The sequence below is a fragment of the Leucoraja erinacea genome, chromosome 2, assembly GCF_028641065.1.
Source record: "Leucoraja erinacea ecotype New England chromosome 2, Leri_hhj_1, whole genome shotgun sequence".
NCBI lineage: Eukaryota > Metazoa > Chordata > Chondrichthyes > Rajiformes > Rajidae > Leucoraja > Leucoraja erinaceus.
The window spans coordinates 105313971-105458149 of NC_073378.1; the positions used below are offsets into that span (position 1 = coordinate 105313971).

The 144179-nt window shown below is 41.8% G+C and overlaps 2 protein-coding genes and 1 long non-coding RNA gene across 4 annotated transcripts in view; all 3 read right to left on the reverse strand.

Moving 5' to 3' along the window:
* casd1 (CAS1 domain containing 1) overlaps positions 1 to 9169 on the reverse strand; it is an 81867-nt gene extending 72698 nt beyond the window's left edge. Inside the window, exon 1 of the mRNA XM_055662590.1 lies at positions 9023 to 9169. Within this exon, the coding sequence (XP_055518565.1) occupies positions 9023 to 9077 (55 nt within the window). The 5' untranslated portion in view covers positions 9078 to 9169. The remainder of the gene's footprint in view (positions 1 to 9022) is intronic.
* Positions 9170 to 42809: 33640 nt separating this feature from the next.
* On the reverse strand, positions 42810 to 92027 carry col1a2 (collagen, type I, alpha 2). Of its 2 annotated transcripts, none has more exons than XM_055662651.1 (52): positions 91888 to 92027; positions 88182 to 88195; positions 88069 to 88089; positions 85710 to 85754; positions 85383 to 85460; positions 84203 to 84250; positions 81521 to 81565; positions 81310 to 81363; positions 81155 to 81208; positions 78537 to 78590; positions 78350 to 78403; positions 78207 to 78260; positions 76611 to 76655; positions 75916 to 75969; positions 75449 to 75493; positions 74368 to 74421; positions 72477 to 72575; positions 72328 to 72372; positions 72142 to 72240; positions 71984 to 72037; positions 71759 to 71866; positions 71195 to 71248; positions 70937 to 71035; positions 69712 to 69765; positions 68090 to 68188; positions 67510 to 67563; positions 65854 to 65907; positions 65303 to 65356; positions 63566 to 63619; positions 62339 to 62383; positions 62147 to 62245; positions 60354 to 60461; positions 59612 to 59665; positions 59451 to 59504; positions 57887 to 57940; positions 56871 to 56924; positions 56662 to 56769; positions 54625 to 54678; positions 54228 to 54281; positions 53028 to 53189; positions 52833 to 52940; positions 50941 to 51048; positions 50765 to 50818; positions 50515 to 50622; positions 50365 to 50418; positions 48090 to 48197; positions 47930 to 47983; positions 47730 to 47837; positions 45914 to 46160; positions 44400 to 44587; positions 44052 to 44294; positions 42810 to 43227 (listed from the first exon to the last, which is right to left on the reverse strand). In XM_055662651.1, the coding sequence occupies exons 1-52, from the start codon at positions 91967 to 91969 to the stop codon at positions 43081 to 43083; spliced, it is 4101 nt and encodes a 1366-aa protein (XP_055518626.1). In that variant the 5' UTR covers positions 91970 to 92027; the 3' UTR covers positions 42810 to 43080. The 2 variants fall into 2 exon arrangements, with proteins under 2 accessions (XP_055518626.1, XP_055518636.1); XM_055662661.1 differs by lacking the exon at positions 69712 to 69765 and adding an exon at positions 69806 to 69859.
* Positions 92028 to 104456: 12429 nt separating this feature from the next.
* Positions 104457 to 125000, reverse strand: LOC129713555 (uncharacterized). Its single transcript, XR_008726252.1, has 3 exons — positions 124883 to 125000; positions 111625 to 111775; positions 104457 to 105444 (listed from the first exon to the last, which is right to left on the reverse strand). It is a non-coding gene; the product is annotated as an uncharacterized LOC129713555 (long non-coding RNA).
* Between the last annotated feature and the right edge of the window lie 19179 nt (positions 125001 to 144179).

The window sequence follows — 144179 nt, forward strand, 5'->3', positions numbered from 1 at the left end:
GAAATATAGAAAATAGGTGCAGGAGTAGGCCGTCCGTCCCTTCGAGCCAGCACCGCAATCCAATATGAATCATCCAAAATCAGTATCCCGTTCCTGATTTTTCCCCACATCCCTTGATTGCGTTAGCCTTAACAGCTAAATCTCTCTTGAAAACATCCAATGAATTGGCTTCCACTGCCTTCTGTGCCAGAGAATTCCACAGATTCACAACTCTCAGGGGGAAAAGTTTTTCCTCATCTCAGTCCTAAATGGCCTACCCCTTATTCTTAAACAGTGACTCCTGGTTCTGGAATCCCCAACATCGGGAACATTTTTGCTGCATCTGGCCTGTCCAATACTAAGAATTTTATATATTTCTACAAGATCACCTCTCATCCTTCTAAGTTCCTGTGAATGCAAGCCCAGTCGACCCATTCTTTCATCATATGTCAGTCCCGCCATCCCGGGAATTAACTTGGTGAACCGACTCTGCACTCGCTCAATAGCAATAAAGTCCTTACTCAAATTAGGAGACCAAACCTGCACACAATACTCCTGCTGTGGTCTCACCGGGGCCCTGTACAACTGCAGTAGAACCTCCTTGCTCCTATACTGAAACCCTTTCATGGCCAACATGCCATTTGCTTTCTTCACTGCTGTACCTGCATGTTTACTTTCAGTGACTGACGTACAAGGACACCCAGATCTCGTTGCACCTCCCATTTTCCTAATTCAACACCATTCAGATAATAATCTGTCTTCTTGTTCATGCCACCAAAGTGGATAACCTCACATTTATCCATATTATACTGCATCTGCCCACTCATCCAACCTATCCAAGTCACCCTACAGACTCATAGCATCCTCCTTGCAGCCCACACTGCCACCCAGCTTTGTGTAATCCGCAAACTCGGAGGTTAATTCCATCGTCTAAATCATTAATATATATATTGTAAATAATTGGGGTCCCAGCACTGAGCCTTGCGGTACCCCACTAGTCACTGCCTGCCATTCTGAAAAGGACCCATTAATTCCTACACTTTGCTTCCTGTCTGCCAACCAGTTCTCTATCCGTCAATACCCTACCCCCCAATACCATGTGCTATAATTTAGCGCACTAATCTCTTGTGCGGGACCTTGTCAAAGGCTTTTTGAAAGTCCAGATACACCACATCCACTGGCTCCCACTTATCCATTCTACTTGTTACATCCTAAAAAAAACCCAGAAGATTTGTCAAGCATGATTTCCCCTTCGTAAATCCATGCTGACTTTGACTGATCCTGTCACTGCTTTCTAAATGCGCTGCAATTACATCTTTAATAATCAACTCGAGCATCTTCAAAGAACTTGTTTAACTGGCATGCCATATCCTTGTTTCCCCATTATAAATTCACCTGTTTCTGACTAAGGGATCTACATTTGGCTACATTCATCTTTCCTCTTCACATATCTATAGAAGCTTTTACAGTCACTTTTTAATATTCCCCGCAACTTTCTTTCATGGTCTATTTTCCTCCTCTTAATTAACCCCTTTGTCCTCTTCTTTTGAATTCCAAATTTCTCTCAGTCCTCCGGTTTGCTGCTTCCTCTGGCCAATTTATATGCCTCTTCCTTGTATTTGACACTATTTCCAATTTCCCTCGTCAGCCATGGATGAGCTGCCTGCCCCATTTTATTTTTGCGCCAGACAGGGATGAACAATTGCTGTAATTCATCCATGTGATCTTTAAATCTTTGCCATTACATCTCCACCATCAACCCTTTAAGTATAATTTGCCAGTCTATCCTAAGCAATTCCCATCTCATACCATCAAAATCTCCTTTCTTTAAGTTTAGCACCATGGTCCCTGAATTTACCGTGTCACCATCCATCTTAATGCAGAATTCCACCATATTATATCCAAGGGATATGGGGAGAAGGCAGGAACAGGATGATTCAGCCATGATCACATTGAATAGTCGTGCTGGCTCGAAGGGCCAAATGGCCTATTCCTGCACCTATTGTCTATTATGGTCACTCTTGCCCAAGGGGCTTTGTACAACACGGTTACCATATAACGATATAACAATTACAGCACGAAAACAGGCCATCTCGGCCCTACAAGTCCATGCCGAACACTTATTTCCCCCTAGTCCCATCTACCTGCACTCAGACCATAACCCTCTATTCCTTTCCCATCCATATACCTATCCAATTTATTTTTAAATGATAGAATCGAACCTGCCTCCACCACTTCCACTGGAAGCTCATTCCACACAGCTACCATTCTCTGAGTAAAGAAGTTTCCCCTCATGTTACCCCTAAACTTCTGTCCCTTAATTCTGAAGTCATGTCCTCTTGTTTGAATCTTCCCTACTGTCAATGGGAAAAGCGTATCCACGTCAACTCTGTCTATCCCTCTCATCATTTTAAAGACCTCTATCAAGTCCCCCCTTAACCTTCTGCGCTCCAAAGAATAAAGAACTAACTTATTCAACCTTTCTCTGTAACTTAGTTGCTGAAACCCAGGCAACATTCTAGTACATCTCCTCTGTACTCTCTCTATTTTGTTGACATACTTCCTATAATTGGGCGACCAAAATTGTACACCATACTCCAGAATTGGTCTCACCAATGCCTTGTACAATTTTAACATTACATCCCAGCTTCTATACTCAATGCTCTGATTTATAAAGGCTAGCACACCAAAAACTTTCTTTACCACCCTATCTACATGAGATTCCACCTTCAAGGAACTATGCACAGTTATTACTAGATCCCTCTGTTCAACTGCATTCCTCAATTCACTACCATTTACCATGTATGTCCTATTTTGATTTGTCCTGCCAAGATGTAGCACCTCACACTTATCAGCATTAAACTCTATCTGCCATCTTTCAGCCCATTCTTCCAAATAGCCTAAATCTCTCTGTAGACTTTGGAAATCTACTTCATTATCCACAACACCACCTATCTTAGTATCATCTGCATACTTACTAATCCATTTTACCACACCATCATCCAGATCATTGATGTACATGACAAACAACAGTGGACCCAACACAGATCCCCGAGGCACCCCACAAACAACCATCCACCATTACTCTCTGGCATCTCCCATTCAGCCACTGTTGAATCCATTTTGCTACTCCTGCATTAATACCCAACAATTGAACCTTCTTAACCAACCTTCCATGAGGAACCTTGTCAAAGGCCTTACTAAAGTCCATATAGACAACATCCACTGCTTTACCCTCATCAATTTCCCTAGTAACCTCTTCAAGAAATTCAAGAAGATTAGTCAAACATGACCTTCCAGGCACAAATCCATGTTGACTGTTCCTAATCAGTCCCTGTTTATCCAGATGCTTATATATATTATCTCTAAATATCCTTTCCATTAATTTTCCCACCACTGACGACAAACTAACAGGTCTATAACTGCTAGGTTTACTCTTAGAACCCTTTTTAAACAATGGAACAACATGCGCAGTACGCCAATCCTCCGGCACTATTCCCGTTTCTAATGACATTTGAAATATTTCTGTCATAGCTCCTGCTATTTCTACACTAACTTCCCTCAATGTCATAGGGAATATCCTGTCAGGACCTGGAGACTTATCCACTTTTATATTTTTCAAAAGTGTCAGTACTTCTTTTCCTTTGAATCTCATAGTTTCCATAGCTACTCTACTTGTTTCCCTTACTTCACATAAGTCAATATCCTTCTCCTTGGTGAATACTGAAGAAAATAAATTGTTCAATATCTCCCCCATCTCTTTTGGCTCTGCGGATAGCTGTCCACTCTGTCTCTCTAATGGACCAATTTTATCCCTCGTTATCCTTTTGCTATTAATATAGCTGTAGAAACCCTTTGGATTTACTTTCACCTTACTTGCCAAAGCAACCTCATCTTCTTTTAGCTTTTCTAATTTATTTCTTAAGATTTCTTTTTACATTCTTTATACTCCTCAAGCACCTCATTTACTCCATGCTGCCTATAATTATTGTAGATCTCTCTCTTTTTCCGAACCATGTCCAATTTCCCTTGAAAACCATGGCTCTTTCCAATTTTTACTATTTCCTTTCAACCGAACAGGGGCATAAAGATTCTGTACTCTTAAAATGTCCCCTTTAAATGTCCTCCATTTCTCTTCTACATCCTTCCCATAAAACAAAATGTCCCAATTCACTCCTTTTAAATCATCTCGCATCTCATCAAAGTTAGCCTTTCTCCAATCAAAAATCTCAACCCTAGGTCCAGTTCTGACCATCTCCATAATTATATTGAAACTAATGGTATTGTGATCACTGGACCCGAAGTGCTTCCCAACGCTTACCTCCGCCACCTGACCTGTCTCATTTCCTAACAGGAGGTCCAGCACTGCCCCTTCTCTAGTAGGTACATTTATGTATTGCTGCAAAAAACTATCCTGCACACATTTTACAAACTCCGAACCATCCAGCCCATTTACAGAATGTGTTTTCCAGTCTATGTGTGGAAAATTGAAATCTCCCACAATCACTACCTTATGCTTACTACTAATATAGAAACATAGAAACATAGAAATTAGGTGCAGGAGTAGGCCATTCGGCCCTTCGAGCCTGCACCGCCATTCAATATGATCATGGCTGATCATCCAACTCAGTATCCCGTACCTGCCTAATCTCCATACCCTCTGATCCCCTTGGCCACAAGGGCCACATCTAACTCCCTCTTAAATATAGCCAATGAACTGGCCTCAACTACCCTCTGTGGCAGAGAGTTCCAGAGATTCACCACTCTCTGTGTGAAAAAAGTTCTCCTCATCTCGGTTCTAAAGGATTTCCCCCTTATCCTTAAGCTGTGACCCCTTGTCCTGGACTTCTCCAACATCGGGAACAATCTTCCTGCATCTAGCCTGTCCAACCCCTTAAGAATTTTGTAGGTTTCTATAAGATCCCCTCTCAATCTCCTAAATTCTAGAGAGTATAAACCAAGTCTATCCAGTCTTTCTTCATAAGACACTCCTGACATCCCAGGAATCAGTCTGGTGAACCTTCTCTTCACTCCCTCTATGGCAATAATGTCCTTCCTCAGATTTGGAGACCAAAACTGCACGCAATACTCCAGGTGTGGTCTCACCAAGACCCTGTACAACTGCAGTAGAACCTCCCTGCTCCTATACTCAAATCCTCTTGCTATGAAAGCCAACATACCATTTGCTTTCTTTACTGCCTGCTGCACCTGCATGCCTACCTTCAATGACTGGTGTACCATGACACCCAGGTCTCGCTGTATCTCCCCCTTTCCCAATCGGCCACCATTTAGATAATAATCTGCTTTCCCATTTTTGCCACCAAAATGGATAACCTCACATTTATCCACATTATACTGCATCTGCCAAACATTTGCCCACTCACCCAGCCTATCCAAGTCACCTTGCAGTCTCCTAGCATCCTCCTCACACCTAACACTGCCCCCCAGCTTAGTGTCATCCGCAAACTTGGAGATATTGCCTTCAATTCCCTCATCCAGATCATTAATATATATTGTAAATAGCTGGGGTCCCAGTACTGAGCCTTGCGGTACCCCACTAGTCACTGCCTGCCATTGTGAAAAGGACCCATTTACTCCTACTCTTTGCTTCCTGTTTGCCAGCCAGTTCTCTATCCACATTAATACTGAACCCCCAATGCCATGTGCTTTAAGTTTGTATACTAATCTCTTATGTGGGACCTTGTCGAAAGCCTTCTGGAAGTCCAGATACACCACATCCACTGGTTCTCCCCTATCCACGCTACTAGTTACATCCTCGAAAAATTCTATAAGATTCTTCAGACATGATTTACCTTTCGTAAATCCATGCTGACTTTGTCCAATGATTTCACCACTTTCCAAATGTGCTGCTATCCCATCTTTAATAACTGACTCTAGCAGTTTCCCCACTACCGATGTTAGACTAACTGGTCTGTAATTCCCCGTTTTCTCTCTCCCTCCCTTCTTAAAAAGTGGGGTTACGTTTGCTACCCGCCAATCCTCTGGAACTACTCCAGAATCTAAAGAGTTTTGAAAGATTATTACTAATGCATCCACTATTTCAGGAGCTACTTCCTTAAGTACTCTGGGATGCAGCCTATCTGGCCCTGGGGATTTATCGGCCTTTAATCCATTCAATTTACCCAACACCACTTCCCGACTAACCTGGATTTCACTCAATTCCTCCACCTCCTTTGACCCGCGGGCCCCTGCTATTTCCGGCAGATCATTTATGTCTTCCTTAGTGAAGACGGAACCAAAGTAGTTATTCAATTGGTCCGCCATATCCTGGTTCCCCATGATCAACTCACCTGTTTCTGACTGCAAGGGACCTACATTTGTTTTAACTAATCTCTTTCTTTTCACATATCTATAAAAACTTTTGCAGTCAGTTTTTATGTTCCCTGCTAGTTTTCTTTCATAATCCATTTTTCCTTTCCTAATTAAGCCCTTCGTCCTCCTCTGCTGGTCTCTGAATTTCTCCCAGTTCTCCGGTATGCTGCTTTTTCTGGCTAGTTTGTACGCATCATCCTTTGCTTTGATACTATCCCTGATTTCCCTTGTTATCCATGGATGTACTACCTTCCCTGATTTATTATTTTGCCAAACTGGGATGAACAATTTTTGTAGTTCATCCATGCAGTCTTTAAATGACTTCCATTGCATATCCACCGTCAACCCTTTTAGAATTAATTGCCAGTCAATCTTGGCCAATTCACGTCTCATACCCTCAAAGTTACCTTTCTTTAAGTTCAAAACCATTGTTTCTGAATTAACAATGTCACTCTCCATCCTAATGAAGAACTCAACCATATTATGGTCACTCTTGCCCAAGGGGCCACGCACAACAAGACTACTAACTAACCCTTCCTCATTACTCAATACCCAGTCCAAAATAGCCAGCTCTCTCGTTGGTTCCTCTACATGTTGATTTAGATAACTATCCCGCATACATTCCAAGAAATCCTCTTCCTCAGCACCCCTGCCAATTTGATTCACCCAATCTATATGTAGATTGAAGTCACCCATTATAACTGCTTTGCCTTTGTCACAAGCATTTCTAATTTCCTGTTTGATACCATCTCCTACTTCACTACTACTGTTAGGTGGCCTGTACACAACACCCACCAGCGTTTTCTGCCCCTTATTGTTTCGCAGCTCTACCCATACCAATTCCACATCCTCCAAACTAATGTCCTTCCTTTCCATTGCGTTAATCTCCTCTCTAACCAGCAACACTACCCCACCTCCTTTTCCTTTCTCTCTATCCCTCCTGAATATTGAATATCCCTGGATGTTCAGCTCCCAGCCTTGGTCACCCTGGAGCCATGTCTCCGTGATCCCAACTATATCATAATCATTAATGGCTATCTGCACGTTCAACTCATTCACCTTATTACGAATACTCCTTGCATTGAGACACAAAGCCTTCAGGCTTGTTTTTACAACGCTCTTACCCCTTATACAATTATGTTGAAAAGTGGCCCTTTTTGATTTTTGCCCTGGTTTTGGCTGCCTGCCACTTTTACTTTTCACCTGGCTACCTCTTTTTCTTCTACCCTCATTTTACACCCCCCTGCCCCTCTGCTCTTGTACCCATCCCCCTGCCACATTAGTTTAAATCCTCCCCGACAGCACTAGCAAACACTCCCCCAAGGACATTGGTTCCCTTCCAGCCCAGGTGCAGACCGTCCTGTTTGTACTGGTCCCACCTCCCCCAGAACTGGTTCCAATGCCCTAAAAATTTGAATCCCTCCCCCTTGCACCATTTTTCAAGCCACGTATTCATCTGCAATATCCTCCTATTTCTGCTCTGACTGGCCCGTGGTACTGGTAGTAATCCAGAGATTATTACCTTTGAGGTCCTACTTTTAAGCTTATCTCCTAGCTCCCTAAATTCATCCTGTAGGACCTCATCCCTTTTTTTACCTATATCGTTGGTGCCAATATACACCACGACAACTGGCTGTTCACCCTCCCCCTCCAGAATGTTCTGCAGCCGTTCAGTGATATCCCTGACCCTTGCACCAGGGAGGCAACATACCATCCTGGAGTCTCTTTTGCGGCCGCAGAAATGCCTATCTATTCCCCTGACAATTGAATCCCCTATTACTATTGCCCTTCCACTCTTTTTCCCCCCCTCATGTGCCGCAGAGCCACCCATGGTGCCATGAACTTGGCTGCTGCTGCCTTCCCCTGATGAGCAATCTCCCTCAACAGTTTCCAAAATGGTATACCTGTTTAGGAGATGACCGCAGGGGACTCCTGCACTATCTGCAATCTCCTTACATATTTGCTCTTCCAATTCTCGCTCCCCATTTGGCAGTCTATAATACACCCCTATAAGTGTTGCTACACCTTTCCTACTTCTCAGTTCCACCCAAATAGCCTCCCTAGACAAGCCCTCTAATCTATCCTGCCAAAGCACTGCTGTAATGTCTTCCCTGACAAGCAATGCAACACCTCCACCTCTTGCCCCTCCAATTCTATCACACCTGAAGCAATGAAATCCTGGAATAATTTAGGTTCCAATCACAGCCCTCCTGCAACCATGTTTCACGGATCGCCACAACATCATACTTTCTGGTGTCAGTCCAGGCTCTAAGCTCATCCACCTTTCTTACAATTATACACATTTAAGAAACCCACCGCCTCTTATTCTCTGTTTATTTTATTTTTCTTCTTTCTCCCCTAGATTTTGGGTCCGAATGCTTCCCTTCTCTGCCTCCTGCCTCACACTCTGTGATTGTTCAGATTGGAATGCAAGATCCACAGATAACACTCCTTTAAACTTCACAGTCACAAACTGACAGAATCGAGAATCCTGATCACCCCCAGTCAGAAAGAATGCAGAGTCAATGAATTAACTTTTCTTTTAAAATTCACACTACAAGGCATAAATTATGTGGCGCCGACAAGCTAAACTATTTAGAAACAATCTACACTTCTAATTCCAATACATCCGAAAATGCTTGATGGTTAATTTAAAAAAACACTATTCGCCTCCCCATGATGGAAATGTATTAAAAAAAAGTTCATTCACCTCCCCATGTGGGGGATTTCTGTTCCGTTGCTGGATTGGTAGCGTTCCCGTCCATTTATCAATGATTCTGAGGAAGCGACAAGATGTTCAACTGTAGCAGGTGCATGCAATGGAAATAAACCTGTTTGTGTACTTCCTTGATAGCTGACGTCTACGTGTAGACGGATAGGACACTCCCTTACACTGCCTTAAAGGAACAGTGGCACAATGTCACATGGGGGGTGGGGGGTGGCGTGGTGGGGGGTTCAGCGGCGGTCAGAATGGGACGGCAGCGGGTTATAACGTGCCATCGATTCTCCCTCCCTTCACTCTCTCTTTTTCTCTCTCCCCCCCTCTCTCTCTCTCTCTCCCCCCTCTCTCTCTCCTCCCCCCTCTCTCTCCCCCTCTCCCCCCCCCTCTCTCCCCCCCCCCTCTCTCTCTCCCTGTGTGTCTCTCTCCCCCCCCTCTCTCTCTCCCCCCTCCTCTCTGTCTCTCCCTCCCTCTCTCCCCCCCCCCCTCTCTCTTTCTCTCTCCCCCTCTCTCTCCTCTCTCTTTTCAATTCAAATTTCAGTTTAAAAACTTTATTGGCATGATAAAAATACATCGTTATATTGCCAAAGTATAAAACATGACATACATATTTAAATTGCATCAGTATAAATACAAGTATACAGTGCATGGATAGATATGGCCCTGTACATAAACTTGCAATAGACCTTTAGCCCTTTATTGATTGCTACACGTTCTTGCAGCTGTAAGCAGTACAACAGAATAGCAAGTTTAGCAATTCAATATTAATTTCTTAGTGTCAGGTAATGCCAATTAGTGTGTGCATGCATATGTGCATATTGGTCATTCACCGTCTCTCGGGTTATGGCATGCTGTTACGAATTGAAATTTCAGACCTTTTTGCTGTTCAAATTCTGCCCAGATAGAAAAAACAAAACTAAAAGCAAAAGTCCCTCCCCCCCCCCCCCCCCCCCCCCCCCCCCACCCATGCAAAGTCCGAAACTGACCAGTAGACAGTCAATACGCTGCCTAATCCCTCCCCTACCTCCATCACTCCTAATGACAGCTCCCAACGTAAAAATAAGGTACATTTACCACTCAATAGCCAAAACAAATTAATATTATGGTTAAAAAGTACATGCTAACTGTGAAAAACAAGAACTGCTTCACTTTGTTTGTCTAAAGACAGGGGGAAAGATCCTTTGGTGGACATTTTAACAGTAGAAGAGCTAACAAAGAAGATCTTAAAAGTTATGCTAGTACGGATGTGTGGCGGCGTGACTCGCGTTGCAGCGCCCCCTACAGCCTGTCTGGCTTTATCTTATTTTTTGTCTAGTTAAATGTAGTTGTTCTTTTGGTTTTTTTAAATACTGGTTTTAACTGTGTATATGTGGGGGGCGGAAACTTAAAAAAATCTCTTCACTGCACGGGAGACCCGACCTTTTCCCTGTCAGGTCTCCATTGTCGTTGGGGCCTAGCACCGTGGAGCGGCCTCCAGCCGGAACGACCTGGGTGCTCCAGTCGCGGAGCCTGCGGAGCTGAGGACTTGCAATCGTGGGGCTGGCTGGCCTCGGAATGTGGGGAGCGATGGTGGCTCGCTGCTGCGGCCCAACCCCGGAGCTCAGAGGCTCTAGCTGCAGACCGGTGGACAGGAACATCGGGAGCTCGCGGGTCCGGGTGAGAGACCGCTTTTCGGAGCTCCCGCAACGCAACTTCTCCAGCCCGAGCCGTGGGGTTGGAACGACCCGGAGCGGGGCTGTACATCACCCAGCGCGGCTTTAATGGCCTCGGGACATTCCAACACCCACCGGGGGCTCCAACTTTGTGACTTTTGGGCCTGGGGCGGTGCCGTACATCGCCCAGCGCGGCCTTAAATGGCCTTGGGACTTACCATCGTCTGGCTCGGGCTTCAACATCGGGAGAGAAATGGTGCAGGGGAGAGAAAATAATTTGCCTTCCATCACAGTGAGGAGGAGATCCACTGTGATGGATCTTTGTGTAAATTGAATTGTTTGTATGTATTGTAGGAATTGGTTTGTTTGTATGGCTGTGGAAATGGAGTTTTGTTTGAGCCTCACTGAGGTTCAAATGACATGGAATAAATATTGTATTGTAGTGAGGGTAGGAACAGGGAGATAGGGGATCTGAATGTGTGGCTGAGAAGTTGGTGCAGGATTTCTAGATCACAGGAATCTCTTCTGGGGCATGGGTGACCTGTACAAAAGGGACGGGTTGCACCTTAATTGGAAGGGTACTGACATTCTGGCAGGCAGCTTTGGGGGGGGGGGGGGGGGGGGGGGGGGGGGGGGGGGGGGGATGGCTGGAGTCAACAATGTGGACACGTATCCCTGTAGCTAACGGGAGTGTGTAGGAAAGGTCATATTTAAACTAACAGGGCAGGGGAATGGGAACCAATGCAAGGAGACAGATGGCCATAAAAGGAGGACAGAAACAAAAGGTAGAAGGGAGATAAGAAAAACTAACCTGAAAGCTTTGGGCCTTAATGCGAGGAGCATTCAATATAAGGTGGATGAATTGAATGCGCAGCTAGTAGTTAAGGGATATGATATAGTTGGAATTACAGACACATGGCTCCAGGGTGACCAAGGCTGTGAGCTAAACATGCATATGATATTCATGCATGTTTGATATTCAGGAAGGATGGACAGAAAGGAAGAGAAGGTTGGGTGGCATTGCTGGTTAAAGAGGAGATTAATGCAATAGCAAGGAGAGACATTAGCTTGGATGCTGTAGAATCGATATGGGTAGAACTGCGAAATAGCCAAGGGCAGAAAACGCTTGTTGGAGTGGAATACGGACCACCAAACAGCAGTAGGGTGATAGGGGCTAGCATCAAGCAGGAAATTAGGGAAGCATGTAGCAAAGGTACAGCGGTTATCATTGGTGACTTTAATCTACATATAGATTGGTCCAACCAAATTGGTAACAGTGCTGAGGAGGAGGATTTCCTGGAATGTATATGGGATGTGTTTTTAGGGGGCAGCTCATCCTAGACGGAGTATTGGGTAATGAGGATGGATTAGTTAGCTATCTTGTTGTGCAAGGCCCCTTGGGCAACAGTGACCATAATAAAGTGGAATTCTGCAATAGGATGGAGACTAACATGGTTAATTCAGAGAGTAGAGTCTTGAACTTGAATAAAGGAGACTTTGAAGGTATGGGTCAGGGATTGGCTAGGATAGACTGGCAAATTATACTTAAGCGGTTGACAATGGAGATGCAATGGCGAAGATTTAAAGACCACATGGATGAACTCCAGAAATCTTTCATTCCTGTTTGGCAAAAAAGTAAAACTGGGAAGGCGGCTCAACTGTGGCTGACGAGGGAAGTCAAAGATAGTGTTAAAGCTGAGGAAGAGGTAAATAAATTGATCAGAAGAAGCGGCAAAACAGGACTGGGATAAATGTAGAATTCAACAGGGGGGCAAAGGGGTTAATTAAGACGGGGGGAAAGAGCACGACAGAAAGCTTGCGGGGAATATAAAAACTGACTGTAAAAGTTTCTACGGGTATGTAAAAAAGGAAAAGATTAGTGAAGACGAATGTAGGTCCCTTACAGTCAGAGACAGGTGAATTTATATTGGGAAACAAGGAAATGGCAGAACACTTAAACGAGTACTTTGTCTTCCTTAGTGAAGATAGAACAAAATCTCTCGGAAATACTAGGGGATCGAGGATCTAGTGAGAGGGAGGAACTGAAGGGAATCCACATTAGTCAGAAAATGCTGTTAGGTAACTGAAGACAGATAAACCTCCAGGGTCAGATGGTCTGCATCCCAGAGTACTCAAGAAGGTGGCCCTAGAAATCGTGGATGCATTGATGATGATTTTCCAATGTTCTCTCGACTCTGGAGCAGTTCCTGTGGACCGGAAGGTAGCCAATGTAACTCCACTTTTTAAGAAAGGAGGGAGTGAGAAAATGTGAATTATAGACCAGTTAGCCTTACATCAGTATCAGCGAAGATGCTGGAGTCAATTATTAAAGATGTTATAGCAGCGCATTTGGAAAGCAGTGATGGGATCGGTCAAAGTCAGGGGAAATCATGCTTGACTAATCTTTTGACATTTTTTGAGGATGTAACAAGTAGAATGGATAAGGGAGAGCCAGTGGATGTAGTGTATCTAGACTGTCAAAAAGCCTTTGACAAGGTCCCACACAAGATTAGTGTGCAAAATTAGAGCACATGGTATTGGGGGTAGGGTATTGACAAGGATAGCAAACTGGTTGGCAGACAGGAAGCAAAGAGTCTGAATTAACGGGCCCTTTTCAGAATGTCATGCAAAGACAAATGGGGTGCTGCAAGGCTCAGTGCTGGGACCCCAATTACAATTTATATTAACGATCTGGATGAGGGAATTAAATGTGTAAATATGAGATCTACACAACACGTAATTTAAGATCATCTTTAATCCACATACAGACTTAACAGCATGTTAGTAGTCACTGACTCCTGTCTGCTACCGGACTGCGTAGCATAGGAAGTAGGTGTTAATATAAATGATACAGTAAGGCGGGGTTAGTGATGCTAACCTATATATGATTGGTTGCATGCATAAACCAATCTACATCCTTCCCCGTTAAAGAGTGAGTATAGTGAGCACCCATGCCATTAAAGTTAAACAAATTTGCCATATCTACCAGGCGGTCTACTGATGCGGCCCGAACGCGTATGGACCAAGTCCTCCCCTCCTTCACCGGAAAGATTAGAGGGAGGCGGTGAACCCGGAGGCAAGAAAGCCGCGGAAGAGGCTTGTGGTGACTGAAAGGGGAAGTGTGCAGGAGGGTTAGCCACAGCCGTGCCTCGTGGAGGAGTATGGAACATGCGAGGGGTGTGGGGCATGAGGGGATCGGTGGATATCTTGTAGGTCACAGGCAGCTTGCCTAGTTTGTCATCAAACAGATCAGGGTATTCTTTTATCGGGTCCATTGATATCAGCAGCTTGTGGACCATTTTGTCAAACAAAATCAGTCCTAAATCTTGGCATGCATGGTTGCCCAGCAGTCACAGAGTTAGAGTTCAAGATGTAGAAGGTCAAATCCCTTGTGGTTTTTTTCAGCACACATTTAAAAGTGGCTCTTACCAGTGGTACCAGCACTTCACCCCCATAAGCATGCAAAGTGGAGCTGCCCGCAATCAGGAGCTCATTATTTCTTATCTTGTTGTAGAGGTTTATTGACATTACGTTGACCTGTGCACCATTATCTGATTTAGCATGAAAGTTGAAGTTGTTGACAGTTATCAAAACAGTTGGGTCGGGGAAACTTGCCAGCTGCATGTAGGAGTGAATACACATTTGACTCCCCTTGCGAATTAATTGACCTGGTGTCGGGGGCAGCGTCGAGCTTGAATTGGGAGACGTAGTTGTTATCGTCTTGCAGCAGCATGTTTAGGTTAGGTCTGGGACTGAAGGGCTTCTTCCCATGAGAACGACAGGCAGCAGAGAAATGGTTCATTTTCTTACAATAGTTACAGGCCTTTCCATAGGCAGGACATGGTGATTGCCTGTTATGCAGATAATTGCAATTGGGGCATCTTTTGGGAGGCTCACTATTAGATGCAGGGTTGGCCCGGGTCATAAATCTTGCACTTTCTGTCTGAGCTCGCGGTCTATTAAATCCAGTCAGATTAATGGTTTTGGTGTCTGCCCCGCGCTGACTGTTTAGTGGGTCAATGATTTCTGCCATTCTACAAGCATGCGCAGCTTCGTCTAAAGTTAAATCATGTTTGCGCAGAAGCTCAGACCTCAGCTTTTGATCATTCATCCCTGTCACCAGAATCTCTAGTTAACTGGTCAGTCATGTTTTCGAATTGGCACCTCTGGGCCATATATCGTAAATCTGAGATGAAGCTTTCAACAGGTTCGTCCAGCAACCGTCTCCGAGTAAAAAATCTTGACCTTCCCAAAATGTGGTTAGAGGGCAGGTCACAAATCTCACTAACTTTGCGTAACAAGACATTAGGGTCGTCAGCTGATTCCTCGAGTGTAAGTATCCGATTGTTGGCTCCCAGGACCGCTGGGGCATATTGGAAAGTCCTTGATCTTTTCATGGCATCTTGGCCAGCGAGGTTAAGTAGAAGGGAAGCCTTGACAGTGTCTGGTTAATTTCAATGCGCGATGTCATGTAGTGCCGGTAATCCATTTCAAAAGTAGCCCAGCGCTCACCGATATCCGAATCAAAGATAAGCTGTGCAGGCTTTCGGCAGGAAAAAGCCATCGCAAAAAATGAAAATAAAAACTTGATAAAAGGAAATAAAAACCGATAATCAGGATAAGCGGGTTAACCCAAACTTGACACCATGTAAATATTAGCAATGTTACAAAATTTTGAGATTTTAAAAATCAAGTCTGCAATTTATCCCATCAGATAAAGCATAACAATAAGTTTAATTTGACACAAAATTCACTTTCATATCTCAAGTATTAAAAAAGTTATGGCCATTTTCATACTCGGAAATTAGCATCTTGTTCCCTATTGATTTTCAATGGACATTACATAAAAACCTGTGATCTTGGATAGTCAAAAGCCCATTTCTTAAGGAAAGATTAACATTTTTAAATAGCCTAAGTGTCCAAAGATTATTCACAAATAATTCACAATATAACATGATTTTTATATCTAATTTACATTAATTTATAGGCCAAATGGAAGGAATTTAGTGTTCAATTGCTGTAAATAAATGCCCATTTAAATCGGCTTTCTAGTGGGTTTCTGTGAGCGCGCTGGTTTAGAATGTTCGCATCGCGCTGGATTAGTGCCCTCAAATGCCGAGAAAAATACTGCGGGATATAAAAAGCCCAAAATGAACTACTCGCTATAGATAACTTGATATACAGGGTTATATATAAGCCCCATTTAATGTAAAAATAAGGTACATACCTTTAATTGTTTGCTTTATAAAACCCTGGGGCTGCGAGAGGTTGCGGAGTGAGACAGTAATTTTAAAACTATTATAACTATATTATCGAGGCCTATAAAACTAATAATACCTTTTGCGACCGGGTCTTGCAGCGATTTTTCGTTAATGATTTACTAGGCTGAACATCTGCGATTAGAACAGCCTAGTAAAAATCGCGTTTTAAACCCGCCCCCTCCAAACAGCGCCAAAATCGCCGACATGGCTGAGGGCAGATTCCCAATGACGATTCAGGTAGGTTTTGTAACATACCTATAAATATGACATCTACACAACACGTAACTTAAGATCATCTTTAATCCACATACGGACTTAACAGCATGTTAGTAGTCACTGACTCCTGTCTGCTACCGAACTGCGTAGCATAGGAAGTAGGTGTTAATATAAATGATACAGGAATGCCCCTGTCCCATTTAGGAAACCTGAACGGAAACCTCTGGAGACTTTGCGCCCCACCCAAGGTTTCCGTGCGGTTCCTGGAGGTTTTTGTCAGTCTCCCTACCTGCTTCCACTACCTGCAACCTCTGGCAACCACCTGCAACCTCCAAGGAACGGCACGGAAACCTTGGGTGGGGCGCAAAGTCTCCAGAGGTTTCCGTTCAGGTTTCCTAAGTGGGACAGGGGCTGAAGGCAGGGTTAGTGATGCTAACCTATATATGATTGGTTGCATCCATAAACCAATCTAGAAAATGTAACATCTCTAAGTTTGCGGGTGACATAAAGCTGGGTGGCAGTGTGAGCTGCGAGGACAATGCGATAAGGCTGCAGGGTGACTTGGATAGGTTGGGTGAGTGGGCAGAAGCATGGCAGATGCAGTATAATATGGATAAATGTGTGGATGAATGTGAGGTTATCCACTTTGGTGGCAAGAACAGGAAGGTAGATTATTATCTGAATGGTGTCAGATTAGGAGAAGGGGAGCTGCAATGAGTCCTGGGTGTGCTTGTACATCAGTCACTGAAAGTAAGCGTGCAGGTATAGCAGGCAGTGAAGAAAGCCAATGGCATGTTGGCCTTCATTGCGAGAGGATTTGAGTTTAGGAGCAAGGCGGTCCTATGGCAGTTGTACATAGGCTCTGGTGAGAACGCACCTGGAGTATTGTGTGCATTTCTGGTCTCCAAATTTGAGGGAGGACATGGGCTATCTGGGCTTGTATTTGCTGGAATTTAGAAGGATGAGAGGATATCGTATAGAAAATTAAAATTCTTAGAGGATTGGCCAGGGTAGATGCAGGAAAAATGTTCCCGATGTTGGGGGAGTCCAGAACCAGGGGTCACAGTTTAAGAATAAGGGGTAGGCCATTTAGGACTGAGGTGAGGAAAACATTTTTCATCCAGAGAGTTGTGAATCTTGTGAGATTCTCTGCCACAGAAGTCAGTGGTGGCCAATTCACTGGATGTTTTCAAGAGTTTGAATCCAGGGAGATGGGGGGAAAAATCTGGAATGGTGCACTGATTTTCAATGATCAGCCATGATCACATTGAATGGCAGTGCTGGCTTGAAGGGCCGAATGGCCTACTCCTGCAGCTATTTTCTATGTTTCTAACTCAAAACAAGTTAAAGGTCATTGCGAAGAGAACAAAGTAGCTGATCTAGTTTAGGAATTTTAAAAAAAAACCATCTACAAGTGATGGCCGTGAAATGAAATGCTTACTGTGATGGAGGATTGCCTGCAACACTAACTAATGACAAGCAGGTACTGTAATGACAAGCACGGATTGCTTGAGTGCAGAAGGTTGCGTGAGTGCATCAATTTGTGTGTGCAGCTAACAGTACTTCTATTGTGTGGGAACGAATCGCAGATGCTGTTTGCACTGAAGATACACACAGAATGCTGGTGTAAGTCAGCAGGTCAGGCAGCATCTCTAGAGAAAAGGAAGTGGTGACGTTTCGGCTCCTCTTCGGACTGAGTGTCAGGGGGGAGGAAAACTAGAGGTACGAAAAAGTACAGAACAAACAGCCAGCACTGATGACTCGGGAAAGGTGGAGCCCACAATGGTTCATTGTTGGCTGTTGAATAACACAGCCTTCCACAGCCAACAATGGACCATTGTGGGAACTTGCCATTGGTCTTGGGGTCATCAAGTTATACAGTATGGAAAGAGACCCTTTAACCCAATAATCCTTGCCAACCAAGCTGCCTTCCTTAGCTAATCCCCTTCATCTACATTTGGCCCATCTCCAATTACATTGATCTGTACCTCGTCCTCTGACAGTTCATTCCATACACTCAACACCCTCTGTGAAAACCTGCCTCTCGGGTCACCTTTAAATCATTCTTCTCTCAAACATATTCCCTCTTAGACTCTCCTACTCTGGGGGGGGGGGGGGGGGGGGAAGACTGTGACCATCCACCTTTTCTATGTCTGCCATGATTTTATAACCCTCTGTAAGGTCAGCACTCTGCCTTCTACTCCTCCTACAATGCCATCCCAGCCTATCTAGGACACACATGAGATGAAGATGCTGGAATCTTAAGTAAAAAACAAACTGCAGTATGAACTCAGGACGTCAGGCAGTATCTGTGGAAGGAAATAGACAGGCAACCCTTTGGGTCGGGTCCTGTTTAGTTTAGAGAAACGGGCCCTTCATAGAAACATAGAAATTAGGTGCAGGAGTAGGCCATTCGGCCCTTCGAGCCTGCACCGCCATTCAATATGATCATGGCTGATCATCCAACTCAGTATCCCGTACCTGCCTTCTCTCCATACCCCCTGATCCCCTTAGCCACAAGGGCCACATCTAACTCCCTCTTAAATATAGCCAATGAACTGGCCTCAACTACCCTCTGTGGCAGAGAGTTCCAGAGATTCACCACTCTCTGTGTGAAAAAACACCGAGCCCACCGAGTCCACACCTGCCCGTGATCCCCGCACACTAACATGATCCTACTCAGTAGGAGCAATTAAAACATTTACCAAGCCAATTAGCCTACAAACCTGTATGTCTTTGGAGTGAGAGGAAACTGGGGCACCCGGAAAAAACCCAGACAGCTTACAGGGAGAACGTACAAACTCCATACAGACAGCACCCTTAATCAGGATTGAACCCTGCTCTCTGATGTTGTAAGGCAGCAACTCTACCGCTGCATCACTATGCCATCTCTGTTAATGGAAATGCATTTTCAAATGTAATTAGCTTTTCCATAACTAAAGCTTTGCATTCTTGTTAGATTTATTCCACACCCTCTCCAGTGCCTTGCTGTCTGACTATATTTAACTCAATAAAAGGTTTGGGGATGATTAAATGTTCAATATTTACTGTCCTGGCAAAACCCTTATGAATTTTTACTGTATCTTCTCTGGCTTGATCACATCCTTCCTCTAGTATGGCATCCACAACTGTACATAATATTCCAGGTACGGTCCCAACACCATCCCATCCATCATTTTCCTGTCCAGCATGTCAAGCAGTGAATGTAGAGAGTGAGAGAGAGGAACTGAGCTAATATGAAGATAGACACAAAATGCTGGAGTAACTCAGCGGGACAGGCAGCATCTCTGGAGAGAAGGAATTGGTGACGTTTTGGGTCGAGACCCTTCTTCAGACTGAGTTAATATCACAGACAGATATCATTTTAGCAGAACTGACCAGTTCTGATATAAACAGAAAGATAAAGTTATCAGAAATTGTTGAAATTGATATTGAGAGCCAAAAGCCTCAACTTTCCCCAACAGAAGATGAGTTCCTGTTCCTCAAGCTTACATTGTGTACAGTTGGAACAGTGTGGGAGGCCATAGACTGATAAGTCAGAGTATGAGTTAGCAACTGTAACCTCAGGGTGGCCCTGCTGGACTGAATGGAGAAGCTTTGCAAATTGGTCGACCACTCTGTGTTTAGTTTCTCCAGTGCGCAATACATGAAGTTGGAGAAAGTGCAAGTGAATTGCTCCATCAATTGGAAGGATTGTTTGGGTTTCTGATTCCAACGAGTTTCCACAATGAGACACAATTTCCCCACCCTTCTCCCAACATTCTGAATAAACCTTTCCTTTCACAGATCCCGTGTCCAGTTTCCCACCTTATCACTTTCTGCAGGAGGTGCAATACCCAGTCCTTTATCTTACTTCTTTTCCCCATCTTGCAACAATGCAAGGGCAGTGACATTTTTCTCAGCAAGCAACATGAAAGTTCCAGAGTGAGCCATTACTTCAAAAATCTCTGGTTGGAACTGGCTGAATTCATAGGCCAATGGATTGATTCCTGTCTATATTCTATCTATATGAATGGAATTCCCCTTTTAACTTACTCAAATACGAATTTTAGCTGTCACTTCAGACGTATTTTTCCAATTTTGTATTTTCTCTTGATACTTTCATGGAACTCCCTCCATTGCTCATTGTTACATAATGAGGATTTGTTTCAATTTTCCACCTATGATATTCCCCCCCTGATTCCACCTCTTCTTTTCATTACCCTCTTCTCTTCTGCTCTCAGTGGTTCGAATCTCCTTTAATGAACCCATTGATACCTTTCTTTACATTCTCTACATTCTTTACACGGGTGGGCGGCGCGACTCTCGTCAGCAGCGGCCTCTGCAGTCTGTCCGCGTTTTATTATTTTCTGTCTATGTTTTTATGTAGTTTTTGTTATTTTTTGTTTGGGTGTGTGTGTGGGGGTGGGGTGGGAGGGGGGGGAAACTTTTTAAATCTCTCCCTGCACGGGAGACCCGACCTTTTCTCGTCGGGTTTCCGTTATCGTTGGGGCTGCAATGAGGAGCGGCCTCCAACAGGAAGAGACCGGGGACTCTGGTGCCGACGACTCACCGTCGCCGTCGCGGGGCTGGCCGAGTCCGGAGTGGGTGGAGCGGTGGAGGAGCGCTGCTGCTGCTGCTGCTGCGGCCCGACCGGAGAGTCGGAGGCTTCAACGGCAGGGTCTGTGGACGGCGGCACCGGGAGCCCGCGGGTCCCTGGAGGGAGACCGCTTTTCAGGGCTCTCGCAACGGCGACTTCCCCCGCCCGAGTTGCGGGGTTGAAGAGCTCCTGGAGCGGGGCCTACATCACTGCCCCGCGCGGCTTGGAATGGCCGCGGGACTCTGCGAGCGCACGCCGGGGGCTCTAACATCAAGAACCCGGTGTGCGACCTCGCACCACCCGGCGTGGCTTTAATGGCCGCAGGACAATCGCCATCGCCAGCCGGGGGCTTTGACTTTGACTCTGACATCGGGGGGGAGAGTGCAGTGGAGAGATAAATTTATTTGGCCTTCCATCACAGCAATGTGATGGATGTTTATGTAAATTATGTTGTGTCTTGGGTCTATTTGTTTGTAATGTATGGCTGCAGAAACGGCATTTCGTTTGGACCTCAAGGGGTCCAAATGACAATTAAATGTATCTTGTATCTTGTACAAGGCTCACAAAGGCACTCATTGCTGGCTGTTCATGTACCTCAGAATGGAGGAAGGAGAATTTAAAGATGTCCATGAATGCTCTCGCTAGTTGGTCCATCTAGTTCCTAAAGACACAGCCAGTGACTCCGTCCAGGCCAGTTGCTTTCCGTAAGTTTACCATTAGGAAGGCTGATCTAACTCCTGCAACAGTAACCCTGGGAAGAGGCACACATCAGTCTGATGGGACGATGTCATGGCCCTGTTGGCCTTCTGCTCAAGGTGAAGTTATTGTTCATTAGGTAAGGTTGCACTATCACCTTTGATGTCGTCTGACCGCTTTGCAGCCAGTTAGAGTATTCAAACCGTGTAACATTTTGCCAGTGTCCAAATGATTTTACTGGGACTCAAGTTTGCCCCAGTATTGTCTCTTGGCATCCTTGATGGCTTTGCGAAGATCATTTTTTTTTTTTTATTCGAAGATCATAGCGAGCTTTATTGTACCGCTCGGGATTGTTTGATATTTATGCAGCAGACCTTGCCTTTTCCTGGGAATGTAACTCACGGTTCATACATGATTTCTGGTCAGAAAACACTTGAATTGTCTTGGTCGGCACGCACTTCTCTATGCACTTGTTGCTGAAGTCGGTCACGGTAGTGATGGTTTACATTTTTACATTTCTGCCTTTAGGTTAACGAGGTTAAGGATTCTGGGAGTTAAGGATTCTGGGAGTTAAGGGTACAGTATTTATTAGTAAAGTTTAAAGGATAAAGTTTTGTGTTTTTTAATATTTAATATAGTTAAATTGGGAGTAAGATATGTCAGTGGAGATTGGCCCCGTGGTTTGCTCAGCCTGCAACATGTGGGAGATCAGGGATATGGTCGGTGTCCCTGGTGACTATGTTTGCAGGAAGTGTGTACAGCTGCAGCTCCTGGCAGACCGCATTGAACGATTGGAACTGCGGCTGGATTCATACTGGAGCATCCACGATGCTGAGAAAGTCGTGGATAACACGTACAGCGAGTTGGTCACCGCAGGTAAAAGGTAAGCGGACAGAAAGGGAACGAGTGACCAATAGCCAGCAAAGCAGTAGGCAGGTAGTGCAGGAGTCCCCTGCGGTCATCTCCCTACTAAACAGGTATACCATTTTGGATACTGTTGAGGGAGATGGCTCATCGGGAATGCAGCAGCAGCCAAGTTCATGGCACCATGTGTGGCTCTGCGGCACATGAGGGGGGGAAAAAGAGTGGAAGGGCAATAGTAATAGGGGATTCAATTGTCAGGGGAATAGATAGGCGTTTCTGTGGCCGCAAACGAGACTCCAGAATGGTATGTTGCCTCCCTGGTGCAAGGGTCAGGGATGTCGCTGAACGGCTGCAGAACATTCTGGAGGGGGAGGGTGAACAGCCAGTTGTCGTGGTGCATATTGGCACCAACGATATAGGTAAAAAAAGGGATGAGGTCCTACAGGATGAATTTAGGGAGCTAGGAGATAAACTTAAAAGTAGGACAACCAAAGGTAATAATCTCTGGATTACTACCAGTACCACGGGCCAGTCAGAGCAGAAATAGGAGGATATTGCAGATGAATACGTGGCTTGAAAAATGGTGCAAGGGGGAGGGATTCAAATTTTTAGGGCATTGGAACCAGTTCTGGGGGAGGTGGGACCAGTACAAACAGGACGGTCTGCACCTGGGCTGGAATGGAACCAATGTCCTAGGGGGAGTGTTTGCTAGTGCTGTCGGGGAGGATTTAAACTAATGTGGCAGGGGGATGGGTACAAGAGCAGAGGGGCAGGGGGTGTAAAATGAGGATAGAAGCAATAGGTAGCAAGGTGAAAAGTAAAAGTGGCAGGCAGACAAAACCAGGGCAAAAATCAAAAAGGGCCACTTTTCAACATAATTGTATAAGGGGTAAGAGTGTTGTAAAGACAAGCCTGAAGGCTTTGTGTCTCAATGCAAGGAGTATTCGTAATTAGGTGGATGAGTTGAACGTGCAGATAGCCATTAATGATTATGATATAGTTGGGATCACGGAGACATGGCTCCAGGGTGACCAACGCTGGGAGTTGAACATCCAGGGATATTCAATATTCAGGAGGGATAGAGAGAAAGGAAAAGGAGGTGGGGTAGCGTTACTGATTAGAGAGGAGATTAACGCAATGGAAAGGAAGGACATTAGTTTGGAGGATGTGGAATCGGTATGGGTAGAGCTGCGAAACACTAAGGGGCAGAAAACGCTGGTGGGTGTTGTGTACAGGCCACCAAACAGTAGTAGTGAAGTTGGAGATGGTATCAAACAGGAAATTAGAAATGCGTGCGACAAAGGCAAAGCAGTTATAATGGGTGACTTCAATCTACATATAGATTGGGTGAATCAAATTGGCTGGGGTGCTGAGGAAGAGGATTTCTTGGAATGTATGCGGGATAGTTATCTAAATCAACATGTAGAGGAACCAACGAGAGAGTAGGCTATTTTAGACTGGGTATTGAGTAATGAGGAAGGGCTAGTTAGCAGCCTTGTTGTGTGTGGCCCCTTGGGCAAGAGTGACCATAATATGGTTGAGTTCTTCATTAGGATGGAGAGTGACATTGTTAATTCAGAAACAATGGTTTTGAACTTAAAGAAAGGTAACTTTGAGGGTATGAGACGTGAATTGGCCAATATTGACTGGCAATTAATTCTAAAAGGGTTGACGGTGCATATGCAATGGAAGTCTTTTAAAGACTGCATGGATGAACTACAAAAATTGTTCATCCCAGTTTGGCAAAAGAATAAATCAGGGAAGGTAGTGCATCCGTGGATAACAAGGGAAATCAGGGATAGTATCAAAGCGAAGGATGATGCGTACAAATTAGCCAGAAAAAGCAGCATACCGGAGGACTGGGAGAAATTCAGAGACCAGCAGAGGAGGACAAAGGGCTTAATTAGGAAAGGAAAAATGGATTATGAAAGAAAACTGGCAGGGAACATAAAAACTGACTGCAAACGTTTTTATAGATATGTGAAAAGAAAGAGATTAGTTAAAACAAATGTAGGTCCCTTGCAGTCAGAAACAGGTGAGTTGATCATGGGGAACAAGGATATGGCGGACCAATTGAATAACTACTTTGGTTCCGTCTTCACAAAGGAAAACATAAATAATCTGCCGGAAATAGCAGGGGACCGCGGGTCAAAGGAGTTGGAGGAATTGAGTGAAATCCAGGTTAGTCGGGAAGTGGTGTTGGGTAAATTGAATGGATTAAAGGCCGATAAATCCCCAGGGCCAGATAGGCTGCATCCCAGAGTACTTAAGGAAGTAGCTCCAGAAATAGTGGATGCATTAGTAATAATCTTTCAAAACTCTTTAGATTCTGGAGTAGTTCCAGAGGATTGGCGGGTAGCAAACGTAACCCCACTTTTTAACAAGGGAGGGAGGGAGAGAGAAAACGGGGAATTACAGACCAGTTAGTCTAACATCGGTAGTGGGGAAACAGCTAGAGTCAGTTATTAAAGATGGGATAGCAGCACATTTGGAAAGTGGTGAAATCATTGGACAAAGTCAGCATGGATTTACGAAAGGTAAATCATGTCTGCCGAATCTTATAGTGGATGTGGTGTATCTGGACTTCCAGAAGGCTTTCGACAAGGTCCCACATAAGAGATTAGTATACAAACTTAAAGCACACGGCATTGGGGGTTCAGTTGTGATGTGGATAAAGAACTGGCTGGCAAACAGGAAGCAAAGAGTAGGAGTAAACGGGTCCTTTTCACAATGGCAGGCAGTGACTAGTGGGGTACCGCAAGGCTCAGTGCTGGGACCCCAGCTATTTACAATATATATATTAATGATCTGGATGAGGGAATTGAAGGCAATATCTCCAAGTTTGCGGATGACACTAAGCTGGGGGGCAGTGTTAGCTGTGAGGAGGATGCTAGGAGACTGCAAGGTGACTTGGATAGGCTGGGTGAGTGGGCAAATGTTTGGCAGATGCAGTATAATGTGGATAAATGTGAGGTTATCCATTTTGGTGGCAAAAACGGGAAAGCAGACTATTATCTAAATGGTGGCCGATTGGGAAAGGGGGAGATGCAGCGAGACCTGGGTGTCATGGTACACCAGTCATTGAAGGTAGGCATGTAGGTGCAGCAGGCAGTAAAGAAAGCGAATGGTATGTTGGCTTTCATAGCAAAAGGATTTGAGTATAGGAGCAGGGAGGTTCTACTGCAGTTGTACAGGGTCTTGGTGAGACCACACCTGGAGTATTGCGTACAGTTTTGGTCTCCAAATCTGAGGAAGGACATCTCTCACTTTCGCACTTCTCGCACTTCTCTCACTTTCTCACTGGGTGGCAGCACTTCTGCATTGTGTGTCAGTCCTTTGGCCTGTATCAGCGTTGCATGGCCCTGGAATTGAATGTCTGCAATTTCTTTTGAGTCATACTTACCACATGCCCCTGGCACATTCCTCTCTAACACCACTGTTTGTGATAATCTTGCACAATATAATTTATCGTCAAGGAAACATCTCATTTCCTTCATCAGACATTGCATTGAGTGGCTTCTTATCCTTTGTAATTTGAAAATTAATTTGTTCCTTTATCCCTATTTTATTTTGAATCCAACAATCCCTTTCCTTGGATAACCCCTTCTAAAAAAACAGCGCTACCTACATTGACAGCCATCTCCCACCTCCTGACATTAACATGTCACCTTTCTTTCTGTTTTCAGTCTTCAATAAAACCATTTCCACTTCCATACCCTTGATTTCCATGTGCTTAGTTTTGGTATAGGTTTATAATTGCCACATGCACTGAGGTACAGTAAAAAGCTTTGATTTGCATGCTGTCCAGTCAAATCAGATGATAATGTATATAAATACAATCATAGAAACATAGAAAATAGGTGCAGGAGGAGGCCATTCGGCCCTTCGAGCCAGCACCACCATTCATTGTGATCATGGCTGATCGTCCCCTATCAATGACCCGTGCCTGCCTTCTCCCCATATCCTTTGACTCCACTAGCCCCTGGAGCTCTATCTAACTCTCTCTTAAATCCATCCAGTGATTTGGCCTCCACTGCCCTCTGTGGCAGGGTATTCCATAAATTCACAACTCTCTGGGTGAAAACCTTTTTTTCTCACCTCAGTCTTAAATGACCTCCCGTTTATTCTAAGACTGTGGCCCCTGGTTCTGGACTCGCCCAACATTGGGAACATTTTTCCTGCATCTAGCTTGTCCAGTCCTTTTATAATTTTATATGTTTCTATAAGATCCCCCTCATCCTTCTAAACTCCAGTGAATACAAGCCTAGTCTTTTCAATCTTTCCTCATATGATAGTCCCGCCATCCCAGGGATCAATCTCGTGAACCTACGCTGCACTGCCTCAATCACAAGGATGTCCTTCCTCAAATTAGGAGACCAAAACTGTACACAATACTCCAGATGTGGTCTCACCAGAGCCCTATACAACTGCAGAAGAATCTCTTTACTCCTATACTGAAATCCTCTTGTTATGAAGGCCAACATTCCATTAGCTTTCTTCACTGCCTGCTGTACCTGCACGCCAGCTTTCAGTGACCGGTGTACAAGGATGCCCAGGTCTCGCTGCACCTCCCCCTTACCTAACCTAACCCCATTGAGATAATAATCTGCCCCCTTGTTTTTGCCGCCAAAGTGGATAACCTCACATTTATCTATAATCAAGACAAACTCAAGTATAATAGGTAGACCGAAGGGAAAGATACAGAATATAGTTCTCAGCATTTTAGCACAACAGTTCCAGAGACAAATTCTAATGCCTGCAATTCAGTACTGGAGAATTAGACTGTACCGTAAGTAGCTTGTGGAAGGAACTTACTGAAGCCTGATAATAGAAGCAAAGATGCTGTTCTTGATTCTGGTGGTGCGCGCTTTCAAGCTTCCATATCCTCTGCCCGAGAGGAGCCGGGTGAGGAAGGAATGACTGGACTATAAGTCTCTTGCTACAAGTGTCTTCTATTCAAATTTGTAACTGCAAGTTTTTTGGCTTCCAATTCACAGGTCCCTATAAGTCATAGGAACAGAATTAGGCCATTCGGACCAACGAGTTGACTTCGCAATTCAATCCTAGCTGATCTATTTTTATAACCTTTGACACCCTTCCTAATCAAGAAGCTGCCAATCTCTGCTTTAAAAATACCCCAAAACCCGTTCTTAAAAGTTTAAAGTCTTAGCTTGGCTTTAAAGGCCCATTTCCTGGTGCACTATCACTGGGTCAGTGTTGCAGACGTCAACATGGCCTGGTGATGCTGTCAATGTCCTCTACCACTGCAGGCCATGTCTAATACATCTCTGTGGGACATCCAGCAGTGCCCGATCGACATGATACCCCAGGTGCTTCAGGGCCTCCTGCGGCCGACTCCATGGACATGCCATTCCTTCGCCTCCCACAGCCACCACTCAGCCTCTATGCACCGGGACACCTCCGGAGCTACTCCAAGCGGGTGGAAGGTGAGGCCATAGCCTGTTCACTGACATCAATCCTCCCCTCCATCCGCTGCCACCTCTCCTGCCACCATCTTGATGCATGTATCACTTGAACTTGAACTTGTATCAGTCTGGCAGAAATGTTTTAATCTTCCCTAGCAATGGGTGAGGTACTGGAAGCTGGATACTATAGTGCCTTTATTTAAGCAGGGCTGCAAGGACACTACAGGGAACTACACGACAGCAAGTGGTACAGTGGTAGAGCTGCTGCCTCACAGCGCCAGAAACCAGGGTTCAATCATGACCTTGGGTTGTGTCTGTGTTGAGTTTGCACATTCTCCCTGTGACCACGTGGATTTCCTCCGTGTTCTTTGAATTTCCACACAGTTGGCAGTGGGTATATGGAATAAACAGGCAGAGGAAATGGTGAAAACAGATACAAGTAGAATGTTTAAAAGGATAGAAAATGTTTAGAGGGATATGGGCCAAATGCAACTAACTCAGGATGACCTTGAATTTTTATTTAAGTTCAACATACCAGTACCATGAAAACAGAAATAATTTTCCATCCCCATATTTCAGGAAACATATTTAATAGATATCACATTCATTCAAATTAACTGACTACAATATTACTGCGATATTGCCAGAGGCCTTGTATTTAGGCCTCCAGGTGGCAGCAAAGTCAGATCTCCATTGATGATTATTACAAGTTTAGTTTTTAGATATGCAGTGTGGAAACAGGCCCTTTGGCTCACCGAGTCCAAGCCTATCTTTAATCACCTGTTCATACTAGTTCTCTTTAACTCCTTTTCTCATCCACTCTTTACACACCTGGGGCAATTTTACGGGGACCAATTAATCTACAAACTTCCACGTCTTTGGGATGTGGGAGGAAACTAGAGCACCCGGAGGAAACCCACGTGAGGGGAATAGATAGGATTAATACACAGTCTTTCTCCAAGGGGAGGAGAATCAAGAACTAGAGGACATAGATTAGAGATGAGAGGAGAATGATTTACTAGAAACCTGAGAGGCAACTTTTTCACATGGAAGATGTGGATATGTTGAACGGGATGCCCACAGAAGTATTTGAGGCAGGTACAATAACAGCATTTGGAAGACATTTGGACGGTTCCATGGATTGGAAAGGTTTAGAGGGAATTTCAGTAATACCTATTATGAAATAAAACAAGCTGAATGGGAATGTTATTAAATAAAATTTAACTGAAGAGAAAATCACTCTGAAGAAGAGTCCTAACCCAAAATGTCATCTGTCCATTCCCCCCACAAGTGCTGCCTGACACGTTGAGTTCCTCAAGCATCTTGTTTTTTGCTGAAGGAAGAAGAAATCTTCGCCAAATAGCTAGGTTTTAAATGAGGGGAGATAGTTGGAAAGGTGGAGGGATTGAAGAAAGGGACTATAGAGCATCAGGTTTATGCAGTTAAAGGCATTGCCTCCAATACATAGAACATAAACCAGTACAGCACAGGAACAGGCCCTTTGGCCCACAATGTCCGTGCAGTACATGATGCCAGGATAACCTAATCTCTTCTGCCTGCACATGTACCATATCCCTCCATTCCCTGCATATCTATGTGCCTATCTAATAGCATCTTAAATGCCAGTAATGGATCAATGACGTTTAAGGATATGCAAAAGCCCTGAACTGGAGCTGTGTGGAAGTATTGGAGGGACAAAGATCTAATAGATATTACCGTTATTGGAGGGGGCAAGATTTAGGAATATATTTATGACTAAAGATGGGAATTTGCTTTGAGATCTAGCTTTACGAGGAACTATATTATGCCTGAAAATGTGAGGAGCTGAGGGTCGTGCGGGGTGGTGGAGTTTGATCGAAATGCTAACACATGAATAGAAAATTGAAGATGTGAGGATAAGGTCAGATCTTGGTCAGAACAAATAATTATGCGGAAAGGAGAGATATCCTTGGAAACAGAAACAATTCATTCCATCAGGTTGTTAATGTAAAGGTTGGAATGGGAAACAAAAAATTACGTAATATATTTAAATATTCCTTGTTAACAACACTGAGATTAAATTCATGATTGGCTTCAATATTCAGGAGGGATAGACAGAAAGGAAAAGGAGGTGGGGTAGCGTTGCTGGTTAAAGAGGAGATTAACGCAATAGAAAGGAAGGACATTAGCTTGGAGGATGTGGAATCGATATGGGTAGAGCTGCAAAACACTAAGGGGCAGAAAACGCTAGTGGGAGTTGTGTACAGGCCACCTAACAGTAGTAATGGAGTTGGGGATGACATCAAACAGGAAATTAGAAATGCGTGCAATAAAGGGAAAACAGTTATAATGGGTGACTTCAATCTACTTATAGATTGGGTGAATCAAATTGGTAAGGGTGCTGAGGAAGAGGATTTCTTGGAATGTCTGAGGGATAGTTTTCTAAACCAACATGTAGAGGAACCAACGATAGAGCAGGCTATTCTAGACTGGGTATTGAGTAATGAGGAAGGGTTTGTTAGCAGTCTTGTTGTGCGTGGCCCCTTGGGCAAGTGTGACCATAATATGGTTGAGTTCTTCATTAGGATGGAGAGTGACATTGTTAATTCAGAAACAAAGGTCCTGAACTTAAAGAAAGGTAACTTTGAAGGTATGAGACGTGAATTGGCCAAGATAGACTGGCAATTGATTCTTAAATGGTTGACGGTGGATATGCAATGGAAGGCATTTAAAGACTGCATGGATGAGCTACAACAATTGTTCATCCCAGTTTGGCAAAATAATAAATCAGGGAAGGTAGTGCATCCGTGAATAACAAGGGAAATCTGGGATAGTATCAAAACAAAAGATGAAATACAAATTAGCCAGAATTAGCCAACCAGAGGACTGGGAGAAATTCAGAGTCCAGCAGAGGAGGACAAAAGGCTTAATTAGGAAAGGGAAAATAGATTATGAAAGAAAACTGGCAGGGAACATAAAAACTGACTGCAAAAGTTTTTATAGATATGTGAAGAGAAAAAGATTAGTTAAAACAAATGTAGGTCCCTTGCAGTCAGAAACAGGGAATTGATCATGGGGAACAAGGACATGGCAGACCAATTGAATAACTACTTTGGTTCTGTCTTCACTAAGGAAGACATTAATAATCTGCCGGAAATAGCAGGGGACCGGGGATCAAATGAGATGAAGGAACTGAGTGAAATCCAGGTTAGCTGGGAAGTGGTGTTGGGTAAATTGAATGGATTAAAGGCCGATAAATCCCCAGGGCCACATAGGCTGCATCCCAGAGTACTTAACGAAGTAGCCCCTGAAATAGTCGATGCATTAGTGATAATTTTTCAAAACTCTTTAGATTCTGGAGTAGTTCCAGAGGATTGGCGGGTAGCTAATGTAACCCCACTTTTTAAAAAGGGAGGGAGAGAGAAAACGGGGAATTACAGACCAGTTAGTCTAACATCGGTAGTGGGGAAACTGCTAGAATCAGTTATTAAAGATGGGATAGCAGCACATTTGGAAAGTGGTGAAATCTTTGGACAAAGTCAGCATGGATTTATGTAAGGTAAATCATGTCTGACGAATCTTATAGAATTTTTCGAGGATGTAACTAGTAGAGTGGATAAGGGAGAACCAGTGGATGTGTTATATCTGGACTTTCAGAAGGCTTTCGACAAGGTCCCACATAAGAGATTAGTATACAAACTTAAGCACACGGTATTGGGGGTTCAGTATTGATGTGGATAGAGAACTGGCTGGCAGACAGGAAGCAAAGAGTAGGAGTAAACGGGTCCTTTTCACAATGGCAGGCAGTGACTAGTGGGGTACCGCAAGGCTCAGTGCTGGGACCCCAGCTATTTACAATATATATTAATGATTTGGACGAGGGGAATTGAATGCAACATCTCCAAGTTTGCAGATGACACGAAGCTGGGGGGCAGTGTTAGCTGTGAGGAGGATGCTAGGAGGCTGCAAGGTGACTTGGATAGGCTGGGTGAGTGGGAAAATGCATGGCAGATGCAGTATTATGTGGATAAATGTGAGGTTATCCACTTTGGCGGCAAATACAGGAAAGTAGACTATTATCTGAATGGTGGCCGATTAGGAAAAGGGGAGATGCAACGAGACCTGGTTGTCATGGTACACCACTCATTAAAAGTAGGCATGCAGGTGCAGCAGGCAGTGAAGAAAGTGAATGGTATGTTAGCATTCATAGCAAAAGGGTTTGAGTATAGGAGCAGGGATCTTCTACTGCTGTTGTACAGGGTCTTGGTGATACCACACCTGGAGTATTGCGTACAGTTTTGGTCTCCTAATCTGAGGAAAGACATTCTTGCCATAGGGGGAGTACAGAGAAGGTTCACCAGACTGATTCCTGGGATATCAGAACTTTCATATGAAGGAAGACTGGATAGACTTGGCTTGTACTCGCTAGAATTTAGAAGATTGAGGGGGGATTAAAATCCAGGTTTGTACTGCTTTTCGGATGCGGATTTCCTCGGGCTGCTAACTGATGAAGAAAAATCGATCGAACTCCGTTCCCGGTTTATTTATTTTTTAATTCGCTGAACAATTTAATAATTGGATTTAAATAAAAAGCAACTTCTAACGCCCTCAACGCCTACAACGTGACGGATCGCAAGAACTGGACAAAACAAACGGTAAGTCGTATATTTTACATATAATCTTGCTTCTTGGGATGGCTTTAATCTAATTTTACGTTGCGAAAATGTTATTTGGGCCCCATACGAATCGGCAGTGTCTTTCCTGCCGATATGGGGTTCAAATTCACCGCAAATGCAACGTTCCAATCGATCGCGTTCCAGAAACACCCACTCGCAAAATGATTAAAATGCTCTTTTTTTTTGGACTATCATGTCATAAGAGCATCTAAATCGTCTATATTTTGTGTTATTGTCTATCCATAGTCAATATTTGTATACTAAATATACACAACAATTTTAGCCACATGTATTGTGCAAAAAATAATAATTTTGATTATATTGAGTGGGTGTTTCTAGATTAATTTATGGGAATTAAACATTAAATTCCTTCCATCTGGCATATAAATTCATGACAGTGAGATTTAAAAATCATGTTATATTGTGAATTCTTATGTGAATGGGATTAGTTTGTTATTTGGATACTTGGCTATTTAAAAAAATATATCCTTTTCTTAAGAAATGGAATCTACAGGACATTCTTAATGGGCAAGTAGCGGGCAGAAAGGTATGTCAAGCGTGGTTTGAAGAGCAAAAACTTGTAGTTTCACTTCGGAGTCACGTGAATGACTACGTGAAGAAGGCCGTCAACCCGCATGCGCGTCAATACGTCCACGCATGGCGCCACGACTGGCTGACAGGCTCGTTGCTCCTGCCACCGGTAAGTTAAAAGACCCGCAGGTAAGTTCTAAAGCTTATTCTGAGGTTGTTTATTGTCGTTCAAACTTGTTTGCATGATCGCTACAAGTTCCTGAATGAAAAATATGGACAAAATGAAGACAAGGAGAACCGGAGCGAGATCCGCTACAGACGACCGTGGGGCCGCGGGTAGCGGGGGGCCGCCAACTTCACCATCCCAGTCGCTAAGGATAATACCAGCAACTGCAGACTTGGTGACTCTGCAGAACACCGTGGCTACCCCAAGGGTGGGGAAAGCCAAGCAGAAGTCTGCAAGGCCTATAGACTCAGATGAGTCAGGCCTGGAGGGTGCAATTCCCACTATGGGTAGCGTCACCGGATGCCTAGCCCGGATGGAGCACCTCATGGAGAGGATGCTCCACCATGAAACATTCCTTAGATCAGAGTTATATCAGTGCGGGTCTCCGAGTGAGCCCGCGGCAGCACCTGGTACAGGGTTGCTAGATGTCTCCCTCTCTGAGGAGGGGAGCATCCATAGTCAGTTGTGGGCTGGCTCAGAATTCGCCCGTATGTCCGGTGAATATACTATGATGCACGGGCAAGATACGGATGTACCAGGCATAGCATCAAAATTTGCGATGACGCCGCAAATTGGGGAGCAGCTCGAAGAAAAGCTTGTGGCCAATATCAATTACTTAGCTTCACACCAGTTGCAAGACGATGTAATGATGGACACAGCCAAGAGACACTATACACTCATCAATTGTCTGTCTTTAAATGTACCGGCTGTCAACAGCTCTATGTGGAACCATCTGGGTGGAATCATCAGAAACCAGGAGGTAAATCTCCAAAAAATCCTGGGCCTGCTGGCCTCGGGTATCACAGCCTTTTCAAGGACTGTGGATAAAGTTCAGTTATCAGAAAACCAACAAGATGCGCTGGCTTTACTATGCCACGCGCACTTCGAGATTAATTGCTATCGGAAAAATGCCATCAGGCCCACCCTCAATCCAAAATTTGCAGGATTGTGTAAATCAAGCAACGTACAGCCGCCTAACTACCTATTTGGGGAAAACCAACCTAAAACAGGTTAAAGACCTCGATGACGAGACGAAAGCCTTGGGACTAATCCGGGCTTTACCAATCAGCAGAGCCACGGTTTCCCGGCGGCAACATCCCAACGACCTCTATGAGCCAAAATCTTTTTTAGAGCAAGGCCAAGGTCAGCCCTCCTCCAAGATGCGCACGTGGAACACCCCAGTAGTTCCACCCCCCCAGAGCTCAGGGACGGAAATTCATGCCACTAAGCCACCGTTAACCATAAAGGTAGGTGGATATGGGGTTTAGAACATAAGGGTGTGCATCACTCACAGGTTAAGGGAAACTTATACTGCAGACGCCAAACCGGGTTGTTATGCATCATAAGTATTTGGTATTTAAGCCAAAATTCAGTAATATAATAACTGAATCTTTCTTGGCACCACTCAAATCTGTTGTGCAGTATAGAATTTCAATATACAGGTGCACAACCTTTTATCCGAAGATCCAAATAACGAAAACCTCCGAATAGCAGACATTTTTTCGGTCCTTGAAGAAAGGTCCTTGAAAACGTTCACCGAGGGCGGCCCGCAGAGGTGACAGCGGAACCTCCGGTCGGTCCTCGAAGAAAGGGGAACTAAATCCCCATTCATAAAAGAGAAGGTGAGGGTATATTGCGCGGGAGGGTTAATAATTGACAATATTGCTGCTACCTGCCCGCTGAGTTAAAAAGTTCCCACGGTAGACTCACGATACACAGTGTATCGTGAGTCTTGCGTGGGAACTTTTTAACTCAGCGTGCAGGCAGCAGTAGATTGTCGCTCCCTTCAGTTTCACCCCACCTACACCCTTCTGCTTCCCGGCCATGTGTGTGACCCCTTCCCTCCCCTCTCCAGCTCCCCGCTCATTGCACCGGCGCAGGGGCTTTGTACTGTCTTCACGTCGCGATGCTAGCAGCACAGTGCCAGTCACCGGAGACGTCGGGACCAACGGAACACCGACCCCCAGGCCCACTGCAAGCACGGAGATCCCAGATCAGCAACTCCAGCCCAGCCCCGTTCCAACTCCAGAGGAACACGCTCCCCGTATGGGCAGAAGCTGATGATGTGCAAGGGGTACGTCTTGTTCTTGGGGTCGCGCAGCTCGGGCTGTGGGCGAACTGCCACTTGTCGCTATAGCGGCCCATCGGGGAGCGGATTCCTCTGTAGTTGGAGGGGGAGGGGGGTATTGTGCTGTTTGATCGCCCCCCCACTATTCCAGGGACAGGGAGACAGGACGTTCACCGAGGGCGGCCCGCAGAGGTGACAGCGGAACCTCCGGTCGGTCCTCGAAGAAAGGGGAACTAAATCCCCATCCATAATAGAGAAGGTGAGGGTATATTGCGCGGGAGGGTTAATAATTGACAATATGCTGCTACCTGCCCGCTGAGTTAAAAAGTTCCCACGGTAGACACGATACACAGTGTATGGTGAGTCTTGCGTGGCAACTTTTTAACTCAGCATGCAGGCAGCAGTAGATTGTCGCTCCCTTCAGTTTCACCCCACCTACACCCCTCTGCTCCCCGGCCATGTGTGTGACCCCTTCCCTCCCCTCTCCAGCTCCCCGCTCATTAGTAACTTGTCAGTTTCTTTGTTGAACTAAATTAAGGCGCATGTTGCCATCAAAAGCGCTTGAACAATTGGTTGGGAAGAAAGCCAAACTGTAAGAAAGACGACTGCGCCTCCTTTTCAAGAGCAGCCAGCTCGTGCACGGTCGGTGCCAAAGCATCAACATGACCCTTTGTACTGTCTTCACGTCGGCGATGGCAGCAGGCCAGTGCAGTCACCGGAGACGTCAGGACCAATTGGACGTCGACCACCAGGCCCACCGCAAGCACGGAGATCCCAGAGACCCACAGCCAACAGCAGCCCAGCCCCGCTCCAACTACAGAGGAACCTGGGTTGCGGATGACGGGGCGCAGCTCGGGGCGTCGTAGGGGCCCATCGGGGAGCGGGTTCCTGTTGGTCCTGACGTCTCCGGCCACCTGCTATCCTCCGGGAACTGTACCGCCCTTGCAGGAGAGTGGGGTTGTTTGCAGTTGCAGAGGGAGGGGGCAAGGGCGGTACAGTTCCCAGTCTCAGCTCCAGTCCAGGGGGGTGGCCGGAGACGTCAGGACCAACGGGACAGTGACCCCCAGGCCCACTGCAAGCACGGAGATCCCAGAGACCCACAGCCAGCAGCAACTCCAGCCCAGCCCCGCTCCAACTCCAGAGGAACACGTAGGGGCAGAAGCGGATGGTGTTCAAGGTGTTCTTGGGGTGGCGCAGCTCGGGCTGTGGGCAAACTGCCACTTGTTGCCGTAGCGGCCCATCGGGGAGCGGATTCCTCTGGAGTTGGAGGGGGAGGGGGGTATTGTGCTGTTTGATCGCCCCCTGCTATCCCAGGGACAGGGAGACACAGCGGCTTTTTAGACTGGTGGGCAATCACTTCCAAAGTTCTGCCCACACAGTCAGTACACCTCTCCTACACTGCATTTCATACAAACATTTATTCTGCAAGAAAAAACGACATTGAAGACTCAAACTCGCGACCGAGTAACTGCCGGGATCAAGGCGCAAACTCGCGACCTTGCGGATATGAGCCGAGCACTCTACCACTGAGCCAGCCATTAAAATCTACGCTAAAAAATTTCCATTCCGAAGACCGACAAATTCTGAATTACGAAAAGTGTCTGGTCCCAAGGCTTTCGGATAAAAGGTTGTGCACCTGTAGTCAATTCTGAAAAATTACATCTGTTGTGGTGACTAAAATAAGATGCATCACCAGTTCTTTTTGGTACACGCAGCATTGATGGGTGCACACTATGAGTTTAACACTTATTGCGGGAATATGCATGTTCAGCTTAATTTAGGATTACCACATCGGTGGTATAAGTTATCACTTAGGAAAATCTAGCCCATATTTTATATTGTTGGCTATCCAAAAATTTCACTGGTATGACAGACACGATATGGTGTTGGACGCCGGGATTTGGTAATTCAATAATGCACAAAATAAATGTAAAATACATGTTCTATGAACATCATCGACCGGTATGAACACCGGATATTGCCTTGTCTGCGTGCAGACAAAATCACCAATTATCTAAGTACGTCACGTGTACAAGGCCCACAGGCAGTGGCGGTGGATGTATTCCCGCTACATTGGGCAAGGATGTGCTTTATGCTTTCCCTCATACCGCCTCAACTATCTATGCTCGCTAGTTCAAGCGAGACCCTGTCGCTAGCCTCCTGGTGGTACCAGATTGGCCGACACAACCATGGGCTATACTGGGAATGATCAGCCTTTATGGCCATGCCTAAAGGCAGTAGTTTGCTTTCCACCTTGTAAAACATCCTCTCCATGAACAAATTAATTATTGATTTACAGAGTCTGAGAAGACTTTTTCTGGAGCTCGGATTGACTGAACGCACGTTGGATGTACTCACTGCAGCCTGGAGAGACAGTACGAAGATACAATATATTTCTCATTAGGAAATGGGAAGAGTACTGCTCACTATCCAATATATCTTATGACTCAGCACACATAACCGATGTGTTGGAGTTTCTCTCTGAATTGTTCTATAAAGAAAAGTTGAGTTATAGTGCTATAAACTGTGCCAGAAGTGCACTATCGACATATTTGGGACCACGATCAGGACACCAATCTGTGGGGTCACACCCGCTAGTGTCTAGGTTCATGAAGGGCTTCTTCAACATGAAACCCCCTAGGCCCAGATATACGGAAATTTGGGATGTAGGCATAGTATTAACTCTGCTTCGCCGGTGGGCACTGGCAACATCCATATCCCTGACCCAGCTCACGTACAAAATAGTAATGCTCATGGCTCTGGTGTCAGCTCAGCGGGCCCAGTCTTTACACAAACTTCGACTAGATAGAATGGTCATGTGTGCCCACAGTATCATGTTTTACATGTATGACCTAGTTAAGCAAAGCAGACCAGGTATTTCCGGCCTCAAGCTTCTTTTTACAGCTTACCCCTTGGACATCCGGCTCTGTGTGGTAACACACCTACGGCGACATATTAAGGTCACTAAGAGCCTCAGGGGTTCGGAACAAGCATTGCTTATTAGTTTTAAGAAACCTCATAACAAGGTTTCAGTTCAGACCATTTCCAGGTGGCTGAAACAGGTGCTGACATATGCAGGAGTTGATACTGACTATTTTAAATCTCACTCCACCAGGGCAGCATCTACAACAGCAGTGAGGACAATGGATGGCCCGCTAGACCAGATCATTGCAACCGCAGGATGGTCAGGAGAACGTACTTTTCAGGCGTTCTATCATAAACCAGTCATCAGACCAAGGGCCTTTGCCGAGACCGTTTTAAGTTCTGTTTAGTAGTTTCCCTGGATAAGAGGATCTGCTAATTCTGCTTATTATGATTTGTCCATTAAAACCATCAAAAATTGTCGTGTCTGAATGCATTTACCTCTTATCCTTGGTCAACATATACAGTGCGTGGCTTGGGCTTGAGTCCACGGCATGAAAGCACAGAGCTTCAAAGTCTTCACGTAGTCACTCACGTGACTCCGAAGTGAAATAGTAAGATTAAACGAGAACTTGCCAGTCTGAAGTTTGACCTTAATTTTATGAGGAGTTACGATGAGGGATTACATGCCCTCCGTTCCCAAACCCTCATAAAATCAGCTGGTATTTCTAGTCTCTCGTATCTTACTATTTTTCAGTTCAACAACTGTAATCTGTGCTTTCACATCGCTGCTTTAAAGGTTGACGCACATGCGGGTTGACGGCCTTCTTCACGTAATCCCTCATCGTAACTCCTCATAAAATAAAGATCAAACTTCAAACTGGCAAGTTCTCGTTTAATCTTACTATTTACAATGCCAAAATTGAAAAGTTGATGAAAAACAAGGTGTACAGAGTTGGTTATTGGTTATAATCTGAGGAGTATGATGATGCTACTGATTATGATATGCCAATTTACTAGCTAGCAACTGATCTTCTCCATAAAGACTTGGTCTATTGCTAGAAATTGTAATTTATTTACCTATCTGTTATGGACTTACAGCATATAATACAATAATATTAAAGTTCTGATCTTGAGAATATCACATTTTTTAATTTTCAAGGCAGTCTGGGTGTTTATTACTATTTCCGTCACAACGGTCAATTTTGTAATTAGCTACAATTAGGTAATTAGCTAATTATATGCTTTAATTTCAGGTCATACAAGTAAGATGTTTTATATTTGTTTCAGAATGCTTCAATCTATAATAACTGAAAATTTCATTCAGTTTTCTTAATTTTTAAGAAAGTTATGGGCTTTTGACTGTCCTCGATCACAGCTTTTGTGTTAAGTCAATGGTAAAGCAAAAGGGAACATGATGCTAATTTCCGAGTATGAAAATGGCCATAACTTTTTTAATACTAAAGATATGAAAGTGAATTAGGTGTCAAATTAAACTTCTTTTTTTTTGCTTGATTTGTTGGGATAAATTGCAGACATGATTTTTTAAATCTCAAAATGTTGTAACATTGCTACAGAAAGTACAGGAGAGAGGACGAATGATGGGCCTACTTTAAATGCTGTTGTCCACTTTATAGATTTAAAATATTGTTTATGAGCAACCTGGCTCTAAATGTTTTATGCAGCATATATATCAAGCAGTCAATACCATTCTCCCGTACACACTCGGGAGCACTAGCTTGTGGGCACTACCTAGCTCAAGGGTTCCAAAACTGGGGTAAATTTCACCTATCCGGGGGTAAATTTGTTGATTCTGGATTTATACATATTTTTTCTCATTGACTGACTGTGTTTGGTTCTGGGATACTGGTATCTGTTCACCATTAGTTGTTCATAAATAAGTGAAATAACATTGTTATGTACTATTAAAGTTGCCAGGGTTAAACAGGTCGAAAAAGGTTGGGAACCCCTGACCTGGGTAACCCGAAGTTTAATTCGGGTTACCCAGGAAAACCTACAGATACTGACGATCAAGATGTACCATTTTGTGTGTATGCTTTATAAGTGAATGTTTTCATGGACTATGTCCTTGATTCTTTTGTTTGCAGTGGTAACAGATATAAAGTGGACCCAGCAAGGTCTAGAATACGTTGCCTTTATGTACTTTGATATGAATAACTATTTTCAATGTCCAACCTGACACACTCCTCCTCTCCATTTTCCTCCAGATATCTGTCTCCTGTATTGTTTCTATTGTTTTACAGTAGAAATCACATAACTGGTTGTGCAGACCATTCGAGTTGTGTTGATGTGTTAATGTCATCACAATATGACCTTGAATCCTAGGTTGGCTCCTTCCTGCTTTTTGTGTGATGCTTAACCAATGCCTGCATTACCATCATAATTATTAACATCTGAGAATGAGTTTGAAATTGAATCACATTGTTTATGCTTTCCCTGCCTTGCCCAACTCTTTCCTGTGTTTTAGTTGGGATGAAGATGGGCAATTGGGTGTAAGTGTTTTAAAATCATTGGAAATCCAAGATGATCCCTAACTAAATCAAGCTCTATATATTGAATCGCACATTAGAATCTATGGAAATGCTTTTAGTAATGAACAAGCATCAATCCATTGCTGTTATTCATTTTTGCTATTGTGGTGTGGTATTCCTGGAGGTGAGAAGTGACTTGGGTTAGTGATCCACATTATTCCTGTGAAAAAGTGCATGCAAAGGTGTTTTCGACACTGATCCAGGTCGAGGTGTGATTTTCTCTGTAGCAGGGATGAAAGTAAATCATACTGGTCGCTGACATTAACAATTTAACCTATTTTAGTTTAATTTAGAGATACAGCGTGGAAACAGACCCTTCGGCCCACCGGGTCCGCGCCGTGCAGCAATCCCGCACAGTAACACTATCCTACACCCAAGTTTAGCTTAGAGGTACAGCGTTTCTGTTCAGTGTTTATTGCCTACCTCCGTACTACTATAGAGTGCTGGCTCACACTAGCTTACTTCACTTCTGCCCTGTGTGCCGCTATAGCGTTGATGCTTAAGGTGAGTCTCCCACTTGAATCGTGGCCATTCAGCACAGTATTAGCCCTACTGAATAATATTAGAATTCTCCTTTTTGGTCAAAGCCTAAGATTCAGGCTTTGACCAAAAGAAGAGATTGAGTTTAATTATAAAAAGAGGCAGTTTGTTCATTTTTGTTGCTGATGCTTCTCTGATCTGTATAACTTCTCCACTGCACACAGAAACTCCAACCAATGGGAAATATATTTAAATATTTTGAGTAAAGGCCTGTAAAAGGCAGTTTCACCCTCACTGGAAATATGTGGGGGGGGGGGGGGGGAACAAGTCTTGTCTAAGATATTTGATTTAGAAGCATGCCTTGCTTTGTTAGATCACCCTCCAGTGAAGAACGGTAGCATATTTTCTCACTGGAATGGTGGAGAAAACAAAAGCAGTGAGTGTACATGGTGAATATAGAAACTGGTAAAGTAAAGCAGTAGGAACATTCAAATGGATGGAAGATAAAAGCCACAGTCAAAGAGGAAATTTTAGAAGGTATTTAAGTAATTAGGAAGGTGAGGTGGTAGCGAGAAAAAAGTCCAGGAAGAGGTGGTGATGTGAAACATTAATAGCTTATTGCTATGAAATTAAAAAATGTACATGGGGTCACAGAGATGAAAACATAACATTTCAAATTATGCATATTTTCTTACTTCCAACAAAGAATATTGTTGTGTTTGAAATGAACACAAAATGAAGTCTGTGCTAGAAATACTTTCTATTTGTCCAGAGTTGTGAACCATTCAAGTTATCCATTTGTCTTGACATTGTAAACTACTACCTTAAAAAACATTTTACTGCACAGATGACCATACTTTTCCCACCCGTTCAGGTTATTTACATTGAATACTACAGTGAGATTCTGATTCTGATTTAACTCAAGTAAAACTTGTGAGATCAGATTAGTACAGGATAACTGGAGATTGTTACCGGATGTTTAACAATAGTCAAATTTATATTTCCATGCGGGAAAGGTGGTGACATCTGAATCGGTTATTCCTCTGTATATTTGGAAGATTGACACTTTAAGGATTGGGGGGAGGGGGGGGGGGGATATTTCAATTTTTAGAATTTGTAACATGAACTAGAGTCATGAAACAAGTTACTTCAGAACATTTTCATGCTTTATTTCACAATTATTAAAACATCTCACTTGTCACATATACAAAATAGGAACATTTTTAGTTGTCATTGTTTTTGATTTTAGAATTGTTGCTGCCATTTTCCATTCAGTTGGAGTGAAAGTGCATGGCTAAAAGCATGAACACCTGAAGTAATGAGATGGAAATGGTAAGGAAGGTATCCACATGTTTAATTTGGGAATAGACAAGAGGATTCCATGGTAATATTCAAAGGAATTTACTGAGAAATAAAATCCACTGTACAGCTTAATACAGCACTGGAAATGTGATCTCACAAAGTGACAGATTCATTGATGGCATGGGACGTTCAGTTAGCACCACAGTTAGTACTTCAAGTACGGTATCTGCACAATTCAATACCACTTAGCACCTTTACAAAATGACGTGAACTCCAAGTACCACAGTTAATTTTGAGAAAGAAATTATGTGTTTAATACTTTAAAATAAGTATATGAGGTAGTTTAAACCTTGGGAAGCTGTGGTTTTAAACTTCCTCTTTGAAAATATTCAAAGACTACAAGTGACACACTTTTTCACTTTCTTTTATTTACTTTCCATTGTTTTGATTTCAACCTTTAGGGCAAGGTTCCACCTGCAATAATCTCTTCAAATGTCCAAGTTGTTGGGAACTGCATTAAAATTGCACGGAGAAAACAATTTTCCTTTTTTTTGGATTTCCTACTTCTCGTTAAGCCCAGAACTTAAGCAAGTGGATGAGCAGAAGACATGGAATGAGTCAGCAATGTAAAAAATAAAAGAAAAAATGCAGAGAGTATTCTAATTTAGCTCAAGTTCATTTATTTGAAACAGACTGGGCCAATGTCCAAACCAAATTCTTGTTCTGGGCCACCAATATCCATAGGTGCAATGTCCATAAATGGCAAGCGAGATGTTTTCTGTGTTCTGTATTCAATGACTGTCTTACTCCATTCACCGGTATGTCTCTGTTAAAAGCAAGATAGAATAATGTTATTTTGAGGTAATGCATACATTTGGTAAAATCCTAAACATGCAATCTAAAAATGATTGGAATGCATTTCCAGAAATGACTGAAGATTATGTACATGTTGCAGATCTGGGAAATATTTGAACATATCTGTAGAACTTTTTTAATGCTATGATTGTTGGAGATAGCAGATACTTGTAAGTTTTACTAATCTATATTACATCTAAACTTTGGTATAAGGATATTTTGCCTTCTGGGACACAATCAACAGAATATAATACGACCCTTCTTATTTAACTTTACTGTAGGATTCACTGCTGAAGCATTGAGAATAATTACCATGCTGATAAGTTAAAAAGGTTAGAAGCAATGTGGCGATGGGAAGAAAGTAAGGTTTTATCAAAAGTAAATAATTGAATGCAAAATTAATACTAATTGCTTGATGGATGTAACATAATTGTGAAATATGGTTGAGATCAATAAAGAAATGATTGTGGCATTTGGAGCTAAAGTTCCTTTATATAATTAAAGTGTTGAAAAGGGAAAAAAAACCCATAATAGATATACTATGGCAGAGTACAAAAGGCACCTTATTTTGAGAATCCTTTATAGGTATTAAGGCAGGGATACTGAAGAAAAAGACAGCAGTAAACAGATCAGTATTTAAAATGTGCTCCTGTGGCTTCTCAAGTTTTACTCGCACTTTTACCCATGCCTTAATGTGCTAGGAGATAATCCAATTGATAACTGCAATGTTTTTACATAATGCACAGCTAACACATTTAAGTATGGTTAGCTTTAAAATAAACTACCATAACTTACCGTGCATCCGTCTTCCAGAACGCTGTATGTGAATCTGCTGTTACCTTCAGCTCGGAGTTCAACATCATTGGAACCAAGAAGAATAACTGACTTTTTCAGGCTTCCGGTCTCCTCATCCATGTATGCTACGCTGTTCTTACAATGGTAGGTGATATTCTGGGAGGCTTCATTGGAGAGAAGGTGCAGGAAGGTCAGCTGGGTTCCCATGACAACTGGAGTGATGTGCTCATCATTGTAAGCGAACTGGAATAAAGATATTCAAGTTAAGAAATCTATCTTCAACATTTTAAATGCATTTTATTCTGCACTGACTTTATGGAAAGCTGCAAAATTATCAGTTTCAGTTACCTGTACACCATCTTTAATAGTTTCACCAAACCAAATGTGTTTTTGTTCTTGTTGCTTGTTATTCCACCAGTTCCTACGTTCAATTGTGTCAGGGTTGGCATGTACACAGGTCTCTCCAGATACAAAGTCGCAGTAAACTCTAATGGCATCCATGATGCATCCTTGGTTGGGATCGATCCAGTAGTAACCTAAGGCAATACATTTATAGCATTAAATCAAACAGTGATGCAGCCACTCAAATCACACAAAGACAAAGGAACATAAAAGCAGATGCATAAATCAAAATTACCTCAAACATTAAATTTGATTTGTAATACAATCTTATTCTATTATATTTTTTGTAATATACATAATTTCCCCTTGTTATTGCAATGTGTAAAAATTATCTTTGCATTAATCAAGAATAAATACACAAATTGAGAGGAATGGTTTAGAGGTTTATTATGGAAGAAATAAGTGGGATTAGTCAAGTGGGATTACATTGGGCATCTTCATTGGCATGGACGAGTTGAGCTGAAGGGCTTGTTGACTTAGAATACGTTTCATGTAGCATCCATTTCTTGAGTGCCACATGCCCAAATTTCAACCTTGCCCAAATTGGATCATTCTTAGGTGAAATCATACCAAACACAAAACTGAAACAGGTATTTCCACCTGAATGTTGGGAGCAATACAAAAGTCCCACAAATGGTAAATATAGTGTTTTAACCTTTATTTCTGGGTGTTAAAACAGCCTAACACCAATACACACTGGAGTTTGACTAACTTTTCCTTTTTTTAGGGCTCTAAATTAAATATACACATGTATTGTTGCATCTAAAGTAGGTATGGTACAATTTCTGGACATTTTGTTCCAGTTCCCTGCAAAACTAGCTGTGGTCTATAAATAAATATTTTGTTTTCCAGTCTAACTTACTTATTTCAATTTATAAGTGTTGGTAGTCTCTTGACACCTTGCTTCATTAACTAGTTTTCATATGACTGCATTCAAAGAGGAGAACAACAAAGCCATCACAAGTTTAACTATTCACCAGCGATCACCAGAGTCAGGAACTCAATTTCAACCAACTTTGCCCTTTTCTTCACCCTAGGTATTCACTCAGACAGACTAGCAATTGTGTGTTATGATCTTTGTGTTCAGCTACATGGCATCAGCAGTGTTTTTTTAATTCGAAAGCTGCTAATTTTTTTATTTAACTTAGTTTAGAGTTATAGTGTGGAAATAGGCATTCAGCCCACTGAGTTCCCAATGAACATCGAGTGTGTTAATCAAGTTTCTCATCCTACACACTAGGGGCAATTTACAGAAGCCAATTAACCTACAAACCTGTACGTCTTTGGGATACGGATGGAAACCGGAGCAGCGGAGTAAACCCCGCAGGTCACAGGGAGAACGTACAAACTCCAAACAGACAGCACCCGTAATCAGGATCAAACACGGGTCTCTGTGAGGCAGCAATTCTACTGCTGCACCACTGTGCTGCCCAATGATATGATTTTCTGCATGAACATACCTGACATCCATTCGGGATGGCTGAGTCTCAGGTCGCGGCATGAACGAGTAGGGTTCTTCTTTGAGCCTTCGGGGCTGCGGATGTTCTCAATCTCTCTGGTCAAAACTTTCAGTTTGGCATCGACTTCAAGATCCTTCTCTCTTGCAGCTGGTTGATCAGCTCTGTAATCTTCATGATGGTAGTTCACTTCATAGTGACCGCCAGCAGGGCCTGGGAAACCAGGGATGCCAGGAGCACCTGGAGGACCCTAAGAAATGGTAAGGTTCAAAGGTTATGTCTATTTTCAGTAGCCTCCCATTATGCGACCATCACTTGCACACCATTGTCTGATTCCTCAGAGATCTTACGTAATTTTTACTCTGCAGGGAAATTTTGCTAACTTCATTGCTAACTCTCTAGGAAAAGAAAGTGTGAGACTCACTGAAATTCTTGTTAATTGCATATCTAATTTGCAACAGGTTTTTATCAAAGATGCCTACCTGAGTGACCAAGTAACTGAAGTAGGGAGATTAATCTTCTGCACAAGGCTGATGAAAGCTTAGCCAACCTGCTTCATCTCAGAACTTATGTGCACAGACACATAGGTGCAGGAGTAGGCCCTTCAATCCTTTGCTCTGCCATTCAGTATGATCATGGCTGATTCTTTACACTCAATTCTATATTACCACTCTCATCCCAAATCATTTGATCTATTTTGTGTCTTGAACCAGGTTGGCTCAGGAAAGCATATGTTGGTGTTAAGTTCAGGTTGTTGAAGACCATATTTGAAACAAATTAGTAGGAGAAGTACCTAGCTCCTGAAGCCCACTTCACCATTTAAAAGACCATGACTGATTTTTTTTTTAAACAACCAGTAAACCTCATGGTTTCTATTCTAAGGAAATTGTAGGTTATTATGTGATCAAATTGTTCAGATTTCATTTTTCTTTTGAACTTCCTTCTATTTCTAACAACAAAGTGACCTTCAGCTAATATCAGGCAACGGAATAACTACCACAACCAGAGAGCAGTACTGAACTACTATCTACCTTTTTGATGACCCTCAGGCTATCCTTGATCAGACTAGGCTGGCTTTACCTTGCACTGAACGTTATTCCCTTATCATGTATCTAAACACTGTAAACACATTGATTGTAATCATGTATTGACTTTCTGCTGACTGGATAGCGCGCAACAAAAGCTTTTCACTGTACCTCGGTACACGTGACACTAAACTAAACTGATAACTGAACTGAGAAAGGGATTTGTGCGTCATGGACCATGTGATCATTCTTCAAGTGTGCACCTGGGCAGGAGTTTAATAATAACTGTAGCGAAGGCACCCTGTTGCCAGTCATGCCCTTCAGCACGCAAATAGGTATCATAGGAGAGGCCGCAGGTTCATTGCCTCATAATCACTGGACCAGTGCAGCATTCTGGTACAGTCAGTCACAGCATGCATGCACATCCCATTCCAGATCCTTTCATGTGCAGTACAGCTGCACTGCTGAAGGCGCTGATGTTTGGATCCATCTTGGGCGCAACAGATCCCATGATATAATTTTGAACAAAAGCAAAAGAATTAACCTGCCAACAGTTTTCCCTCAACCAGTATCACTGAATTCAGATAATATAGCAAGTACTACATTGACACACTGTATGTGCAAAATCGCTGTCTGCAAACAAGCTGGTTCCTACCTTCATAATACAAAGTGACTGCACGTTATAAGTATTTTCTCAGCTCTAAATCACTGCGGTATATATTGAATTTATGAAAGTATTCCCCAGCATATAAACATATGAAATAAAATTGTCCCGGTTCTAAACGTCAACTTACTTGGGGACCCATGTCACCAGTGCGACCTCGGTGGCCAACAGGACCAATGGTACCAGCGTGTCCGTAGGAACCATCTTTACCAGGAGGACCAGCAGGACCGGAGGGACCCTGGAAGCAATGAGTAGAGCAGATTATTTTTCAACTGGTGTATTTCTTCAAACAACTGATCAGTTGAATTATGAAGAAGATTCTTTACGTACTCTTGGGCCACTTGGTCCGGCAGCACCATGACCACCAGGTTCACCAGAAATACCCTGTCAAGGTAAGGAAATCAATGAGAAACACTCGTTAGAAAAAAAACAATAGAAGAAAGGTTGGAAGGGAGAGGGAGAAGGATCAAGTGTCAACACAATTACTTACAGAAACACCAGGAAGACCTTGCAGACCCCCGGGTCCCCTCAATCCTTTCAAGCCTCTGGAACCTGGGTCACCATGTTCACCCTTTTCTCCACGTGGACCTTGTGGACCCTACAAAGTGTGGAATAAACACTTTTAATTGATGGTAACATGTGAACAAGGGACAAATAAAATTATAAAGGACTACTAATTTATTAGCAAACCAGATAGGCCTGCAACCTCTAGCCTTGAAGCTTTCAAGCTGCTATTGGAGAAGAGTAGATAGAAAGGGTACGAGGCATCGACCCATGTGCCGACAATTAAAACAATACTTCCCTACTGGCACTTCTTTGCCAGGAGCTTTTCTACCTTAAGCCCTTGGGTCTGAGGGAGATCGAGGGCGGAGAGCCAGTAACAGGGCGTTTGGCTGTGATTGATTTAAAGATGCATCCTGAGTTGACGCTGGGCTTAATCACTCATTCACAATACCTTTATGTTGTCCCACTTTCCTATCCACTCTCTACGCACCTCGGGCAATTTATCGAGGCCAATTAACCTGCAAACCCACACTTATTTGGAGGTTTTGTGGGAGGTAACCGGAGCACCTCGTGGAAACCCACACAGTCACAGGGAGAACATGAAAACTCCACACAGACATAACCCAAGGTCAGGATCAAAGCTGGGGCACTGGCACTATAAGGCTGCATCTGTACCAGCTTCATCTCTTTGCCACAGAAGGCTGTGGAGCACTTCAGTGGATATTTTTTTTTAAGGCAGATTAATCCAGATGTAAAAGGTTAAGGGGACAAGGCAGGAGAATGAGGTTAGGCGGGAGAGATAGATGATCGAATGGTGGAGTAGACTTGATGGGCCGATTAGGCCAATTCTACTCCTATCATATGACCGCCCATACAGGTGGGAGGGACAGCTACTAATACATGCTTATATCAGCACCAAGGCTTTGGTGACCTTACACATTAGTCTAGATGTAAATATGTTCTGCCTCTCAGGGTGGGATCTGAATACCCCATCGCACACAGTATTGGGGGTTCAGTATTGATGTGGATAGAGAACTGACTGGCAGACAGGAAGCAAAGAGTAGGAGTAAACGGGTCCTTTTCAGAATGGCAGGCAGTGACTAGAAACGGGGCTCAGTGCTGGGACCCCAGCTATTTACAATATATATTAATGATTTGGATGAGGGAATTGAATGCAACATCTCCAAGTTTGCGGATGACACGACGGGGGGTGGGGGGGGGGGGGGGGGGGGGGGGGGGGGGGGGGGGTGTTAGGGGTGAGGAGTGTTAGCTAGGAGGCGGCAAGGTGATTTGGATAGGTTGGGTGAGTGGGCAAATGCATGGCAGATGCAGTATAATGTGGATAAATGTAAGGTTATCCACTTTGGAGGCAAGAACAGGAAAGTAAACTATTATCTGAATGGCGGCTGATTAGGAAAAGGGGAGATGCAACGAGACCTTGGTGTCATGGTACACCAGTCATTGAAAGTAGGCATGCAGCTGCAGCAGGCAGTGAAGAAAGTGAATGGTATGTTAGCATTCATAGCAAAAGGATTTGAGTATAGGAGCAGGGAGGTTCTACTGTAGTTGTAAACGGCCTTGGTGAGACCACACCTGGACTATTGTATACAGTTTTGGTCTCCTAATCTGAGGAAAGACATTCTTGCCATAGAGAGAGTACAGAGAAGGTTCACCAGACTGATTCCTGGGATGGCATGACTTTCATATGAAGAAAGACTGGATAGACTCGGCTTGTACTCGCTAGAATTTAGAAGATTGAGGGGGGATCTTATAGAAACTTACAAAATTCTTAAGGGGTTGGGCAGGCTAGATGCAAGAAGATTGTTTCCGATGTTGGGGAAGTCTAGGACAAGGGGTCACAGTTTAAGGAAAAGGGGGAAGTCTTTTAGGACCGAGATGAGAAAAAGTTTTTCACACAGAGAGTGGTGAATCTCTGGAATTCTCTGCCACAGAAGGTAGTTGAGGCCAGTTCATTGGCTATATTTAAGAGGGAGTTAGATGTGGCCCTTGTGACTAAAGGGATCAGGGGGTATGGAGAGAAGGCAGGTACAGGATACGGAGTTGGATGATCAGCCATGATCATATTGAATGGCGGTGCAGGCTCGAAGGGCCGAATGGCCTACTCCTATGTTTCTATCCATAATTCTGTCATCCTAGTAGAGCGGCTGATCCCAGGAATACGAGGAGAGATGCTGAAACCCAAGTTAGCCTAATAATGTGTAAACATGAACATTACTTGAGCTACAGGAAGATGTACTCACCGCAAGACCTCTTGGGCCCAATGGACCTACATGGCCACTTGCACCACCAACACCCTGACAAAAAAGAAGACAGATTTACTTTCCCATACAAGTCATATAATGAAATTCATAAACAGGTCCTTCCTTTAAGAACTGAAAGTGCAAACGTACAGCCTCACCACGGTTGCCAGTCTTGCCTACTGGACCTGCGTGGCCGTGAGCACCAGGTTGTCCAACTGAACCAGGAGCGCCGCCCCTGCCACCTTCTCCACGCTCGCCCTGCATAACAGAAATAAAAGAGTTACTCCGGTATTTTGTGTCTACTAAAGAAAAATAATCTACTTAAACTGCTACAGAAACAATGTGGTGTTAGGTCAAGGAAAAGTAGCTTTCCGAGTGTAGCCATTAGGACTGTACGTACCTTGGGCCCAGGGAATCCAGCGCGGCCAGGAGAACCATCAGCACCAGGGTTGCCCTGAAAAACAACAAGGAAAAAGAAAAGGTTATATGTACGATGTGCAGAATATGATCTGCCGTTCTGAGATGTACGGCTATGCAGTGCCGGCGTTGGCAATAGTGAGATAGTCGTGCACTTACATCGCGGCCAGATTCACCATGTCGACCAAGCATACCAGCAGCACCAGCGGCACCACCTGAACCCCGTGGACCGGAAGAACCTGCAGGACCCGTTGCACCAGGCATACCCTGGAACCAAATAACAAAGACATAAGGTTAAATCACCGAGGCATGACCTGGGGAGGTATTTATCTGACAGGCACACCAACAATTTCAAATTATAAGGCACATTCCAGCACCAACTATAGCAGGGTTCCACAAGAATTCTGCAGAGGTTATAATAGAAAGGGACTGGAAAACCAGTGAAATGCCATCTGCTGCTTTAAACAGGTGCCTATGGCACTTCTCCATGGACTTCTCAGTACTTTGCCAGTGGAGTAATAGTGGATGATCAGTAGCTTCTCTGTGAAACGTAACAACTATTATTTCTTGAAATGATGTTTATTTTTTTCATTTTCCCATTCACGGGACGTGTACATTGATATAAACACTGTCATTTGTTGTCCATGTCTAATTGCTCCTAGACTGGGGTCGCTTGCAGGCCCTGAATGCAAGGATAGCAAATGTCCTTCCCCGAAGAGCATTGGTAAACCAGATGAGCTGTTAATGATTATCTGCTAGTTTCCTGCTCCTTGTTATAAAGATTACTTTTTTTATTTGCAGATTAATTTTATGATTTCAATTTAAATTCTCAGTTGGCTTGCTGGGATCAAAGATATGTCTCTTGATCAACATTCAAGCCTCTTAGCTTAACCATTATATCACCACACTCATTATATTAATAGCTGCAAAATATTATTTCCTGGTGAAAAATACTATTGAACTCAAAATCCCCAGTATTTGCTCAATTATGGAGTACTGTATGACTTCAAATGTTACCCAAAGTGGGACGTTTCTAAATACCAGATCCTGACATTATTATTGACCAATACATTCATGGCTCAGGTCTATATTCCTGGGTAATCCATACATCCCTAGATACCCTTGTCTAACAATTTATTCGTTTCAATTTACAATAATGCTCAAAAAGTGAATTTTTTGCAATGATAATTCCAACATGTTGCAATCTCAGGGGAAAGGCATATTTCCTCAGCTCAGTTTTAAATACTTGGCTGCTTATCATGAGATTATGTCCTGAGATTCAGTCTCTCTGACTGAAGGTAAAACCTGCCTGCACTTTCTCTTCAATTCTTGGGAGAATTTTGCTTCAACAAGATCATCTTTAAACTTTTAAATGTGAATGAGCATCAATCTCGTGCATTCATTTCTCTTCACAGAGCTCCCTCATCCTAGAATCCATCTACAATGGTTAGTGCAAATCATTATTCTGTGGTTCAGAGATTGATATGTTATCACCAATACCGCATGTAGAATAGCAACAAGCTTTTCTTCCACTTCTATTTAATCCCTTTAAAATAAAGATCAATATGCTGTTTGCCATCCAAATTGTTTCCTTCATGTCAATTAGCTTCTTGTTTTTTCTGCTTGATCATATTAAGATATTTTAGGTCTTTAATGATGGATTCCAATATTTACCTGCAACTTATGCAGGCTAACCTGTCAGGAGCTCCCTATGTTCTCTGCCCTTCCTTTAAAATTTAAAATTAAATTAATTGTCTTGAGCACAGTGTTAAATCTTCTCCAAATATTTCCTCTCAAACACATTCTACAGGCTTTTAAACCTTTAATATTTCAGCAGCTTTTCATTCATTTCACCTAGCTCTGAATAACAAAGGATGAAATAAAATTCAAATTGAACATAAAGCCATTGCATGCAATATTTTTGAATATTGTACTTTAAGGTGATAATATTTTATGTAGTATTTATTCCAAACAGAGCCTTGAAGAATATGAACATATCATGGTACCCCTCAGTGTATTTGTTAACTGGTTGATAAAAACATTATACCTACATTTGGACCAGTGACACCTGGGAGACCTGATTCGCCTCTCGTTCCTGGGAGACCGAGTGTGCCCACATGACCAAGTAAACCATGAGGACCAGGAGCACCAGCATTTCCCTGTACAGAAAGATCAACACAAGTGGATAAGTCAGGTGTTGCATTCCTAGTAAAAATAATCTTTGATACAAGTTTAACGTTGCTTACAGCATTTCCTGTTTCACCAGATGTACCCTTTTCTCCTTGGTAACCGACTGGACCTGGAGGACCTGATCCACCTGAGCGGCCTTGTGGACCTGAGTCACCTCTTGCACCTTGTGGGCCTGAATTACCAAATGGACCAGCAGCTCCTTGTGGACCTTGGGGACCCTACAAAGATAAATTAATTAATAATATACAGTTATGGACTTGATTACAATTTCTGATGCTTACTGATACATTTTCTATTATTCCTTCACTGATGGAAAATTTGGAAGCAATGTACAAATTACCATGTTTTTCAAAACAATATTTTGTAAATTTAGTATAAGGAACATCTATTTTAGAAAACACACTGTTTGCCCTGTTATTGTGCAAACCTTAGTGGGATGCATCTTATTGATGTCTCCATGGATATCATAATTCCAAAAGATGTTGAGTTTTTTTTTAAAAACATTGTAAGTTTTACTCCAGGAATGTCCAGCAAATAACAAATAATTCATTCACAGATAACAAACATTAATTAATAATTGCAGTTACTGGAATCATTCATCAGATCATACACCATCTGAGTAAGAGGAATGTTTTAACTTTTTGACCTTGGATCAGGTTGAAAAAGGGTAATGGACCTGAAACGTTAACTTTACTTTCGTTCCTTCTTCAAAAGTTTGAGGAACATTGAGAAACTTGTTTCCTGATTTTCCTGATTTTCTTTTTCCTTTTGCAAGTACATATATTAAATGCAAATATGCATTTCCTTCATGTATTTAATGATTTTTAGGATGCAGTTAGTGGGACTGTGGCCCAGCTTGCCCCCTGCTTCATGACCCCCTAGAGCTAAATGAGGTTTATAACAAACACCTGCATGATATTAATCAAACATAAAGTTGTAGTTCTTATTTAGGGCAGTCGAGAATTACAGATCAACCAGAATAAGAAGAGGAAGTGAAATAATCTATCCTATTATCTTCTTGAATCTCCATCACATCTAATCTTTGGTAATAAGTGCAAAAAATAAATAAATCTGAGTTTAAGAATGAATAACATGAATACTGAAATTTGGTGTGGGTGATTTTCACTGCCAAATATAAAATTAGTCCCTTACACAATATCCCAATATTATTTCTATTATTGACACTAAATACTTTAACACTGCAAATCAGATTTATCATGTTTGAAACATTATTATTGAATGATACAATGACTTACAGCTGGACCAGGAGCACCAACGAGGCCAGCGGGACCTGGAAAGCCGGTCATACCCTAGAATTAATAAAGCAGTTGTGAAATTAGCTAATGGTAGACAATTATTCAAGTTGGTGAAGAATTAGGATACCAAACTGATCTACCATTCAATGAGATCATGTTATACATTATCTTTACACCCCATCTCTGTACCTCTACATTCACTTTGCATACAAGAAATTACCGATCTCAATCTTAAATATACTCATCAACAGAACACGCATAACCCTCCAAAGTGAACATTTATCTGAACTATGTCCTAAATGACATATTCCTTACATTTAAATTAAGACCCCAATCCCAAACATTTCAGCCTTTTTACTAAATTAAATATTTGCAGTGTAATTATTTTTTAACTTACTGCTGAACCAGATGAACCCATTGCTCCTTGTAGACCAGGTTCACCAGAAGCACCCTAAGGAGAGAAAATGCAATTAGTTATTAACATAAAGGGCTGTTGTGTTCACAGTTAATATATATTTATATAACCCACAATATTCCAGGCCTACCTTGCTGATATGTTTTATGTGACAATCAGCTGTGTTTGGACCTATGGGGCTCCTCTTCCCATTCACATACTGACCACTCTGTCCTGGGTCCCCTCCATTACCAGACAAAGGCCATACACAAACTGGTGAAACAGCACCTCATAGTCCACTTGGGCTGCTTACATCCCAATGGTATGAACACTGAACCCTCCAATTTTCTGTAAATACCACCACCCTCTCCTTCTTCCCTGCCTGCCTTTCTCCTCCCCCCTCCCTTCCCCCTCACAAACTCCCCTCCCCCCCAACCCTTCCACACATATTCCTTCCTCAAACTTCACAATTCATAACTCTTCAATAGCTCCAGCACTTTGTGCCTTTTATTGCTTTGTTAGAGGAGCAACACCAATAGGTATGGCAATATATAGCCCAAGGGTGAATGGGTCAATGCATGCATGATTGAATGATACACATGAATCCTAAAAGGCTTTACTGAATACATTTGCAGGCAGCAAATCAATGCCAGCACATAATTTATTAGGAAAATGGTCGTTTCCCAGACAACTGACTCAATATTTCTATTTTAATTTGCGTTACTGGACGTTTGAAAAGGAAAAAGATTCCAGTGGATCTATCTTATTGCTCGTGCCACTTTCTCAATAAGTACATGCAGAAGATGATTGCAAGTTATTATGCCATGAGAAAGAACTCCCATTAACAAGTGACAAAATATGTAGAGGGCCACAACTTGAGCTTCATTCTAGAACTTAAGTTTATCTGACACAGAGTTAGGAGTGGATCCAACAGACAAGAGAGAATTCATGTGTCATCAGCTATGTGACTGTTGCACTTGAGACAAAAATCTTCACTCAAGGACCTTAACAGAAATATCAGTGGTCATGTGACATGCATTTTTGGTACTACCACTTTCTTCTAGCTGGCAAACTTGCCGTGCATCTGTTTCATAAAGAAAGAGTAATCTATCTGTTAGGTGTTGTCTCTCGTAAAAGAGTGCTTGATTGTACCAATGAAATCATTCAGCAAACTGCTGCAGTGAGGTGACACGTGTGATTTTCATAGCCTAAATGGGTGCTCAGCAATGCTGAAACAAGGAAACCGTGTTCATTGAATCCTTATTCAATCATAAAATCACATCACAAAATCTTTACTTAGACCTGACAATGACCAGTTCTATGGATAGAATATTGAGGCACATATTAAGAAAAGTAAAATGTTTGGTATCAGTGGCTGAAAAATTATGATGTCACTAGAATTAATTTGCTTATCAGCATCTCAATAATTTATTCCAATGTAAACTAATCTGAGGGAATTCAGACCCTTCAATATCACAATTGTTGGTATCACAAAATGACAAAAGTAGTTAATTGGAAAGTTTTGTAATTTCATCACAGCTTTAATAATTGCAACAAGTGTTACTGGTAACAGAAAACTGGGTACGGAACCAACATGCCACATCTCTGTCACTTTTTAAGACAGACTCTTACCTTTTAAAGAGATATTTCATACAGCATAGAAACAGGCCCTTCAGCCCAGCTTGTCTATGTTGATCAACATGCCCAATATCCCTCTAAACTGTTCCCATCCGTGTTCCTTTCCAACTATCTTTTTAAGAAACATTTGGGCAGATACATGAATAGGACAGGTTTAGAGGGATATGGGCCAAGCACACGTAGGTAGGATTTGTGTAAATGGGACATGTTTATCGGTGTGGCCTGTATGACTGTATAAATCCTGTTATGGTACCTGCCTCAACTACCTCCTCTGGAAACTCGTTCCATACACCCACCACCTTCTGAGTAAAAAAGCTCCCTTCAGGTTCCAATTGAATCTAAATGTCAATGAATTGGGGTAGGATTGCTCATCAGTCTAATGCCTTCGATTGAGATGCTCACCGCAGCACCAGCTGCACCAGGATGTCCCACAGGACCGGCAGAGCCGACTTCTCCTTTAGCACCAGGAACACCCTTCTCTCCTTTAAGTCCAACGTGTCCATCTGCACCCTGTACAGTGAGAAAAAAGAATCAACAACATACAAGTGTGAGAGCCTGGTATTAAATGAAATTAAAATCATTAAATAAATTGGAGGAGTTTTCAGACTTACAGGAGGGCCAACAAATCCACCGGAACCAACACGACCAACCTCTCCACGTTCTCCCTGGGCAGAAGAAGACCAAAGTAAATAATGTCACCAATATTCCACTTCATACTTTTGTCTTAGAAATAGGGCTAATTGTAAACATTGCAAAATTGCAAAAACTCTATTGCGGTTTTATGGTGCATTTTCAGCAATTGGTTAAAAATATATGGGCAGCAATTTGAGATCTACATGATTTAATTCTGGTGAAAAATGTAACATGAATAACAACCAATGGCACACTGTGTGAACTATGTAGTCTGCAGTTTTCATTTTGGGTTCCCTCTTGCATTAAACCAGTGGTGCATAAAGCAACCTGGATATGTGTGGTGGTGTCCAAAAGCATGCAATGGATATTCAGGTACCAGCCCGTGGATTTTAATTCATGTTGAAGAGATCTGTGTGCTCTTCTGCAGAAGCAGGCTCCTAACACAAATGGCCAGCCTATTTCTGCAGCCTGAAAAGTGGACCACCCCAAGCAGATTCTAGTTCAGGCTAGGAACCTGGCTGAGATGGGTCTCCTTTACATTACCATTTCTCCTTTAGGATCCCACCTACCCACGTCAATGTGCCCCAAAATGATAACATAAGAACCTCCTGCTTCACCAATTATTCAATCAGTGCTTGCTGCTGATAAGTTAAACACCACACCCACCCAGAATGCCTGATTACCCATTCTCCGACAGCCTTACTAATTGACAACCAGAATTATCTGCCCAGCTACCACCAATGAACATCGGTGCCCAACAAGCCTCTGGAGTCTTCCTTCTGATCCAGGACCTCACCCCCACTCTGGGCTTCTCTATCCATGCCAAGGCGCCAGACCATCCTCACTCCCTTTATGTGCTCTGCTCTAGCCCCTAGGTAAGTCTGCAGGCCAGTTACTCAGCAGTTATTTAATTTGCACCTGCAGGCCCCAAGGGAATCCTACGCCACAGCACAAAACAGAGAGGAACACGATATCTCTTCCATTCTTTACTTACTTGAGCCCCGCGTGCACCAGCTGCTCCAGATGGGCCAGAGGTACCAGATTCGCCCTGAAGAAGAAAAACATGTTAGTCGATGACAGGAATAAAAAAGTGTCACAATGAAAACTATCACAATAGGAAAATCTCGTCCATGATCCAAATGAACAGTAGTGTTTATGTTGGCAGTCACAGAAGAACAATCAGTTTAATGATAATGGAAATTTGAGGCACTGAAAGAGGCCATTCTGCTAACTGTGTTTGGGCTATTCTACATGTTACTCTATTTTCCAACAAGAACACAAGAAATGCGGCACCATTCCTGATCATAACTGATCTGAACCCAATCTCCATTTCCTGACGGGTTCCACATGATTCTTGATTTAATAAAGTCGACAAATATGCCTCTTTCAAGTGCAAATATATTTATTGAGCCTAATATTGGGGTTAGCAAATTTCAAAGATTCATAACCCTTGTTACGAGTTTCCACGTTCAGGCAGTGATTTTCAGATCCCCAAGTATTGTCTAATTATTTGACAAAGTCTATGTTTTTGACTTTTGTGCTCAGTGTGTGAAAGAATGTTACATTGTTCAGCTGCCTAGATATCTCATGGTTTTATACATCTCAGTTACATCTCCAGCATAGGTAATTTCTACTCACCTCTAACATTCTCTAACCCTGGCCACTTACTTATTATAACACAGAAGGATGATATGAAGCCCACTGAGTCCATGCTGGCTCCCAGCACAATAATACCGTCAGTCCCATTCCTTGACCAATTTTTACTCTCTCTCATATCAACTTCCCTTTGGTTGTTTTGTCCTGATATGGGTTACATTTATAATAGTTAACTCACCTACCAACTCATCTTTAAGAAGTAAAAGTAAACCACAGTACTTTGCAGGAATCCATGCAGTGACAGGGATATTGCCATTGGAATGTATATGCACCCGCCATACGGGCAGCAACCAAGGTCAGTTTTCAAACCAGGTCTCTGGAGTTGTGAGGCAATAGCACCACACAGCTCCAAGTCACGCTAGCTGTGCCGCCATATCACCCACATCAATGTTCTCTGTGCTCTCTCTAATATGTTGTCCAGAATTCTACAGTGGACAGATCTGTACAGAGTACATAGAAAATAGGTGCAGGAGGAGACCATTCGGCCCTTCGAGCCAACACCGCACAATTGTACAGATTGTGGAATAACTAATGCTTTATATATTTGATCATTACCTCCCTATTTTTATATTGCGTGCCTTGATGTATTAAAGCGAGGGTTCTTTCAACCATCTTAATCACTTTGCTAAGCTGTCTTGGTACTTTCAGCTGCCCTTGGACAAGAACTACTGGATCTCTCTGCTCTCCATTGCTCTTATGCTAGTCTTCGTCTTGTGCACTGCAAATAGTTTCCTAGACATTTAAACTAAATCTCACAGAAATCGAGTGCACTTTCCTCACATTACATTTAGGTCGCCGGGCTGTAACCTGGATAGCAAAATTGTACGAGAACTTGAGAAGAGAAATCTTGTGATCTTGTAAAGATGACAAGAGCTGATCGATGTAGGTTTTCAGAAACTTACCCTGTCACCAGGTGGGCCGGTAGGACCAGGAGCACCAGCAGAACCGACAGCACCCTACAGAATAGGAGAGGTACGAAGCAATCAGTTTCAGCAGTTTGTACTTTCAGGATAAAGTGGTACTAAAAACAAAAGAGGCAAAATAATTGTCATCTGAGACATACCCGTGGACCATCCATGCCTTGGTTTCCTTGAGGACCAAATGGACCGATGTCACCCTATAAAGACACGTACGATGAGTCAGACGAGGATACTGGTGTAACAGTAAGAAGCATTATTATTGCACTTTAACATCTCATAAATTTTTAAGAGAATACTTTCAAGACTGATCATGGTTTTGTATATTTGTGGAGAATATCCAATGGCCATGAGTTGCACTTGTTCTGGTTCATGCTTCTACTTTAGAGTACCTTTAAATAGTTAATGGAATGCAATACTGGATTATAGATATCTATTTTGACCCAGACGTTCATCTCTGGTTGGTAATGCCACAGAGAGGCAGCAGTCCTTTGTGTTCTTCCTCTGAAACTTGCTTCTCCTGAAGCCATTGCATTTCGTTGTCTAATGCATTTTGTTGTCTCTGTACTGTACACTGACAATGACAATTAAAATTGAATCTGAATCTGAATCATTGGAATGTATCGTCAGAGGCCTAGTACAAAGTGCTACAAAGAAAGAGTTTGGTGTAACTGGCCGAGATGAATGTTTTTGCCCATAGAATGAGGTGTAAATATGAAGCATTCAACAGGAAGCATACAATGTAATAGCAGTAGTTTTCATTCAGATTGGCGGATACCACACAGCTACTATTCATGCTTTACACACGGCTAGGAAGAAATAAAGCGTGTAAGAAAATTATACATTTTTAAAGAAAATTAACTTCACCAAAGATTGATGAAGATTTACCTTTTCACCCTTTGTGCCAGGGACTCCAGCACCACCTCTTTCACCTGGCATACCCTGAGAACCTTGAGGTCCTGTATGACCAACGAGACCAGTACCACCAGCTTCACCCTAATCGGGGACAATGAACAACATTGCTGTGTGTTAGTCAATATTTTGTAATCTAATAACTAGAAATCATTTGCTTCTTGTTACAAAGATATTTTAATGGCAAAGACCAAGTTGTCATATGCAAAAAAGTGGGTGACTGAAAATTGGCTGAGTCTGTACAAAGGAGTCAGATGAACACCAGTGCAGTTTGCAGATGGAAGACTGAAACGTGGGCCAGAATCTTGCTGGCAGCAATGACCTGCCTATTCTTGCCGCTATCATGGGTCCCGGTTAATTTTAGGCATACTTTTGGTGTGTGTTTGGTGGAAGAAGCTGGCTCCAACCTCAGTGCCGAGGTTGTGGAGTCTGTACAGAAATCAAATTACTTGGGGTGAAGGCTGAGGGATGGGATGGGAATTGAAAAAGTATTTAAACATTAAAAAAAGTGAACAAGATAAATGTTAAAAAATTAAAAATATTAAACTTCACTGAAACAATTAAAAGTAACTAAAATTATGAATACTTTGCTCGTTCCTTTGAAGACATCCTCCTCCATTGACTCAATGGAGAGAGCTCCCTACACCAGATGTGATTGACTTAATGGAGGGAACTTCCTGCACCAGGGGTGATTGCTGCAATTTTGCACTTCAACACTGTACTCAGTTGTAGATGCACAAGTGAAGAACCATGGGAGTTTGGGACTTCAGTATCTGTGCCTGCATTGTGTAGAAACCTTGAGCCTGCCAGTATTTCCCCCAAAAAAACTGCCTGATGATGACCAGACAAAATTGGGCGATTTAAATATTTTCTCCTTTACATCCATGTGTGTAAACTATCTTGAATATATTCAATAAAACCTATGGGAAATGATAATTCCCCAACAAAATAATATAACTAACTAGCCAATAGCTTGTTGGAAATAAAGGGTGATGAGTTACGGAAGTAAAACATTTTTTAACTTTATACAAATGGAGCAGCTATGTTGGGAATGCAGTGAAAGGTGGGAGGGAATAACTTCCAAACAAAGGCGAGGGGGATGCATGAGGAGAGCTATCATAGTCTTCATTTGGCCAGTTTGTTGTTTTGTGCTGATTTATTGCAACAATTTTTGTTTCCAGTACTTTCCATATATTTTAAGATATGTTTCCTTAATTAAACTAAGCAAGATGATATGGTATTATTGGGCCTAACTTTACTCAACGAAATTCACAATGCAAAATGTCTTTGCAAAATGCAATAATCTTTGAGTGGGAAAAAGATAATTATTTAACAGTGCATTAAATATGATGATATACAAATATGCTTTAACTCAAATGGTTGAGTGGTTACTTTACTGCAACCAGGAGTAAACCCTCACTTCAAATATAATTAATATGATCTTTAGACTGAAGGAAAATATACTTCAAATTATTTTTGCCTACTAATGTTGCATTTATTTAAACTCAGCACTATATAGAGCAAGTAAAACAAACTGCAGTAGAACTTACATCCAGAGTAAATTTTTGAAAACAAACCTATCATTTTGTGAAAGTATTCTGGTATAATGTAACAAAACACTAATTAGATATTCAGTGAATTTACTTGGATCAAATAAAAAGTTTGGGACATTTGTGCTTAGATTGCATAATGCAAGGCAAGAAACCTTTCATGTTGTCAAAGAACTTTCAGAAGGTCAGCAACAATGAAATTATTAGCTTTCAACGTACCTTTCCACCATCAGCACCAGGGGCACCTGTGGGACCACGGGCACCAGTAATACCTTGAGGACCAGAACTGCCTCGTGTACCTGGGAGACCTCGTTCACCCTAAACAGGGAAATATGAAGAAATTGCTGTAATCATGATGCTATAATGCTAAGCTATTTCAGAGGTCAAAAGCACAATCAAACTCGAACTTACTCTGGCTCCAGAAGCACCTTGACTACCAAAGTCACCACGTGTACCCTGTGATAAAATAAGAAAGGGATAAGAAAGATGTTTTAACATCACAATGCTCATGAAAATATAATTTCAAATTCAAAAATAAACAATTATGCTACCAACTATATCTGTCAACTAAGATGTGCTTTCCCTCTGTTTCGTCCTCATTAAAATCAATTTGGATTTATGAGATATGGTTCAAAAAAGAAACCATACCTCTAAAAATATATAGTGAACAGTAATGAAATAAGATGGCCAGCGAGAATGTTGAGAACATAAATGGCAGCTGGAAGTGCCATCCAGCAGAGTAGACCTGTGGATTAGACAATCCATCTGATTTTCTTGCTATTGAAATCAAAGCATTAAAAATTGGACAGGCTTGGTTCTTTAAATCATCACACAGATAGTGAAGATGAAAATCTAAATAAAATGTCTTCAACGGAGTTAAATTTGCACAAATGTAACTAGTGTTAAATCATTTAGCTGTAATTCACTGATGAAAGACTAGCAGAACAGATTGATTCATTACTTGCTGATTTTGATAACTAGATGTAGGAGGATGCATTTTGTTCTCAGTCCTATTGTATGTACACACTGCTAGTGAGATCAAGATCATAGATTTGTGAGCTTATCTTGTGAACCTTTGCTCATGCTCCCAAGGGTATTTCCTATAATATGATCAGACCTCTTGGTCTTCAAGGCACTAAGGAATCTGTTAAAATAAATTATCTGGCTACCTTTATCTAACTATGATTATGAGAGCCAAGTGAGCAAACCTGCATGCACTCTCGGTATGCGTATATGAAGCAACTATAGATGCTGGTTTAAACCAAAGATAGACACAAAAAACTGGAGCAACTCAGCAGGTCAGGCGGCATCTCTGGGGAAAAGGAACAGGTAACTTTTCGAGTCTGAAACGCCACCTACGTGAGTTGCTCCAGCTTTTTGTGTCTATCTGCAGTCTAGTTATGGTGCTTTAAAACAGGCTGCCTATGAACATAGTTCTTCTGAAGGACTGGCTGTCTGACTCATTACATTTCCAGTACAATCATCTGTGAGGGGAGCATAAATCACATATGTATTGTACAGTATTTATCATAGTTCTTTAGCTGGATAAATGTTTATCCTCCGTTTCAAAACATTCAGGTTCAAATCTTTTGATCATATGTAGAGTTTTATAGATTAGAGAGTCAATTGTCTCCTTACCTTATCACCTGTTTTACCAGGTTCTCCAGCTGCACCAGAAGGACCAGGAAGACCCTAGAGTACCGATGAGAAAACCCTCCATTAATATTTGGTGAGAGTACTAACAAATATCAAAGATTTTCATATTGACAAAATCACACGGAGCCGACAAATAATACCCCTTTTTAATGTTTTATATTTATAAAATACTTTAAACTGACTTTTCATTTTATGAATAAAAATGGAAAATTCTCGCATGTCAGTGCTTAGTAACTGCACTAAATTTTTAAAGCATTAGATAGTAGCTGATAATGCATGAGTTATGTAATTTGATCATTCCCTCTAATAATTTGTCAGTGGAACAAGTATTTAAACAAAGAGCAAATTGAGCATGCAGCTGGTAATGTGTGTGCGTTGATACCATTGAGCATGCAGCTTATGACTGGCACGAATACACTTAAAAACCTGAATATTTGTTGCTGATCAGTGATTTACCATTCAGTAATATTTAAATATTCCTTTGTCATTTTGAGAACAGATCACGTCAATAAAAGAATGGTATTTATCAGGAATATCCATTTTTTATAGCATGGTAAATACCACTTGCATCTAGGAGGAATGGAAATGTTGCTAATGGATTTTAGATGAGCTCCAGGATGATAGAGGAGTTTACTATAGGCTAGTTGCAGCCTGCAACCAGTTGAGGCAATTCACCTCACACTGATTAATTTACTTATTTGGAACTTCCTCTTTCATAACTTACAAAGAATCGGTTACATATAATTGACATTATTAACCTAAAGGTTAGTGCAAAGCAAAGCAAACATTTGGAAAAATGATTCAATTATTGTTGCTCGAATTGCAGCAGCAAAATCAAGCCGAGTTCTATGAGTTAAGACCCTGTCCCACTTACGTGTCCTTGGCACGCAAATTACGCGACCTCGTCGTCGCGTTGAGGCGAACGAGCATTGTGTGGCCGCGCGGGGCCGGTTCCACTGAGCAGTGCGGAGGCGTATGGAGTTGTGCACGGCGCTCCGAAATTTTGTAGCGAACGAAATCTTCATGCGCCACCGGCCTGTCACGTAACTGACGGCCAAAGACCCTGGTGCGACGCAACGACTCACCTCCAACAGCAGCAGAAGCAGGCATACCATCGCCCTTGGGGCTCACAGCTGTTGCGGTCCGGATCCGCCTCCACTTCTACTCCAAGAGCGGGGCCAAGAAAATTGAAGGTAGACACAAAATGCTGGAGTAACTCAGCGGGACCGGCAGCATCTCTGGAGAGAAGGAATGGATGACGTTTCGAGTCAAGACCCTTCTTTCAGATTGAAGAATGGTCTCGACCCGAAACATCACCCATTGCTTCTCTCCAGAGATGCTGCCGGTCCCGCTGAGTTACTCCTGCATTTTGTGTCCATCTTCAAATGACGTCACGCGCTCCAAATGGCTGTGCAGATGCATAAAGTCGCGTACGACCTTCACAGGACCATCGCGCCTCAACGCAACCACAAGGTCGCGTAATTAGCATGCCAAGTGGGACAGGGGCTTTACACATATGTATGAACATCAGTTGTCTGCTATGTGTGCAAAAATGTGAATCATTTATTTTAATTTAATTTTCATGCAAACATTTACAACACACATATGTTTTATGACAAAATCACTTTACCCATTTTATGCCCATGATATGAATGTCTTATTTATAACAAAGTTATATATATTACGTTAGTAAAAAGACATTGAAGTTCAGAATCAGACCTGGAATCCAGAACTGCCTGATGGTCCCTGTTCACCCTTTGATCCAACGGGACCCTAAAGAATAATAACATGGAATTCATCAGCATGACCAAGTTGTTAAGTGTCAACTGTATCTGTGTTGTGAAACTTGTACTTATGATTTGGTAATCAAAGAAAGTAAATGAACATACTGTAATAATGTTGACATTAAAAAAAATCAGCCATGTTTATGTTCACTACATACCAATTAGCTAAAAAATATATAAAATGAACTTAAAATTAAGTATTTCTTAGATTTTAAAACAATATCTTTCATTATATATTCTAATCACAATGCATAAATATTTATATTATTTCACATTAATAAATATACGTTGAACTTATACATTTACTTCTTGACTTTAAACCAAATTATTCAAAATGTGTTGCAGTTTGTAATTAAGTGAATGAAACTGATTTTACTTAGTAATGTGTAACATTTGTGATTAACTTTCATGCAACATGTTGTTACGGATTATATTTGTATCAATGATCTTCACTGGAGTTTTCTGGTTTTGTACTGACTTACTTACCACGGCACCAACAGCACCTTGAGCTCCACTCTCACCATCTTTGCCAGCTGCACCCTGAAATACAAAGCAACCAGAGGAAAATGTTATCATTATATTAATGCACCTTCTTTATTATCACTCCTTAGAGATTGTAGGGTCTGTATTTTTAATACTGCAATTTAAAAGTCAGAATGAATGGGTAAAATTAATTTCATCACTGTTGTTTTAGGAGATGCTTATGTTTCTATATTCTACAACTAATTTTACTTGAGATATAATTGATCAATATCCTTCTCTGAAGGTGGAGATATAGACAATTTTGTAAATGTATTTCTGAACTTCTTCATTCTTTCCTTTTTGTTATAGAGGTTTAGTAACTTTATTTCATAAGATCACCATATCATATCGATGTAGGAACAAGGAACTGCAGATGCTGGTTTACAAAAAAGACACAAAGTGCTGGAGTAACTTAGCAGGTCAGGTCGCATCATTGGAGAACATGGATAGATAACATTTTGGAATGGGATTGTTCTTCAGACACATATCATATCTACGATTGCCCATTCTCCTATAGTTGAGGTAATTTTCAACCATTGACTATTGTTCACCTAAAACCAGGGAGCCTTGAAGGATTGTCTGAAATTGCATTGTATAGCAATTGACTTTTGAGTAATTCTATGCCAGAGATTTAAGGGCCTAATCTATCTGCACTAAGAGACCATGATTAATACTCTTTTAGTTCTGAACTGTTTATGAGGTTAGGGGTGGGTGAGGGGAGGAGGGGTCTGATCCCTCTTGCTGGTCACTGTGTATGCAAACAAATGATTTACTACAATCTGAAAATGCCTTCCTGTGACCATTTTACTCGTGTAGCTTTCAGCAAGGGTGTGAACCTGAAAGTAATGGGGCCTTAGTGACTGTGATGCAAGCAGGTACTACAACCTAACCACCAACCTCAACGTCTGAAACTGAACATCTACCCTATCACTTCAAGGCATTCTTCACTCCTTTGGGAAACTTTGTTCACCACATACAAATGTCTATTAGCTAAAAAATATATAAAATGAACTTAAAATTACCAAGAAGTATTTCTTAGAGTTTAAAACAATATCCTTCATTATACATTTTAATCACAATGCATAAATATTAACATTATTCACATTAAAAATATACGTTGAACTTATGCATACTTCATTTACTTCTTGACTTTTGCTATGCAATAACTGTTTATAAATCCTGTTTCCATTGACTGTAATTTCTCCCTTTGCAACATTGATCATTCAATTTTATTTACGTTGAAGTCAATATGCTTTCCGCAATATTTAAACAGCATTATTAATCTTGGAGGATTTTTTGAAATTACAGAAGATTAGACTTTAAAGGCTGGAAGGCATGAGCATTGTCCTTAGTTAACAATCACTTAACGTTCGTCCAATAAGCCCATTACCCGTGCTATTTTAAATGTGTTAATCTTCTGCTTTGGAGAAATATTGCAAAAGAAAGTTATAGTTCATCTGCTGATATCAAAATATTAGCTTTTATTCCTACATGAGTCTTAAAAAGTATAGTGCACAAAGATAGTGATGTTTGAGTGTATCATGTGTTGGCTTAACACAGTGCGTGAAGTAAACCATATCACTGAAACACTGTGAACCGTAGTGATGACATTAAACCTACCCTTAGGCCAGCAGGACCAACAGCTCCTCTATCACCAGGTTTACCAGATGCACCCTGGGAAAGAAGACAAACAGTATTTTATTTTTGGAAAGCAAACTTTTAGCCATTAATGTGACAATCTTATTGTTTCACATGACTAACAAGATTTTGTTCCGATTTAAAATTTGCAACTTAACTCCTAGACTACCGAGGGTCGCAGAGCAGGTGAAGAACATCCGAAAAGTGCTTTGATGTACTACACTTCTGCAATTGATCGGAACTACAATGCCAGAGTGGGCCCCATAAACCACACCAGATGATGGTCAGCATGAAGTTGACCACCAAGCATAAATCACCACTTCTTTTTGATTAAATCTAAATAAAGCCGCCGCTGATTATCTAAATAAAGCCATCAAATTACAAGCAAAGCACACATACTTATTGGTAATAAGGAAAGTATTACAATGAACCGAATAAAAATTGTTAGAAATTGGAAAGGCTTTAACAGTAGATCAATAGTAAAGAAACTCAGAAACCCTTGCAATAATTCATTTGGCATTTAGTATATATTTGCTGATTATTATATAATAATGTTACTTACAGCAGCGCCTTTGGGACCGGGGAAGCCCATCATTCCGGCCTGACCTCTTGGACCAGCAGGACCAGGGGGTCCACCACGACCTTCCTCACCATTTGGACCCTAAAATATATGATCTTAGACAATGAAACAATGCTCTTCACAATGTACTGAGGATTATTTTTGCAAATGCATGTTTGTTGTTTTACGTCCATGCATGTTATTGATCAATGCAGATATTTAGATAAAAACTCAATGCTTGTTATTCATCTTTTATTACATAGTAGTTGGTATTATAGCATAAGGTAAAATGCATAACTCTAAAACATTAGTAGGCTTTAGTTTTTTTTTTTTGTCAAATTATATATTATAGTAAAACATGATTCAGACACCAAAATATGAAAATCAATTGAGGAAGCTATCCACACTATTCAATGGGTATTGCGTCCACTGATATATACATTTCAACAAGATTTGTATTTTAAGATATGTGTCTATATATTGGACTGTCAGGAAACTGTGACAGTAATAGCAATCAAATTATGACTAGCTTGAAATACATTGCAAATGAATCGAAATGAACAGCTGCGGATGAAATGAGGTGGCTAATAGCGAGTGCTATTTTGACTCAGACTTCCTGGTGTTTGATTGATTGATTTATTAACTGATTGATTGATTGAAAGATACAGATTGGAAACGGGCCCTTTGGCCCACTGAGTCCACACCGACCATCAATAACCTGTTCCCCTAGCTCAATGTTACCCCACTTCTGTATGCACGGCCTACACGTTCAGGGCAATTTGCAAAAGGCTAAGTAACCTCCAAACCAGCATATCTTTGGGAGGTTGGAGGATACCTACTGGACACTGGGGGGGACGTGTACATCCACACAGACAGCACCCAAAGTCAGAATCAAAACCAGTTCTTTAGTGCTGTGAGGCAGCAGCTCTACCAGCCGTGCCAGCCCACATATGCATCTTAGATTCCAAACAACATTCAAAATGTTGCCCACGTGATGCTTCAAATATCAAAATGGCAATACATTCTCAACAAAGTTATTGTTAAGTGTGCCTTTTATTCACCAAAAGTTGATTCACCTGAAATTGTTGTTGTGTTTTGACACTTAGATACTTTTTGGCTGTGTTGTAAAACTGTTTCTAAGTGATCATCAACAATTTGTCATATTAGTTGTCAAATATACATGATTTGCATGTGGTTTCTTAAATCTTTAGGTAATTACTAAGACAAAACAGTTAACTCTTTGATTTATTGTTAATTATGAATTGCGATTTTTGTGCTGAACACATAATTAATAGATAAATAGTTAAGTTAAATGGGTTTTCTGTTAAGTAATATGTATGCAATGTTATTGCATCATAAATGAGTAATTGTTAGTAGAACTAAATGGCACAGAGTTTTGCAGTTACTGCACCAAGACTAAATTGCTACGTTATTCAATTAGCATTTTAATAAAATAATGTTACTTTAAAAGTTAGCAAAACCTAATAATTAATGTCTGATCATTATTTAAATGCCTGGGAATAATTCTAATGTAATATTCCCATGTAATTTGCCATGCTTTATTCAAACTTATTAGATTGAATAAGCTGTCAATAAGGGGAGCATAAAACCTAAAACCAACTTACAGAAGGACCTGATTTGCCAGGAGCACCTATAATGCCAGTACTACCTACGATACCCTGAAAAAATAACACATTAATACAAGGTGAGAAAACTTACTGGAAGACCTTGATTTCCCAAAATACCACTTCTACCAGGTTGTCCCATAAGACCCTATAAATAGTGAGAAAAGCATAAATGTTTTACATCTCATTCTATAATGTATACAATTACGCTATATTACATTAGATTGTCAACAAATTGATCTATTCATTCTCTAACTGTAAAGGCTATAAAAATCCCTCAAGGGCAAATTCCAAATGACAACTCGTCAGCTTATGCAGAAATGAATTGCTCCTGAGGCTTTATGAAATACGTAACACATAATTGAATAAATGTTCCAAGATATGAAATAAAAGCAAAACTGGTGGCTATTCACTTTTAAAAACATAATTGTGCAAAAATAACATATATCTAACTTAGATAATATATTTACCACCAGGGGGCGCCGCACGATGGCTGCCACACCAACGGTCTGTCTCCGTTTTTATCCTTCTTTGTGTTTTTAGTTTGTAAAATGTATGTTTTAGTATATCTTTAGTTTTGTATTATGTGGGGGGTGGTGGGTGGAAACTTTTCTTATCTCTTTCAACAACTGAGATGCAACTTTTTCCCGTGTTGTATATCTCCGTCCGCACTGCGCTCTAACATTGTGGAGTTGGATGCCTCTTGCTGGGACTTCTAGAGCAAAACCGCGGAGCTTAGACCACCCCAATGTGGGAGCTCGATCGCCGGTTGCGGACGGTTCGACTCCCCCAAGGAGGAAAGGAGGAAAGAAGATAAGACTTTATTGCCTTCCATCACAGTGGGGAACGTGGAGGAGCCGCTGCGGTGGAAGTTTATGTTAAATTTTTATGTAGTTGTGTGTCTTGTTGCTTTTTTGCTATCATTGTATGGCAAATCAAATTCCTTGTATGTTGCAAAACATACTTGGCTAATAAAGTATGATTATGATTACATAGTGGATTTAAAGAGAAATATATATTTTTTGTTTTATTATAGCATAATTTTGGAAGCTTATTTTAAAATGTTATCAACTGTTTATTGACATAAACTACAATACCATATCAGATTTAAATTATTTTTGAAAATTAGAAGTATGTAAATAAAATAAATACTAGTCTGCAAACTTTTAGTTGCATTCATTTGTGCTTGGCTTATCATTGCAGTTGTTGCTATAGTATTGCTTACCCGTAGACCAGGCATACCACTTTCACCAGGACGTCCCATGTCACCACCAGGCCCCGTGGTACCACCAGCACCCGTTTCACCACGTCTGCCTTGAGCACCCTAGCGATGATATAGAAAATAAAGTAGTTATTCTGAATATCTCTTGTAAATCAACCAACATAATCATTCAATATAAAGCAAGGAAATATCAGTTTGTAGAAAATACAGTCACATGCTGTTCATTTTACTTGATTTTAATATTAAAAGAGCAAAGTTTACCATGCCACCAGCTACTCCAGAACGTCCGGGCATACCACGGTTACCAGTGGAACCCTACAAATAAAATTAAATAATAGATTGAATGTGTACTCAACAATAAATCTCATTGAATTTTGTAAGTGTTAACATATTGGGAAGTTGCCAATAAAAAAAAAACCTCAGAAATATTATTGTATAATTTATTACAATTTTACTGTCTTTTTGTACATAATCATTAAAATTCCATTGACAGGTCTTGCGTAGACAAAGGGATTGCAGCCCAGTCTGTGTGTATATGACTGCCACATGCAAAACATTCATAAAGATTCACCTGAACAGTTAAAAATTAAAATGATCAAAACTATTCAAATGCAGTTACATTGGTGAGAATTCTGAAACTATTAAACAATGCCCACATTCAATGCCGATATTTTGTTTAGTGCTCAAAATTGCAAATAAAAGATACGTTCACTTATATCACCAAATAACTGTAAACATTATTGTTAGGTAATGTTGATTTAATTTGTAAAACTGAAGGTCTGTATGCTTTGTAGTTTAGTTTATAAAATGTAATGTTAACTTTACCCTTTCGCCTGGAATTCCCTGAAGTCCTTGAAGACCAACTTCACCACGAGAACCTTGCTTGCCTGATTCACCAGATTGTCCAGGGGAACCTGCAGGTCCAGCATCACCCTGATTTTAGCAACAGGAACATGTAGATATGAGTGACAGTTGACAGAGAATCTCAAGACAATCAAACTTGCAGAGAAAAGGCCCAACTAACAAAAACATCAAAGATTAAACACTCACAGGCTCGCCTTTGGAACCAGTCTCTCCCTTGATACCTTGGACGCCAGGGTCACCCTGATATGGATAAAAGGAATGGGTTATCAAAAATAGTTATTTCCTCCCATCGGATAGAATAGTTATGGCAATTGCTTGACAGCTAGATTGCATGCTTTACTTACAGAGAGTCCACGAAGACCTGCAGGTCCTACTGCACCTGAGGGGCCGGCTATACCACGGGCTCCTTGGAAGCCAGGAGCACCTGCGATACCTGGGGCACCCTGTGTAAGAAACACACACAAGTCAAGTATTTGATGGCTATGAAATTAAATGAAGAGGCACCATAGATGCATGCTGAATGTACCAACCATTGCACCCTTTGATCCAGTAAGACCATTGGAACCTGCATTTCCCTAGGATTTAAAAAAAAAAAGAATGAATATAGAAATTAATATTTTCATTTGAATTAGATCATTTCTTAAAATGCTTGAAAGGTATTGCTGTCATAAGTACTTACAGTAAGACCCATGGGGCCAACGGCACCAACAGAACCAGCCTCACCTCTGGCTCCTTGAGCTCCAGTTGGACCGCGAATACCCACTGGTCCAATCTCACCCTTTGTAAAGTGGAAATAAAAGAAAAGCAGGTTGTGAGTTCAGCCTGGGTTGTTATCACAGGTATATCAAACTTCTTAACTTGCTCCGAGCTAAGTGATACAGCATCTGGCATGTCTGCCATCAACCATTATAATCCTCTCCATCTAACATGATTTCTGAATATTGCCTATGGACTTGCTTACCAATGGACATTATTATTTCATGCTGTATTTAATTATATTGCTTTTTTAATTAGAATTCAAAAAACAACTGGTAAGTTAACCAAAGGGAATCTCATCTAATAACAATATGAATTGGTGTGCTAGATTATTTCAGTTAGTGTTGAGAAAATCATATATAATTCAAAAGGTTTTGGTGCAGAAGGAACAATATAACTTACAACTCAGCAAATCTAAGGATGTAATGGCTAATTTACCTAACATGGCCTCAATGTATACATTTTGGAATAAATATATTGTTCATATTTGTATCTGTATGGTTTGAAGTCATTTTTAGACCTTTTAACCATTAAACCACCAAATAAGAATAACGTTTAATCCTATCTCTTACAACTCATTTAGAATCTATTGATCAAGTAATGGAATAATATTATAAATTATGTCAGTCAAGTATAATTATTTAGTTTATTAAATCAAAAAGAATATTTTATTTTGTTTGGACAATTCTTTCAAAATATACATCAGTCCATCAATTAATGCACTTCTTTGACTAATGTTGAGTCTCAGTGAGGAAAAATCGAACCTGCAGTAGTTTAAAACTAATTTTCCTAATAACAAACCCGAGAAACACATCATTTGTTATGGAGAGCTTACCCAATCTAAGCGCATTGATCATTCATGTTCTGAAATAAGCTATGATTGGAATAATCCCTTAATAATATCAATATAACCATGACCATTAATGTCATTTTGGATAATCTCATATTTCAAGTAATAACCACATTGCATCTCTTTGTTTCCGCATATTTTCTTAGAAGAGTTGTAAAACTGGGAGATTGGCGTAGCAGATATCTATTTTCTGCCATGTTATATCATAGACCATTTAGGGGGCGACTATGAATAATAATTTCATGCGGTTATCTTACACATAAATGAATGTATTTTTTCATTATTTACATGGCGTGGCTGAGTAACTATAAAAAACATATTATGCAGTGATGTTCTGATGACACCAAAGCAGTCAGGTGACCTCACAACTATCCATAAAAGAAGCACAGAAATCTACAATGGATGCTGCTGAGAAATCCAGTTAATAAATAGAGGCCACGTTCGAGGTATTAACTATTACATCCTTAGATTTGTTGAATTCTATGTCACATTTGTCCCTACGTGACAATCATAAAATTAAACAAAGATTGTTCTTGCTTGCACTGGCTTATCTGGAAGATGACCTTTAGATAAAAGGATAGGAATTAATTGACTTAATTAATTTGCAACTTAATATTGTACAATATTTACATTTGTACAATATTGAATGCACCAACCAATTTTGAATATCTGGTCTGTATAAAATCGCATTCAAACAATAAAATCAATTATTGCAATTTGTTGAGAATCATCTGCCCAATGTTCACTAAATCCAAATCGGTGCTTGGATTTAAGAATGTTTTAAATGCATGATAATTTATGATGGGAATCAATGGATTGATATACAAGTCATTTAAAGCATAATTATGATTTTTAATGTTTATTTATCACAGTTTAAAACAACCCTCATCAATTAATGTTATGTGGTATTATATTACATTCCCAAATAATTCACTATTTCTGACAATATAAAATGCTGACTTACCTTGGGACCAGGACTGCCTGGAAAGCCTGGAGGACCAGTTGCACCAGCGAGTCCCTGTAAAGTAACAAAAATAACAATATTTACCTTGTGAACATTTTAGAAATACAATTTGCCATAATATTCCTTATGTCTCAAATATCTGCCTGGGCAACATCTACAATCAATGCTGCAAAAGACCATTGCCATGAGGAAAATAGATACATTCAATTAATGCCAGTCATTCAGATCAGGTATAAGGTATAGTATTTCAGAATCAGTTTCACTGTACTCCCACATTATCTATTATCATAAATAATTTCAAGGATTACCATGATTACTAATTTCACTGGAAGTCATTGATAAGATGTCATCATTTTACATCATAGTTTCAGGTAAATGATGTGGAGCAAAACTTAAAGTGCTGGAGTAACTCAGCGGGTCAGGCATGATTTGTGGAGAACATGGATAGGTGATGTTTCGAGTCAGGTCTTTTCTTCAAACTGATTGTAGTGAGGGGGGGGGGAGCTGGAAAAGAGGTGAGGATGGGACAAAACATGGCAATAAGAGATGGTCTGATTGGCAGATAAATGGACAAAGGCGAGAGGTGAAAGGAAGAGAAGAGAATGTCAAATAAGCAGAGAAGAGGATTGAAATGTAGAGCCAAGGGGATGAACATATGAGGAAGGGGACAGTACTGGAAAAGGGGAGGGGGGGATAGGATGGTGGGGGAAATGTGTGCAGCTAGTAGAGCTGTTGCCTTACAAAGCCAGAGCCAGTATAAATTAAAATCCTGGGGTTATCTCAATGGAGTTTGTACATTCTCCCTGTGTCTGCATAAGGTTCTTCTGGGTCCTCTTGTTTTCTCTGCCATGCCAAAGACATGAACTTTGGTAAGTTACTTAGCCAGAGTAAATGATCCCTATTGTGCAGCTTAATAGTTGAATCTATGGAGGAATTGAGGGGAATGAGGAGAGAATGAAAAAAAGGGATTTATGCAGACTTAGTGTAAATGGTTTGTCGACGGTTGGTGTGGACTTAGTGAGTTGAAAGGCTTGTTTCCATGCTAGATCTCTCAATAACTATATGCAAATGGCATACTTACAGGATGGCCAGAAGGTCCTGCCATTCCATCGCTGCCTCGGGCACCCTTCAATGAATCAGGAAACCATTTTTAATAAACATACTTATAATCAGAAGATGCACAATACTACAAGATTATGTCTTGAAATTGATGATAAAGAAAGACACGTGTATGTTCTTCCATAAAAATGACAAAATAGAATATTTTACCACACCATCAAGATGAAAATCACTCTTTTACATTACTGATGCTGTTAAAATCAAATTTAATTTTAATTTAAAACAAATTACAATTACAAAAATTACAATATGTTGGCACGGGTCTCATTTAATGGGAAGGCAAATGTACAATCAATAATTGGAAAAATCAATTAGATAGGTAGATTGCCCACCAAGCACAAATGTCTGATCAGCCATGGGGTGAATAAGGCTTTCCACCAACAGCACAAATAAACTAAATAGAGAGCGAGTCAGAAACAGGACACTTACAACTGCACCAGGAGATCCAATGCGGCCTCTCTCACCCGTAGAACCTCGGACACCCTGTTTGCAAAAGAACAAGCATTCACTTATTTTCACATAGATTGTTAAGCGAAATTCTGACTTTGTCCGCTGTATCATCAGCCAGCAATTCCATAGAAAACATCTGGTAACATCTAGGTCACTGGACAGCTTGCCTCTGTTTTCCATGCCTGCATATTGAAACATGGAAGATAGGAAGCAGCGGAAAGTCTCGTGCCAGCACTGGATGCATTTCACATCCAGCCCCTCAGCTTTACGCTGGCCATGTCTGGCTTATGCAATGCAAGCTCATTTGAGCCATGATTAGAAATGTAAGCACATGCAGATAAGAGGCTTGTTTAGTTGACATTATTTTTTAATTAATTTCTTCATACTATCCAGGATGGAGCCACGTCCTGACATCAGGTCGCTACCTATGGACCACTCAACCTCACGGCTCAACCACAACATTGAGGTGCCAGGACATTAGATCCTGCTAAGCAGCAGAAAATATGGCTGAAAGTTGACTGCGTGAAGCGCGGATTGGAGACGACAGGAAGTGACCAAATCAAGCAATGATTTGCAAAAATTTACATTTTTTACTATTATTGGCAAAGCTGTCATAATGGGTTACCCCGGGCATTAATAAAACCATTCCTCCATTTTGAACATGCAACACATACCACCATTCCAGGGCTACCATTTGATCCAGAGTTTCCATTTTCACCCTGGAATATAAAAAATAGCAGAATGAAGTTTTAGATTGACTTTTCACAGTATTTATTACAATAAATGTTCTGCAATAAGTATTAGCTAAATCAATGTTTGTCAAACAGTTCTGTGTTAGAAACACCTGCAAATAATAACACACATCAAAGGATCACTTGCAAATATTGTCATACTCCTGGAGGTTTGTCTCAGCTATTGATGTTCTGCTGAAAGGAATGTGTTGCATTTGTTGTAGAAAATATAGTTTCTTTGATATATGTATTACAAAGAAACCGTTTTTTTATATTACTGATGAACCAAATATAACCAAGATCCTTGAGGAATCAACAATTCACGGGCAATATAAATGTTGTATGAAATCATTAATTTTGGTGTTTGATTGCATGACTGTGGCCTGACATAATACAGTCTTGCAGAAATATATTATAGACTGCTTAGGTTCAGGGGACTACTGATGCTTTCATTTAAAAATAATATTTCAAAATCATCATTAAGACTTTTATTTTTCTATTAATTCTTCCTTAATGGTCTTTAGAGGAGAGGTCTGAAAGCATGACAGAAGGTCAAAATGATCCATCCTTCGGAGTGAGAATGTAGTAGAGTGGCATAAAAGATGGGAAAAGGAAAGAAGTTTGCCTTACCAAACAAAAGTAAAGATACATTTATAGAGTTTTTTTGGGAGGTTCTTTTAAGAAATAATTCACTCTTTAAAAACTCTCAGAACAACAGAAAGTTCAAGGATAATTCTAGATCCTTATTAACAGCCATGACCATTAATGAGAAGTGTTGTGTGGACTGTGAATTTCTCAATAGAACTGTGATATGTATCTTACATAACATGTCAAAGATATGCTTACAATAGTAAACATGAATTTTCGGTTCTTGTGAGATATACCTGGGTCTATAAAATGGGGATTGTTTAGAAATAATCAAATAATATGTGAAACATCACATCAATGGCCAGAACCAACATCTGGCATAGGAGAGTGATGTCTGCGAGAGGCTTTTATCATGGTTTTATGATTAACTTGGTATCTACCCATGATATGTCCAGTTACGTTTTGAGAAGGTCTTGCATTGGACTCTTCAGCGCAGTTTCAAAATCGCAAGGCAGCTTTCCTTTCTTAAGTATATGTTAAAGCAGCCAACAGATGATTTGTGTAAGTTAGGTTGCATTCTGCCATGAAAACAATTATTGGGCCTAAAATTCTAAAGCTGCTTCTAATTTCAGTACTGGGTTGTGCATAACCACAAAGCTGAATTGTGCTTCTCGACAGAGTGGGTCATGACTCTAAGGCAGTAATGTTTCACAGATGGTTTGTATATACATTATTTGGCAAATCACTTATGACTATGGTTGTAAGCAAGGAGCAGGAGTTGCTTTCTGTAGGTGCTATATTTTGATTTCTGCTTGCATTATTCTGTTTAATTGCTCTCTCCGTACACCCATTGAGGGTAAAATGTCCAACCAGTTTCCAATTCTTGAGCAATACAAGAAGTATAGTGTTTCGACTTACTTCACTATAATGCTATTGTGGCTACAGCCTTACCTTCATTCCAGCAGAGCCTGGTTCTCCCTTAACTCCATCCAGGCCAGTGTAACCCTGTAAGGAAATGGAAAACGTTATAAAATAAAGGCCAATTACACATAGTGGCACAAAATCAAGTAGCAAAGATATAATATTCAACTCACACGGTGTCCTTTCCTGCCAGAAAGACCAGGAGTTCCTGGGAAACCACGAGCACCCTATAAAGAGGAAAGGAGAAATATAATCAATGAATCATCAAAACGAAAAGACATTGTCAAGCCGTTGTTAGTACAGGAAGATTAATGCCTTCAAGTTCAATGGTGATAAACCTCATGCAACAACTTCACTTACCTGGGGTCCAACAATACCACGTTCGCCAGATTTGCCAGATTTGCCATTTGAACCCTATATAAAATAAAGATGGAATCTTACTTTTCACACAATGTCAATGACCGAAGCACTTTACATATACTTACTGTACTAGGTGGATTAATTCATCATTTTAGTATTTAGGTGAATGAATCGTGTATGACTTTTATATAATTGCTATCAAATAACAATTACCAATTAAGTGCTAGGTGTTTCCAACTTGCCTAATATCTGTCAGGTGAATTAATCTTCAGTGCCGTCTGGCTGAATTTAGCAAAATCTGGTAGATTTAACCTAAATGTTGTCTTCCAGAACAGTGACTGCTGTATTAGGAATTAGACATTCCTTGGACAGATCAAGTTCAGATTAGCTTCATGGTCACCTCTGATATCACCCACTCCCATTTGCTGAACATAGAGAAAAACTAATGTTATTTCCCCCTCAATCGGAAAGTTGACTCGAGTTAATTAGACCTAAATCTATTGAGATCCTCGGATGGTTTGAAAGCAAACTATTGATATTCCTCAGGCATTGCTGACTTCCTTGCCTGAATTTTGAAGAATGGGTTAGGTATGGACTGAAGATCAGATGTCAGTGCATATATACTCAATAATGAATCTAGGGGTGGACTCAGTCATGTCTGGCTGAGGTGTTGGTTACACTCTTTAGCTTCAGCCAGGACTAGAATATTCCGTTTAACCCCATCAAGTTAATTGGGCTCACTGACCTAGATAGCAAGTGCGTGGTTTAATTCTTTTGAAAAATTAATATTTTCTGTTTTAATGATTTTAGATCAGTTAAGTGGAATTAAAAATAAATGTATTACTTTAGTTTAAATAATTCCTAATTTTAACAAAATGGTTAAAATGTTTTTGAATAGCCAACATTTAGAAGCAATGGAATGGATGTTCAGGGTGTCCAGGGTCTCAGGTCTATCACCTGAGGAATAGTCATTGTTTATGTGTATGAAGGAACTGTGGATGGTGGTTTAAACTGACCCAAAACATCACCCATTCCCTCTATCCAGAGATGCTGCCTATCCCGCTGAGTTACACCAGCATTTTGTGTCTATCTTCAGTTATTGCTTATGGACTGCTTCACTTCCAGATATCACTCCAGCACCAAGGCCTGGATCGTGATTTGACCCTCAGGACTACAAAGGCTAGTACTGCCATGGGAATCATACAGTCAGGGAGTAGTAAGGAGCAGCTGCATATGTATGACACCCACTGTGTCCTCATGAACATTATATTTGTTACATATGGCATTGCAGGGACAGTGAGAAAATGACTCGCTGTCCACATTGTAAATGTAATGTAAGAGGTCTTCACTGTAATAGGAACAAATCTGGCAAAAAACATGTTCATTCTATGTGTTTATTCCTTTTAAAATATTTTAGATGAAGAATCACTGGAACATTTGACTGACCTTTACGAAGTAGCTAAATATTTAACAATCTATTAATGCAAGTTCTGTAATAGGAATCCTAGGATAGGAATTGACAATGAATGAAAGATATTCTAATTCTTAAGGGCTTACATTTTATTCCAGTTATGTTATGTCATATTGGTCTTTATTGCACAGTTGCATATCTCTGTTATTATTACTTTAATTGCATAGGAATCAAATGAAGGTTAATTCTGACCTTGCCTGCAATGGCAATATCAGTGAGATGTTGGATTATTGTGGATATCTTTTAGTTAAAAAAAAAGCACATATGCAACCCATTATGAATTTTAATTTAATTAAATGTGACTTTAATGCACCGGAACTTTAAAGGTATAGCAGAAAATTGATTCACTAAGGATGGGATTACATGGCACTGAAATGAAAGATCAGATATGGCTTGGTTGAATGGCAGAGCAGGGAAGAGGAGATGAATGACCTACATTCTTTATATTCATATTTTGGTGCTTGAAAATGTGTAGTGCACACTAATAAATCAGATGTTTGCTACAAGGGATGTCAATAATACATGTGGAATATTATCTTTGTGTTGATAATATTGATACACCATTTCCATCTATGATCCCAAAGGATCACCAAAATTGTCGCTATTTAGGTGAATATATAAGAACCCAAATCTTTATGGCAACAATAGTCATGTAATTCTTTGAAATAGGGAATTTATTATCACAAAATATCATTGTGATAATACCAATATGATATTGAGAAATATTTCTGCATAGTAGCCAAATCAGTTCTGTACAGATTCTGATAGATTCTAACCAAGGAAGGCTGCAGGATGCTTTGACTTTGAAGTTAAAAATAAAAATGAAAAGGACATCTTACGACGAAAAGCTAAGAAGGTTGAGATTATGGAGGGCGAGTTCCTGACTATATTCAAGGCTGGGTGACAATGTTGGTTTACAGGGGAATCAATGCTTACGCAAAACAAGGAAAAGTGGGATCAAAGTCATGGTTATTAAAGATTTTAGCAGTTCTTTGGCCAAAATGGAAATGGCTTTCCATGAAGAGCTAAGACCTTCTCCTGCTTTATTTTCCTTAATTCTTCGTTTTTGATTTTTCATGATGTTGACTGTCACAAGTTAAAAATTGTGTTATGATTCATATTGTCATCATTCATAATGTATACCTACATCTTCACCAGGCTTTCCAGGTACACCTTGAGGACCACGAGAACCAGCTGAGCCCTGAAGAATAAATGGAAAGAAGGAAAGTAAAAATTAACTGAAAGTTCACAGTATTTAGGAAATATTGAGTGAAGGAAATATTGGCTTTGGTGTATACTTACAGTTGAACCAGATTCACCAGGAATGCCTGACAGTCCTGAAGGTCCAGGAGAACCCTGAAAGGGAGCACGTGCATCTGATTATAATTCATCATAAGTGAAGTCTTCGAAATTAACTTTAATGCGAATATTAAAAATGGAGGTAGTACAATGTGTTGCATAGTTTCAATTATAAATAGGTAAGGATTTTAAGACAAGAGATCATAATACTTACAGGGACACCAGAGGATCCTTGTGGGCCTCTCACTCCCATTGGTCCCTGAAAAAAAAATTATGTTTAAATTAGTATACAATATCATAGTCACTAGTAAAACAAAAACATATCTATATTCAGTGAACTATATTCACAACTGAGAAGGAAACAAGACTGATTAGGCCAAGAGTGATTGATGAACTAATGGACATAATAAGTCTTATCTTTTTAGCTGTATTTAGTGCAAGCCTTTGAAAATAGTTGGGCACAGTTTAAAACAACAACCCTTGAAAACTAAATCACAAATGAATTTAAGTTTAAGTGAAACCAAATTGAGAGCTTAACTTGTAATGTTACATTCACTGGAATCAGTGTTTTCATGTTTTATTTTCTACCAATTAAAGGTAAATGCAAAATGTGATTTAATCCAGGAACTTACAACATAGAACAGTAACAGGCCCTTCAGCCCACAATGTTTGTGCCAAACATGATATCAAGTTAGACTAATCTCCACTATCTGCATGTGATCCTTATCCCTCCATTTCCTACATCCATGTGTAACTCTTTCACTGTGCATTGTTGATCATGTTTCAGATGGTAGAGGCTCACCATATTACTTTTATGTTCAGTATGCTTTAGAATGATAAAAATTGAAACCAATTATCCCCCCAAAGAAAGCAGAGGATTAAATAACTAGTTTATATCTGTTATAACAACAAAGTGCTGGAAATTCCCAGTCGGCTATACAGCTTCTGCAGAGAGAGATACATAATTTGAGAAGTTCTGGGTTCTCATTGGAGACCGTTGACCAAAAACAATCAACTGTTTTTCTCTTGAGAGCTGCTGCCTGACCTGATGGTATTTCTAGTTATTATTTTTTAATGCTTTCCAGCCTGATCAGTGTTTGCTTATGACAGGTTTATGTGTTTATGATGGCATGGTTGGTGGGAGGGGAAGAATGATTGTTCAGGTTGTGGAGCTCTTTGTTCTCCATTAACTAAACCTAAGATTTTGACCAAAATTTGCTCTGAAGCAAGGAAACCAAAAGCTACTTTGTAACAGAAGAGAAACACACCCAACAATTTAACATTCCAGCAATATTGCTTTTAGTTTTAGGTTAGATGCTTTGTTGAATTACTGGAATGAAGATCAAGTCTTCTGAAGAGTGAGAAACCAGACAAACCAAGCTTTCCACAGAACATAGACAAGTACAGCACAGGAACAGGCCCTTCAGCCCACAATGTCCGTTCCTGAAGCCAAGATAAACTCATTCCACCTGCCTGCACATGATACATATCCCTCTATTCCTTGCATTTGTGTGTGCCTATCTAAAGGCCTCTCATGACAATGTGTATTGGGACATGCTTATAAACTAACCTAACAAACTAAAACACCGCTTTCTGTTGTATCTGTTGTAAAGTTATAGTAACCTAAATCACCTTCATTGTTGCAATGAGATTTGTTAATTAAAACCAAATCTTCTGATTAGAATCGGAGGATAGGTTACACGAGAGAATTTCATTATTACTCACTTTTTTGAGTTGTGCTTGCTTAATCGTGGACAGGTTTTAATTTAAACAATACAAAACTAACCTTACTGACTAAAACCAAAGTACTCCATATATCTTCTATCGGGCACTGTCTCCAGCCTTTTGTTTGGAAAGGGGATGATATGCAGTGGCGGACTGGGTCTAATAATATTGGTTGCCAGGAGACAAAGAGGGCCCGCCCACAACTACATTGCTATCATTTAACAGGGGCCCACTTGCCACCATTTACCATCACTTCATCAGGGGCCCACTCGCCATCGGGCAAGCTGACACCCTGGCTAGTCCGCCACTGATGATGTGATATGGTATAATGCAGTAAGATGGGTTAATAACACTTGGAGAGTCAACAAGAGGATGCCATTTGGATTTTACTTGTATTTTAGGCCGAAAGAATACAACATTTCACTTGACTACCACATAATTAGCATCCTGTCTAGTTTCCATTTCAAAATTCTAGTTTTCACAGTGGTATTAATCTTGACTAATCTATTTCACTGGATCAATTGGACTGAGTGGGAGTTAATGTCTGGCAAATTAATCAATGGAAATGCATCCAAGGAGAATGCGGTGATAAGAAATGGATTTCACGCAAAGTGAAACACATTTTCTTCACACCATGAACCTGTATAGATGGGGAATACTAAATGTTCTCCCAATAAACTTGTTCTTTAAAGGGGCCATTTTAAAGTGAAGCAGTTATGTAGAACATCTGATTCAGATGGAAAAATGTTCCTTGTAGCATATGGGATCACGTCAATAACACTTTAATAACAAGGCAAGCTAACAGTTTGAAAGCTTCACATGTTCTGATATATTCTGGTACCTTGTGAATCCAAGTTACATTTCTAAACCTTTCGTGTCAAAATCAATCTATAAGTATTTTTCCACCCATAGCTTATGTGTTCCATAAACCCACATTTCCACTGCGCATCAACAGTTGCAGTACTTTGACTTGAATAACTGCACCTGTTCATTTTTTATGTCCCAAATTGAATATGATTTTAAAGTATTTTCATTAATTTTGAATTTGCTCACACCTATTGAGCAAAAAAAAAAATTGTGTACAATTGTGTTTCTGCGCAGGGAGAATCTAATCTTGATGTTTAGCCCGAGGTGTAGCGGGATGATTGTAGAAGAGGTTATAAATACGTACGGGGATTCCTGGTGTCTGGTCGTCTCGTTTGTACTGAGCAGCATAGCTCTGAAAACAAGAACAGAAATACGTTACTGCTTGATGAAAGTCCTTAACATTATCAGTTTATATGACTCGTGGGAATATTTACTACATTAAAAGATCATGGCTGCACTGCTTGAAGAGGGCGTTAAACACATGTACACATCTGGATACATGCAGACGCATATTTCTTCAGAATTAACAACTGAAAGATCAATACAAAACACTTTCCCGTACAAAGTAAAGCAAGCGTACTTACTAACCAGAATCTAGAAGGTCTTGAATGTGGGATGAGCCCTCAGGTTTTGGACAATAGGTGCAGGAGTAGGCCATTTGGCCCTTTGAGCCAGCACCGCCATTCAATGTGATCATGGCTGATCATCCACACTCAGTACCCCGTTCCTGCCTTCTCCCCATATCCCCTGACTCCGCTATCTTCAAGAGCCCTATCTAGCTCTCTCTTGAAAGTATCCAGAGAACCGGCCTTCACCGCCCTCTGAGGCAGAGAATTCCACAGACTCACAACTCAGTGTGAAAAAGAGTTTCCTCATCTCCGTTTTAAATGACTTACCCCTTATTCTTAAACTGTGGCCCCTGGTTCTGGATTCCCCCAACATCGGGAACATGTTTCCTGCCTCTAGCGTGTCCAAACCCTTAATAATCTTATATGTTTCAATAAGATCCTCTCTCATCCTTTTTGATACCTCCACCATGAGGAAAATATCTTGTCTATCTACCTTATCTGTGCTTCTCATAATCTTGTCTACTCTATTAGGTAACCTTCTCAGCCTCTGTCACGTCTGGGAAAACATGACCAGCCCTTCTAAACGATCCCCATAATTTAAACCTTCAAACCCAGACAATCATATTCTTCCTTTAGTGTGCTAATCTGAACTGCACACAATACTCCAAATATGGCCCATCCAGTGTTTTATAAAGTCGCATCGTAACATCTCAAATCTTGTAATTGATGCCCTCTCTGTTTCAGGTGATGACACAGTGTGGTATGGCTGGGATTGTCCTACTTTACACTATTTCTCTCCAGCATACACTGGCTAGTGACCTTTCCTCGGTCACTAGCTCCAAATGCACAATATTATACTGTGCTCCATTTCCAAAATATGTTTCCATTCAGTTCAGTGAACTGTCAGTAACTTACAAAGCCGGGTGGTCCTGGAGGTCCAGGAGAGCCTGGGTTGCCTGGGATTCCATCATTGCCGTCTGGTCCTCGTGGACCCTATGACAGAAAGAATGCAGATTGTGACTTTGCACTGGAAGGCATAATAAATACAAAGTGGATAGCCAATATTTAAGAATTTAATTGAAATGGTGCATCCGGCATTGTTAAATCAATGCCAACTGAAAACAAACTGAAGTATCAAATAATGTTCTGGAGAAGAAATATTTTCACCAAAACATGTTTAATTACATTTAATTACAAAAAAAAAGTCTCATTGAACAATGAAACCAATTAAAGCATAAATACCCTGTCGCCGGATGTGCCTCGGTTGCCAGAGGGTCCTTGTGGTCCCTGAAGACAAAAATATTTGGATCCAGTTAGATACGGGAAACCAAAACATAATTCAATCTGTTCCAGCATGTTATCCATCATATAATTACACCTTTGATCTATTACAGTTCCTGTGTTCTTTTCTTTGATAACATTTTATTATGTGTATGCTTGAGGGGAAAGATGGAAAGCAGAGCCTTCAATTATAAGATATCTTTCAAATCTATATATCTCCAAACTTGTAATAGCCTTGTCCCTTCTTGGAAAGCCCAGTAGGTGACACTCCCACCTCAGAGGCAGAAGGTTGTGGTTTCAACACACAAATTTCAACTGGCACAACTTCAAGTGCCGTCTTTCAGGCAGGAGGTTAAATCACGGCCCAGTCTGCCTTCTCAGGTGGACGCATAATATCCCATGACCAATATTTATCTGCCACCAAATAATATTAGAAGCAGATTATCCAATCACTATTACATTGCTGTTTATGAAAGTTTGCTTTGCACATTTTGGCTATTGTATTTCCTGCATTAGAACAATGACTCCATTTCAAAAGTATTGCATTGGCTTTATAGTACATTTATGCATCCTGAAAAAGAGCACTGTACAAATACTTTTCATATCAGGAAACAAGCAGTTAATATGCCCAGAGCAAGCTTTTCTGATAAAATAATTCTGTAACCTAGTTTTGGTGTTATTAGTTGAGGACAGTACAGGAATCCCTCTGAACTTGTTTGATTAAAAAAAAAAGGAATATTTTGCATTTTTGTGAAAGTTGATGGGCCTTGGTTTTATATAAGTCAAATTGAAATACCCCTGACAATTGAATGGTCCTGCACTGAAATCTCAACTCAGGTCATATGGTTAAGTCAGTGGAGTGTGGTTTGAAGCTACCTCTGAATTTGAGGTAAAAGTGCCATGACTGAGCCTCAACCAGCAGATACATTTACTTTCCTCAGAGAGACTCTGAGAAAGAAAATTAATGTAAACAATTACAAAATCAATGGTTGAAATGGTAAGAGTCGAAAGGTGTTCAGAGACTTTTGTTGCAGTGTGACATTTTTTCACTTAAAACATAAGTGTAGATTACACTAGGTAATTGTTTTTCATTTCTCTATTGCTCATTATGACTCCTTAACATTGTATGGAAATAATGGGTCAAAATGAATTTTATAATTATTCTATTATTTATCCAAATAATAGGATAATAACCAGAACAACTTGGTTAAGTGTGATAATATAGTCCATTACATTCTTCCTTCATGATAGCCCTGCTAATACTTGATTGGGGTTCAATACTGGCGTTTGTTCTCTGCATTGGAAACATATCGCAAAGGCAATGGATACAATTGAGCAAATTACTGCTTGGTCTGATTCAGAAAAGGCAGATGTCTATAATTTAAGAAGGAGTTTTTCCTGAAACTGGTCCCATCCAGTGGGTCTTGGTGGAAGGTAATTGACAATAGGGCTGTGTTGCTGGCTATCCTGCATTCCAGCCCAGGGAGAATGTGTGATAAAGAAAGGAGCAACCTGATGTAAAACGTGTAAAATTCAAGCTTTACGTTGATGTGATTTATTGCAGGGAATTCCAGTGCTATTGATCCAGTGGGTCAACTCTCAAAAGGATTTGACGTGGAGTTAGAATGGTCCTAGCCATGTATCAACCTTTATTCTATTTTTGTTATTGAGGTTTTTTTCTACTTCATTGTTTCTGTCAATTTGGCAAAAACATTATAGATGGCACAATGTATGAACCTGTGGCATATTATGTATTTGATAGGAATGGATGTGTCTAACTCGTGAGTGACGGTGATTACATAAGTATGGTAAGAATAGGCAAGTATGAATCATGCCTCTGATCAGCATTTGGTTTCCATTAATCAGTATTAAACAAAGTTGTTTAAATAGATCTAAAGGAACCTTAATGGGCAAATATACACAGGGTACAGGATATAAAACAGTATAGATGCTCTCATGAACTTCCAAAGAAGTAGAAATGGATTTTTAATTAAAATGTATTGAAACTGGCATCTGGAAATACCTGATAGTGAGTGAGGAAATTGAGCTAGTTTAATTAGACTTTGTGCTGGAAATTAGGTAATTCATATCTCTCCTTCTATGTGTAGGAAGGAACTACAAATGCTGGTTTAAACCAAAGATAGACACAAAATGCTGGCGTAACGCAGCGGGTCAGGCAGCATCTCTGGAGAAAAAGAATAGATGACGTTTCAGGACGAAACCCTTCATTAGACTAGTTACATTTCAGCAACTTATAGAAATGTCATATGAAATGTAGTGCACGCTGTCACTAATAATATGATTGTTTAATTGTACATACCGTCAATTCATCTTGGTAACCCTGCAATAAGAAATAATACATTTAATTACCTTACAAAAATCAAAATTTAATTGAATTTTTAAGAAATAGACTGTAATGATTTTAACACTTACATCATTTCCATTGTCTGCAGAAAAAGAAAAGAAGACACAATTAGGAATTAGCCATATATTTAAAAATGTAGATTTGATAATACATTGTATACACACATTCCAGATTTGAAAAAAAAACTACATAAATGTGTTACCCGGTTTATTTTGTAGAATTTACAGAGTGGAAGTTGCTATATGATTATGGAGAAATTAGGAAATATATTCTCTGCTCACTATTTGTTAAAAACCAGCATGAAATTCTACATTTGATTTCATATTTTGCTAGAAATCTGTCCACAATCTTTTTCAGATATGTACAAAATGTTATGTTTAGTTCTCAGTAAATAAAAATCTTACACTTACATTGGTAAGGAAATTTATGAATTTAAACCATGTTTTCGTAACAAATAATCGCACTGTGATTTAGACAAAGGTTAAAGTAAATGCTTGGTAATTGGAACACTTTATATTTATAAGAGGCAGCGTTTAGAATCCCAAGCATTTGGCAAATAATTACCCTTTTTTATGATATATAGAACACTTTTTCTTTCAGGCACCTGCATTAGTTCTCAGAGATCAAGTTTGTGATATGTAGAGAAAAACTTTATTCAATATATGGTTGAACCCCATGTTTACAGGTGAACCCGTCTTCTCATAATTATTGTGCCTGTGACATCATAAACAAGATTGCGATTTGTGGATAAAATTGGTGATTATGTTATCTGAATCCTTAAAATAAATATAATTGACATTGGTTCGCATAGAATCCTTAACTGGCAATAGAGCCAAAAGAACGACAAAGCCAATAAACTGGATTTCAACTCATGTCCCGAAGAACCCAACATAATTTTTGATCCCCATTGCAGTAGCCAATGTAGCTTGTGAAAAAAAAAAGTTGAAAGGGCTGAATATGTGGGCTAGTCCTCCTCACTCATTCCATTAAAGCTGAATGCAGTGGCCTAAAGTAGCACTGAACCAGATAGTGCAAAAACAGATATCCAATTCGTTTTTGTTGTAACTCAGATTTGGATCAATCATGACTTGGGATAAACTGTGTCAATTAGGGGAGAAATTCATTTTTCGCTGCAACTCAAGACCATTGTAACTATTATACTTATCAAACAATAGGCAGAATTTTCAGAATATTTTCATAAATAAATAAAAAATATTTTTCTCTCCTTGAATTATTTCATAGAAGATAATAGCATCACATGCAGCTATCTTGATCTTGAAATATGCGAGTCCAAATAAGTAAATTTTAAAATAGCAATGTAAATCTCACTTCAAGATAACAGGTCCCTTTCTTGAATCCACTTTTTTGAAAACAAGGCCACTAATTTTATCTCAAAGGATGATAATTATAGAAAATATTATATTTTGATCAATGTACTTTAATTCCTAAATACTTATTGTAAGAATACAAATAACATTTAAATGGCTTTCTAATCTTTAACATCGTCACTAAATTAGATTAGAACATATTTAATACTATTTAAGGTAAATTAGTTTAGTGAATTAGTTTAGGAAATAATTTAAGCAAACAAATACTTTATCATATTTCAGGTAAGAGTCATTTTATAAATTGACATAGATTATCTAATAAATTGGAGGAAACAAGAACAGTATATGACTTGGAGAATAATCCAAGTTTTGTGGTTGTTGGGTCAAGTTGGCACCAGGGTGGCATTTCTGCCACCAGGCTACTTATCAATGTTATTGCCAGAGAATCTGTCACACAAACACAGCCAACCAGGCTGAGGTTTCTACACCTTGCCTGTAATTTCCTGCACTTTGATTCACCTTATACCATTACCGAGACCTGCTCTGTGCCGGTGTGATGATGGCAAGTTGCCACAAACCACACGTACAAATAGAAACACTTTTAATGGAATGAGACCAAAATGTTTAACAGTACAAACATATCCGCTGTTTAACAGGATATAGCTACCTGATTGGTGGTGGGAGTGGTTTTTAATGATTCAACCACAATTTCACAAATATGCCAAATCATATTTTAGAAAGTTTCTGTGCCAACTTCATTGAACTAGATGTTTCATGAGAGATTTAGTCTGAGTTTATTCTGCAAATTTGTAGATAGGGTTTCCAGTTCCAATTGATACAGGTGAAGGCACTAGAGGATGCACAAGACAACATTGACACATTGCACATCAGAAGATTATAACTGTAAAGATTGGGTTTAAAATTAGAATGGTTCTGTAAATTTAAGGAATAATTTTCCTGGATTGTTTTGAATATAGCGCAGAACAGATAAAAAAAATTGGGATAATCCTCATCCGGCAGAGATACGAAAAAAAAATGCTGATGAAAATTTTAAAAAAACGTTAATTTGTACTGTTGCATCCACCTAGCTAATCGGTTCAATTCACAACTGTTTTCCTTTCGAAGTGAGGATTCATTTCCCCCACCCCTTACACAGACCCCAACTTCAACCCGAGCCAACAAAGTCAGATACTTCAAATTACCAGCAGGTGGCTCCAAAGTTCACATGTTAACTTTCGGATCCTTGCAATGCCAAGGTGGGTACAAGTGTATATATGTGAATATACACACACACACACATATATATAACTTATGTTAATATACAATCTATAGCACTATTTAATTACCTTTCTATAAAATTGAATTGTGCTATATATTGTATACTAACACAACTTTGTTATACATGGGAAAAATATCACCACATATGTTTTGCATCTAAATACTTCAGGGAAATGTCGAGGTGGATCTGTACTGAGATTATGCGGATATTTCCTCATTATCACTACAGATCTCCCACGTTGTCACCAATTCGTCCGCTCACATGTCACACCTTCTTTGGCGTTGACAAAAGAACTGCTGGAAAACTAAGTATGCAGAGGCACTCCCCCTTTCAAACTGGACACATCGCAGATGTATCTGCATCAGTCTCCCGGGACAATGCAGCCACGTCAGATGTGGGTGGAAACCAGAACAAGAAACACCCACGCGCGCGAAACACTGCCTGGTCACTTAAAACAAAAGAATCGGTACTCTAGACTATATAAACTGGAATTCTTGAAACATTTAAAAAATCCTGTTGTACCGTAATCTGCATCGACAGTGAGGCGGATTACAGTGAAAGCACTACCGCGGGGTGGCAGTGTCCACAAACTACCTGCTCCCTTCCCTCGAACCCAACTCAACGTTGTCATGGAAAACATTACTTACATCTGTTGCCATTAAAGTTCCCCCCTTCCACCCAGTCCGGAATCCGATCAGTTTCAATGTCTGCATTTTTGCTTTCTAAAGCTTAAATCCACAGTCGTATATCACCTGGGCTCAATTAAGCAGAAAACACTGCCGCCCACACAAAAAAAAATGCTCGCTGGATTTCCTTACTTTCCAACATTTGTCTAACCCGCTTCTGAGCACTTCGTTGCGAATTAAATTTTAAGCACATATTTACGAACGTATTTTCTTAAAGTATGTATAAAATAACAAGGTGCAGATGCGCTTGACAATACGTTGTTATTGTATAGGTTACTGTTTAAGAACCTACTGGTTCGTTGCAATTACAGGATTTATAACGGGATTTATACTTTTTTTATTATTCTTATTTCATTCCTCTACGTTTTTTGATCATTTGAACTCCGGGTTTCTGAAAGAATCTGGCATGCCTTATCTTACTGGGCTGCAGTCTCCAAGCACACATATACATTACATTGTCAGATTTAAAAGGGGCACTTACATTCGTCTTCATATTGGCCTCTTGCTACGAACGTCGTTACTGCAAGCAGCAACAAAATCCGTGTATCCACAAAGCTGAGCATGTCTAAATGATAGACATGCAGACTCCTTGTGAAAAATAGCCCAGACTTTTACCTAGCAAGAATAAAACAGGCGATGATAACTCCAGACTTTACAGAACCCTCCTGCCGAATCTCTAGCGTGATGTACCCTTCTTATAGTACAGGAGGATCCCTGTCTGCGTGTCAGGACATCCCCTTAACCAATAGAAACCCAATGGTCCAGCACTCTCAACCCCAACAGATCCATTGGAGGGGCATGTTCCAATGTGCACCGCCTGCCAGGAGATTACTGGCACAGCATCATTGGAATGACGATTCCAGAAACTCTTAATTGAATCCAGCCCTCTGCTTTGTCATTTCAGGCTTCACTTCGCTAGGGGGCTGTGGTGGGGTATTTAATACTTGTCCCACTTTCTACAGTGGGAGACCATGTCACAAACTGCTGGCACTAGGGCAAGGCCAGAAATCAGGGACTACTTCGCATGTGAACCCCGATGAGCAGAGCTGTTCAATTGTTTGCTCTGGGTGCATGTTAACTCTGTTCATCACCGCCTCGGTAACTTGCAACTGGAAATACTGGTGTCTGTGGCAACTGCTTGCCAGCCATTACATTCCAGTGGATTTGATAGAAACGACCACACTATTAGTGGGGAGAAAGAACAACGACTTCAGACGATGCCAATCTGAGGCTCACGCCCTTACCCCAAGTGTTCACGCGGCTCCTTGGTCTCAATCTCAATCTGACGTTCAGATTGAAAATAGTTTAAAATCCTTTGACTTTATACTTCTTAAATATCATTATCGACTTAACAATAGATCTTGCATGCAAGTTATCTGACGCCCGGAGTTAAAATTACAAACCAACACACGCTAGAAAGACGGATTTCTGCAGAGAAGAGTTGACATAAAGATGTATATGGTGCATTGGATAGGGAGATGCTCCCTTCTCCCTCTCGTTGTCAACAAAACGGTAGCAGTTGAAGCAGAGTAGACAACAAATTGTGTATCTTAAAATAAAACGAGTTAAAACATACATGTCGTCAAAAGAAATACGCGCGCGGTTAATGTTGAATCTCCTTTTTAATTTAAATCGACATCAGTTTTTATGGTTTGACACCGTTTGATTGTAAATTGACTACAGACACTGAACCAACAAATTATTTCATCGGTTACAATAGGATGAGGATCATTTCGTTCTTCCACGCAAAATGTCGACTACATTATTTTTTCTGAAAACAGTTAGATTCACTCTGTTAGGCTGAACGCACATAGACTCCTGGAAAGCTTACATATTTCGCTTTAAAAACAATGTTTCTGTTAAATTTGCCCGTGTATCCTTTTCACTGAAAAGCGAACGCCCCTCGGAGTTGCCCTCGCTCCGGTGGTCTGACAAGTGTTATCTTTTAAAGTGCATTCGTGAAAGGTAACCCTTTCAGTCTCGTCGGACAGAATGCATCCGAAGTGTACTCGTGGCTTGGCGGAAGCGCATTTAACTGTCAGTTCTTAACAAAAATGGAATTGTGACTACAGGTCCAAAGTTAAACCACATGAACCCAATTATACTCGTGTGGGGTGGGGTGGGGTGGGGGAGGGCTGTGCAGTGTTGTGGAGGCTTGGCTGTATCTTCCAAAGGGAACGTGTTCAATATGTTTTAAAACCAAATGTAGCCTGTCTACTGCTTATAGCTAGTGATTTTTATTAACAATGCTAATTGGATTGAAATATAATTCATTGAGGACCGATAATTTTGTACTGCGACCTGTCTGAATCGTCATTATATATAAACTGTGGTGTTAGCTGCGATTGTGTCTGAGATTTCCAAGATGATCAGGAACGCCCCCCTCCCTCTCAACAGGACCTGGGGGTTGTAAAATATGCCACATACCCAAATTCCTTTCTGTCAATTAAGTATATACATATGAAATCAGATGCATACATCGTCAAAAATACAGTGTGTTACTTAGTAACATCCCGCATTGTCCATGTCTTGCATTGCATGTCTCCGTTGACAGTTGAAGGTTTTCTAGATAATACTACCACAATCTTTAACGTGTGGAGTTAGTTCCACAGCTCCAGAAACGTTCCTCAGAAGCTGGAATGCAGCCTGACTTTGATTCGGAGATGCGCAGTTTTATCAGCGAATTCTTCTCAAATGACTCGAGCCTAGAGCGAATAACGACTGGAATTTCTTATTCCACCCACAAAAGCAGAGAAACCGGGCAAGAAAAATCATGTCCAGACAAACAGATAGAACAGCAGCAGACGGCTCCGCCACCCCCTCTCTGTTGCAGACTAGATTTCTTATCTTTCCGAAAATAAATATAAAGATGTAAAGCAGATGTGAGATTGAGTCATGGAGACGTTTTCACTTCCACCGATGGCAAGACTACGATTTCAGCATTAATTAACGGCGAGATACTGTTAATTGCAATTATTTCTCAGCTAGCCACAAGGATATGTTTCGACCCTGCAGATGATAGAATCAGCGGTTACGTTTTTTCAGTCCCTGCCCGAATCAGCATTCTTTTTATGCATCTGGATTTGATTTCAAAATAACTATAATCCACAGGGAAAGATCATCTGCCTCTTCTACCCTCCTCTTCTTCCAAAAAATAAAGAGAAATCCTTCAAGGAAGCAACTTTTATTTTGTACAAAATCAGTTTTCCACAACAAAATAAACAGTTCAGGACTTTGACGGTTCCATTGTGTGAAATCTTTTGCAACTTTGTAATAGAACACAGAAGAGTACAGCACACCTCGTCAGTCCCTGTGTCTACCTCGTCAGTCCCTGTGTCTACCTCGTCAGTCCCTGTGTCTACCTCGTCAGTCCCTGTGTCTACCTCGTCAGTCCCTATGTCTACCTCGTCAGTCCCTGTGTCTACCTTGTCAGTCCCTGTGTCTACCTCATCAGTCCCCGTGTCTACCTCATCAGTCCCTGTGTCTACCTCATCAGTCCCTGTGTCTACCTCGTCAGTCCCTGTGTCTACCTCGTCAGTCCCTGTGTCTACCTCGTCAGTCCCTGTGTCTACCTCGTCAGTCCCCGTGTCTACCTCATCAGTCCCTATGTCTTCCCTCGCAAGGGACTGAATTCCATTCCTCACCAGAAGAGCTACCCCCCCTCCTCTGCCCACCTGCCTGTCCTTTCTATAGGATGTATTACCCTGAATATTAAGTTCCCAGACCCGATCCTCCTGCAGCCACGTCTCGGTAATCCCCACAATGTCATATCTACCAAACTCTATCTGAGTCTCAAGCTCATCTACTTTACTTCTTATACTTCGCACATTCAAATACAGTACTTTTAATTCCTTACACATCTCACCATTCACAACGATCCCTACCACACTTGGCCATACTCTCCTATCCCTTTGTGAGCTTTCTTTCCCGTTAATTCTGGGGTCATTAACTATCCCAGGCTCGGACCACAAAAGCTGTCGATGTTGTTGACCTTCACCGCCTCCCCAGGACCACGACCACCACTGCCGCTGACTCCCACCGTCTCCCCGGGACCACTGACCTTCACCGCCTCCCCGATGTTAAAAAAAAAGTGTCTGAAGAAGGATCTCGACCCGAAACGTCACCCATTCCTTCTCTCCAGAGATGCTGCCTATCCCGCTGAGTTACTTCAGCATTATGTGTCTCCTCACCATCAAATGTATCTAGGTGAGGAACTGCCTCAAGAAGGAGGCACTGTCATAAAAATCCCAACCCTCTTCTCACTACTACCACCAGGCAGGAGGTAGAGGTATAAGTCCCACACCTCCAGGTTTTGTAATGGCAACTTTCTAACAACTGTCAGGTTCTTAAACCGACTTACAAAGCCTTAATCCTACCTTGACAATGCAATGCTATGGACCACCTCTTGCACTACCATGAACTTGATCTTTTCTAAATATGTTTTGTACTAAGAGTTGATTTTTGCAGACTTTTTTCTTTGTTCTGTCTTGCAGAATTCTATATGTAATTTATACATATTTTAAGTTTTTGTGTGTTTGTCTATATGCCTATGATGCTGCCACATGCAAAATTGTCATTGTACCTTTACTGTACTATACTTGTGCATATGGCAATAAGTTTAACTTGAGTTGATGTGACAATGGGGAATGAAGACTATGTAGAAGTCTGCAGAAGTTCAATAAAGTACCATTGAACCACTGAAATCACTCCTTGACTGCAGTCTCATTGAAGTTCAGTCTTGCCCTATACAGGACTCTCAAAAAATCACACTTACTCAAATGTACCTTGGTGGACTTCACTGTTGAGAATATTGCAACATTCAATCCCATCTTAAATGTTAACATCTGAAAAAGATTCAGCACAATGACTTTGTAGAGAGGATTTTGCTTGATCAGTCTGAAGAAGGGTCTCGACCTGAAACGTCACCTATTCCTTCGCTCCATAGATGCTGCCTCACTCGCTGAGTTTCTCCAGCATTTTGTCTACTTTTTGATTATTTTGGAGCACAGTGGCACAACTCACAGGTCGAGTGAGCTGGGTTCAATCCTGAACTCGTTTGCAGTTCCTGCCTGCGAATGCATGGTTTCCTCCAGGTGCTCTGGTTTCCTCTGACATTGCAATGACGTGCTGCTCAATAGGTAAATCGGCCAGTGTAAGTTGCCCAAGTGTGAAGGTGAGTAGTAGAATCTGCGATAAATTGATGAGAATGTTGGGATGAATGAAATGGGATAGTGTGGGATGCTTGGTGGCTAGTGCAGATTTGTGGGCCAAAGGAGCTTTGTGTGGCTCTGTGACTCTAGGTCATGCCACAATAAACATCTGGATCTATCCTCCCTGAACGAGAAACTCCCAACCATTGATTTTAGAGAGACACTTCAGGGATTGGTAATGGTACTACCTACATTCTTATATAGTATGTTTTGGGTCTTGAATGTCCAGGAAACAATGTCAAAATTTATAGCTGAGATTAAACTTGGAATATAGAAGTTGGGATGTAATGTTAAAATTGTACAAGGCATTGGTGAGGCCAATTCTGGAGTATGGTGTACAATTTTGGTCGCCTAATTATAGGAAGGATGTCAACAAAATAGAGAGCGTACAGAGGAGATTTACTAGAATGTTGCCTGGGTTTCAGCAACTAAGTTACAGAGAAAGGTTGAACAAGTTAGGGCTTTATTCTTTGGAGCGCAGAAGGTTAAGGGGGGACTTGATAGAGGTTTTTAAAATGATGAGAGGGATAGACAGAGTTGACGTGGAAAAGTTTTTCCCACTGAGAGTAGGGAAGATTCAAACAAGGGGACATGACATGAGAATTAAGGGACTGAAGTTTAGGGGTAACATGAGGGGGAACTTCTTTACTCAGAGAGTGGTAGCTGTGTGGAATGAGCTTCCAGTGAAGGTGGTGGAGGCAGGTTCATTTTTATCATTTAAAAATAAATTGGATAGTTATATGGATGGGAAGGGAATGGAGGGTTATGGTCTGAGCGCAGGTATATGGGACTAGGGTAGATTATGTGTTCGGCACGGACTAGAAGGGTCGAGATGGCCTGTTTCCGTGCTGTAATTGTTATATGGTTATATGGTTAAGTGTGGTAAATATTGAGGAAGAGAGTGAATAACATAAAGGGCTTAGGTTGTGGAGATTTGCAGATACATGACATATAGAATTTAATATTGGAAAGGGTGAGATGGTCATTTGCAGTAAGAGAATAGGCAATTAAAAAGGATAGAGTTCTATCTGTGTTTAAAATCATGAAAAATGCAGATAATGACTGATGAGAATCTGCTTACTTCTGATGAATCACCCAAGAAGATAACGGAGAAAAAGATGACAGATTAAAGTGATTGGCAAAATTGCATAGGTAAATTAGGGCAATGTTTGGTTATGCAACAAATTATAATGATCGAGATGATGAAAGCAAATTCAATTGTAGCCTTCAAAATTGTACTTGATACATAATGCAAAACATTTTGTAGAAATTGAATGTTTGAAGTAATGAGAATAACTGAAATGTGCTTGTGATGTATTTCACTTTGGTACAAAAAATTACAAATAGATTAGCCTTGTTAATAAATCACTGGAAATAATTTCAGTGGCAAACCATATCTGTCATCTTAATTTGAGAAGATTTGAATACATGACTGAAGACATTATATTACAATGATAGAGATCACAACTGAAACATAATGGGAATGAAACAAAGATTTACCTGAGTGGGTTTTGGGTTGAGGGGATTGTCTAATAACATGAGATTAACCAGATTGGATCTATTTTTAATAGAGCTCAGAGAAATCAGATGTGGTCTCAATTAAACATATAACACTCTTGCCTGCCTTGAAAATCAAAGAGATTACAGATACAGAAAAGACTCAGCAGGTCATGCAATAGAATGAGAAATAGAGTTAATGTTTCAGAATGATCCGCTTTCATTAATCAGGAATTTAATTTGAAATGTCAACTCCACTTCTCTTTCCATAGATTTTACCTGAACTGCTGTTTCCAGCATTCTCAGTTCTTATTTCTGAAATTACTTGATAGAGTTAATGCAGACAGAATGTTTCCTCTGGCTGAGGTGTCGATACCTAAAGGAACAGTGTCAACAGTGGACCGAGATGAGAATGAATTGCTTCACCTAGAAGGGAGTGAGCTTTTGTAATTCTCTGCTCAGGAGACCCAATGAGGCTCAGTCACGTAGTATATCCCAAAAATCCCGATTTTTGGACATTAAGAGAATCAAACCTGATGTGACTCTTGTATCAGAGTAATAGTCCTGTCCCACTGTACGATTTAATTCCAAGAGCTCTCCCGAGTTTAAAAAAAATTCAAACTCGTGGTAAGCATGGAGAATGAACATAGCGGGTACGTCGGAGCTCGGGGACGTCTCTTAGCGCTAACGGCAGGTACTCGGGAAGACTCGCTAATGGCAGGTAAGCACGGGAATACTCGTGAAGATTTTTCAACATGATGAAAAATGTCCACGAGAGCCCCGAGTACTGACGAGTGGCCATTACCGTAAATCTCCGAGTTCGAATCAGGGCAAACTCGGGAGAGCTCTTGGAATGAACTCGTACCGTGGGACAGGATTTTTACTATACCCTGAGCAGTATTCTGTCTGCAGTGTCTGAATATTTCTTAAGTTCACTTACAATCAATAACATCAGGGCAACATTGTAACCATCCTATGGCACGAGGATGGAACCTCACACCATCAGCTAATTATGTTCCTGTGACAAATCTAAATCTCTGGCTAAAGAGCTTCAATCTGCCAAGTGATCCTTGGACCTGACGAATAGTTTGTAGACAGGTCAAGGCCTTTGTGTAGCCATGCTCCAACTTTGGGCATGTAAACAAACTGTATTTCCAAATACTACCATTGAGTAAGCTCAGCACAAGAACTGCAGGTCTTACCCCGAAACATAAATCAATAGACAATAGACAATAGATGCAAGAATAGGCCATTCGGCCCTTCGAGCCAGCACGGCCATTCAATGTGATCATGGCTGATCATCCCCAATCAATACCCCGTTCCTGCCTTCTCCCCATATCCCCTGACTCCGCTATTATTAAGAGCTCTATCTTGCTCTCTCTTGAAAGCATCCAGAGAACCTGCCTCCACCGCCCTCTGAGGCAGAGAATTCCACAGACTCACCACTCTCTGTGAGAAAAAGCGTTTCCTCGTCTCCGTTCTAAGTGGCTTACTCCTTATTCTTAAACTGTGGCCCCTGGTTCTGGACACCCCCAACATCGGGAACATGTTTCCTGCCTCTAGCATGTCTAAACCCTCAACAATCTTATATGTTTCAATGAGATTCCCTCTTATCCTTCTAAACTCCAGAGTGTACAAGTCCAGCTGCTCCATTCTCTCAGCATATGACAGTCTCGCCATCCCTGGAATTAACCTTGTAAACCTACACTGCACTCCCTCAATAGCAAGAATTAGGGGACCAAAACTGCACACAATACTTCAGGTGTGGTCTCACTGGGGCTCTGTAAAATTGCAGAAGGACCTATTTGCTCCTATATACGATTCCTCTTGATACAAAGGCCAACATGCCATTCTTCACTGCCTGCTGTACCTGCATGCTTACTTTCATAGACTGATGTACAAGGACCCCCAGATCCCGTTGTACACCCCTTGACGCCATTTAGATAGTAATCTGCCTTCCTGTTTTTGCAACCAAAGTGGATAACCTCACATTTATCCGCATTAAACTTCATCTGCCATGCATCTGCCCACTCCCCCAACCTGTCCAAGTCACCCTGCATTCTCATAGCATCCTCCTCACAGTTCACACTGTCACCCAGCTTTGTGTCATCTGCAAATTTGCTAATGTTACTTTGAATCCCTTCATCCAAATCATTGATGAATATTGTAAATAGCTGCGGTCCCAGCACCGAGCCTTGCGGTACCTCACTAGTCACTACCTGCCATTCTGAAAGGGACCCGTTAATCCCTACTCTTTGTTTCCAGTCTGCCAACCACTCCTCTATCCATGTCAGCACTCTACCCCAATACCATGTGCCCTAATTTTGCCCACTAATCTCCTATGTGGGACCTTATCAAATGCTTTCTGAAGGTCCAGGTACATGACATCCATTGGCTCTCCCTTGTCCATTTTCTTAGTTACATCTTCAAAAAATACCAGAAGATTAGTCAAGCATGATTTCCCCTTCGTAAATCCATGCTGACTCGGACCGATCCTGTTACTGCTATCCAAATGTTCGGCTATCTTATCTTTTATAATTGACTCCAGCATCTTCCCCACCACCGATGTCAGGCTAACTGGTCTATAATTCCTTGTTTTCTCTCTCCCGCCTTTCTTAAAAAGTGCGATAACATTAGCTACCCTCCAATCCATAGGAACTGATCCTGAGTCTATAGAACATTGGAAAATTATCACCAATGCATCCACGATTTCTAGAGTCATTTCCTTAAGTACCCTGGGATGCAGACCATCAGGCCCTTGGGATTTAGTAGTTTAGATGAATAATAAGCCACTGGTCTATGCCTATCCTCATGTCTTTGAGTGAGGACTGCAGTCGAGCATTCAGTGAGAATAGTGCAATAAAGTTGGAAGGGTCTATCATGAAGTGGTCTTCCCAATGCTGGGGCCTTAATCAATGATTTCTTCAAGTTCTCAAAAGCCTCTTCTGCTTCCTTAGTCTAAAATTTAAAGTACTCAATTGTTCCTGTAGACATCGGGAAAACAAGGTAGGCAAATTGATGAATCCCTGAGGTATTCAAAGTGTATTGCTGGCCCTTGTACATGAAAGCAAACAAATATTGGCTGTTCTTATGTAGTGGCAATGAGAAGAAGGCATGTTGCAGGTCTACTATTGAAAAGATTCTTACTTCGGCTGGGATTAGAGCTAAGATGTGAGCAGGGTTTGGCACTAGAGCATGGAGCGGTTCTACATTAATTGATCTTAGCATTAATTGATCTTAGGTCTTGGACCAATCTGTACTTGCCTTCCTTTCCTGGTTTCGGATCTGCAAGGATTGGTGTGTTGCAAATAGACTGACATTTTACTAAGATGTCTTGTTCCAGCAATCCCCAAATTAACTTGTGTATGCTGTGGCCTGTGATTTCAATGGGTACTGTTGTATCGAAGGCAGTGTCATCCCTTACTGGAGAGCTACTTGGATGGGATCAATGCGAACACATCCTACCTGAGTTGCGGCTTCTGCCCACACATGCAGGTCCACATACTCACATACCTCACTCCCCAGATGCTGGCGTAGCCGGGCAACAACTGGCCTTGGGGATTGACAGAATCCCCAAGGACAGCACATTGGTTAGACAAGTTCTGCTCTTTGTACTTATTCGGGTCTGCCACGTTAATTGCCTTTTTCACCATTGCTCCTAGATCTTTTGCACTCGCTTGAAAGTTTACTTTTCTGGTAATATGTGGAGCAACCTTTGCAGTTTGTTTCCATGGATTCACAGGCACTTCAGCGTATTCCGCAGTGCCCTCCTTTCCTATCACTAGTGCCAAAATCTTATTTCCCAGTTCTTTCCCTCACATCAATAGCAATTACTTTGTTTCCCTTCTTCGTTTCTCTGTTGCTTCCCCTTGTCTTGAAATATGGGGCTGTCTATCATTTTTCCTTGATTCGGGAGTATCTTTCATTAAATTCTTCCTTGTACTATTTTCAGTAATTATTGTGATGGTATGTCTAATTTCTTTATCTTGATACATTATTTGGATTAGTCCAGGGATAGGGGTCAGGCAATCTTGTCCATTGACTTAGGACTGGCTGGCTAATCAGGACTGCAAAAATGGATTGGTCTGAGAAAAAGGTGTCTGTCTTCTTGGTCCCTGATTTCCTGGCCAGCTCACTCTCTGCTCTCTCTGATCTTTGAAATCTCCTTGATTCTTCTGATCTCTGCAATCTCTATGATCACAAGAGTCTCTTTGATCCCGAGAATCTCTTCTCTGACCCCCTCCTTCACTTCTTCCCCTGGTCCGACATGCCCTACTTCAATGTCCTGTCCCACCACAAGTATAGCATTGGGCTGGTCCCAGTATTTTATTTCTTCTCCAATTTGATCTTGGGGAAATTGGCTCTAAGGCAGGCATATCTTCATAAAAGTGATCTACAGCTTCAGCACTTTCAAACTAAAGGCAACACAACGTTAGCACTTTCAAACCAAAGGCAACACAGCGTTAGCACTTTCAAACCACTCACAGTTTAGTAGACATGTGTTCAGTGTCATTCACTGCTCAGACTGAGAATTGCCTCTCGCTCCTCCATCTTGCAGAGAACTGAGGAACCTCCACACTTCCGGGTTTTATAGTCCCTCCGGAAGGGGCATGGCCTTCAGGAGAGAGAATCTCAACATTTTTTAAACACTATTAACTCTTTTATTTTTCATCGATGGGCAATATCTTCTTGTCCTGCACAGTGGAAGGGGACTCTGAGTAAGATGGCCAAAAATCACAGTAAGTGGCAGTGTTTTTTCTAAAATCAATATACAGAACAAGAGGAAGTGGTCAAGATGAGACTTTTAGTAATATAGATAAATCAAAGAATTTAGTCCTTTTCGTAATTACCGTACTCCACTATTTTAGCTCCCTTCCCACTAATTTGAGGAATTATAATAGAAAGGGAGCTTAATTTCAATCCTCAGTGTTGCCCCAGAATATTTTCTTTAGCCAACTATACTCCAACACTGGGTTCCCAGCACCGTTACGGAGTCCTTGAACTTATCTAAAGTTCTAGATACTACTCACACACGCGGGGCCTTCAACCCCCTAGGCTTCTCTCCTTCCAACCTGCTAGGTACTGTGTTTCAGCACGTGTCTGCTTCGCGCTGGTTTTCGATGCCGATTGTTAAAGCGTCTTTCCAATCGCACCCTCAGCAACGATACAGTACTCCCCCTCTTTGTACTGTTCCCTACTCAGACCTGTCTCTTAAGATACCCCAGTCAATTCAGATATCCCAGCCGGAGCGGGTCCTCCAACCCCTGAAATCTCTCTTTGGTGTTAGGCCAACTCAATGGTACCTGACCGTAACAGCTTTTAACTAACTAAGGTGTGGAGACTTTAACCCACAAGAGAAAAGCCTTGTGAGCCTAACCCCCACCACACCCTTAGGCAAGGACTCTCTATCTCTCCTTACCCTGTGCTTTCTAGACTACTGTTCTCTGATCACATTGGGATCCCCAACACAAGTACGTGAATGATCGATTTGTTCTGATCAGCGAAGTGGGGAAAACCAATGCGAAAACCGCACTGTGGCGCAAATTTCTCCCCTCGCAATCTGGAGTGACTCAACTCCCTGATCGCAAATTTCTGTCTGGGGCTCCGTTGAGAGCCCCCAATGTAATTATGCTCCTAAAGCTTACCTCGTTAGTCTAGTTCAGTAAAACACTGAGTCAAGCACTGGATCAACTAAACTCTTTATTCTCACGCACAAACCAACTTCCTATATGATACCTAACCAACATCGCGGGTCCGATCCTTGTCTCTACTCGTCCAAGCCCTTCAGCCTTGTGCGAATAGACACCTCCTGATGGTCTGCACGGTCCCCAGTGCAACCCCAGAAGATCGGCCTCGATCCATGTGTTCTAGTTGGAAGACAGTTCACCAAAGTAAAGAAACATTTCCCCAGGTAACATAAACAATTTGAGCAAGGCTCCATGCTTTGACCAATCACAAGATAACAGTGCAAAGACCCTGCAACATAGTTAACAATACTTTTACAACACCCCATTCTGTAACCAATCCTGATCATGCATTTGCAGCCAAGCTCAGCTCTTTCTGCAAAACCCTCATACATATTAACAATTGAGGGGACATCTGGACCTCACCCTGTGCTTAACTTCCTCCCAGGGTCCAGACAATCTGGAGCCATGAGCATCATGGCGTTGCAGCTTTTTGCTGAAAGATGACAAGCAGGCTTTGCAAATGCAGAGATCCTCCATTTTGTTACATACGTATTTGGCCAATATTATCAAGGGCATAGATTTAAGGTGGGAGGAGAAAGATTTAAAAAGGTGCATGTATGGAACAAGAGGAAACTGCAGAGATGGGTACAGTTATGACATTTAAAAAGACACTTCGGCAAGTACATACGTAGATATAAAAGATTTGCTGGGAGATGGGTCATTGAAAATGCATGGAGGTGGGACTAACTCAGCTTGACAATTTGGTCAGCAGGAATGAGTTGGGCCAAAGGGCCTGTCTGCATGCTGTATAACTCTATGACTCTTTTCCTACATCATTTCCAATCTTCTGGTAAAGTGAAGATCTCGGGGGAAATGTCTTGGAATTGGAATGAAAGTAAGATGAGGAAGCTAATAGATGGGGAAATTGTGTGGCTGGGAGAGATAAGTGTGTAGGAGATGATTTGAGGGTGAGGTGGCAGAAGATTGGATTGTTTTGAGGTGATGTACGTGAGCTTATTGTTGCGAGATGGCCTGGAGGACAAGAAGATACTTAGGAGGGGTGGGGGCATTAAATATGTGATAGGTGAGGCCAGAGAATGACAGCAGGGAAGTGGCATGGGGGATCACGGGAGCAGGACACAACTACAAACTTTGAAAACTTAAAGAATGCAGCTATCTAGATGATGCAAACCACAGGTTCCCATCAAAGGCCAGGTAGAGCTGTTCATCGTTCAACACCTGGAGAGCTTGTGAGCCTCAAGCTGGGCTGAGCTCTATGGAAGCAACATTTCAGTGGGCATTCAGTACTATTTAATGTCATAGTGCATGGTCAATAATTTCCTCATCAGGCACACGTGGTGTAACTGAATCACATGTGGTCTCTCGTCAGTAATCCAACCTGGATTTTTTTAAAGATCCATGGCACAGTACATCAGTTCAGTTTTGTTTATTGTCACATCTAAACATGGACATTTTAATGGAAGTTAATTACATTTCTGATACCTTTTAAGGCTGATACATTTCACCATCTAATTTCCACTTAATCAAAAACCACAAAACAACATTGGCATTGTAATGGTGCAGATGCTGGAATCTTGAGCAAAATAACAAATTTCCAGAGGAACTCAGTGGGTCAGTCAGCATCTGTGGAAGGAAATGGACAGATGACATTTCTTCAGACTTCTTGACACTGAAGTTCCTTTTAAAACGAGGTATTTGTAAATTCTGTATTTGCATGAATGGTATTTTCTGTATATTCACCATACTAATTCTGCCTTGATGACTAAACTCTTTTGGTGATATTGTCCATGCATAAATGTAAAATTATAATGTTAAATGTAGGCAGTAATATATACTGTACAACTTCAGTGCCCAAATAATGATCCAAATTGCATAACATTCCGTAATCCACTATTTTGTGAGTTGCTAACCCCTTAAACATGAATGAATTAGTGTACCTTGTTAGCACAACAGAGAGTGCATAATCCACATATGTTAAGTGTTTGTCTAGTAACAGGAAGTCTTTGAGAGAGCAAGCACGAACCACTGAGGAAGTGGTGTTGAGAGTACAACTTGGGTGGACCTGACATGTCTTTCAGAATGGAAGACCATTGCCTTTCAACATTGAGAATTAATGGGGAGCTGAGGCAGGGTGTTAAGCAAAAGGGGCCTTAGTTAAAGTGTTACAAAGATGACTGAAAGAACAGGAGATCAGTATTAATTCCAAGGAGCGCATGCAATTTGGTGAGGACACATTGGTAAGATGGCTTCTGACTGAATCAGCTTGCAACTGTGAATTGAACTACTGTCCCGTGATCACTGACTGATGCAATTTGCAATAACATTGTGATAATAGGCATTGAGTACCAACAATAATGTTAAATAATACTGAATTTCATACATCATTGCTAAAATATAATTGAATCACAAGAGTTATTTGGTAATTCAGTATTTTTAACTGGATGAAAATAGGGTGTAATTCTTTATATTGAGTGCATGGCAAGTCCACTTAAGCCACCTTTTAAATGGACCTGGCTTCAGTTTGAGCCATACCCGGGTAAAATATTTAATGGCCAAAGTTAACAGAATGCTGGCCAATTGATTTATCTCAGGCCCATCACATCCTCAGAGAGAAGTCCCAGGAGGCCACAACATGGCTTACTTAGAATACCTTCCTGTGCTTGGGTTTGAGTTTGATTGTGTGTGGGTGAGACTTATCGTGGTATAATTCCAGCACAAAATCACATAACATTTATGAGAAAATAAATGTGACTTTCTGAAATTAATTTATTCTAAGGGTTAACATATAGTACATATCATACAATAATTATATAATATAATAAGTTATAATTCACAGAAGATTTATGTTTTCTGTGATAAATATATATTATTAATGGAAATAGGATTAGTACAGGATTAGTTTAAATGAGTGTTTGATGGACAATACAGACTTGCTGTGCTGAAAGGTCTGTTTCCATGCCAAGTGAAGCTGGAACTCAATTTGTATGAGCTTCTTTCAATGGTACTCAGCACACCGATACATTGGAAAACCATCATTTTAATACTGAAAAGTAGGGAAGTGAAGATAATGCTGTTGCAATAAACTGGGAAGTATTTTTAATCAATATGCTTATGGGTGCTGCAAAATTTTGTAAAAAATATTTTCCCCTTCAGTTCAGTTTAGTTTAGGGATACAGCATGGAAACAGGACCTTCAACCCACTAGCGATCCCCACCAACTAGCATTCTCCTACACACATTAGGGACAATTTAATTTATACCAAGCCAATTAAGCTACAAACATAGGTACAATAATTCATTCATGGCTTCCTGAAATAATATTTCCAAATGAAGTTGTTGGGACCACTCTTCAATCTAATGTAACGAGGATGGAAACGCCTCCAAAGTAGCAAAAGAGTGTGAAGATTTTCCTTCATGCTGAGAAATAAGAATGCCACAAACTGCAGAATGGTCCCCGGGGAAAGATAATTTCTCATGCTCTGCAGCATTTCCACCAAGGATATCAGTGCAGTCTCAAACAACATGGAGCCTACAGTGTCTTGGGACAAGTGCATTGCAGTAAGTTTCATTTATCTCCCTTAAGACTTCAACTGCCTGCTGCAGCCACAACACACCCTTCAGTAAAGAGGGATGTTCTGGTTTTAAGCTGTGCAGGGCAGATTGAAAAGCCTGGCCTCAGTCACAAACAAACATTCTAACCACCACTTTCTGCGAAGCCACATGAGAAACAAAACCTGCCCTTTAAATTCCTTGCTTTCCATGATTTGGGACACTCGTTAACGGGGGGGGTTTAGTAATTGCTGTTCACAATCCCGTCTTCCTAACATTATACGATCAAATGTAGACGGGATGATTACTTTGCAGAATCCATTTGATGAGCCACCATGCAAAACTGTATCCTTCCTTCAGATTCTAATGTTAAGGAATCTTTGTATTTGTAAATCTGCATTCATAAGCTATCTCAACACTTTAAGAAGGTTGTTTGTTGCTTCAGATTGTAGGAAGTAAACAGTTGGTGCAACTGTAACATTTCTGGCATGGGTGCAATGTGCTTGTAATGCATTCTCTCGGGTTTCATTTGAGTGCTCTATTCCAAGTTCTCTGCCCTAATGGCCAATGAAGTATAAGAACATTTGAGAGACATTTGGACAGATACACGAACAAGCAGGGAATTAACTACGTGAAGGCAAATGTGCAGTTTCAATTGGTATGAGGGATAAGATATAACTGTATTTGTAAATGCAGGGGTTGATGAGGGTCAGCACGGCTTTGTGTGCGACTGATCACATCTCACAAATTTAAATTAGATTTTTAAATAAATAACCAAGAAGTTTGATGAGGGCAGAGCATTAGACCTGGTCCATAAGAAGTGTGTAGGAAAGAACTGCAGATGCTGGTTTACATTGAAGGTAGACACAAAATGCTGGAGTAACTCAGCGGGACAGGCAGCATCTCTCAGAATGAATAACTGAGTAACTGAGTAAAGAAAGATCTCGACCTGAAAAGTTACCCGCTCCTATTTGGTGCAAGGCCATCAAATCCAAGCACAGTTTCATGCCATTTCAAGCAGGGTTCAAGGCAACCAAATTCAAGTGCAGTTTCATACCATTTCAAGCAGGGTGCAAGACAACCAAATTCAAGTGCAGTTTCATACCATTTCGTGCAGGGTACAAGGCCAACACATTCAAATGCAGTTTCATATCATTTCAAGCAGGGTGAAACCACCATAAAACCAACATAAAACCACATAATTACCACAAAACACCCCACTCACAGTTCAGTAGACATTCAGTGTGTTCAGTTGATTCACAGCTCAGACAGAGTCATGACCTCTCCGACCCCCATCTTGCAGAGACTAACCCACCCCCACACTTCTGGGTTTTATAATCACTCCCCCTCCCAACGGAAGGGGCGTGGCCTTCGTGGCATGATTGACAGGAGAGAGATTCTCAACATTTTTTAAAACACTAATAACACTTTTATTTTTCATTGATGGGAAGAATCCTCTGCACCTGGTGAGCGGAGGGGGACTGAGTAAGATGGCCAAAAATCACAGCCGTAAGCTGTAGCATTTTATCTAAAATCAATATATACAGTGCAAACAGGAAGTTGTCAAGTTTAGACCACCAACCATTTGCTGTGCTTTATTTCAAAACCAACCACCACCAAAAATTTGCTGTGCTTTATTTCAAAACCAAACACCACCAACAATTTGCTGTGTTTTATTTCAAAACCAATTTCAACCATTTGCCATTTGCTGTGCTTTATTTCAAACCAACCACACTTTCATTTTCAAACCACATTAAGGTCAGTAAAACCACACTCACAGTTTAGTAGACATGTGTTCAGTGTTATTCACAGCTCAGACTGAGAGATTTGACCCTCTCGCTTCCTCCATCTTGCAGAGACTGATTGAGGCACTCAACACTTCTGGGTTTTATAATCCCTCCAGAAGGGGCGTGGCCTTCAGGAGACAGAATCTCAACATTTTTTAAACACTAATAACTCTTTTATTTTTCATCAATGGGAAAAATCCTCTTGTCCTGCGCAACGGAGGGGGACTCTAAAACCCGGCAGTGGCAGCGTTTTTTCTAAAATCATTATACAGAACAACAGGAAGTGGTCAAGATCAGACTTTTAGTAATATAGATTGCTGGGTATGTCTTAATTTCCATGATGTGTATCTTCTGTCTCCGAATAAATTTCCAAATCCATGCATTAGTGGAAGAAATCTAATTTAATGAACTCTACGTGAAGCCAGTTATCTGTACGTACCTGAATGTGCCCATGGCGATATGACTGTTGCTTTGTTCTTGTTTGCCATTCATTTTAATTCATAATCTAGCAGGACAGTGCAGTGAACTGCAGAACTAGCACCTTACTTCTGCTACTTTTTGACAATATTTGTCCAAGTCGTACATAGCATGAAAAAAATCTGCCAGGGTTGGAATCTTGCCTGAACCAACATGAAAATATGTCATTTCCCTGTGCCAAAATCATCCAGGCTTGAGGCTAAATAAGTTGCCAATCCAAATAACCAAAAGGCTTGAAAGAGAGACAACTTCTTTAATATTTTATTTTGGAGGACTAATATGTCTACTTCATTACATGTCTTTTACATAGCAACTGTTTTTGCTCAGCACATTATTAACATATCAATTTGAATACTCTATGTGGTCATAGAGCTACTGTATTATTTGATGTTCTCGTGTTGTACAGTAATTACAGCTGCTGCATTTACATAGAAAAATAGAAACATTAATAGTGTACATTAATGACTAACATCCATCATCATGAAGTGCTTCGAGACTGATGATGATTCAAATTAACACCTGGCTCAATCAGCCTTGAACCTTTGAAGTTTGCCTACTATCACAACAGGTCCATTAGAGATGCCATCTCTCTCTCCCTAAGCTCATCTCTGAAGCTTAGACAACAAGGATACCAACGTTATAGAAACATAGAAAATAGGTGCAGGAGTAGGCCATTCAGCCCTTTGAGCCAGCACCCCCATTCAATATGATCATGGCTGATCATCTAAAATCAGTACCCCCCCATTCCTGCTTTTCCCCCATATCCCTAGATTACCTTAGCCCTAAGAGCTAATAACTCTCTCTTGAAAACAGCCAATGAATTGCCCTCCACTGCCTTCTGTGGCAGGGAATTCCACAGATTCACAACTCTTTGGGTGAAGAAGTTTTTCCTCATCTCAGTCCTAAATAGCCTACCCCTTATTCTTAAACTGTGACCTCTGGTTCTGGACTCACCTGACATCGGGAAGATTTTTTCTGTATCTAGCCCTTCCAATCCTTTAAGAATTTTATATATTTCTATAAGATTCCCTCTCCTCCTTCTAAATTCCAGTAAATTCAAGCCCAGTTGACCCATTCTTTCATCATATGTCAGTCCCACCATCCCGGGAATTAACCTTGTGAACCTACTGCTCAATAGCAAGAATGTCCTTCCTCAAATTAGGAGACCAAAATTGAACGCAATACTCCAGGTACGGTCTCACCAGGGCCCTGCAGTAGGACCTCCTTGCTCTTTAACTCAAATCCTCTCACAATGAAGGCCAACATGCCATTAGCTTTCTTCACTGCCTGCTGTACCTGCATGCTTACTTTCAGTGACTGATGTACAAACACACCCAGGTCTCATTACACCTCCCCTTCTCCTAATAAAGGGTCTCGACCCGAAACGTCACCCATTCCTTCTCTCCAGAGATGCTGCCTGTCCCGCTGAGTTACTCCAACATTTTGTGTCTACCATTCAGATAATAATCTGCCTTCCTATTCTTGCCACCAAAGTGGATAACCTCACATTTATTCACATTATACTGCATCTGCTATGCATCTGCCTATGCATCCAACCTATCCAAGTCCCCTGCAGCCTCATAGAATCCTCATCGCAGCTCACACTGCCACCCAGTTTTGTGTCATGCACAAACTTGGAGATGTCACATTTAATTCCCTCGTCTAAATCGTTAAAATATTTTGTAATTAACTGGGGTCCCAGCACTGAGCCTTGCGGCACTGATACTCATTTACGCATACTGATAATGATACAGAGCTTCCAGACCTGAAAATGAAAATATTAAATAGCTTGATGCAAACATTATTACATTGGCAGAAGACTATCTCCAACGGTCTTACCATCCTGACCTTAATCCTGACATACACCCAGGCTGGTCTTTCCTTATCTCTGGATTCCAGCACTTGTATGTAGGTGGAAATAAGGACCAAGCCTCCTTCCCATTTGAATACATCATAATTGAAAATGGGTTAGAAATGTAATTTTAACTTACTCCACCTCCGTGTCTTTTTCATCAGAACTACCGATCTCGGACTATAGTTTGTGCAAATAGGAAAAGACCATGGAATCTTGTGAAGACCGTGCATTTTTAATTCATCAGGTGAACGCTACTTATCGACCTTTCATTACACTGGGCAACCTTCCTGTAAAACAATTTAGGTTTGTTATTGTCACCTGCTCCAAGGTACAGTGAAAAACTTTAAATAAACTGTATGAAAAAAAATCCCTCAGATCCCTTTATAATGTGTCTCATCTCACATTAAATCTATGCCTTCTATTCTTAGATTCCTCTAACTGGGAAAAAGACTTTGAATATCTACATATTCATACCCCCTCAAACATTAGAAAACCCAATTAAGTCACATTTAATTTCCTCTGTTCCAGGAAAAACAGTCCCAGCCTTAAAACTAATTTTATGCTTTGAGCACTCAATCCAAGCAACATCCTCACAAATCTTTTCTTCCACCTCTCTTGCTTAATCATGTTCTTCCTATGGCAGGCAAGATGTGTAGGAAGGAACTCCAGATGCTGGTTTACATCGAAGACAGACACAAAATGCTGGAGCAATTCCTTGCTACACATTTTGTCTGCTCCACTGTAAAATCTGCTCAAGGTATCCCTACTTTAAATAAGTTCTCCTCATCTCTCCGACGAGAGTTCTGCACAACTCTCTCATTCATTTCCTCTCTGTATCTCTTCATACCTCTAGTTTCCCTCTTCCCCAACTCTCAGTCTGAAGAAGGGTCTCAACCCGATATGTCACCTATTCCTTTTCTCCAGAGAGAAAAGCTCTCCATGCTGCCTGACCCGCTGAGTTACTCCAGCATTTTGTGTCCATCTATTTTGATGTTCCTTTTCCCTATCTCTCTAATTTATCCCTGGGTATGAGGGAGAAAATGTAAATAAAATAACTTACAAGCTATTTTGTGAATACGGAAATAGCAAATACAGTTCCATAATTAACAGACTTAAAATGTGTAGGGAAGAGACATTAGACTTGCTCTAGGAATGGTGGGTTTGTGAGAGTAAAATAAATTGAATGTACTAGGCCTACATTCTGAAGAGTTTTATGCAAAATACAACATTCTTGTATACAGGCTTGACAAGCTGGAAGTAGGGAAGATGATTCTTCTGGCTCTGGGTCGGGAATCAGGGGTCATGGCTGTACAATAAAGGGAATGAGTACCACTTAGGACTGAGATGAGGAGAAATTCCTTCTCACAGACGGGGATGAATATTTGGCATTCTCAACCGGAGTGCTGTGGAGGCTCAGTCATCAAGTTCATTCACAACAATAGACCAATAGTTTTCTGGGTGTTAAAGGAATCAAGAGATATGGGGACAATGCTTGAAAATCACACTAAGTTACTGATGAACACAGAGCGGAGGGTCAAATGGTGGACTCCTGGTCTTACTTCTTATGCTTTCACATTAAGAAAATTAACCTTTGTGAAGAAGTGACAGGAAGGCAGAGCTGTATTTTAACTATATGACTGATCATAGGTAAAATAAGTGCTTCTGAAAGAACTGGACAAATATTTGGAATCAGACAGAAGTGCAAGCTGCAGTAAGGATGTAAGTATGATCATTTAATACAATAGGAGGCGTGGTGGTTTCTGTGCTGCTGGGGCCAGGAGAGGGGGGAAGGAATGCTATGATATTGTCTGTGGAGCCAGCAGTGCAAGATAAGTAGTGGAAAAGTGAGGATGGGTGAACATTGTGGATCTTTTCTTGAATCAGGAAGTGTTCATTCAGATTCTGTCCTCAGGACAGTGTCTGGTGAGCTAGCAACCCTGAACTGCAACAGCCTGCATGGGAGGAGCAGGCCTGGTACAGATTTTGTATTTTGATTCCTTCTTGTAATACCAATCTGTTTTTACAGAATTCGTTACACAGTAGTTGTAGACACGAGGAACTGCAAATCTTGGTTTACAAAAACCCCCCACAGAGTCTAGAGTAATTCAGTGGGCCAGGCAGCATCCTGGAAGGCATGAATAGTAAATAGCTGCATGTCTTTGGATAACTTAACTTGTAAGTGATGTTGAGAAGGAAACAGAACTGAATGAAAGTTTTTTTTTGTGTGTGAACACATAGATCGCTTGGGAATATAAGGGTCTGTAGGGCATCGTTTCATTGCCTTGGAAGCTGGTTTTCTTTCAGAATCATGTCCAGGCCACAGTTGTAGATTTGTGGTTCTTGTTACAATGGACATCATCTTGGGGAGGGTATTCGTGCAAGCACAGCTAATGCCCACTACAGGTTCGCTGATTAGGCAGATTCTGATGGGAATCAATGTCCATCATTGCCATTTTGAATTTCACTCTTCTGGCTTGTGTTCTCTTTAAATCTCTCAGGGAAATGCCATGGAGCAAAATATGTGTGTACTAAGCACAGAAGCTGTTTATTATGTAGTAATAACAACCAACAAATCCAATAAAGACTGCAGTCTTTAGTTTAGTTTAATTATACAATGTGGGAACAGGCCCATCGGCCCACTGAGAACGCACTGATCAGCAATTACCTGTCCACTAGTTCCATCCTACACACTAACGACAATTTACAGGAGCCAATTAACCTACAAATCTGCATGTCTTTGGGATGTGGGAGGAAACAGAGCATCTGGATGTATTCACAGGCAGAACGCATAAACACCATACAGACAGCACCAACAGTCAGGATGAAACCGGGTCTCTACCGCTGCGCAGAAGTGCCACCATATAAATACGTACTGAAGATCAAGATCATGAGAACTTTTGTCCTTCTGCCCCATGGGAGGTTTCTGTCCTTAGGACAGAAACATTACAGTGTGACGGGGTACCGCCCCAAGTCAAACTCCCCACCTGCCACTGTCTCCAGAGCGGGTTGCGCCCGGATGCCCAGGTGCTTCCAACCAAGAGCGAGTCCAGCCACATGCATTCTGTACGATGGTGGTCAGTTGAACATCAGACGGGACAACACTCGATGAACATCGCCACCCCCAGTGAGACAGAACCTAGCTGGTGACAGATGACTGAGGCACCTGACAAAAGTCCTGAACCAAAATTCATCCCAAGGCCCCCACCATTAAATAAGTCTGTTTCTTGCCGATCTTGATTCACTCTATCAGATATTGAGAGTTGACTGAGCACACTGGATGGACAGAGGCAATAGGTCCAGGCTTAACCCAACCATTTGTGCTAAGATTTGTGCAGCACAACTACTTTTGCCACCAGCCAACTAAACCTATTTGCTATGGTGCAAAGTTGCCCTGGTCCCTCACATCCATAGAAGGCAGGCAGGTCCAATCTTGTCAATTGTCACCTCAACCATCCACATTAATCATCAGCAAAGTACTGGAAGTGTCAATGGGACAACTGGGTGTGAAGTTGGGGGTGATCTTATAGAGATGTATAAAATCATGAGAGCAATAGATCAGGTAGATGCACAGATTCTCTTGCCCAGAGTAGGTGAACCGAGGACCAGAGGACATAGGTTTAAGGTGAAGGGGAAAAGATTTAATACAAATCTGAGGGATAACTTATTCACACAAAGAGTGATGGGTGTAAGGTACAAGCTGCCAGAGGGGGTAGTTGATGTTGGGACTATCCCAATGTGTAAGAAGCAGTTAGGCAGGTAAATGGATAGGGCAGGTTTGGAAGGATATGGACCAAACACAGGCAGGTGGGACTAGTGTAGCTGGGACATGTTGGCCAGTGTGAGAAAGTTGGGCCAAAGGGCCTGTTTCCACACTGTATCATTCTATGAGTAAGTCAACCAGGAGCACCCAGCCTCAGAGGCTTTTAGGTGGGCTTTCACATGGTACGTCACATGACAATGGTTTCCTCCTCTACAGCTACCAGATGACAAATTCACAATTAGCAATGTGTGGGTGGCACAGTGGTGCAGCTGGTAGAGCTGCTGCCTCACAAGGCAATAGACCCAGGTTTGATCCAGACCTCAGGTGCTGTCCGTGTGGAATTTGCACGTTCTCCCCGTGACCTCGTTGGTTTTCTCCAGGTACTCCGGTTTTCTCCCACAACCCAAACACATGTGGGTTTGTTGGTTAATTGATCTCTGCAACTTGCCCTAAGGTGTGTAGAGTGTGGATGCAAAAATGGGACAATAAAGAACTAGTGAGAGCGGGTGAATGATGGTCGGCATGGACTCGTTTGGAGCGAGTCTATTTCCATGCTGTATCTTTCAGTCTTTCAATCAATCTTCAATCGTGCAAATGGACAGACCCCAGGAACATAGCTTCTGCTTGCATCAGGTTAAATTGCTGCGAGGCCATCCTGTGTCCAAGTTTGGTGATGTGCCAGCATGATCCTATATGTACTTTAAAAATGCCACTTAGAATTTGCGTTAGCTGGAGTGTAAAGTAACTTTTCCATATGGTTCCTAATTTAACTGGCATAAAAAATCTTCATGGCAGATGCAGAAAAGTAGATTTAGGTTTAGGTTTATTATTGTCACATGACCGAGTTGCAGTGAAAAAATTAGATTTAGTTTTAGTTTAGTTTAATTTAGTTTAGTTTAGTTTAGCGATAAAGCGCGGAAACAGGCCCTTCAGCCCACCGAGTCTGCGCCGACCAGCGATCCCTGCACACTAATACTATCCTACACACTGGGGACTTTTTACCAAAGCCAATTAACTACAAACCTGGTACGCCTTTGAAGTGTGGGAGGAAACCGAAGATCTCGGAGGAATCCCACACAGGTCACGGGGAAAATATGCAAACTCCGTACAGACAGCACCCTTAGTCAGGATCGAACCCAGATCTCTGGCGCAGTAGAGCAGATACTTCAGATCATTATTTACATAAATACAAACAAGCCAAATTCAAGTACATGTCTTGGGACCCTCAGTATTGGAACGGTGGTTCTGACGCAGTTGTTGGGTTACTCTGGACTTCCAGCATCTTGGAGAGCCAAGTGCATGTGATGGAGAGGCACGTGCAGGCTTTTGCGTGTGATAGAACCACCATATCAGCTTTACTTTGCTCACAGCGTCCAGCGTACAGAAGAGCATTTTACCTCAGGCCCCAGTTTTGCATAAAAATGGTCAAAAAATATACTGCCAGTGAGAAGATGTAAATGGTCTTCTTTTTTCAAGTGCTGGAAAACCCCTTTGTAACGGCAGGACATGCTGGCTGTCATTCTTGAACAAGAGCCGGAAAACCCAAAACCCACTGGCCATCACTGTTGTCGCTGGTCTTATGGGAAGACTTCCCCTCTTACACCATCCTCCCTCTCCCAACCGCCCCCTGCTTCTTCCAGCCCCAGCTTCAGGCATTAACCACAGGCCGGCTGCATCTGTCTATCTGAAAACCTGATCCCTGAGGCCACTTCATTTCATGTCAAGTGGAGCAATTTTGAGTGTGCACTGCCTGACCCTTGCATCAATTCCTAACTTCACTGCTAGCTTCCATGCACTTCATGGAACTCACATATCCTTTAAAATGTTGGCAGTCCTCACATTCACACCTCACGGTTCACATATATTGGCAGAAAAAACCATGGCACACTAATCACCCAAATATATTGCATGAATATCACTGGAGTGGTGCTGTGAGGCAACGGACAATGGTGGAGTTGAGCTGTTGGCGATGGGCGCACCCTTATAGGTAATCCTTATTCTCCCATCCTCCTTCCAATTCCCATAATCTCTTTTGATTTACAAGCTGAAGAAGCAGTCTACATGTATATCCTACATCTCCTCCTCCATTAGCAACATCAAACCCATGTGCCTTTCTTGTTTCAGAAAGCAAAGAGCTGTCTGGACAATAGTGAAGATTCAGATTCAATTTTAATTGTCATTGTCAGTGTACAGTACAGAGACAACGGAATGCATTGTGAAGAGCAGGACATAGGTGAAAATAAAGATTGTACATCTTGGCAATCAGAGGCACTCAGAGAGCACTGAGGTACAGACCCTAAGTGGTGTTTAGCAGCTAGTTTAATACTGAGATTTCCACATGGTGAGACACCAGGCACAGGTGACCAGGCAGGGGGCAAGTGTGTGCGCTGGTCCTTTGGAAGTCAAAGTCACACAGGGGTTCACTGCAGTGCAAATGAAGACACAAAGTGTTGCAGTAGCTCGGCGGGTCAGGCAGCATCTCCGGAGAACAAGGATAAGTTAAGTTTCTGTTTGGGGCATGTTTTTAAACCACAGTCTCGGCAGTGCATTTGACATTTGGACCTTGATTCTGAATCTTTGCAGAAGCATTTTAAGAAAGCCAATGGGCATGATTAGAGTCTGAAGCTTATGTGTTCCAGTATGGAAGTAGCCGGAAGTAGCCATAAGTAGCCTAGCTATAAAACAGCCAGAATCATAGATAGAATTCAGTAGAAGCAGCAGTAAGCCTGTGTGCTCAGCCTTCTGTCATGCACTCAGATTACTTTTGTAGCAGTGCACATTTGACGTGAATGGTTGACAGTTACCGTGATGAGACAGGGTAATATTATTCACCCACAAGAATATCTGTAGTAAAAGCTGGAGGAGGTTGTTCAGCCTCACCCATTTCTACATCGGCCCCATTGATGCTAATTGGAGCATGTACTTCACGCTTTCTGAAGTCAGTAACTAGCTCCTTCATCTAGCTAACAGTGAGGGATAGGTTGTCCTAACATCATGTGATTCAGTTTTCTATCTCTTTCCTATACATAGAAACATAGAAATTAGGTGCAGGAGTAGGCCATTCGGCCCTTCGAGCCTGCACCGCCATTCAATATGATCATGGCTGATCATCCAACTCAGTATCCCGTACCTGCCCTCTCTCCATACCTTCTGATCCCCTTAGCCACAAGGGTCACATCTAACTCCCTCTTAAATATAGCCAACGAACTGGCCTCGACTACCCTCTGCGGCAGAGAGTTCCAGAGATTCACCACTCTCTGTGTGAAAAAAGTTCCTCTCATCTCGGTTTTAAAGGATTTCCCCCTTATCCTTAAGCTGTAACCCCTTGTCCTGGACTTCCCCAACATCGGGAACAATCTTCCTGCATCTAGCCTGTCCAACCCCTTAAGAATTTTGTAAGTTTCTATAAGATCCCCTCTCAATCTCTTAAATTCTAGAGCGTATAAACCAAGTCTATCCAGTCTTTCTTCATAAGACAGTCCTGACATCCCAGGAATCAGTCTGGTGAACCTTCTCTGCACTCCCTCTATGGCAATAATGTCCTTCCTCAGATTTGGAGACCAAAACTGTACGCAATACTCCAGGTGTGGTCTCACCAAGACCCTGTACAACTGTAGTAGAACCTCCCTGCTCCTATACGATCGATACTTTATGCTATATCGAGAAAGCAATCAACATAATCAAGGGCCAGTCATTCTCTCCTCCCTTCTCCTGTCAGGCAGAAGATACAAAAGCTTGAAAGCATGAACTACCGGATTCAAGAATAACTTCTTCCTTCCTGTATTCAAACTCTTGAACAGATCTCTCATATGTTAAGTATGAATCCCTGATCTCACAATCTGCCTTGATGCGGCCCTTGCACTTTTTTTAATCTGCACTTTCTCTGTAGCTCCAACACCTTAAACTGCATTTTGTTGATTTTCTCTATTGTACGTCCTGATTCACTCATATATCGTGTGATTTGCCTGGATAGCATGCAAATCAATTTTTGTTGACTGTGTCTCAATCCACATGTCAATAATAGAGCACTACCAATACCCTCGATTCCCCCAATAGGTGAACAGTTGTTGAATTCTGTCCTGGGTATGTTCATTAACTGAGACACCTCAGCCCTTTTGAGCAGAGAATTATAAAAATTCCGTACCAAACACATGAAGGCATATCTAATTTCAATGTCTGAACCCATATTATGAATCTGTGACCCCTGATTCTAGAAGCTTCGGCAAGTGGAAGTTCTCCTGTACATCTGATCCTTTCAAGACTCCGCACAGGAGTGTACAAGTTGAAGTGGCTGCTGCTCCACAACATGGCTTCCAGCAAATTACTGGGTTTGCTGCATTGACCCTGCCAGTAACCCTGGGGTTAATGATTCAGATGACCTGTCCTGGGCCCGTTCATGGATGTTATCATGAAGAAGGCTCGCCAGCACTTCTACTACCTTGGAAGTTTAAAGAGAGAATCAGAGTCATGCAGCACGGAATCAGGTCCTTTAGGCATGCCCTCTGGTTCTTGATTCCCCTAACCTGGGTAAAGGAAACTGTACATTCACCCTATCTATTCCCCACATGATTTTATACACCTCTATAAGATCACCACTCAGCCTCCTGCAATCCAAAGAATAAAGTTTTAACCTGCCTAATCTCCCCCTATAGCTCAAGTCCATTCCTGGCAACATCCTTATAAATCCTCTCTGCATGCTTTCCAGTTTAGTATGATATGGCACATCAGTTAATATTCTAATAACTACAGATGCACTGGTGAAAATATCCTGACACGGTGCGTCATGGTCTGGTACATCAATTTCAATGCACAGGAAAGCAAGAGGCTGTGGAGAGAAATGGACATTGTCCAATCTATCACAGGCACAGCCCTCTCCACCATCAAACGCATCTACGTGAGGAACTGCTTCAAAGTGGCATCTATCATCCCCACCATCTGGGCCATGCTCTCTTCTCACTGCTACATTAGAGCAGGAGATACAGAAGCCTGATGTCCCACACCACCAATTTCAGAAGTAGCTATTTTCCTGCAGTCATTCAGTTCTTGAACAAAATTGCACAACCTTCCCTCAGCTACAAAACACTACGGACAACCTCTTGCACTACTATGGACTTGTTTTCTAATTGTATTTATTCCCTGTGTTGTATAATTGTATATTCTTTACATATTGTATATGTGCCAGTGATGTTGCTGCAAGTAACATTTCCATTATATCTGTACCTCATTATACTTGTGCTTATGACAGTAAACACAAACTGATATGAATTGCATTGTTATCGCTGATTATCAGGGGATATTGGACGATTGTCACTGTTGCTGAAAAGATGCATTCTAAAGCTAGTTCTTTCAGGTAGTTGACATTCAAAGCTGTTTGATGATTTTCCTCTTGGGTTATATGCAATTGCAATCTCCTCAAGTAAAAGCCGGTGGTTTTCAAATTCTCCAACTGAGGTAAGGGCAGAAAGAGGTGGTGTTTTGAGCAGAGAAAACTAGCACTGCATGTTTAGTTTAGTTTAGAGATACAGCACGGAAACAGGCCCTTTGGCCCACTGGGTCCACATTGACCAGCGATCCCCATAAATTAACACTATCCTACACACACTAGGGACAGTGTATATTTATACCAAGCCAATTAACCTACATACCTGTACATTTGTGTGGCTGGAAACCGAAGACCTCGGAGAAAATGCATGCAGGTCACAGGGAGAACGTTCAAACTCCGTACAGCCAGCACCCATAGTCGGGATCAAACCCGAGTTTCTGGTGCTGCAAGCATTGTAAGGCAGCAACTCTACCACTGTGCCACCATGCTCTCCATGTGAGCAAGGACCTGTAATAGGAAATATATAATTGAACTAGACTAAGTGGGACCCGTTGGGTCCCAGCATCACACGGGAGGGCTGGTCCCCCAACGCAATATTCCGCCTTTCCACCAATTCCAATATTGGTGGCCAGTGAGGGGGGGAGGGGGCTTTAGTGGTGCGCTAGTATGGGTGTTGTGGGCTGAAGAGACTGGTTTACAGAGGGTTGGTATGGACATTGTGGGCCGAATGGATTCTTGGGCTGGCAGCTCAGTCACTCAAGCCTGTTGTGCTGGCAGCTCACTCACTCACGGCTGGTGGGCTGGCAGTTGACTCACGGCTATTCCTTGAAATTCCATTTCAAGCAGGGTGCAAGGCCACTAATTTCAAGTGCAGTTTCATACCATTTCAAGCAGGGTGCAAGGCCACTAAAGATATCGAGTCGTAACCTCTCCCTCCTCTATCTTGCAGAGACTGAGCCATGCCCACACTTCTGGTTTTATAGTCCCTCCCCCTCCCCCTCCCCACCACCACCACACACCAGAAGGGATGTGGCCTTCATGGTGTGATTGACAGGAGAGAGAATCTCAACATTTAAAAAACACTAATAACTCTTTTATTTTTAATCGATGGGAAAAATCCCCGGCACGTCATGAGCGGAGGAGGACTCTGAGTAAGATGGCCAAAAATCACAGCCATATGTGGTAGCGTTTTTTTCTAAAATCAATATAAAGCGCAAACAGGCAGTGGTCAAGATTAGACTATTCATTATATATAGGCAAGGAAACTTTAATTAGGCAAAACTTTAATTAGGCAAGGCAACTTTAATTAGGCAAGGCAACTTTAATTAGGCAAGGCAACTTTAATTAGGCAAGGCAACTTTAATTAGGCAACACAGCTTTAGCATTTCCAAACCAAAGGCAACACAGCTTGAGCATTTCCATACCAAAGGCACACAGCTTTAGCATTTCCAAACCAAAGACAACACAACTTTAGCATTTCTAAACTAGATTTTCAAACCACATTAAGGGCACTGACAGGTCAGTAAAACCACTCACAGTTTACTAGACGTGTTCAGGGTTATTCACAGCTCAGACTGAGAGATGTGACCCTCTCGCTCCCCCATCTTGCAGAGACTGACTGAGGCACTCAACACTTCCGGGTTTTATAGTCCCTCCAGAGAATCTCAACATATTTTAAACACTAATAACTCTTTTATTTTTCATCAATGGGAAAACTCCTCTTGTCCTGCACAGCGGAGGGGGACTCTGAGTAACATGGCCAAAAATCACAGCCGTACATGGCAGCGTTTTTTCTAAAATCAATATCCAGAATAACAGGAAGTGGTCAAGATCAGACTTTTAGTAATATAATAATAATAATAATAATAAATTTTATTTGCGGGCGCCTTTCAAAGTCTCAAGGACACCTTACAGAAATTAACAGGAGTAAAAAAAACATATAGTCGGAGTAAAATAAATAATAAGGACATCACCAATACACAAATTAAAGACAGAATTCGCTCCAGACAAAAAATCAAAAACACGCTGTGAAGAGAGAGCAGCGGCAGCTAAACCGCGCCAGCGTACACTCTCCCTTCCGACAGCCATCTTGGACACAAACTAACATATTCACTTACACACAAAAAATCATCCCCCCACAATGGTTACCCCACAAAGGGGAAGGCACAAATCCAGTCCCCATCCCCAGTTCACCCAAAGTCAGGCCTATTGAGGCCTCCGCTATTGCCTCTATGGAGGCCCGATGTTCTTGGCCGTTCTGGCCGGGTGCTGTTGCCCCAGCGTCGGGAGAGTCCTTTCAGCGGCTGGGCCACCTGGAACGGCTGCTTCCCAACTGGAGACCGCGGCTTCCGAAGCCGACAAGGCCGCGCCGGTTCGGAGCTCCCAGGTTAAAGTCGGCGCCACCCGCTCCGCTCCGCAGACCCGCAGCCCGGAGGTGTTGATCTCGGCGGTCACAGCTCACCGGAGCTCCAGCGCGTCGACCCAGGCAAGGCATCGCCCGCTCCGCTCCGCGATAGGCGCTCCAGCGCTGTGCCGCCACCGAAGCCGAGGTGCTGGCCGGTCCCCGCCAGGAAACGGCACTCCACGCCCGCTGGTAGGCCACGAGGACGGGTCGACGGGGCAGCCCGGAGAAAAAGCTGCCTCACCAACCAGGTAGGGACCTAGAAATATTGTTACCCCCTACTCCCCACATTAAAAAGTCTATCTCTCCCACAAACAAAGCACAGGACTCACTAAAACTACAAAAAAAAAAGTGAATTAAATGGACGGCTGCTGGTTAGCAGCCGTTCCCCAAGATGGCTCCCAATATACTAGACCAAGTGCAAACCTGCTGGGTCTGTTCCCCCAACGCACATTTGCAGGGGGGGGGGGGGGGGGTTGCTGCGGCTTCACACGCACACTAACCACCCCCCACACACACGGGGGGGGGGAGGTGAGAGAGGGGGTGAGAGGGGGGAGGAGTTGGAGGATACAGGAAGAGGGTGAAGTAGAGGGGAGATGGAGAGGGGGAGGTGATGGGGAGAGATTGGGGATGGGAAGGGTTTCGGCCCTAAACGTTGCCTATTTCCTTCGCTCCATAGATGCTGCTGCACCCGTTGAGTTTCTCCAGCACTTTTGTCTACCTTTGACAAGGCTATTACTGGGTTTTGAGAGTTTGGATCAAAGGAAAGGCTAAATAAACTGGGTCTTATCCCTGGTGCTTATGAGGTTGAGGAATTAACTTATAGCAGCTTATAAATGAATGTGGGACAGATTTTAAGTGAATAGCCACCGTCTTGTTCCCATGGTAGCGGACGCTAAAACCAGAGGGCACGGGTTTAAGGTAAGAGGGGAAATATTTAAAAGGGAAACGAGGGGCAACCTTTTCACAGAGAGGTTGGAACATGCGGCCAGAGGAAGTGGTACAGGCAGGTACAGTTACAATATTTAAAAGACAATTGGACAGGTATATGGATAGATGAAAACACAAAATGCCAGTCTAGCTCAACGGGACAGGAAGCACCTCTGGAACACATGGATAGGTGACGTTTCAGTATAAGACGCTCCAATATCCACCCAAATCTTTCCTATCCCTTCCTGATCTGAAATGACACGTACCCATGTCTTCCAGAAATCCTGCCTGACCCACTGAGTTACTCCAGCAATTTGCGTGTTTTTTCAGCATCTGAAGTTCCTTGTGTCTACCAGGTACATGGATAGGAAAGTTGTCCAGAGGGAAATTGTATAGGCACAGGCAAGTAGGACTAGCTTGGTTAAGCAACTTCATTGGCATGGACAAGTTTGGCTTGTTCCTATGCTGTATGACTCTAACTTTATGTCATAGAGTCATTCAGCATAGCTTTCTGACAATGTTAAACTTGATGTGATATTTGTAGCTCATTGAGCAGTTTCCATTTGGTAACTGGGAATGTAGTACAGTCTCACTCCACTTTTCACATGTAAGATTGGGGAGAAAAAAATCCCGGGACACTAAATGGTTAAATTCAAAGATAAAGATATTTTTCTCCAGATCTGAGACCAGATATAGTAGTTAACATAAGACAAGCTTTGTTTAATGAACTCCATATGGAGAGGATATTCATTCTTGCCACTTTATGGCAGAGTTATTGAGTTTATAAATCAGAATAAATGAGTTTTGAAGCAGTTGTAGCTCTATCATGGTGAAATAAATGGGCAACGAACATTTACTTTTGTTTTTACTGTACATCTGGAACTTATTGATAAATTTCACGTTTTCATACGTGACCTAAGTTGCCAAATGTATATTAGTTTTAAAAAGTTCAATGTACTACTTTTTAATGATCTACCGACCTGCTGATTGTTGCTTTTTAAACATTAGAAGCAGCTTCGTCTTAAGGAAGAGGTGGTTCGTGCGACTGGCAAGAATTGTGGCTCAACTGTTGAAATGTAACTTGAAACCCTTTTCAAATGCCACGACGGAAATTTCATGGAAACAGGATGGAAGAATGAAAAAGTCTAAAGTTCAGATAAGGATGCAGTCAGTCACAGAAGCGCAGGATTATAGGACAGCCCACTGAAGTCGTGCGGCTCACTGAACAACACTCCGATTGGTCCCGCTTCATGCAATGTCTGCTTTTATTATTCCCAAATGCTTAAAGCTAAAATAACCCTTGCTTTCCCTCTCTCACCATCCCTCCCCCATTCTACTTCCCCGACCAGTCTGACAGTCCTGATTAAATTTTACATTGTCACCTTCCCCCAGCTAACAATTATCTATTCTACATTTACCTAGAGCTTCGTTCCATTTGATCTGTAGTTTTCACACCTTATCCTTCAATATCTCTCATTTCCCTCTCCACTGACTCTCAGTCTGAAGAAGGGTCTTGACCTGAAACGTCACCCATTCCTTCTATCCAAAGAAGCTGCCTGTCCCGCTGAGTTACTCCAGCATTTTGTGTCTGTCTTTGGTGTAAACCAGCATCTGCAGTGCTTTCCCACACAACGCAAAATATATTTTGCCTAAAAGTAAAGTACTCCCTCAGAATACTGAAACTTTTAGAGTTCAGCACAACTGAGAACTAAATGACTGATTACTCACATTTCAATTAAATAGGAGTATCCTGAAGCACTGAAGTGACTAATAACATGTCGTCATTAAAACCCAAATAGTGGTGAAATTGAGATCCAGACAGAATTGCTCAATTGATATTATATGGACCACGCATTTTTCAGCTCAGCTTCAAATATATGATTAGAATTCAAGTGCCTAGATTCAGATTTACTGCATCTATTTTACAGGTATAGGCACACGGAATGCATGCACTGGCAGTGCCTGCTCCATTGGTAAACCCCCCTCCATAAACATCTGTGCCTTAGGCTCATAAAATATATATATATGCCTGTTTGTGGCCTAACTTCTGAAACTGGTTTGTATGTAATAGCTGCAGCAGTGTGATAGTCAATTATTACAAGTGCTTGGCGGACGAAACAGATACATTTGAAATGTTTTATTTAAATCACTGCAAAGCAGTTGTGTTTCTCCCTGTTCCATTCTAATTCCATGGAGCATTTCTTTCCACTTCCCAGGAATGTTTACATGCACCTGGAGTCACAGCTGGTGCCTGCAGCTCTGCAAATGAGGAAATGAGGCCAGAGGATAAAAATCATTCTCCAGTTCGAGTGAAGATTGAGGGAATTGCAACGTGAAAAATAGTGCTGTTTTTTTGGATTGCTATTTAGCCAGGCACTTTAACCTAACAGCAAAAACTATCATCATCTTGCTTGGAAAATCCTCACCATGCTGTATAGTTTAGTTTAGTTTTGTTTAGAGATACAGAGTGGAAACGGGACCTTCGACCCACCGAGTCCACATTGACCTGTGATCCCCGTACACTAACACTCTCCTACACACACTAGGGACAATTTACATTTATACCAAATCAATTAACCTACATGTCTTTGGAGTGTGGGAGGAAACCGAAAATCTTGGAGGAAACCTACGCGGATCACGGGAGAACGTACACACTCCGTATCGACAGCACCCGTCATCGGAATCGAACCTGGGTCTCCGGCGCTGCAAGCACTGTAAGGCAGCAGCTCTACCGCTGCGCCACTGTGCCACCCCTGTTGTAAACATTTTTTTTCTAATCGGCCTAACAACTTTTTTTAATAGTAGGCAAATAAATTGACTGCATACTTCCTATTAAGATGGAATGCTATTTGAGGGTGGATTGAGGGCACTATATTGGTATTGAACATATTAATGGAACTGAACTGAAAACCCACAGTCATCATCATTGCTATGAAGTGGATTTCTTGCTGTGCAAGTCTGAACACTTGTTAAACTTCTCAGCGGCTGCTGGCTGGCCATCCAATCTTTTAACTGAAGGTAAATTTATGTACAGTGGAACTTAAGTCCAATCTATTATTAGTGCCAGCAAATTGATGCTGTATAGTGAGGGTGCCAAGGCTTATTTGTATATGTGCCAGTGCAAGTCAAAGTGCCCATCTTTCACCTTCCCTCACTTTCCAATATTAAATATGCCATAGGCCTTGTTGGGGAAAAATAAATACTCTCACCTTTTATCCAATAAAGACCTGTCTCATCCAATTAAGATATGTTAGTCAAACATTTTTATGGCAATTGAGCAGTGATGCAATTAGAACAACAATTTCTGTATGGGGTGGAGTTTCTTTCTGTACAAGGCCAGATGAAATTGTGAGGGAGGTTCTCCTGATCCTGTTACACACTTAAGTAGTTTTGGGCTCATGAATTGTGCAGGGCAGCAATGCAGTATACATTTTTACAACTCAGTAGAAGTCTGTCTCTGTTGAAGAGGAAATTGAAGTGCTATAGCTGAGTATCACCAGCCAGGGAATCAGAGTATTTAACAGAGGATGGGGGTGAATTATTCACTATTTCAGCTGCTTTCTCTGGAGCTATCATCGCCCCATTCCCCAGAAACTGTTTGGTGCAAATGACAATGTAATTGATCAGGGTTTAATGGGGCTGCTTATGAATGTGAACAATGGGCATTGATAGCTATTGATGGGGGAATAGTTCCAGACTGCGCAAAAATTAAGGACAGCATGGTATATAGATGGTACATTGCTGATGGTCCAATCTAGGAGAGAATGCTGCCTAAATCTGTAAGGAGAGCTTGGTCAAATTTGGACTCTTTTTCTGGAGCATCGGAGGTTGAGGGAAGTATATAATATACTGATAGACATTTATAATACCATGACTAACCAACATGTCCCATCCACACGAGTCCCACTTGCCTGCGATTGGCCCATAACACTAAACCTATCCTATCCATGTACCTGTCCAAAGGTCTCTTAAATGTTATGATAGTACCTGTCTCAACTACCTCCTCCGCAGCTTGTTCCATATACCCACCACTCTGTATAAAGATGTTACCCATCAGATTTCTATTAAACCTTTCCCCCCTTACCTTAAACGTATGGTTCTCAAATTTCTGCTCTGGGCAAAAGAGTACTCTGCGCATTTACCTATGATATCTCTCCTGATTTTGTACACCTCGATAAGATCACCCCTCATTCTCCTGCACTCCAAGGAATAAAGTCCTAGCCTGCTCACCCTCTCCCTATGGCTCAGGCCACTACTGGCAACATCCTGTAAATCTTCCCTGTATCATTTCTAGCTTGACAACATCTTTCATATAAATGATGACTAAAACCGAACAACATACAATAAACTTGTCCTCACCAATGTCTTATATAATTGTAACATGGATCCCAACTTCTACACTCCATACTCTGACTGATGAAAATCAATGTGCCAAAAGCCTTTTTGACCACTATATCTACCGTTTTGTCACTTTCAAGGAACTATGTACTAGCACTCCAAACAGTTAGGATGCTTTCTTTAGTGCATCCATAGAATTTTTTTGAATATCCACATGCATGCAAAATCTCTTTAAACTTCTAAGAAAGCAGAGGCACCGGCATGCCTTTCACATGATTACATGCCGGGCTCAGAATAGATCACCTAAGATGTTAACGCTCAGGAATTTGAAGCTGCTAACACTCTCCACTGCTGATCCACCAACAACTTGCACCAACTTGTTGTTGATGTTGAGTGAGAGCTTGTTGTTGTGCACCATTCAACAAAGTGTTCTATCTCTCTCCTGTACCTTCGGACACTTGAGACCATCTCTTGAACCACCATGGACTTGTTTTCTAATTGTGTGTTTGCACTGCTATCTTGTTTTTGCAGTCTTTTTCTTTTCACTGCCTTGTGTAACTTCAAAGGTTTCAAAGGTCATTTTTGTCACGTGTACCAATTAAGGTACAGTGATATGCAAATTGCCATACAGCCATATGAAAAAAAAGCAACAAGACACCCAACTACATCAAAGTTAACATAAACATCACCACAGCGGATTCCCGCCATTCCTCACTGTGATGGAAGGCAAAAAAGTCCAATCTTCTTCCTCTTTATTCTCCCGCGGTCAGGGCAGTCGAATCATTCATCGGGATGATCAATGTTCCCCCAGCTGGCGGTCAAAGCTCCCGCGCCGGGGCAATCGAAACTCACCATGGGAAAGGTCACCATGCCCTTATTGGGCACTGATACACTAAATGCCATTTCAAAGTAGATAGGACCTGTTGAAGATGTGAGATGTTGAAGATATTCATGAATGCTCTGGATGGATGGATGGATGGATGGCCTGCACAGGCCTTTAGTAATCTGCCTGGTGCGGTGTCTGGGCTGGACACTGCATGGATTCACCAGGCAGAATCGGGGTGCAGGTACATCTTTGTGACATGGTGGCAAATAGACAGTGTTTGGCACACTTACCTTCATCAGTCAAAGTATTGAGTACAGGATTTGGAATGTCATGTTACAACTATACAACAAATTAATAAGGCCACATTTGGAGTACTATGTACAGTTCTTGTCGCCCGACTATAGGAAGGATATCATTAAACTGGAAGTGGCGCAAAGAAGATATATGAGGATGTAACCAGGTCTGTAGGGTTTGAGCTAAAAGGGAAGGCTTTTCTAGGCTGGGTTTTATTTTCCTGGATTGTCAGAGGTTTGAGGGGTGACCTCGTGGAGATATTTAAGCCATAGTCTTTTACCCACGTTAGGGGACTCTAAAACAAGGGGGCATAGGTTTACAGTAAGAGACAAAAGATGTAAAAGGGATCTGAAGGGCAACATTTCAGTCAGAGGGTAGAGCACATATTAAACGAGATGCAGAGGAAGTGGTGGAGTATAGTAATGACATTTAATAGACATTTGGATAGGTTCATAGATAGGAAAGAGTATGGATCTGCTACAATGACCTGAGTAAAACTGTGTCGTTGAACGTTGAACGTTGATCGTTCATCCTCCAGGTACATGGAATAAGTCCTGTGGCCACATCTCCCCCAACTGCCCCCTCCTCCCCACACTGCAGGCCTGAAATTCTACCACTTGGTCTTTCCAATGGTTCAATGGTTCAATGGTTCTTTTTTTGCCACGTGTGCACAGCACGGTGAAATTCCTTTGCACAACCACAAATGCACAGTTTCTATTTACAAAGAAAAAGTCAAAGTCCAAAGTCCAGTCCTCATGCTGGAAGTACAGGAGCGCTCACGATCCAGGTAGGTCAGGTAAGCCCCAGGCTGCTACAGGCCCACGAGCCGACGTCCTTCTCCTCACTCGATCACCTCTGTGTCCCAGGGGGTGCCTCTTACCGCTGACCTTGGGTGCTGGAGACAATACCCTGGTCTCTCTCCTACCGGCACCCCTCCTCACATCTATCGTCGCCAGCGGCTCCCCCCACGATTCTCTGGTCTTCAGGGTTTCTGAGCTGGGTCTTCATTCTCGACGCAGGCCTAGTCTATGTTCTCGTTGGCGCCAGGTCTATCCTTGCCCTCGGCCGGCTGCCGTGTCTGCCATTACACAGCTCCGCGGCACGTGCCGAGAGTTTCCCTTGTGGTTATCAACATTTGTAGAAGATCCTAGGAAGATGTTTTATTATTTGTCCTGACCACAGTCTTTTGAATTCTAGTGAATTTTCAATGGTAATAGTGTTAGCATGTGGGAGAGTTGACGAGAATGTGGAGAGAACAAACCCAGTATCTGTGTAAATGGGTTCTTGATGATCAGTATGGACTTGGTGTGCCGAGAGGCCTGTTTCTACGCTGTTTGTCTCTATACTCCGACCACTGTAACATTGTGTTTACGTTTGTCAATTCTGTTTGCATTGTATTTCTGCTAATCCGGCTTTAATTATCACTGGTTTATCCTTCCATTATTGACTAATTTGGAAAATAAAATCTCAGGGTCATGATTATAAATGGAAGTTATATCAGTAGCTAATATATAATTAGCCTGAGGGCATTACTTTAATCTGTCTTTTCCAGCCTCCTGCATAGACATTTATCAGCAGTAACTTAATTGAATAACATTAAATTGTTGTCGTCCGATACGTGTTGTATGCATCAAAGGCAAACTACCACAGGTGCTGAGAGCATGAACAAGGGCTTCACTTCTGACATTAAATAGATTTGCTCTGTATTCTTTAACATTTAGGTGAATTGCGTTGAAATGTACGTAATTCTTCCTGCTTGACAGGCTAGATGTAGAGAGAATATTTCCCCTGGCTGAGCAATGTAAAACCAGGCATCACAATCTCAGACTAAGAGCTGAGTCAATGCAAACTCAGAGGAGAAAAAATGACTTCACACAGAGAGCAATGATGTTTTCACTACCCAGGAGTTCTGTGAAGGTCAGGGCCGGATTTAGATGAAGAGAGGCCCTAGGCTATTTCACTTGTGAGCCCCCCCCCCTCCCAATCCCCCACCCCCACGACTAGAGGACCATGACTACCCGACAGCGACAATGTGACACTTTTAGATCCTACTGTATGTTGTCATTAAACAGTTGGTTTTAAAATACATATTGGATTCACCGCGGAGCGGGCGATGCCTTACATGGATCACCGTTTGAAGCTCTGGAGTGTTGGACCTGCTGCTTCAACATCCGAGCTGTGGTTTGTGGAGCTCCCAGCCTCAGGCTGCGCTGATTTCAACATCGTGGAGCCCTGGGATCCCTTTGCCGAGGGCCGTCAGCGTGAATTTCCGCCCAGCTCAGCCTGTGGACTTTGGGAGCCGCGCTCACCGGTAGGAAGTGGCCGATTCGGAAGTCCAAGCCGCTGAGAATGTTCTCCCGTTCCGACGTCGGATGGTGACCACAAATTTCATTGCACCAATTGGTGCTTGTGACAATAAGTGTCTCTTGAATTGAACATGAAGTTTTAAGAAATAAAGAAACTACAAATACATTAAGAGTAAAACATTTTTTTTCTCGCCTTCTTCTTAGCAAAATCATCCAGAAGTTCACCAAGATCTGTTTGTCTAAGTTTGTCACTCTCAATGCACAGAATGCTCATTGCAGGCAACTTCTCCTGAGACATTGTGGACCTTAATTCATTTTAAATACTTTTGAGTCTTGAAAAAGACCTCTCTCCCGAGCAGTTGTTGACCATTAAGCTAAGAAACAGCCATAATATTGCTTCCACATTAGGGAAGGCCATCTGAATTGTATTCTTGTATATTATTTGATAAAGGTCTGTATGAGACAGAGAGTGCTCTTCTGTATGTCTATGGCTTTGTCTCACGTACGAGTGAAAGTGCAAAAATTAATCAGTAAGTTTCAGCTCAACATCTTCTGGGTATGCTTCCATCAACAGTTCAACACCTTGCTGAATTTCGTGCTTAGATGCGGTCAGATTAGCAAGAAAGGAAAACTGTTGTGCAACTTCATTGTACACAGTACCTCTTCTTTTTAAATTGGTTTCAAGTGCATCTAGTATAGGAATAAAGGATTTTATCCCAAACTTGTCTCCTGAAGAGAGTTTATCTAAAGTATCAGGACCAGGTGCACTTCCATCATTTCCTTGCCATTTCCTTACTCTTTGTCTCCCTGTGGCAGTTCTGTAGTTAACATCTGGCAAGGTGGCCTTTGCTTGTTGCTCAAGCTCATCACCATCTTCTCTAATTTTGCTTACAAAATCCTGAAGTGAACTGTACAAACTTGCTCAAGTACTCAATAACAGTTTGGATTTCTGAATGGCTTTGTTGACCTTGTGGAAATGACCGAGCAGACGGGTCCAAAAATGCAGCATAAACATAAATTCCAGTTCTTCCATTTTCTGCAAAAGGTTGTTAGCTTGAAGCCTGGTATCACCCTTCACATTAACATCAGAGGACAAATGACTGAGGGCATCAGTGATAGCGCTGTAACTTTCCAAAATAACTTCTGTGGCTTTTGCATGTGCCTCCAACCTAGTGTCTGACAAATATTTGGGCACTTTTGACTGAGGTTGCAAAAATGATTTTAGAACTGCCCATCTCTTTGTGGAGGATGAAAAGAAAGTATAAATGTCATTGATAATTCCAAAACAGTTCACTGCATTAAGGCAGCAATCAACAGTCGAACGGCCCACCAAATTTAATGAGTGAGCAGCGCATGGAATAAATCTTGCAATTTTGTTTTTTTCTAGGATTTTTTGCTGCATACCCATGTACCTACCAGCCATGTTGGCAGCATTGTCATAAGACTGCCCTTGGAAGAAGAACTCCAAATCGCGGCGGGCGCAGAACTTATTGAGGTGGGGACGGAGGGGGACAAAGGTGAGGCCTCTGCTGTGGACAGACCGTTCGATATCTGAGAGGGGGAGGTCAGGGGGGATGGTGAACACATGGCAGGGATGGGGGTTGGGGCCAGAGGAAGGAAGGTGACTGAGGCCGAGGCGATGTCTGATGGGAGGCTGACGGGTGGTCAGGGGGTAGGGGGGGTATGAGGACTGTAGTGTGGGTAGGGAAGAGCTGGGGTCACATAGTTCGAGGGGGATGGGGAAGACCCAGTGGAACAACCACTGTGGTTACCAGGGTTTGGGGGACTAGCACTAGGACCCAGCGCAGTCAAACTCAGGGGAGTTGGAGTCTGCAGCATGGAAACTTCAGGCCAGGTGCTGAGTCCAGGCTGCAGGTAATGCGACGGCTGTGGGCTGCTGGAGGGCGGTGGAATGGCGAGGGTCAGCGGGCAAAGAGTGGGTGGTCCTGGTGGGCGAGAAACCAGCCCCATCAGAGACTGTGAGCAGGGTTAACTATAGAAAGGACCATTCCGCCTACCATAGCAGGTGGCTGCTCGTTCCCATCCACCCTTTACCCCGCCCGGAGCCTTATCTCCTGTCCCCTGAAGCAGGCAGGTCGGGCACAGTCGGAGCTGGTTCAGACATTGTTAAACTTGCAGCCGCACACCGACTCCAACACTCCTGACTGTTGAAAGAACAAGGCTCAGAAAATACGAATATGTCAAAAGTTTTATACACCTTGGTGGAGCGGGCTGAGGCCCCCTAGATCTTGAGGCCCTAAGCTTAAGCTTATACGTAAATCCGGCCCTGGTGAAGGTTCAGCGATTGAGTTTATTTGAATAAAAACCTGGTGGATTTCTGGAATTAAGATAGTCAGAGAGCATGGAATAGTGCAGGAAAACAATATTGACAGATAGGATCAGCCAGGGAGAACCAGGTGGCCAATTCCTGCTCCCATTTCTCCATTCCTTATATGTAGGAAGGAACTGCAGATGCTGGTTTAAACCGAAGATTGACACAAAAAGCTGGAGTAACCTAACGGGACAGGCAGCACCTTTGGAGAGAAGGAATGGGTGATGTTTCGGGTCGAGACCCATCTCCATTTCTTATGTTCTTTAATATTCTTACATTAATCCTTAAGCATAATTTACTCCTTCCCCAGCTTCCAGAATATTGAGCATGAGAGATTTTAAATCCCAATGGTGTGCTGATACCACATAGGAAAAAATCTACCAGGAAGGGAAGGTAGGGGAATGGTTAAGCCTTTATCATGGTACCAACGTAACCAGGCAGTGGCTTTTCTGTCCCACTCAGGCCAGATTTGGCATTAGATAGATACATAAAACAGTACACCACAGGAAATGGCTCTTTGGTCCACAATGTCTTAGCTGAATAATGGCATGTTAATCAAATCTCCTCTGCCTACACATGACCAATATCCCTCCAAGAAATGCTACACTTGTCATTTTACCTCCCCGCTCGACTCCATTCAAGGACCCAAGCAGTCATTCCAGGTGCGACAGAGGTTCACCTGCACCTCCTCCAACCTCATCTATTGCATCCACTGCTCTAGATGTCAGCTGATCTACATCGGTGAGACCAAACGTAGGCTTGGCGATCGTTTCGCCTAAAACACCTCCGCTCGGTCCGCATTAACCAACCTGACCTCCTGGTGGCTCAGCACTTCAACTCCCCCTCCCATTCCAAATCCGACCTTTCTGTCCTGGGCCTCCTCCATGGCCAGAGTGAGCACCACTGGAAATTGGAGGAGCAGCACCTCATATTTCGCCTAGGCAGTTTATACTCCAGAGGCATGAACATTGACTTCTCCAATTTCCAGTAGCCCTTATTGTCTCCTCCCCTTCTCAGCTCTCCTTCAGCCCTCTGGCTCCCCCTCTTCCTTTCTTCTTCCCGCCCCCCAACTCAATTGAAGAAGGGTTTCAGCCCGAAACATTGCCTATTTCCTTCTCTCCATAGATGCTGCCGCACCCGCTGAGTTTCTCCAGCACTTTTGTCTACCCTGCATATCTACATGCCTTTTCACTTTGCTTTAGACTTTAGAGATATAATGCTGAAATGGCTCCTTCAGCCCACTGCATCCACACCGACCAGAGATCACCATGTACACGAACGTGTCCATCGAATGTGTCCAAAGACAGGCAGCTTGATTTGTTACTAACACCTATGAGAGAGAAGCAAGTGTTACCAAACTTCTGAATTCTCTGGGGTGGAACCCTCTCCAAGACAGACGTGAAGCTCACCGTTTGACCTGTTTTTACAAAATGGTAAATGGTCAGCTCGACATAGATTACAAGACCTACACCAAACCCAAACCAATTAGGAGCAGACGAGGGCATTCGATCCAATTTGTGATCCCAGCTACAAAGACAGATGTGTACAGCAATTTGTTCTTCCCCCGCACAATTAAAGCATGGAATAATCTCCACCCAACTATAGTTACCCAACCAGATGAAACTAAATTTAAAGTAGCTCTTTCTTCCCAATAACCCTTTCTGGCTTAAGTCCTCCCTCCACCACCTCCAGTTTAAATTCCATTTGGAATATTTTGGAGGACCAAGAAACCAAGAACCAAGAACACTGTCCTAAAAGCAATTTAAAATGCAAACTTGTACGACTTTGGAATGTGGGTGTACAAACTTCATACACACAATGTGATTTGCCACTTACTGTAGTTCAGGACTCTGCTCCTTTAACTGGTTAGCCTTTTCTTGCTAGACTTCAGGAGGTTAATGTGAGGTCAAGAACCCATGGGGGATACAGCATATTTTCTTTCCAGTAACAGATACCCCTTCATTGTTTTTGCCAGGACGATGATTAAAAATAGGATTGGGGATAATAAATGGTGGTGAATTGAAGACCATTGCTTTACTTTGAATATGCTGAATAGGTCATCCATTCTTTTAATTTTTTATTTACAACAAAGAGAAAGTATTTAAAAAAATGAATCCAACTCCACTGGCCAGTACCAGTGGACATAACATAATGTTGTTTACATCATAATGTAACTACATAACCTGAATTCACTTATATCTGGAGAGGGTTAGCTTTATTGTTGATAGACAAAATGCTGGAGTAACTCAGTGAGACAGGCAGCATCTCTGGAAGGAATGAGTGACGTTTGGGGTCAAGACCCTTCTGCAGACGTTGCTTTATTGTTCTTGTGGAATTGGAGGTCTGCTGGATTTTTCCAGTAATGCTAGTCAGCACTAACCAACACTGTAAGTCAGGCAACTTTTAAAAATATAATCAAAAACATTTCAGATGCATGATTGTGAATGGTGATTAATTGCCAATTTATTACAGAGAGGGGACACCAATATTTTCAAATTATTAACATAAGTTCACCTCTTCCGCTGTATGTTAGAAATTATATAGGTTGGTATTTGCTTGATGGCGTCCAGCACTCTGACCTGATTCTGTGGTTAAGAACTTTCATCGTTGGGTAACAAATCACATTAGATCTGGTCACACACTGTCCTGTACAAAAAAGAATCATAATGCAAGAAACTGAAAACATTAGCAATGATAAAATATAACATTGTCTTAAAAGTGTAATTATTTATGTGGCTCTCTTATTGTTTGTGTACACTGTCGAGATGAATCGAGAGCATGTTACTGGTTGAATCTCAGCTGAATACCAGCTTTTCACAAAGGAGCATGTAAAACACTGGAGTTGGGGGAAGGGAGGACTAATTCTGAACCAGAACTTGGAAACACTCTCCCTTGCTTTCTGTCGGGAGAGTTTGAGCCACACCTAAACCTGAAAAATCTCCATCTTCATCATATATGTTTCAGAAATAGGACTTCATGTCAACATATTGATTGAACTTGTATTTTCTTCCTTTTTGATGAAGTTTTATCATACATTTGTTACTTCATATTAGCCAAAGTGAACGAATGTATGTGCTGAAAGTTTATGATGTCTGTGACTCCATTTCAATGGAATTTCCTGTTTTGCCCAGAAATAATGCCGGGCCAATTTGTGTTATTCTGCTGTTTTGATCTACAGCATATGTGTGCAAAATCAGCCCGAAACAATTGCTTCTATTCAGCACACTAGGCAACAATATACCTTGATTTTATTTTATTGTATAGATAGATCTGATCATAGAGATAAATGGAAAGATAATAGAGGGTAGGCTATTTTGAGCAATAGGCTAAGGATAATTTGCGAACCTACAATTAAGGACTGAAACAGCAGCCAGTCCTCTGAATCTGACTAAAAGAGAATAATAATGCTGTGGGATGGAGTTAAATTAAGAACATTACAATATCTTGGTTGTGTCCTAAGAACCTAGAACAGAACAGTATAGCACTGGAACAGGCCCTTCAGCCCACAATGTTCATGCTGAACATGATCTGAAGTGAAATTAATCTCCCCAGCCTACATTTAATCCATCTCCCTCCATTTCCTACATATTCATGTGCCTATCCAAAAGCCTCTTAAATGCCCCTACTCTATTTGCCTCTTCCACCATTCCTGGCAGTAACCGGAAGTGGGAAAAACATAGGTGCAACATATGATGTGCAAAAAAAAAAGCCATATTTTGGGGAAAGTCATTACACAAATTATTACTGGCTAAATAGAAACCACCAATATATGTCATGAAATTACAAGTTTCCTGGACAAAAAAAAACTTGCATCATAGTTTTCAAAAATGTTGGACTTCCAAAGTTAGATGGTGTTTGAATCAGAGGGGTTTAATTGGCTAGGCTCTATAACTGGGCCACCATTTATTATCTAAATGGGACCGTGACCTGGGTGCAATACACCACCATTGAAAGTAGGCATGCAGGTGCCAGTTCAGTGGCGAATGGAGCCAAAGGATTTGAGTATAGGAGCAGGGAGGTTCTACTGCAGTTGTACAGGGTCTTGGTGAGACCACACCTGGAGTATTGCGTACAGTTTTGGTCTCCAAATCTGAGGAAGGACATTATTGCCAAAGAGGGAGTGCAGAGAAGGTTCACCAGACTGATTACTGGGAAGTAAGGACTGTCTTATGAAGAAAGACTGGCCAATATCATAACTAACCTAGAAACTTACACCTGAAGCCCACAGCAATGGAAGTCCAGGACAAGGGGTCACACCATTAGGGAAAGGGAGACTGGACTCATAATTCAGAGTTATTGTAATAATGAGGCATCTGTTCCAAAATTTTTATGGCATTGTTTCAGGCACGAAGGGCCGAATGGCCTAGAGGGTTCTATGGTTTTATGTAACACACCTGAAGCCCACAGCAATGCAACCATTTTGGTACTGGACTCATAATTCTGTAGTCGAGGCCAATTGGCTATATTTTGTAATCAGAGGGTATGCAGAGAAGGCAGGTACGGGATACTGAGTTGGGTGATCAGCCATGATCATATTGAATGCGGTTTGAAGCCCACAGCAATGCAACCATTTGGTGACTGGACTCATAATTCTGAGAATTGTAATAATGAGGCATCTGTTCCAAAATTTTCATGGCAGATGGGAAATTGTTTCATCAACAGAGGTTTATGGGTTTTTTTCTTCTCCAGTTTTATCCCTTTGAAACTACCCAAATGTATTTCCCACTTGGCCCTTTCAGGCATATTAATGGAACAGGAGGTCACATGCGTAAGAGGGTGTTCAAATGTTGTCATATCTGATGGTGCAAACCTGCCTCCTGCACTGTATCAGCAAAACCCTTTTCTTAGCGCACACACTGAAGTTACAGCTATCTTACAATTGACAGCTTGAGTGAAAACCCTCCATTAAAACAATCAGCTCCCCCAATTTAATGGTGGGTTGTCATGACATCCGTGAATGTTGAAACATATCTCTAACTACGGAATTGCTGAAATGGCAACATCAGCATCTACAGCCAAAGCAAGCAAACACAAAAATAGAAGGAGCAGAAGAAGAGATAGATGGAAAGGTAATAGAGGGTAGACAAAAATGCTGGAGAAACTCAGCGGGTGAGGCAGCATCTATGGAGTGAAGGAATAGGTGACGTTTCGGGTCGAGACCCTTTTTCAGATGGAAAGATAATGGTCCTTACTACAATTATATAGGGCTTTGGTGAGCCACACAGAGTATTGTATGGAGTTCTAGCCTCTGGACTCAGAAAGGCTACATTAGCCAGAAATATAACAAAGGCTTGTCTTATGGATTCCTGTGCTGGAGAGTCTGGCATAGAGTCATACAGCATGGAAACAGGCCCACCAACCCATGCTGCCCAAGGTGTCCCCCATCTAAGCTAATATTATTTGCTTGCATTTGACCCATACCCCTCTAAACTTTTCCTATTCCTGTGCCTGTCCAAGTATCTTTTAAATGTTGTTGTTATACCTACCTCAACTATCTCCTCTGTCAGCTCATTCCATATACCCACTACCCTCAGAGTGAAAAAGTTGCCCCCCCCCCATGTTCCTATTAACTCTTTGTCCTCTCACCTTAAACCTCAGTCATTCTTTACCACCTTATATACCTGTGTGACCTCTTTCCTATGCTTCTGATTTCACTACCCTGGGTAAAAAAACTCTGCACAATCACCTTATCTATTCCCCTCATGATTTTACAGACCTCTAATAGATCACCCTTTAGCCTTCTGCGCTCCAAGAATGAAAGTTCTAGCTTCTTTAATCTCTTCCCATAGCTCAAGCGCTAGAGTCCGAGCAACATGCTCATAAATCTTCTTTCCAACTTAACGACATTCTTCGTATAACCTGGGGATGAAAACTAAGCACGATACTCCAAATGCAGCCTCATGAAGGTCTTGTACAACTGTAACACATTGTCCCAACTTCTATCCTCAATATCATGTGTGATGAAGGCCAATGAACCAAAAGCATTCTTTACTACCTTATCTACTTATGTCGCCTCTTTCAGGAAAGAATGTACCTGTACTCCTAAATCCCTCTGCTCTACAACACTCCCCCAAGCCCTGCCATTGACTGTGAAGGTCCTGCCCAGGTTTGAGTTCCCTATTTGCTACACCGCACACTTATCTGCCTTCAACTCCACGAGCCAACCCTCAGTTCCTTGCTCAGCTGATCAAGATCCCATTGTAATCTTTGATAACCAACTTCACTGTGGATGATAGCACTACTTTAGTGCCATTTTAAAACTTACTAATCATGTCTCATACAATCTCATCTAAATTGTTGAAATAAACCACAAACGCAATGGGCTCAGCACCGATCCCTGGACCACACCACTAGTCTCAGACATCCAGAATAAAAAAAACAACCTTCCACCACCTCCATGAAGCCAATTTGTATCCAGGCAGCTAGTTCTGACTGGTTGCCATCCGATCTAACCTTCCAGAACAGCCTACCATGGGGAATATTATCAAAAGCCTTGCTAAGTCCATATAGACAACATCTACAGCCTTGCACTCGTCTACATTCTCAGTTCCTTTAAAAAACTCAATCAAATTTGTAAGACATGATCTCCCATGTATAAGACCATGTTGACTGTCCCTAATTAGACCCTGTCTATCCAAAGGCATATATATCTGTATCCCTCAGAATCCTCTACAGTAACTTACTTATGCAAATTACGTAAATGTTAGGCTCACTGGCGTATAGATCCCAGGCTTTTCCTTGCAACCCTTCTCAACTGCATTAGCCACCCTCTAGTCATATGGTGCCTCACCTGTGTCGAACAATGATTCATGTATCACAGCCTGGGCTGCTGCAATTTCTTCTCCAGCTTTCCACAGTGTCCTTGGATATATCTGATCAGGCCCAGTAGATTAATCGATCTTCATACCCCTTAAGATGTCCAGCACATCCTCGACCATTAAATAGACAGTCCTCAAGATGTCAGCATTATATATCGCAAGTTCCCCAATCTTCATGTCTTTCTCCACACTAAAAGCAGAGTAGAAATACTCATCTCCTGTGGCTCTATTCAATTATGGCTGTTTTGGTTTCTGAGAGGCCATATTCTCTCTCTAGTTACCCTCTTTATTTTAATATACATAAAATAGCTTTGGATTCTCCTTCATCTTATCTACCAGAGCTATCTCTTGCCCTCTTTTTTGCCTTCCTGATTTCCTTCTTAAGTATGCTCTTCAGTCTCTTAAACTTCTCCCGGGATACATCTGGTCCCAGCTGCCTGTCTACTACTTTTCACTGGCCAGAGCCTCAATTTGTCTTGTCATCCAGGCTTCCTCACTCCAACCTGCTGTATGAGGAGAGATGATATTGACCGGGTTTGTATTCACGAGAATTTTCAAGAATGGAAGGGGATCCAACTAAACCTTTAAAACTTCTGTTAGAGCTAGGCAACTGGTTATGGGGACGATATATGTTTCTGTATCTTATATAAACGGTTACAATCTTATGGGCCTGTCCCACTTAGGCGATTTTTCCGGCGACTGTCATAGTCGTAGCAGGTCGCCGAGAAACCGGTGACTGGATCCCCCTTACGACAACGTCTACGACAATGTCTACAACAACCTACCACCTAGTCGATGTCAAGCCACAGCAAGCTACTGGCAGCCGGTAACCCTTAGGACGTCCACCTGCGACCACACCTCCGACAACCTACGTCCACCCGCGCGCGACAAGCTACGACAAGGTACTAAAAAGGCAATATGGGGGAAACTTACAGTAACTTACGATGGTAAGGTACGATGGTAAGCTAGCCAAGAATACAAAGGAGGATAGTAAAAGCTTCTTTAGGTATGTGAAGAGGAAAAAAAAAGTTAAGACCAAAGATGGACCCTTGAAGACTGAAAAAGTGAATTTATTGTGGGGAACAAGGAAATGGCAGATGAGTTGAACAGGTACTTTGGATCCGTCTTAACTAAGGAGGACACAAACCATCTTCCTGATATACTAGTGGCCAGAGGATCTGGGGTGATGGAGGAACTGAAGGAAATCCACATTAGGCAGGAAATGGTGTTGGGACTGACGGCTGATAAATCCCCTGATGGTCTGGGCCTGATGGACCAAAACTGTACGCAATACTCTAGGTGTGGGTCTCACCAAGACCCTGTACAACTGCAGTAGAACCTCTCTTCTCCTATACTCCAATCTTTTCTACCATACTGCTGCTGCACCTTCGTCTTTCTTTACTGTGCCTGGCATCCAGGGTACGGGCTTTAAGGTAATTACCACTCTCTTTGTGAAGGAAGTGGCTCTAGAAATCATGGACGCATTGGTGATCATTTTCCAATGTTCTATAGATTCAGGATCAATTCCTGTGGATTGGAGGGTAGCTAATGTCATCCCGATTTTTCAGAAAGGCGGGAGAGAGAAAACAGGGAATTATAGACCAGTTAGCCTGACATCTGTGGTGGTGAAGATGCTGGAGTCAATTATAAAAGATGGGATAGTGGCACATTTGGATAGCAGTAACAGGATCGGTCTGAGTCAGCATGGATTTACGAAGGGGAAATCATGCTTGACTAATCTTCTGGAATTTTTTGAGCATGTAATTAGGAAAATGGACAAGGGAGAGCCAATGGATGTAGTGTACCTGGGCTTTCAGAAAGCATTTGATAAGGTCCCACGCAGCAGATTAGTGGGCAAAATTAGTGCACATGGTATTGGGGGTAGAGTGCTGACATGGATAGAAAATTGGTTGGCAAACAGGAAACAAAGAGTAGGGATTAATGGGTCCCTTTTGGAATGGCAGGCAGTGACTAGTGAGGTACCGCAAGGCTCGGTGCTGGGACCGCAGCTATTTACAATATGCATCAATGATCTAGATGAAGGGATTCAAAGTAACATTAGCAAATTTGCAGATGACACAAAGCTGGGTGGCAGTGTGAACTGTGAGGAGGATGCTATGAGAATGTAGGGTGACTTGAACAGGTTGGGTGAATGGGCAGATGCATGGCAGATGCAGTTTAATGCGGATAAATGTGAGGTTATCCACTTTGGTAGCAAAAACAGGAAGGCAGATTACTATCTAAATGGTGTCAAGTTGGGAAAAGGGGAAGTACAATGGGATCTGGGGGTTCTTGTTCATCCATCAATGAAGGTAAGCATGCAGGTAGGGCAGGCATGTTGGCATTTATAACAAGAGGGGTATAGGTGCAAAGAGGTCCTTCTGCAGTTGTATAGGGGCCTAGTGAGACCACACCTGGAGTATTGTGTGCAGTTTTGGTCCCCTAATTTGAAGAAGGACATTCTTGCTATTGAGTGAGTACAGCATAGGTTTACAAGGTTAATTCCCGGGATGGCAGGACTGTCATATACTGAGAGCATGGAGTGGCTGGACTTGTATACTCTGGAGTTTAGAAGGATGAGAGGGAATCTTATTGAAACATATAAGATTATTAAGGGTTTGGACACGCTAGAGGCAGGAAACATGTTCCCGATGTTGGGGGAGTCCAGAATCCAGGGGCCACAGGTTAAGAATAAGGGGTAAGCCATTTAGAATGGAGACGAGGAAACACTTTTTCTCACAGAGAGCTGTGAGTCTGTTGAATTTTCTGCCACAGAGGGCGGTGGAGGCTGGTTCTCTGGATACTTTTAAGAGAGAGCTAGATAGGGCTCTTAAAGATAGCGGAGTCAGGGGATATGGGGTGAAGGCAGGAACGGGGTACTGATTGGGGATGATCAGCCATGATCTCATTGAATGGCGGTGCTGGCTTGAAGGGCCGAATGGCCTACTCCTGCACCTATTGTCTATTGTCTATTGTAAGACAATTCAGTCACCGATACCTGTCGCTAGTTGACGTAGGTAGTCGCCAATGGAATTCACCAAAGTCAGCACCGGCGACAACCTACGTCATCCTGACTCAACCTATGACAGCACCTACGTCAGGAGAAGTCAAGCTACAACAAGCCCATGGTCGAAAATTATTGTTTATTTTTTTACCATAAAAACGCTATGATTCTTTGGGCGACTGAGGAGACCATTCAGGCCACACCTTGGACCATGTGGTGACAGCCTAGTCACCTGTAGTCGCCTAAAAAATCACCTTAGTGGGACAGTGGCATTAGGTTACAGGGCAGGAGATGAGGAGACATTTCTTAACTCAGATGTGCCAAAGCTGTGCAATGTGTTACCACAGCGGGCAATTTGC

What these genes read in the sequence shown, in the direction of transcription:
- col1a2 (XM_055662651.1), bottom strand. Translation starts at nt 91,969, where the DNA reads ATGCTCAGCTTTGTGGATACACGGATTTTGTTGCTGCTTGCAGTAACG. An exon ending in TTGGATCTCCTGGTGCAGTT is followed by an intron (nt 75,494 to 75,915) that starts GTAAGTGTCCTG and finishes GATTCATTGAAG; the next exon opens with GGTGCCCGAGGCAGCGATGG. An exon ending in CAGGTCTTCGTGGACTCTCT is followed by an intron (nt 72,038 to 72,141) that starts GTAAGTAAAGCA and finishes TATCCATATCAG; the next exon opens with GGTGACCCTGGCGTCCAAGG.